This window comes from Filicampus tigris, chromosome 11 (genome assembly GCF_054856515.1).
Source record: "Filicampus tigris isolate MCC_2025a chromosome 11, RoL_Ftig_1.0, whole genome shotgun sequence".
Taxonomy (NCBI): Eukaryota; Metazoa; Chordata; class Actinopteri; order Syngnathiformes; family Syngnathidae; genus Filicampus; species Filicampus tigris.
Genome location: NC_141227.1, coordinates 3297075 through 3409017, shown reverse-complemented (window position 1 = coordinate 3409017; position 111943 = coordinate 3297075). Strand labels below are relative to the sequence as shown.

Below are 111943 nucleotides of genomic sequence, written 5' to 3'. Positions count from 1 at the left end.
ATCTTTTAAAAAGGATGGACTAAGCAAAGATGGAAGTGGGTTTTCGTCTGTCCGTCTATTCATCCAAACCGGGCCAAGTTCCGACTGAACATGTTGTGTTGGGTTCTTTTAAAAAGGAATGAGCTTTAAAGCAACCAAAAGTTCAACTGCTGTTCACATTGAACACTTCTCTACTTCGGCCTTTAAAGCTGTCGTTTGAATATTTGCTACTACCATAACATACGCATGTTCCCTTGTACGGAGCCTCCTGCACAACGCTTTTCATGTGCTTCCCACTAGTCACATTGCCCATGCAAGGTGGTACAAGGTGAGAATATTCTGCCCTCTGGTGGTTCAACACATGTAATATCATGAATAATACCACAAAAGTAAGCCATTTCACTGACTGACAGAAACATACCCAGCCTGTCTTGTGTGTAGTCCGGCATAGCAATTTTGCTTTATTAACTAACTGTTAGTACCTTATCGATTTGCATGCAAAGTATGCTCTTGTGTGGGATTATCTTTAGACCGTACAAATCTCCATCAGCGTATACAGGTACATTTGAACGATCCAGAAGTGGAAGTCTTTGTTTCCTCTTAAAATAACCAAAGCTGGGCACTTGAGCCTTTTTTGCAGGTCCGGCCGCGACCCTCCACCCTTGACCTGGGTACCCTTCCGGCCGTGACCCCCCACGCTTATTCATAAAAATTATGAGCCACCCACCCCACTCCGCCCTCCGGGCCGACCCAACCAAAATAAGTGTCCGTGATTGCCGCCGCCGCGAGAGAGGTGCTAACGGCAGAAGCTTTTTAAGGATCATTAGCTGGCAAATTTACTATTCGAACCTGCTGTGGACATGCTTCAAAATGCGCCACTAGTACTTTACTACTCACCCAACTGCGTATGCTTACTTCCATTGCGAGCACCGGGGTTGGTTTTGTCGTATTGCATAATTATTTGGGTCCTACAGACGGCCAGAAGTCGCATTCAACAAGTTACTTATTTATTTTCCACACTTCCCACGGCCTTCAAAATAAAAGCAGACCAGCAAACCACTATACACAGCAGGTTTGCTACGGAGTATTTCCGGAAGTAGGGAGGCAGTGCATGAACTCCACCTTGATGTGCCAGCGTCAAACTTGAGTGCTGCGCGCAGCTAAATATACTCCCGGACACAAGTTGTTTTGAAACAGTTAAGCTCCAAGTCGGGAGGCGTCGCTTCAAAAAGACAGCGACAACAATGGATATCGTACCTACTACAACCATAAAGGGACAGAGATGACTATACTACGCATTTAATTTTATTGCCAAACTAGTTTGCTTTTGCAGCAGCAACGAGCTGCGTGCTGTGCCGCATCCTCTCTCTCATCCTTTCCGTGAGGGAAACTGTATGTCATCGCAACATGTGACATAATCTTTAAATAATGTTTGAGTGGGGTGGATTGACGGAACATAAGGACGGAAGCGCTTTAAAAGGATGAGGACGAGGATGATTATTTTTATAAATAAGGACGGAGGCACGAGGACAGAAGGGTACCCAGGTCATGGACAGAGGATGGACCGGCAAAAAAGGGTCAAGTGCCCAGCTGTTGACAACACTAGTCCCGTGCAGACAGAAAATGATAACACAGCATATAGGTTTCAGGCCCTTTATCACAGAGTAAGACTTGAAGCATCAATAACACCACAAATAGCCTCTATATTACATCGATCAAGGAAAAGGAGTGATATATTTTTGGTCTAACATACTGTACTGTTAAAATCTATTAATGCAATTATAGTACAGTTGTATGTGCAATCCTGGAAAAAAAGTTACAAATGTAGTAAATGTGATGGGTCTGTGGATTGTCCGACTATACGTGGAGAATGTTTCAGCTGTGTTGTGGCTGTTGAGAGCAGTATAAAGTCAGAAAGTGATTGAAGGAAGCACAACAAATGTGTGGTATGGTTGCATACAAACAAAAGATGGTCCCTTTCAGACTTCCTCCTCTTCGGTTTCAGTGAACACTGGCGGCGAGTGTTGCTCCTTCGGGACTGCGGATGAGAGAAATCATGACATCAAGTGAATGGACTTAAAGAAACCTTGCCGTATGACTGAAATGATCTCTGAGACTTTGCCTTGTAGGATCAACCCACAACATGTTGCATAAGCTTTTTCTGCCAGGAATGATCTCACAAACACGTCCTCATTCTCTATTCTGTTTCCCCCCCCTATTTTTTTGGGGTGGACGGGTTGACGGACAAGGAAAGCGTTTGTCCTCACATGTCATTAGGCAGCCAATTAACAGATCCGAGGTAAGAGATTTCATCTTTGCACACACACTTCCGCACACACTGGTTTCTTTCACACAGGAGAGAGAAGAGAAAGAGAGAGGGTGAGACTTCCTCTCTTGCTTTGGGCCTTTGTCCGGCCTCCTCTCAGAGAGAGAGAGAGAGAGAGGGAGAGAGACTAAAAAACATACCCAGGATCCCCTGTTGAGACAGCTCTTCCTCTATAGAAACCAGCCTGTTGTATTTAGTCATCCTCTCGGCACTGGTCAGACCTCCCAGTTTGACATAGTCCAGGCCCAGACCCACAGCCTGAAAGAAGAGAGGGTCAGAAAAAAAAATCTGTCTGATGGCACCAATTACACTGTGTGTGTGTCTGTCATCCCTTTCACACTGCTTTTGGCATCACAGGTGTAACACATTTATTGGCCTGTGCCATTCACCAAAGCGAGACATTCCTCTGCTTGCAGTTCACACAGCTGATATGGCTTCTAGCAAATAGATTATTAGATGCAAGACCACATCAGCACCTGATGTCTTGTCTGAAGTGAAAATATGTTGTTTTCCAGATAACTGTACTTGAGTAGGCGGCACGGTGGTCGACTGGTTAGCACGTCCGCCTCACAGTTCAGAGGTCGTGGGTTCGATCCCGGCCCCGGCCTCCCTGTGTGGAGTTTGCATGTTCTCCCCGTGCCTGCGTGGGTTTTCTCCGGGTACTCCGGTTTCCTCCCACATTCCAAAAAACATGCATGGTAAATTGATTGGACTCTCTAAATTGCCCCTAGGTGTGATTGTGAGTTTGTCCCTGTGTGCCCTGCGATTGGCTGGCAACCATTTCAGGGTGTCCCCCGCCTACTCCCCGTAGACAGCTGGGATAGGCTCCAGCACACCCCGCGACCCTTGTGAGGATAAGCGGTATCGATAATGGATGGATGGATGTACTTGAGTATGTATTTTTGTGACCTGACTTTTACCGCCTACATTTTAAACCATATATCTGTTATGTTCTCAAAATAAGCTCCTTACCTTTTTTAATTTCTTCAAATGACGACACATCATAGCAAAAGACGTAAACACCAAGAGGTTTTTTTTTGTGCCATGTACGGCGAATATATTTATTAATAATCTCATTTCAGTGGTAACAATGAATGATATGTTTTACAAAGGATGTAGCTGATATTAGCAGAGATGGCCAGCATCCAGTGGAGATAATTAAAGCAACACTGTGTAATATGTTAGTTTTTGTTGATTATGGCAGCACCATGTGGACAAAAGCGGTAGTGTTCAGACAAAAGTCAACCACATTTCCCATGTTGTGAAATCCTGAGTTCTCGTTGGCCTGCAAGTTGGACTGAATTACATTACTATTTCCAGTGGCTGTGTGAAAGATGGCTAGCGATGAGGTAATGAATCTAATTTTGTTTAAACAATACTTTTGTTTTTTGTTTGTTTCTGGGCTTCTGCCATGACACCAGTAATAGCGCGTAGACGTTCGAATCGACATCCCTCCTTATAGCGAAAGGAAAACGTGAGTATGCAGTAAAGCAATTCAGGACATTTGTATTTTTTTGTGTGCCAGGGTTGCTCCCATCCTCCTCAAAGTTGCTTAGTGCCAGTAAAAACGATACAGACCCCCCCAGGGCATGACAAAAGTCCCATTCAACTACTTGTAAGTCAATGTTTCATCAAAAGAGTTGTGAACATTTTTTATTAAGGTAGAATTCTCGCCCAGTGCTGCTTTAAGGCAAAAAAACAAACATTTTTTGTAGGTCAATATTTTAAGAGGCTCACAAATTTCACAATTTGTAATTTTTTCATTAATTAAACTTTTACCAAAGCCTTCTTTTTTTTACACAAGTAATCACAAAGCACTTGGTAACTGAACCATGTCTATCTGATACTACGTTGGAAACCGGCAAATTAACACTTTTTGTTTTTCGATTGATCTACAAATCTGGGTGATATTTGATGAACAACTCTGCTGGCTACAATTAGCCAACTTTCACTTGTAAATTGGCCATTACCTGCCCAAGCAGCAGGTATGGCAATGTGACATGGTCAAATGTAAAGCAGAAAAGTTAAATGACAGGCTTCTGGGCATTCTGTAGTGGCACCTTATAATATATCTGACTGGTGTTAATCGTCGCATAAAAGCGCAACAGCTTAATAACAGCTGAGTGGCCTGACTGGGGCAAAAAAGAAATAAAATAGGTAAGCATAATCAAGAAGTGTGACAAAAAGCATGAAAGCCGAATATCTTCAAGTGGTCCACCACCTTCGTGGACGTGGTGGTGCGGCAATCAGCAGAACAGCTGGCCACACAGGGAGGGAATAGACAAACGTGACAGGCCGTGATTGTCATGCATGCGAGGTGAGATTTATCAAACAAAAAAAAATGCCATGGCAGTCCCTGCAGATGCAAAACCCTGTCAGCTGTAGAAGAACAGGAAGAACCTAACTAAACGTGACTAGGGATGGGTAACATTCACATTTGAACCAGTTTACCTCCAGTTCCGGTACCTGTGAGTCGATGCCGGTACTCAATGGTACCAATTTTTGGTAATTTTGTGTTGTTGTTGTTTGTGGTAATAAATGTTATGTACCATAACCCCCCCCCAAAAAAAATGTTTAACATTTATTTTTAAATATAATTACAATATAACAAATAAAAAACAACATCATGACTTTAAAACAAATGAGCTAAAGAGGATGGAGTAAAAATAAAGGTAGAAAATGTAAAAATAAAGTTTTATAATACAAACAATAAGCCATTACAAAATGCAAAGTTGTTTGCAATGAACAAGACAGCACCTCAACAAAGTTAAACAGTAATACAAGGAACGAAGGTAAAAAAATAAAGATGTAATGATGTTACCTTTGTTCCTTTTACAGTCACTTTTTTAGTCCTGCCACACGATGAGTACGAACCAGTGGCGTAGGTGATGTAGGATTGGTGGGAACTCTTGCGGTCAAACTTTTTTTAAATTTTTTTTTTTTTTTTTTTTTTTTTTTTTTTTTTTTTAAGTATTGTTGCCGCAGTTGACCTGCACAGCGACAAGTCGCACGAAGTGTAATGTAAGACTGGGTCACTGCATTGTGTTGGGAGGATGTGTCCGCCTTTCGCCCAGAGTAAGCTGGGATAGACTCCAGCACCTCCCCGCGACCCTGTACAGGATAAGCGGTGTGGAAGGTGACGCATGACACAATTTTCCTGTTTGTATAGGGTCTGGGGAAAGGGTGGGAATGGATGGCAATAAAACACGGCAGCTATTGCAACTCTAATCACTGTCATGGTCTATTCCTGGCTTACTTATTCCTTACTTTTCGGCTTTTTTCTGTCCTCTATTCACATGTGCAAGGTCGGGCACCTTTGATCTCAAAACCCATGTGGAATACAGCCCTGCTACGCCACTGGCACAAACCCAGCTTGGACCAAAACAACGCAAAAAATTGCTAGTTGGAAGAAGATGTGAAGAAGAACAAAAAGAATAATTGGAATCAAATTCATCAGTTGAATGTATGAATATGAAATTCTTAATATTTTTAAGTATTGCTCTGAACCACTATATATATATATATATATATATATATATATATATATATATATATATATATATATATATATATATATATATATATATATATATATATATATATATTGCAACAATGGTGAAGCCATGCACCTCCCAGCGTGATTCGATTTGGTAGGGGAAGAGGGACCTCTCCGTGTCGGTCCGGCGACGCAGCCGGGCATCCCGTCATGGAGAGGGAGTTGGCGGCATTGTCCTGTGTTTCAGCCCCACACCGAATGCTACCGCCCGGCGCCATCCCCAAGAAGTCCACATCTCCATGCTCAACCAAAGCAGGCTAGGAAGTGTGAGGGTTTGGGTTGGGGGTCCTATATACTTCATAAACTGTATTTGTTTGGGTTGGCGGAAGGCAAGTCCCGCTCATTTGAAATGCGGGTTTGTGTTTTTAGCGCATGTGAAAGCCTACGTAAGTGGGTGACATAATTACACTGGTGTGCTTACACTGCTGCGTTCATGTGTGCCATTGGAACTCTACGACTTTTCTACTCCAGCACAGTCACAACTGTTAAAGACGTGGCTGGGAACCAAAACAAGGTACCGTTTGATTTCATTTGAATCGGTGCTCTGTTGTACTGACCAAAACCGGTCCATACCAAAAAAAAAAGTACCGTCTTCAGTACCCATTATGTTTTTTTTTTTCTCACAACTTAATACAGCTACCACATGATTGACATTCTTCACTCAATAACACAAATTAAAGAATAGTATCACTCATTATACTATGGTTGACTCGACTGTTTGAGGAGGACCGGTTCTGTTTCATGCAAAAAAACAATACTCACTTTGGCCTGTACTAAGAGGTCATAATGAGCATGGCTTGTGTTAAAATGATGACCAGAACAGGGGTTGGGCTTGATTATCCAAGAAACTACTTGTTCCAAATATACAAAACAAACACCGTCGCCGTAAGAGAAAAGTGAGCCGCTATCAAAAAGCATTGTTTAGCTTTTCAAGCAGCACTAAATGAGCAGATCTGTGACTTCACAATTTATCAAAATTCAGAATGCATTTTTGGAAATAAGAAGCCAACAATTTACTTGGTTGTGCAAACCCCACAGAGTGAAAATGAAACAAATAAGGTAAGTAAGATATTCACGTTACAGTATTTCCTAGTCATCTTGCGTAAGAAACCCCTATTAAGTTTTAATCGTCTTTGGATGGCTCCTTTGTATTAGATAATTAAAATATGTTTGTGCAATGCCAAACAATTAATTTCCCAATTAGGATAGCAAGAGTGCGTGACTATCAACATTTTTTTCTCTATAGTCCCCGAGCCTGATGAAAAACAGGCCTATATTAGTGTAAATCATTAACAGTGATGACAGTAGCAACATGGATGGATGTAAACAAACACATTCCGTTTTGTTGAAGCTGGAAACACAAACAAGAGCGACACTCACTATGTCTGACAGAGAGTTGTCATCGCAGGATTCATTGCTGGCTTTCCCCAATAGAACTGAACCTGCAAGAGATGATGCACACAAAATTAACAGTGACAACTACCCTTCATCCAACACATGCCACACAAAGGTATTCCACAATAGCACACATTAGGCCATCAATACGTGCATCAAGGAGCAGAAAACTAGGTCTTTATAAAGAAGCTTTTGTGAAAATTATGAAAAAAAATCAAACACAACTTGAATGTATTTTTTTTTTACATACCGTACATGTATAGAGTATATATTTTATTTAAGAAAGCTTGTGATCTTCCCGTGGTTCTTGACAAATGGCTGATTTGGGTGATTTACTCAATTCAACTGAATTGTATTTGCAAGCAGTTTAAAAACAACAAACAGTGTTGTACAGAAATATACTGTAAATCAAACATGAAACCAAAGACAATTGAAATTTACTGTTGAAAATGAAAAATGATTGTTAAAGTCGGAGCCAACCCAAACATATTTTTTTCCAGAATATGTTCTATGCAGGCCCACCAGTTGAAATACGGCACTCTGATTAATATTGCGTTTGTGGAATATAAATTAAGCAGCAAAATGCAACAACGAATCGTGGCTCACCTGTTTTCTGAAGCTGAGCCATGATTGGTAGTTATCTGAGCCCTGAGCAACTTCGATATCATCGTCAGTCGACAGAAGTAACAAAATGGCCGCCCCCTGAGCCAGCTAAAACGGCTGGATTTCTCATATTCCACAAACGCAATATTTATCAGAATGCTGTGTTTTTGATTAGAACATAGAACATATTCTGGAGAAAATAAAACTTTTAAACCAGCATCCCTGTGTGTCATTCAGCAGTGCATAGATGAGCTACCTTGTTGCTCAGATGTGATGCGGATCAAGTCGCTGACAGTTATCTCGTTGATGTGTTTTAGGAGATGACCTGTGACTCCAGGAAGGGGTGGAGCCTGTGGCTTGTAGGTTGCATCAGAGAGCAGCACGCACGACTGTCCAATCACAGTGCACAGTTTCTCCCACTGTTCTATGTCCTTGCAAAGTCCATAAACACACAAGCTGACAAAAGGGTAGCAATTTTTCATACTGTATATACGCTACAATGCAGCATGTACACATATGGGAAAAACTGCTATACTCTTTCGTTAAACAAAAACCCATAATAGCCACTGAAATTTGAAACTGGCAGTAAGATTGAAAAATTACTTAAGTTTAACTCATGGTAATCAGGAGTTGCTTTCTTATGTGGTTCAGCAGAAACTAAATATTTTGTTGCTGTACTTTGTCACTGCACTAGAACGATTTCTGTAACTCACAATGGTTCTTCTGCTTGTTGACAGTATTTGGGCCCATGCACTCTTTGTGAGAAACTGCCCAAGCTGTCCCAAGTTTGAAGGGTACATTCCGCAGACTGCAAGTTTCAGCTCCTTTAATTGTATTTCGATCAGGGCTTACAGAATAGAAGGCTACTCCAGAATAGTCCGAAGTTTTGTTCATAGCCATTGTTGGGTTGAGAGGACTAAAAAACCTATGACTGAGACTAAGCTTTTTGACACCGAGCAGCACATTTTGCGCCAGAGTACCTTGAATAGAGCCAGTCCAAGTCAAAAGCAAACTAAGAGGTTGCTTCAACTCCCTGAGCCCCAGGAGGATTTTTTTTTACCATGAAGATATTAAAGAAATAACAGAGGTGACACAAACATCAAAATCCTACGTACACGTCAGGATCATTCTAATTTCATGATGACTAGGGCTCAGACTCGCACCTACAATCTCCATTCGCCAATCATGTTACCATCAGCGAGTGACATTCGCATATTGTACTTTTCCGGAAAAAACATGTCATAGTCCAACAAATGAAATATCCAATTTCATCTAAATGGTAAATGGAGTGCACTTACTGTACATAGCTAGTGTTAAGCTAGTTTGTGTCTCATGTCTGAGAGACTAAAAATTCCCGGTCCGTTTATCGCCTTCCGTCTGCAGCGTGAGTGTAGTAACTTTCCACCATCCGTCTATCCACCTTTTTGTCAAGCCGGACCAAATAGTAATAGCCTATAGGTCGGTCCGACTATCATTTTAGACGGGCTTCCGTTACAGTTTTCGTCGACAAACTTCACTGCCAAACCTTTATATTTGTTTATCTGTAAACATGGAGTAGATGTGATGTGCTAAAAAGCTGCGGTTTCGTCTCATCTGTGCAAAGGACATTCGAATACTGGTCAAAGGAGATTTAAAACACCATTTATGACCACACATCTCTGACCGCTTTGAACAACATATGCATGAAGAGATATAAAAATTCTCCACATGCTGTGTGAGAAGTGCCAATGTGAAGGGAGCTATAGTGTATTTTGACTGGAGTGAAAAACTTGGGTGACTGCAGTAGAGAGGTTAAGCCATAAAAATAGGCCTTTGACTTCAAGTCATGGTGCAAAGGTCCTTTTTAATATGAGAGTACTTTTAGGTCATACAAATACAGAGATAGGCACTTTCCTCTTTTTTGCCGGTCCTCCGTCCACGACCTGGCTACCACCTGAGTACATTCATAAAAAATAATCATCCTCCGACCCCGTCCGTCCTCGTCATTTTAAAGCGGTTCCATCTGTAAATTCCAGCCTACATATGCAAAGGCTTCAGCCTTAAGCTTCGGAGGGCTATCACTAGTTATCAGTTCACAACAATGCATTATGCATGTTGCCAATGATGTTTACACAGCGTAAGAAGAAGTACAAAATAGATCCATCTGCTCGTCCATGCTAAAACCATTTGTGTATAAAAAATAGAACGTAAATATAGGTAATTTTTCTACAAAATTTTTGTGCGTAACTCAAATTGTATGTAAAAAGTTCGTAACTCGAGGCTCCAAAGTATGGCGCTGGAAACCTCACAGCAATTACATACAGCAATATGAGACACTCTAACAGCTGTTGGAAGTGGGTCCGGGGTGTTTTGTCCATTCATCCAGAAGAACATTTGTGAGGTCAGAGGTCACTGTTGCTGGCCCACAACTCTGTTCTAGTTCATTAAATGTGTTGGATGGGGTTGAGACCGGGGCTCTCAAGTTGTTTCAAAACAAACACCTCTAACCATGCATTTTTAACTTTGTTCTGTGCACTAGGAAATATTCAGAGCAGAACGAGCCTTCCACTACTGTTCGCACAAATTTGTCCAAAATGCCTTGGTAAAATTATGGGGGCATACACAATTTAATAATTCATCATATTTGTCACTGTAGTGGACAGCTATGTGTGGTTCTCAGAAAACATCAGAGCTGGGCATCGGCCCTCTGTCCCCGGTTTGCGTCCTGCATATTCAATCGACCCACATGGTCCCAGTCGGTCGGAGTTAGCCAAACGGCGTCGAGAAGGGACTTTACCAATACCGCTTCACATGCAGGTGCCGCACTCCTGACATGCGGTCGAGTCAGGAAACAATAAGAAAATAAAAGGGTGTGGTGTACCTTGCAGACGCAATAACATGTGTTCCATATTCTATTTATTCCACCGGTGACAACGCTGTGCGTGTGTGTGTGTCAGTTGTTTGATATTTTTTCGTTGTTTGGCGGCTTGTCTGCTCGTGCGACATCTGCGTGTGACATAAAGATGACAGAATCGACGCTGATTTCCTGTCGCCGGCGAAGGATGAACCGGGACCACGTGGGTCGATTGAATATGCAGGATTCAGAAGAATCAGCCGCGCCGCATCTTCGGTGGCAGGAGGGGCTGCGCACCGTGCACACACATATTCTTTCCGTCCAACTTCGTTTGTGCTTCTTCCACGCGGCTAACGAGGAATCGAAATTTAGCACCGACATCCTAAAGTGAACAAGATGGTGGAATCGAATATCACATTCTATGCGTGTATATGTCTCGATTGCGTGGCCAGACTAAAAAAAAAAAAAAAAAAAATTATAATGTGTCTCTGGTATTGTTCAGGGGGTTGGGCAAAACGTGAAGGTGGGCCGTATCCAGGCCGCAGGCCTTAGTTTGGGGACCATTCGCTTATCGCAAAATACAGGCTGTTAGATGTGATAGAATCATGACATTTTGGGTTGTACAGGGCATAGAGTTAACCGAGGGACAACGGGCTCTGTCTGAAGCTCCACCACCTAACCAGCACCCGTCGGCTTCATATACAATACAATTTTATTTATATATTTCATAACAGCTAGAGCTGTAACAAAGCACTTTACATACAAACAATAAAAAGGCCATAAAAACCACTTCTGTAATTCCTCAATCGACTAATCGTGACTACTAATGATGACTAGTCGACTACACTGAAAAGCATTTTGAGCGATATTTACTTAAAAATAACAATTTTCTTTTTTCTACAGAGAAAGTAAATTTTACAAGGAGAGTTTTGAGTAAAATTTACTTGCATAGTATTAGTTACTAAAAAAAAGTCACTCAAGGGTTGAAGAAGGAATCCATAATCTGCAGGTTGGGAGACACTCTACCACCTGAGCCATGCCACTCATACTGTGTGTAATTATATCATTAGTGTCTCCAAAAGAAGAGTCCACAAAAAGAAGAGTCCACAAACGTCTTTTGGAGGTATAAGTATTCTGTCTGACACCAGTGTTAGACTAACACATACTAACACATATTAGGAGTGGCATGGTTCAGGTGGTAGAGTCGCAGTCTCCCAACCTGAAGGTTGTGGGTTTGCTCCTCAAACCTTGAGTGACATTTTTTAATAACTAATACTATCAAGTAAAATCTACTCAAAACTCTCCTTGTAAAATGTACTTACAATTTCTGAGTGAAAACGTTTCTATGTTTTTCTCAAGTAAATATCACTCAATTTTTTGTGTGTGTAGCACAATAATTGTTTGTGGCAGCCCTATAACAGACCAGCACTTTTTTTTGTTTTCATTTGTTCATAGTAAAGCTCGAGAACATACCTCCCTCCTAAGTGGATCAATTAAAGCCACCACTGCGGTGTATTTGCTGATAATGGTTTGATACATAGCCACTAGCTCGTCTGGAGACTTAAAAACTCCTGTTGCAATCTCATACTTTTCTTTGGTCTGGAACGGAGACAGAGAAAAAAAAGAAGGCATGCAGTTCTCAGCGCTTGTATTTCCATGAGACCTCACTTCCTTGTCAAACTTGATTGCTGATACACTTACATAGTCCATGAGGTCAGGACCCGCACAGTTCAATGCCAGATGTATCTCTGATCCCAGTTCTAATGCAAGGTTATTGCAGGCTTCAGAGATCAGGTCCAGAGCTTGTTCAGGACGATCAAAGCTCACAGGCAGCACACCACTGTCGCTCAGAATGGCCTGGGTGACCTTGGAGCAAACACAATGTCCATCTTATGAACTGAATTTTCGCCATCTAAATGGTATTAAAAATACATACTGTATGTACTAAATACAGGAGCCTTTATTTAAAGTCCATTTGTACTGATCTCTGTTTTAAAAAAAAAAACAAAGTAGCTGCTTTGGACTGACAAGAAATGCGTGTTTATTTGCGGTCATGATATGCCATTGGGATTGCGAGGTTATGGAAGTTGAATGTGCCACACACAATTTTCATTGTTAACATTCTGTTTGCCAGTGTGAATGGTTGAATAATCTTTTCAACAAAACTCCAGGGATTCATGTTTGAATTAATTTGAAGACTATAGTTCTAATGTCTTAGTGCATATTGTATTTTATAGGAATGCTCAATGAGAAAATTCTTTCACACAACTCTCTCAAAAAACTTGCCAGGCTATTGTTCCGACACAAATGTGCCACAATATTCTTCCACTCCTGTTTCCTTTAAAAATAGATGAAAATGTCCCTCACCCCAGCCTTTGATGAAGCACTCAATATTCTCATCATTTCCTTTTGTAGCTGTGTTGTCATTGTTATGATCTGTTAAAGGAGGTCACAGTTTAGCATGACACATGCAGAATTGCCTGAATGATTGTTTAAACGCTGAAAAACACTTGACATAAAATGCATAAAATATATGGATACAAATAGTCATGTATGCAAGCACACATGACCATGTTGAATACAAAATACATCATATTCACTGAATATGCTGATTATTGAATGCATTGATGTATGCATATCGCCACAGACTTTCTTTGGTCGTCAAACTTTCGTCGCACAGATTTTGCTATGAACAAGCACTCCGAGGACGGAAAAATGCTAATGCTATTGTGGGCCATCAATCTGTCTAGCCGTAAGGCGAATTTAAAATCTGATTGTTAAAGAAACAGTCCAATTTCTAATATAATGTAGGTTACATAAGATGGCTCGACTGATTCTTAATGACCTGGGCAGATGAGATTAGCATAATAGCACACGCAGGCTAAACTCTGTAGAGAAAAAAAAAAGATGTGCATACAGATAGAAGCAGTGCAGCCAGGAGACATGCTACGAAATGAAAAGAATGAACTGTTGGGAATAAATTAATACAATTTCATGGAACAAACATTCAAATTTAGGTTGTAAATGTAGGGCAGTGCTTCTGATGGTGTTCAATCTGATTTTAACTGAGAAGGTCTTGCTGGTTCTACCCTGACTTCCCACAACTGTAAAAAGTTGCTGTGTGTACCTGCACAAACATGTCCTCCCTTTTCAAGACTTCTTACATCACTTCTTGATAGCAATTTTTACATGGTGCTGTTTTCAGGCGGAAAAACTCAGGTCATATAAACAACCAACCAAAGTGTTTTGATCCATTAGGTTAAAATGCCCCCTAATAGAGAACTGGCCTCTCTAACAAGAAGAAATCCAAAGACAGCGAAAACACTTAGCAACTATGTGAATGATTGGAGAGTTGGGTACTTGTTTGACTTGTTGTCCTGCGTTGGGGATCAATATGACCTCTTCCAGTAAGTTCAGTTTTCCAGGAGACATCTTCCCACAGCTTAATAAAGTTACCAGGGGGATAGGAATGTGAAATCTCGCTTGATCCTGTGCACACATATTAAGACATTTACATGCTGCACACAGTAGTGCTGAACTAAAGATACAGTACTGTTATCAAGGTGTTTGGGATGGATAAAGGAGTTAAAACATACACCAACCAAAAGGTAATTTAGCCTTGTACCTTTATCACAGTTAACTATTTTACACTTCCCACACACATTGTTTTCCTTTAAATAAAAAAAAAGCAAACAAAATTGGGCAAATATCTTAATATTCATGCCCAAGTTATGCACTTGGCTCTCACCTCTGGGTTCTTTAGGGCTCGGATGTATTTGTAGAGTGAAATGCCCTTTATCTTAGCCCCACTCTTGGCCACAGCAAGAGACACTGAGCCAATGGCCAAGCACCCGGGCAGCACTGGTTCAGGTGGCTCTGCCGGACAAAATGGCTTCTCTGATGCGCCTTTTTTTTCTGTGAATAAAAATGTAAAAAATAATCGGTGTTGGTAGCGAGGACACTGAAAGTTGCATCTCAAGTTTTGAGCCATGCCTAAAAATAAGTCATGTTTCTACCAAGGAATACATTATTTTGTTTTGTTTTCGATACTATGCCATTTTTTTCATACCGTGTCCCTTTTTGGTTGGGATTTCTCTAGTCAAGGTCAAAATCATACACATGCACACACCCAGGTTGTTGGAACACCCAATTGTGTCAAATTTCAGCCTCCTGGTTGTTCATTTGAGGTGAATGAGGAGGTGAATGAGGAGGTAGGACTTTTTGATGGTCGAATGTGAGACAAGACCAAGACTGGTCTCGAGTGTTACAACACTAATTGTAGACCTATCGGTATACCAGTCTGTTCGTGTTGCAGATGTCCATGGCTGTTTATTTTTCAATTTTGGGCCACTTGTTGTGCAGTTTACCATTTTCCTGGATTACCCCCAATCCACACAAATGCACAACCTGGGGATGCATCCGCTGGCCTTGCAGTTTAAGCATATGAGTGTAAAAACACTTGTTTGATTCAGTTTCCAATTCCTGGTAAGCTTGTGTCTTGGGGCTACATTCAGACTGCAGCGCGTGATGCCCACTTCGGATTTTTTGTTAAATCCAATTTATTTATTTTTTTTATGTACTCGTTCACAGTACTAGAAACATGGTCATTCCGTCTATCCGGCGGACCGGTCCGTCTATCCGCCTATGACGGATGCCCATTTTGTAGGTGTTAAACGATAGACAGGAACTTAAAAAAATAGATGGAGTAAGCATAGTCGGAAGGGCATTTTTTTCCGTCTATGAAATCATCTATCGTCTATTTTCGCGGTGAGGCTTCTATGGCCGTGGTGAGGCTTCCGTTGCCCATTGGCCGTGGCAGAGGCTTTTTGACAGCTTCTGGGTCCTAAAAGGAGATGCATTTAGTCCAGCCATTATTTAACCCTAAACCACATGGCACACACGCTGGCCATCTACCCTTAGAAAGATGGCCGCGATTCTTCCATGAAGAGAACACCTCTCCAACATGCCAGACACCACGAATGTGAGTATTTGCCTACTCAAGTCGGTTACGACGACGAACTGGAGTCAGGTTGAGACCCCGGTGAGCACGACGAGCATGCAGAGGTGCTTCCCAGAGACGTTTTTTGAGTTTGGGCAGAAATTCTTAGGTTATGCAAACCGATTGTTTCAGCAACTGTCTTGATGGTTGGTCTCAGACGATTTTGGGGGTGAACATGCTGGATATTGGAGGTCCTGGGCTGGTTGTGTGTACATGTGGTCTGCAGTTGTGAGGCTGATTGGATGTACTGCCAAATTCTATGAAACACCTTAGGAGACGGCTTACGGTAGAGAAATGAACATACATGAGCAATAGCTCTGGTTGACATTCCTGCTGTCAGCATGCCAATCATCCGCTCCCTCAAATTTTGTGACTTCTGTGGCATTGTGTTGTGTGATAAAACTGCACATTTCAGAGTGGCCTTTTTATGTGGCCAGTCCCCGGCACACCTGTGCACGAATCATAGTGTCTAAACAGTATCATTATATGGCACACCTGTGAGGTGGGATGTATTATCTCAGCAAAGGAGAAGTGCTCACTAGGAAAGCCATAAAAAAATTAAAATTCTAAATTCTTTACATTTACATTTAACATTCTAGTGTGTCCTGTCAGCTACTGTATATAAGGTGACTCATTACTTTTATCATTCTTCTTTTCTTTCTTCTTTTCAGGTGGCGGGGACGGAATTTGCACCTCTTGTTCACCAGTAGGATGAATCTCCTCCTTTTCCTTCATTTCTTTCTCCTCCTGGTGGCGGACCATGAAGAAATCGCTGTGCAATTACCAGACATGAATGTCATACTTTATTAAATGTGTTACTTGTACAAGTCATCACATGGCCATTTTTGTTTTGTTTTTTTAAATGGAAATTTTAAAATGCATCAACACAAACCATGCCCTGACCAAATTCTGCATTTAGTCTTTCATACAACCCAATACAATACAATTTTATTCATATAGCGCATTTCGTAACAGCTAGGGCTGTAACAAAGAACTTAACAATACAATAAATAAAACAAAAACAATAAAAGGCTGTGGTACATGTATTAATAAATAGACATAAATGATATATAAAGTATTAATAAAATGTAAATAAATAAAGCCAATAAATTGACATAAAACACTATATACAATTGACACTGGAAAAGAGACGAAAAATCCAGGTCTGGTCAAAAGCCAGAGAAAAGAAATGTGTCTTCAACTGGGTTTTAAAACTGGACAGAGAGAGGGCTTGCCTAACAATTAATGGGAGGTAATTCCACAAGGAAGGACCAGCAGTTGAAAAGGCTCGATCGCCTCTGAGGCTCCTCTTGGTCCTCGGCACCTCGAGCAGCGCCTGGTCCGCAGACCTAAGTTCTGCGGGAAGGTGCGTAGGAGTGGAGGAGCTCGGAGAAGTACGCCGGGGCGGGGTTATTTAATGGTTTTAAAGACAAATAGGAGAATCTTAAATTGAACCCTGAAATGCACTGGGAGCCAGTGAAGGGAGGCCAGAATTGGTGTTACGTGCTCGATCTACCGAACTCCAGTTAGTAGGCGGGCAGCAGCATTTTGGACCAACTGGAGACATTTGAGGGAGGACTGGATGACTCCAAAATAAAGTGCATGGCAGTAATCTAGCCGATATGTAACAAAGGTGTGGATGACTGTTTCTAAGTGCTGATGGGAAAGGAGGGGCTTTACCTTAGCCAGCTGTCTAAGGTGAAAGAAGCTCAACTTTACAACAGCGCTGATTTGCTGGTCCAATTTAAGATCACTGTCCATTTTAAAACCCAAGTTTAAGACTGTTGGCTTTAGATGTGAAGACAATCATGTTAACATCAGCAGACGAGCCACTGAGACCGAACACCATAACTTCTGTTTCCTTTTCGTTGAAATTTGGGAAATTTTGTGACATCCAGTCTTTGATGTCCTCTAGGCGTGTTTTCTAAGGATGGAACCCAGGGGCAGCAAATACAAAGAGAACAGAAATGGACCCAGAATAGAACCCTGTGGAACACCATACGATAGAGGGGCAGAGCGGGACTCAGAGGATCCTAGGCTAACAGAAAAAGTCCTGCCAGCTAAATAGGATCCAAACCACTCTAGAGAGCATCCACTAATGCCCACTTGGTGTTGCAAGCAAGTCAAAAGAATATTGTGGTCTACCGTATCGAAAGCTGCAGTCAAATCCAACAGAACGAGACATACGTGGTCTCCAGTTCCATTTGCCAGGAGGATGTCATTGAAAACACGTAGCAGGGCTGACTCTGTGCTATGCATCTTCTTGAAGCCTGACTGGAAAACTTCTATGACATTGTGTTTATCCAAGTAAGATCTTAGCTGTGAGTGCACCGCTTTTTCCAGAATTTTAGACATAAAAGGCAGCTTGGAAATGAGTCTAAAATTTGATAGCAATGCTTGATCAAGGCCAGTTCTTTTCAGCAGGGGTTGCACTACAGCATGCTTAAAATGTTGGGGGACCATACCAGAAGACAGGCTGCTGTTGATAATGGCCAAAACCGATTTTCTAATTATCGGGACAATCTCCTTAAAGAAGTGTGGAGAAATGGAGTCATAAGTTGAGCCCGATGGTTTCATATGGCAAACCACTTCCTCCAAAAATGTGAATGAATCCGGCTCAAAGGAATCCAACACTGCTGAACAAGGAACTTGGACAGAGAGGTCAAATGTGGTGTTCAAAACAAGAGCCTTAGATGTAGCAACCTTGTCAATGAAAAACTGCATGAATCTATTGCACATTTTAGGGGACGATTCCGTACAAGTCGGTTGACGGGGCTTGAGTACAGAGTCAATTGTTTTAAATAGAGCACGTGGATTATAGCAATTTGCCTGAATCAGACTTGACAAGTGGTCTCTCTTGGACTCTTTCACCTTTCTTTGGTAACGACGCCAGCAGTCCTTTAAGATTTGGTAAGAGACCTGCAGCCTGTCTTTTTTCCATCGTCAGCTCTGCGGCATTCCTGTTTAGCTGTGCGAGTGCTCTCATTAAACCATGGCTTCGGTCAAATTTTTTACCGCATATTTTTTAATGGAGCCACGGAGTCCAAAATATTACGACAAGATGAATGGAACCAAGAGCTGAGCTCCTCTGTGTTTGAAGAGGGAAAACAGAGCTGATCAAAGGCATCAGAGAACTGACTAGCAGTGAGGTGGTTAAAAACCCGGGCCTTGCGCTCGCTAGCATTAGCTCTGACAGCACTGGAAAACATTACATCAAAGAGCACAGTCATATGATCAGAGAGCACATTGTCCAAAACTTTCAAATTTGATACCGATAGACCATAAGAAAGGACAAGGTCCAAAGTATGTCCTTGTTTGTGAGTGGAGCTAGCTACGCACTGCACACATTCCATTCTACTATGAGCTACATAGCAATCAATTTGGGTCTTTGGGATAAAGAGCCGAGGGATGTAGGTGAAGTCAGGACTCTCCTAGGGTTTCTACCGAACCTTCATACAGGACTTCTCTAGAATAGCTAAGCCATTGTTTGAACTAGTGGAAAGTTCTAGTGAGCCTAATGAGACAGACTTCCTTGTGAGAAGCATGAAAAGGAAGTCCAAGAGTACAAAGAATGGTCAGCTTTCATCTAAAACCCTTGTCCATACGACACAAGAACATAGTGCTGTGGTGTCGCACCTTGTTGACATGCCAACTAGTCCACCCATTCTGGCCTATCCAGACTACAATTTGCCGTTTGTACTCCTTACCGATGCCTCAAACGAAGGTCTAGGGGCCGTGCTCTACCAACAACAGGGTAATAAACTCCGTGTTATTGCTTATGGCTGCCGCACACTCACGCTGACCAAGAAAAATTACCATCTTCATTCTGGCAAACTTGAGTTCCTGGCATTGAAGTGGGCAATCCGTGATAAATTTAGAGATTACCTCTACTATTTCCCGCCTTTACTGTATACACAGACAACAGCCCTCTCACTTATGTTTTGAGCACGGCGAGGTTAAAGCAGTTGGATACCATTGGGTGGGTGAATTAGCGGATTTCCAGTTCACTATCAAATACCGTCCATGCAAGGCAAACACAGATGCTGACTCACTGTCATGGCACCCAGTGAATCTTGACGGCCATCTGAATGAGTATACCCAGATGATGTTCCCTGATGTAGTCTCGATTATTTGGCAGTAGAATAAAGCAGTAAGGGATGGTGATGTGCCATGGATAGCTGCTCTGCAACAGCCAGCAAATCTTGATGATGCGACTCCTGAAGGCATTCCGATGATAGCTTCAGAAAGTGCTCAAGTTGCTCAGGCAGAGGATGCTGCAATCGGGGAAGTGATCAATCTCATGAAATCAGGATGGAAACCACAGAAGGAAAGAACGAGAAAATTGGCACAACAGGCTTAGAGACTAATACGTGAATGTAACAGACTCAAACTTGACAATGGAATATTGTTCAGGCAAACAAGACAGAGAAAGTAGTTGGTTCTCCCAAGCAAGCTGAAAGCAACAGTGTTAACTTGCATCATGACATGGGACATATCGGCGCTGACAAAGTCAGTCACTTAGCCAAAGAACGATTTTATTGGCCTTTAATGGGACATAATATTGAAGACTATGTGATTCACCAATGTTGATGTGTCGAACAAAAGCGTCCCAACATTTCAGAAAGAGCTCCAATGGGGTACCACGAGTGCTCCATTTCAGCTTGTCTCAGTTGATTATCTCCATCTGGAGAAGAGTAAAGGTGGGTATGAGTACACTTTAGTTCTGGCAGATCATTTCGTTTTGCCCAAGTATGTGCAACCAAGGACAAGTCTGGGCCGAACAGCAGCTGAGTAAATCTTCTGCGACTTCATTCCACGCTTTGGGTACCCTGAAAGGCTACACCACGATCAGGGCCGGGAGTTTGAAAATAAACGTTTTCAAAGACTCCAACAGCTCTCCGGTATTGCTCATTCCAGAACCACTCCCTACCACCCACAGGGGAACCCTATTGAGCACCTAAACAGGACATTATTGCAGATGCTCTACACTCTGGAGGAGGAAATATATGATACCCGAGACATGAGGCAACGGCTATTCATCTTTCTTCCTGCTGTATAGGAGAGCTCCGTGTTTATCTGTAGATCTCCTCTTTGATTTAAAACCTGAAGATGAGCCACAGTCAAGGCAAGAGTATGCACAGAAATGGGCTTCTCGCATGCAGGAAGCGTACAAGATTGTTTCAGAGAATAGTGAAAAGTGCTCAGGACTGGGGAAGATATATTATGATAAGCGTGTCCGAGGTATTGTCCTGCAGCCAGGAGACCGGGTGCTTGTCAGAAATCTCTCAGATAGAGGAGGTCCAGGCAAACTGCAGGCTTACTAGGAGAGGATGATCCACCGTGTGGTAGAAAAGGTTGGAGATGGGCCGATATACAGTGTTCAACCAGAAAAAGGACCAAAAACTTTCCGGGTACTGCATCGCACTCTCCTGCTGCCTGTTAATGATTTGCCATTGGAGGAGGATGAACGAGGTCACAGTTTTTTCAAGGGGAGACCAAAGAAAAAAAGAAACAAGCACGTAAATGACAGTGAAGCAGTGGAGCAGGAATCTGAACAGTCAGATGATGAGGAAGATTATACCTGTTGCCTGCGGACCATATCAGTTTATTATAGGAGAACTGGACTTCCAATTACCTAGCCAAACCTGCAAAATGAACTCAGTGCAGTGGCTGCAGAGCCCCTGCCGATGATGCAGGTACCTGAGATAGCTCTAAGTCAGCAACCAGAGGAATCAGACTCAAGTACCACCCCAACTCAGATGCAGGTATTGGTCCCAGATACTGTCACACCATCTGAGGATGTATTGGGAGGATATACAACCGTAAAGGAATTGTGTTCAAGTGAGCAAGTGTGTGATCAAGCGGATGATGAAGGGCAGCTGGTAAGAAAGTCGGCTCGAGCACTGAAACCGAGAGAAATGTTCACATATGACCATCGTGGGCAGCCTTCATACCATGCCTGGAGGCCAGGAGCCAACTTGATGCTCACCTATGCCGCATACCCTACGTGATCTTCCCCATGGGCCCACATTCCAGTCCCAATGCTTCCCTACTATCCTCTTTCGGAACCCTCTTATTGTCCCAGATAAGCAATATTGACATAGCAGTAATGGCAGACACAGGGACTTGGAAAACAAAGTACATTTATAGACATGATCAGACTGTTTATCGACATCGTAGATGTATTCTTTATACTGATATTTGACACTGACATTGACCCTGACACTGTATTTGTTAGTTGCCTCTAGATGTCCGGAGCCATCTTTAAAAGCCAGGGAGAATGTAGTAGGTCTGGTGCCGGTAACACCAACAATTTCATTGTATGTGTAAGATTCTTTTTCAAATGTTTGCATTTTGATTTTGGCCATTTGCTTTCACACAATAGTGTTCTGGTGCCTGACACAGAGTGTGCTATGATCTCTGCAAACATTTACAAAATGCGCATGAAAAAAAAAATACTAGATCATTCAAAGCAGCCACATAAATTGGATTGGTACCAGATGGGACGAATGCCATCATTAAATGGTGACAATTTTTTATTTTTGACTGTTAAAGTTTAAAAACAGCACCGATAAGCAAACCATTTTTTAACTGAAAGCTGAATTCTACCTGAGTTTCTGGTCAACTTCTGATTGGTCACAAGGGCTCTGTCCCTTCAGCATTATGTTCAGAGGTTCAACTATCCACTGGACAGCAGTCATGGCATGGTGTGCTCTCTCATCAATTTTTGCTTGCCAGTCTACAAAAGGCTCCTTTTGCCCAAGGTGGCTGGAGATGGCAGCAGAGGACATCCTCTAGAAATAAAGAAATAAAATCAGTCCTTTAACTCTGTGTTAGGGTTGGCACCGACCTATTTTAGGTTTTAAATGAGAACTGAATAAATGTGTAGAGCTGGGCATTTTACCAAAAATTTGCTTTTCGTTTATCAGCTTCCGCCTACAGCCAGGGTACCCTTACGCCGATTGTTTATCCGCCATTTTGTTCATCCAGAAAAAATAATACCCGCCTATGGGGAGGTCCACCTATGATTTTAAACGGGCTTAAAACGGGTTTCCGACTACAAACTGCGACCAACTACCGCTAAATTCTGGTCCGTCTATCCGTCTAATCCCCCCCCCCCAAAAAAGCACATCATATTCAAACAGATAGTGCACTATTATGCTGCTCTTTGTCCACCAAATGAAAAGCAGAGCTGGCATTTTACAAAGAATTCCTGGTCCGTTTATCGCCTTCCGCCTGCAGCATGGGTACCCTTCTGCTGTCTATCCGCCTTTTTTGTCCAGGACCAAATAGTAATCACCAATAGGCCAGTGCGCCTATCATTTTAAAAGGGCTTCCGTTAACTTATCCATCTACCAACCTCGAGAAACGTCCATTGGCAACACCCCCCGACCCCCCCAGTTCCCAAGCCGTGCAAGACATTTTTCAGTGAAATGGGGGCTTATAATCGTTTAGAAAATGGAATGGTGTGCGTGCGTGGGAGTGTGTGTGTTTGGGGCATTCAAATAAAGCGCCTCAGGACACGAAACCCACTTTAACAAATGCCAAGATGCTACTTCCGGTGTCTTACAGGAAGTCACACAGCATAATTATTTCTCCATGGGAGCCCTCAAGAATAAGGTGGATAGTAAAAGCATTGACTCATTTATTAGCTTGGCTTGAAGTGTTTGCCGAGGGACGTACTGGGCGATGAAGCATAACGGTGGTGTAACCTGCAGAATTTTTTTGTTGTGTCTGACACAATACTACTCTCGCTAAGCATAACGGGACAACCGCGTGCGCTTCCGCTGCAGCCCTTAGAAGTCATCATGTAAGCGCACTTAGAAGTCATCATGTATTTGTTGAACTGTCTGTATTTATGTTTTTATGAATTGTCTGTAATTGGGTTTTTTGGATGGTTGTGTGTATTGGAAATTACATTGGATTTCGCTGTGCCTATTGAGAAAAAAATTGCTGGTCCATTTCAGCTTGGAATGGACTGGCCATTCAAGACTAGGGATGTATCAATATCCACACATCATGATAATATATTATCACAAAATTAACCTCACAATACGATAATTATCACAATGTTGTGGGGGGGTTGGCGAAATAAAAAAGCTCACGATACTGTATTAAAACCGACGATATTGTCAGAGAAAAAAAAGTAAATATTGTGTTTGATACATAATAACAGCAGTGACAAAGAAATAGGCTTGGCCAGCTATTTTATTGTCATGTGTTCCAAATGGCTCAGCGGTGCAAAGTATGATGTCTATGTCAGGGATCTCGAACTTGCAGCATTGTGGGCATTTGTGGCCTGCAGGATGAAATTTTGTGGCCCCCTACTTGACATCAAAGTTTAATGTTAGTGCGGCCCCCAGCTGTGTTCTGCCATGTCTTTTTGTGTGCGTGTGTTTTTTAAAATCACTTATGGGATACCATAGCTCAGGCTCATGACAGCATAATTCTGAAGTGACATCAAGTAGAAGGAAAAGATATCCTGTCACCCAGTCCCAGTCATGTCTTTTTCAAAACCTGCCATGTGGAGAAATGTTGGCGATCAGAACAACCAATTTCAAGAAAAACAGGAGAAATATTTTTTTGTTGAGCAAAGGGGCAACCAACATGTCTTCAATGCAGAGAGAAAGTTGCGGTGATCAAGAAATCAGACAACATTACTCAACTAGACATGCTAAGGAGTATGCAAAGTACCACAGAGATGAGAGAGAGGACCAGGTCACCAATCTTGTTCACCTTCTGCTAATGTTGGGAATTGTTGTTATTAAATATTGAGCAGACTGGATTAGTTGTACTTTTTAGAAAATATTTGAACCCCTTTTTGAGGAATGCTTGATACACCCAAACTCTCCAGCAGCCCCCACATAAGTTGAGTTTGAGACCCCTGGTCTATGTAGTTCAAAATGCTGTGTTGGATGAAGCGGGCAAAAGGTAATGTTTTTTGATGGAGATGTGTTGCTTTTAATATCATAACATGACAACGATGACATTGTGGCAATTTTCATGTCGCAATATCGTGACATTGCCGTTATCATTACATGATCTAGGAGAGTTTCTCTCCTCCTTTTACTTTACTTTTTGGATTGCATGTGCCCCATTGCATATGGCGTAAAATTAACACTGCATTTCATTAAAGCGGAAGTCAACCCAAGCATAATTTTTTCAAGAATATGTTCCCAGCACCATGGTGGTCGACTGGTTAGCACGTCCGCCTCACAGTTCAGAGGTTGTGGGTTCGATCCCGGCTCCGGCTTCCCTGTGTGGAGTTTGCATGTTCTCCCCGTGCCTGCGTGGGTTTTCTCCGGGTACTCCGGTTTCCTCCCACATTCCAAAAACATGCATGTTGATTGGACTCTCTAAATTGCCCCTAGGTGTGATTGTGAGTGCGGATGTTTGTCTTTGTGTGCCCTGCGATTGGCTGGCAACCAATTCAGGGTGTCCCCCGCCTACTGCCCGAAGACAGCTGGGGTAGGCTCCAGCACGCTCCACGACCCTTGTGAGGGGAAGCGGTATAGATAATGGATGGATGGATGGATGTTCCCAGCAGGCCCACTAGTTGAAACACAGCATTCTGATTAAATTTGCGTTTGTGGAATATAAGTTAAGTAGCAAAATGCACTTGTTTTTAGCCATCTCTGGGGGTGGCCATTTTGTCTTCTGTCGACTGAAAATGACATCACAACTGCTCACCACGACCAATCACGGCTGACCTCTTCTCTGAATCTGAGCCGTGATTGGTCGTGGGCTTGCATAAAACATATTCTTGAAAAAAATACGTTTGCGTTGACTTCCGCTTTAAAGAGAACATCAGAGGTGGGCATTCCGTCAGTACTGACCGAAAGTACGTCAATGCATCACTGACGGACTCCCGTTTCGCTGTTGACTGGCGAAACACATGATGCGTGTCTCGCTGTGTTTGTTTGTGAAGTGAATACACTGGGCTCCGAGTGGACCGGAGAAGGGCTGATTCCAGCTGTGGCCATTAGGACAAGGTAAGTAATTTGGTGTTTCCTGTCTGCAGATATGTAAATTGTTCAACTGTATAACTATCCGGGTTTACATGGAGACCTTTTTGTCATTCTGATTTTAAATCCTTCCAAATGAAGATCGCTGGTCACCTGTTTACATATGAAACGATCTATTCTGCCATTTCCGTGTGCCTCTCCATTAATCAGATCGGCCGTGTTACAGTCGTGTGAAATGCGGAGTCGATGTAAATATCACGTGATTTATGAAGATGGAGTTGATTCTTCTATTTAGTACAGTAGTTGTGATAGTTTTAACAGTTTTATTAAAGCAAAATCTTGATAAAAACAAATTGCAAGAACTTTAAAACAAGTTCTCAGACGAACTCTGGTAAGACACTGCCATTTTAAAGTGCTTGACACGTTTACGTCACGTTAGAGCATTCAAAGACTAGATGCAGCCTGCCTATTCTGATTGAACTGTTTACATGACGAATGACAAAAGGAATATACCACCCCTGTGAATCCGAAAGAAATTTCAGGGATGGACATTCCGTCACAGGGACATTTTGGGGACGGACAACAAGAAGTTTTTTTTTTAAAAGACGGACTAAGCAAGGACGGAAGTGGGTTTTCGTCCGTCCCTGCAATCGTCCCTAAACGGGTCAAGTACCGACTGACTTGTTGTGATGGGTTCTCTTAAAAAGAAAGACCAGTGTTTTCTTCTGCGTTACAACGTAGCCGCCTTTATTAACTGCCTGGCACAACAGTGTAGAGTCCTTTTTTCCGTTTTCATGTACGTTCCATGCAGTAACATTGCACTCACAGGCATAGTCTGCCCTCTAGTGGTTCAACACATACAATACCATGGATTACGCCACCGAACACCCATTTTACTGACAAATGACAGAAACACAGCCAGTCTGTCTTGCGTGTGTAATTCGGGATAAGGTATGTATTGGGCGTAGGAAAAAGGTGGATAGCAATTTTGTTTCGTTAACGAACTGTTAACATTTAGTACATTACCTTTTCCCTTTGCATGCGAAGTATGTCTATGTCTGGGACATCTCTAGAATGTAAAAATCTCAAACTATCATTCATGCTCATGCAATAATAATTATATAATAATAATAATTATTATTATTATTATTATTATTATATTGCGAAATAACGCAATTAAAAACTGAAAACGTATTGTGTTATACAAAACTTGTATAATAAAACCAAATAATGTTGTATTCTAAGCTAATTTTAAATATTCTCGTGTTGTCCCCTGGTGGGCTCTGTAGTCTGGTCACCGACGGTGGTTGTGTTGGCAGCTAAATGCTATCTTGGTTGGCACTAGTGTTAAACAGTTAAAACCAATTCAATCCACTCACGATATTCGCAGCTGCTAAGTGGATGTGAATAAGAAATTAGCCAGATAATGAGCTTTAAATAATGTTTATGAATTATGAAACCTCTTAGCCTTTCTCCCACGACGTCATGCACGGACACTTTTTTTGCGGAGGGCATGGTTACGGACTGTTGAAATGTAAAAGTAGAAGCGCTTTACAAGGACGAGGATGGATATGGACGGAGGACACATTTTTTGTGACTAAGGATGGTGGAACGTTGATGGGCACCCAGGTTGCCGATGGAGGACGGACCGGCAAAATAGGGTAAAGTGCCCATCTCAATGAAATTCCATTCAGATTCTGCCTTTTTATTCCGACTAAGGATGGTGGAACGTTGATGGAAGGGTGCCCAGGTTGCCGATGGAGGACGGACAGGCAAAATAGGGTAAAGTGCCCATCTCAATGAAATTCCATTCAGATTCTGCCTTTTTATTCCGACTGAGGTGTTTATATAGAGTATTTTTATTTCATTTGTTGATTTGGATACATTACTCATTACATTACTCATTTTACACAGCTCCATGTAAACACAGCTACTGTTTAATTCAAGGGACACTTGGATGAGCTTAACATTGGCACTTATATAATAGGTTTGCATGTAAAAATGACATCAGTACTAAAATGCCCACCTCAAAAGACTATGTAGTGATTTAAGGGCTTTTTTTGTGATTAGGTTTATGACAAATTACCCCGCCCCTTTTTGGGGCGTGGCTTATGTTATGTTTTCGATCTCAGCTGTCTACGTCACGGGAGGGAGCCAAGCGTGGTAATATTGCTCGCTTTGTCAGTTCTATTGTCTAAAACGGCAACCGATCAGCACCAAAATGCAAATGCACATAACTACTCTTGTCCACTTTAACCTGTGAAAGTATAAAAGTGTTCTACACAATAGTTTGGATTTATTGACATAAAACGTGATCTCATCATGATCACCTCCACAAAATCAAAAATACCGTGGCGATCGCTTCTCCACTTACACAGGCTGAAGCGGACAAGAGCAAGAATGCGCACACGGACCCCAACCGGTTATATTTCGACCATTTAGCGACGTTAAACTTGTGTCAACTCTCGGAAGGCAGACGGCGACTGGCAGTGGGCAAGCAATCAGGCAAGCATGGATCTTTGATCTTGGATGTAGAAGGGTCTGACTGTCCTAAAAAAAGAATAAATAAAGAAGAATTCCCCCAAAAATGGACTGGCGGTCCTAAAATAGTGGTGACAAACAGTAATTTAGAATCGGAGGAAGCAGGGTTAACGATGACGGACTGACGATTTCAATATTGGTCTGTCTTGAAATAACGACGGACTGACGATGACGGTTGGCTGGCCTGGACGCTGGAAAATGACAGACCGGCAAAATTTACTAACACGCCCACCTCTGGAGAACACCATTCCAACAGTCAAACATGGTTGTGGAAGTGTGATGGTCTGGGCCTGGTTTGCTATTTCATTACCTGGACAAATTGCTGTGATTGAATGAACAATTATTTCTCCTGTCCCCGAGGAAATATTACAGACAAATGTGTGGACATAAAATATTTCCCTTAATCTGAAGTGCTCATAGGTTAAGCTGCAGGAGAATGACCCAGAGCGCACCCGCAAGTCGACCTCTAAATGGATTTAAAAAAAAAAAAAAAAGGAAGAAAGCGGGGAAAAGGGAAATTTTGGAGTACTCTACAGCGATGCGAAAGACTCATTGCAAACGCTTGATTTCAGTGATTGTGGCCAAGGGTGGAACAACTAGTTACTACTACAGTAATTGTATAGTAACTATACAGTATATTAGGTTCAGGAAGCACTTATTTTTTAACAGAGGGCCAGAGACGATTGGAGGGTTTGTTTTAGATTATTTAGAAACTGCATTTTATGATTACTGTACATGGGTTGTCTTTGTGAAATATAAAAAGTGTCCTGATAATCTGAGACATTTAAGTGTGAGAAATGTGCAAAAACCCAGAAATCATGAAAGGGGGTGGGGCGGGGTGTTACACTTTTTTAAGACACTGTACGTCATGAGCATTACCTTTTCCTTATTGCAGATGATGCAAAACACTTCGGCCTCAGCACATAGTTGCCCTTTTGAATCATAGACCTCCTTTCCATTCAGTCTGCTGATTAGAGGTTGTGATGAGAGGTTTGTGAAATAGTTTGCCTAGGGAGTCAGTGGTTGGGGGAAACATAGCAAATATGAATATTCAGGAACAGTATAGCAAATACAAATGTAAAGCATGTATAGAATCCATATAGATGCAAAGAATCTACATACCATAAATACTAAAGAAAGATACAGGACAAATAATCAGATATTTGTGTTCTATAATGGTATTGGAATACAGTGTGAATTTTAACTTGGCTATAGCTAACTATTTAAGTGTAATGGTTCCAAAGCTGTGATTTAAATTTTTCCGCCTTAGGCTACCCCTTTATGCTTAACCTCCTCCCTGAATGAGACAAGTGGAAGACAATGTAATGACAATGAAATTTCGCAATAAAAGATGTGTAACATGTAAAACGCCAAAACGATATAATGTATATTCGTGAACTGTTCAGGTCCAGTTATGATATACATCCCTATTATGTGATCAAACCACATAGTCATTTTTGTGGTCCGTTTGGTAAACATAGCGTAGTAGTAGCTAGTTTTTACGTCAGCGAAATAGCATTAAAAGAAAAGTGCCGAGTGTACATAAAATAAAGTGGGCTGAGTTGAATGCACCAGGTAACCGTGGACGTCCTCGGGATTCTGGAAGAAAAGCTCTCCCAGGGCTTTCTCAAGCTCCTCGGGTACTCTGTTCACCCGGTAAAACTCGGCAGCAGCGTTTTTGATTTCGTAGAACTCCTGGTCTTCTTCAGAAAGACAGTTGACGAAAGCAGACATTGTTCAGCTGTCGTGTGGTTCTCACTCAAACTGCTGTTTTTCGTTACCATGGCAGCGGCACGTCCGGGTCCCGTAAGAGACTCGGAAATTCGAAGAGTATCTCGCGATGCTCTTTCCCCTTTCCTTTTGGGACTTTGTCATCAAATAGATTAAAAACAAACACCTTTATTCGCACTCTGCTCCATACAGCCATATAATTGAATCTGTCACTAAGAATTACTGAGAGTTTCTGTCTAACTAATTGAATTAAGTCATGGATTTTCGCAACACGTCTTCATTCCTCACTCGTCACATGGACGGGATCCTTAAACTTAAATCGCAGTTCAACGCACTGCTAAAAGCTTTATTGGCAGTGATAGACGTCGAACCTCGTCCCAGAAACCTCCTCAAAACTCAATTGGCGTCGAAATAAGACATTAGCAGGGGTCTATTCTCGTTCGTCGTCGTCCTCTCTACTTTTTCTTTGTTTTTTATTTCATAGGTCACATTGACATTGTCATTATATTTTGTGCAACCACCTGACGAAATATAATTTAGTAAATTCAACATAATTTATTTTCCAGGGTACTTTCAACACTACGCAAGTATTCATTTAGGAAATGTCATTTGTCATGTGCTATTGGAATCAAAATATTGCTATATGACAGTACATTTCTTGTTCAGTAAAAAATTAGAACGAGATTAATATTTTATGTCAACTGAATAATACACTGAAAAAAAATGCTGTGTATTGTTTACTCCCATTTTATTTCTTCAAGTGGTTGCATGAAATATAATCATCTGAATCCAGATACATTTTTTTAAGTAGACTATACATCGACTTAAAAATGTATCTGGATCCATACTATTTCATTTTGTGCAACCACCTGACAAAACATGATTGAGTAAATTTAACTATTATTTTTTCAGTGTAAATTTTATTTTGTCAAGTGGTTGCATGAAATAAAATTATCTGGATCCAAATGCATTTTTAAGTGCACTTATACTTTAAGAATATTTCTGTATTCAAATGATTTTATTTTGGCAACCACTTGATGAAATAAAAAAATGTTAGTTTTTAATTAAACGTTGTTAATAAAATAATTGAGTTAATTAAACAAAAACAATTTAGTGAAAGCAAGTCAAGTAAATGACAAATGAAAACTGTTGTTAACATGAATATTAAAATGGAATAAACATCATCATATTAGAAAAAGCCTGTATCCACTACTTCTGTGTGATTATTGCAACCATCATTGAATTTCTTTTCAGGAGAGAAGGTTGATAAATGACAATGGAGAACCCCTGTGTTGGGACACACAGCAAGCGCCCCGTCTCTCATGAATATTTCTAAATGTCCATTTAAATGCTATTTATACTTGCATGCCATGCAAGAAATTTTGTTTGTGAATGATAACAAAAGCCTTGCTAACCCTTGTGCTCAACTCTGTTTTGAAACGAGGATATTTTCTCTTCCTTGCATCTAAACCCTCCTCCACATGAGTCAATGTCAGAAATCCCATGTTGGTCAAATAAATGCTATTGTTAACAATGTAGGCCATCAACTCTACTTGTTAAATCATTCAGAAATGGTCAATACAAATTGGGCACACAATATAACACACATTGTACAGTATTGCAGATCAACACATTCTTTTTAAATATGTTGCATGTGTATACTTGGTTTTCATATTGTTAATCACATTACCAGTAAGCCTTTCCTCGTGATGTGGATAATACTCAGATTTAACCAAGAGTTAATTTCATATGCGTGTTATCACTCCATCATTTCAAATAAAAATAATTAATTAATAATTCATTTTAATTAACTTATTGTGTTTATTTGGTGAAATGAATAATCATACAAGTATATGCTATAAAATTAAAAACACAATATAGATATTAAACAAAATTTTGATAAAAACGTTTTGACTAAAGTGTATATATCGTCCATGCGAATATCTTGAAAAATGATTATTGATGAGGACGTGATATTATTCTGTATTTTTACAACGCTATTTCATAGCAAGTGTTACATGTAAAACAAGAAAACCTAACTCCGACTGGCAACTGAAGCAAAGCTTGTATTTACAAGAAACACACGCGCACACACACGCACGCACACCCCCACACACGCATTCGCACGCACACACACACATTGAGTGTACATTTCACAATGTGGGGAATTTGTCCAAATGAGTGTTAAGTTACATAAGAAGGTAACTAAACATAATACAATGCACTGCTAGCAGTAGTGACAATAATATACAACTTCAGGTTAAGCATATATTTTCTTTATAGTACAGGATGTGTCAAGAAACATATGAACTTCCATGCAGCCTTGTAAACCTTTGCAGTGATACCCTCCCAAATAATATGTCCTGTCACAGCAATCACCACAACATTGCCTTGTGCGTATATAACAGACAACAGTTTTCCTTTTTCATAAAAAACATGATAAACATGGCTGGGCTTGTGATCCAAGTATTATAAATGATATCGCCGAAGAGTTTTCAAGTATGCATTGTACACTTATTTTTTTATTTTCAGCAAACGATTCAAAAGACCCAGAGGTTTATGTCATAGTGTGCCTTAATGAACCAAATGATTGTCATAACCTGAGCTACAGTTTAATTCACCCTCGGGGTTCCCTTGGGGACATAAGCGAATGGGAAAATGAATGAATATATATATATAATATATATAATATATATAATATATATATATATATATATAAGGGTTTTTTTCCCTTCACATACTCATTATTCTGTCTTTATAAAACAAAATGCATAACTACAAAGAAAGATGATTAAAAAGGGCGGTGATTCCCCGTTTAATGATACAGGCCTACCAGAGCAGAATGATGCCACCTGGAGCAACAGTTTGAGCATAACCTTTCGAAACATTAAAAGACCACAAACCCTCTTGAGTTTGAAAGTGCCAATAATGGTGAACTACAGCCTCCTCGTGGACATTCTCCTGTCATATGAAGCTAAAATGGGGCCATCATTGTACACTGTCTTTTTTTCTTTTCTTTTCTTTTTTTTTTTTGGCCTGTAGAGGACAGAAGGTTACAACAGCAGGGTGTCTACACACTTTTAAAAAATGCAGCTGTAACTGACATGAAAATGTACCCATGCCACTCTGGTCTAATTGACATAAATGGCACATGAAATTAGGCTGGCTGGAAAGTGTTGGTAGCTAATTTATCACTGGAGAGTAATACCGAATGTCTGTTTAAAGCACTGGTTTCCATTGTGAAAGGGTGGTGGGGGTCACTGCTGAGCGATTTCCGGTAGTCTTCCGATTGCATGTACCGTATTCCCGACAAAGTACATTTCATTCCTTAAATTCATTCACCAAATTTTTAAATTGAAGTGTGGCTTCAAGGCTTCTTGGAAGGGCATAGCAATCTATCATGTGAATTAATTTGGACAATCTCTAAGGAAATGCGTAAAGTACTTAGGTTGAATTGTCTTATAGCCATACACGAATTAGTGCTTAAAGGAGCGTCACCTGTTGCATTTTTTTGCACTTAGTGCTCATTCAAGCCTCATACACAGACAACTCATCCCATTGCTGTGAAAGTGACAGCGTCTGTTTACATCAACACGCAGCCTCTCTCAAATGAGTTCCCATTTGGTTTGTGTATAGGCTGTGACATGAAACAGCTTGTGTGGGGTCTCTACAGGTCACATGAATAAAAGTAGCCTTCAGCCTAATTAGTGCATCTTTTTTTCTCTCCCCTAACTAAAGAGCAGGGGGGCGCTTTCTTGGTCTGTGTATGGTCACCATCTCTAATTGCACCTAATTAAAATATCCTAGTCATGTTTTCAAACTTGGCCAGGTGTGCTTTCAATGGGAACATTGCTGTTCTTTAAACTGTGGCTTCAAACTGGTATCAGCTGAAGAATCACTTTTGATGGGTGGTGGGACAGAAGGAGCTGGAAAACGCTCAATGTTACTGAATAACTATTTTATGTGCGCATAGGTGTGTGTGTGTGCGCGTGCGTGTGTCTGTGTGTGTTGGAGAGAAAAGAGAGAGGGAGAGAATAATACATTCGAAAAAGTACTTTGTACTAAAAATACAATTTTTGATAAGAGATTCAAAGCATGACCACGTGTTAAGTGCCGGACTGAGGATATGAGGCTCCTGTCTCATAGTGGAGTAATGCAACAGAGCCATGAAATGTGGTTGTACCTAATGTCCTAAAATCAAGCCCAAGATTGACCGTAGGCTCTAACCAGTGAAGAGCGGCCTAATTGGGACAGATATGATTTTGTCTTCTGGTCTTCTTTGGTAATAGACAAGCTGCAGCATTTGTAGTAGCTGTGAGATGGCTTTTTGCCTCAACCTTAAATTCAGTATGTTGCAATAATCTATCCTTGATGGGATAAAAGCAAGGATAGCCTTCTCAAGATCTGAGTGAAAATGAAAAGCCTGCTTTTAGGGATGCATCTACTGTAAGTTGATGACTATGTGTTATAGATGTCATTTATGTATTAAAATATGGGTGCTCGTCAAAAAGAACACCATTGCAACAGTTGCATTATCTGGATTAGGTTTCGGGGCAGTTTCAGCTTTATGTTTGAGGGACATCATGCTGTTGATTAAGTTATATATACAGCATATATTGTAGGTGCAAGCCTATTTGTACAAATGCATTTTTGTATTGTAAAATAATTATGGGGTAGTGGTAATCACATTTTCCTCTCAGTCAAGAGGTTCTTGGTTTGAATCTCGACTCAGGCCCTTCTGAGAAGAGGTTGCGTGATAAACTACATTTTAAAATGTTGTCATTGTACTGTTGGGGTACAATGAAAACTTAGTTCAAACATTTTGGGATAATTATGCTTCCCTCCACTGCAATAACAATGTTTTGGACTAATGCAGTGTTATTAGTAACATAACAGAACAGTGTATACTAAACATATACGTAATGCATTATAGTTGTCGTAGAGAAGGAGATGGGGGCTGTGAGCCAACGCTGATTGGCTGAAATTTACAGCCATCGAGAATGTGCAGCCCCTGTGTGCTGATACCTACACTCCGTCCCTGCGCAACGGACAGAGTAAGGCTCCACGGCCGTGTCTCGATCTTCCTGGCCTTCATTAAATACAATAGTTCAACTGAGAATATGTAGTCTTCTGGTAGTTACTGTTAGTATAATATAGCCCACATAAAAGATAAAAGGACAGAGCAAATATTACTGTAGAACTTTTCAAGATGGTGGATTAATTGTCAACACATAAACAAATCAGCCACATGTGACTTCTCCATAGCCCAAACCTAAATTTAAACCCATTCAATGTGATGATTACAGAAATTGGAGCCAAGTATCACACCACCAGACAATGGCTAAATTTACATGGACAACATTTCTTTAAAACAATCAGAGTTCGGATCAAAATTATGATCGGAAGCACTGTGGAGGATCGAAATCTATATGAATGGCTTTATATTAGCCAAATGGGAATTACACATCGCACAATCAGTTATAAGTCTCAGAGTCAGTCCTGATCTGAGCACGGGACCAGCTGGTGAAGATCAGCCCCGTAGACCAGCCAGGGAGGAGACCAGCCCACATTATGTTTGGATTTTGAAGACAGTATGAATGTGAAAGCTGCATTTTAGACCGTGCCACTTTTCTGCCCTCGCCCGTCTCCGGTGAGAGCATTCGCGAGGATGGAAAAGCTGCCCCGATCTGATTATTGTATGATTCCTGAATGTCACAGATGGAAAAGAAAACTGCAGAGAAAATTTAATCAACTTGTGTGAGTCTTTACATTGGATACCTTCTTGAAAGATAAAACGAACACGCATTGAGTAAGTAGTTGTTTTGTAAATTGCTAGTTGGGCTTATGGACTCGAGACCGACAAAACATTCCAACAACTGTTTTCATGGACACTTTATAAATTTTTTTTTTTTTTTTTTTTTTTTTTGAGCAAGCCTCAAAGCATCATTTTTATAGGAAAAAAAATATTGATCCGATTAGGACTTGCGCATTCATGCATCACACTTTTGAGCGAACAAATTATTTTGACATATACAGTATATGCGCAGGTTGAACAAATATACCAGAAGTAGTACTAGTCGAAGAAGAAGCCGTAGCGACTTCCATGTCAGCAAAACATCGCTCCGTCCATTTCTACTTTAAACGTTTAGCATTATTTCACACATTTTTCCCGTTTGTGTTATTCTGTCAAGTTAACACTTCCTAACGGAGCTACAAATGTACCAGTTCAGTCTTGCACCCGCCATGTCTTTCGCTCGCTCTGCTTCTACTAGCTTCCGGGAATAACAGAAAAAAAACGCGTATACTGACGTCACAGACATGCGCGAGAATGACATATTTTTCCGAAATTTCGGTGTAAGTGTAAGTGTGCGCCGATTAGATTATCAATTGACATAAACCATTCCTCTCGTTCGGAATAAAATCTTGATCGGAATGTGCTTGATCAGATCGGAATATTCCGAATGGTGTATGTACATTTTATTCCGATCAGGCTTTTAATTCAAATACACGTGTCAGGCTATCAAATTAAGCAAAGAATCATCACTGTTCATGACATTCAACACAGCGTTTGGCCAGCCGCCAAGTCTGACACAGAGAGTGGGAGGAGCTTAGGAGAGCTTTCATCAGGTGTCACATGATTCATCTGCCAGGTCACCTGAGAAAAGATTGCAGTTAACGATCAGTATGGTCAACTATCTGGCAAAACGCTCTCAGAAGCAAATGAGCTAGTGTGACAACCGCTGAAACGTGACATTGAGTACATATAAGCCGAAAACACAGACAGGACATGAAAACAAGGGAAAGAACTGAAAGTAAATCTTCTGGGAGTAGGTTATTGTAAAATTGTGAATTGTGTGAAAGAAGTCAGACTTCAAGTGTCAATCCAAGCCCCTATTCCTGGACAAATAAGTTATTCGATCTTATCATCAGAGGTGGGCATTCCGTCTGACCGACGGACCGGTCTGTTTATCCGTCTGTGATAGGCGCCTTTATTGCAGGCGATAAACAGGTAACTTTAAAAAAAAAAAAAAAGACGGATTAAGTAGAAGTGGATTTTCGCCCATCTAAGTAATTGTCTATAACCTGACATTGATAATTTTTGTTTGTTTGATGCAGGAAAGTTTGCTGCTTGTTTTGTGTATTTTATATCAGGCATGTTTTTGGTCAGCTAATGGGTCCTAATTTACATTACATTTTGTTGGATAGCTAAGGGGGTAGCGTGCCGCATGAGTGCTATTTATAGATTGCGTGATGTCACACCGTGAACCGGAAGGGGGTCAACATAGAAGCACGCTCGGAGACAACTTCTGTTGGCACTGCTTGTTTTCTGCCCATTTATCTCTGAAAAAAACATGCCGAGTAAACACTGCTGCTATGGAACTTGCAGAAATTACTCCAGAGCCTACGACCGTCCACATATGAAGGATGTAAACTTTATTGGTTTTCCGAAGCCAAAAACTCAGAGGGATGAATGTGAGCGATGGGTCAATTTGGATGTCCAAAAGACCACTTTAACGCCAGCAAGGTGAAGCCTTTTACCTTCATAAGTAGTAAACATTTCATTGGGGGCCATAGAAAACAATACAGGTCCCCTGCTGGCTACTGCCAGCATCGAAGCGGTAAACCATTTAGATCTTTTTCTTTAAATATAATGGAATAATGGAAGCGCGGTTAAAATAATAGACGGACTGACCAATAGACGATTACAGTTTGGTCCATCTTGAAAATAGCGGACGAGTACCCAGGCTGCAGATGGATGGCGATTGATGGACCGGCAAAGTTTAGTAAAATGCCCACATCTGCTTATCATATAGTCCCTGTCCTGTGAAAAACACTTATGTCCATTTTTTTTAGTTACATTTTTAAAAATTCCAAAATTGGACATACATGTCTTTGACAGGACAGCGACGATATATTCTTACCTTGTGTTTTGTTATCTTATGTTGTGTTATCTTGTGATATATTCTCTTATGTTATCTTAGCTCAAATCCAACAAGTTGTATAACTTTGTATTTGAATACAAGTGCTTTCACAAGTACAATGTATATGAACGGTCAGGAGGTGAGGTAATTGCTGGACTACGGCCCGCACCCAAATACAGTATAAGCAGCTATGGCAATCACGATCGAATATTTTTAGATTTGATTATTCTAGATATTATCCCATTGATTAATTGGAATAATCTGACTTTAAAAAATAGTTTGAATTAAAATGTATTGCAAAATATGTTGTCCCATTTACTATTAACCAATTATCGTTGGTTATTTGGTATCGTTTAATAATTAAGAAAAAACTAATATGAAGCAATATTTCACAGGAGTGATTTGCTCACCAACATTTTTGAAACTGAAGGCAACTTCTATACTGATTAATGCAAAGAGCTACACGCTACAGCTTCACGTTCAACGACGTTCCAATTACATTAAATTCATAACATGACTGTATTTTTTTAAATTATTGCAATACTTGCATAATGAATTATTTATATATTTTTTTCTTTAAATTGATGATGATTTAGCCACTGGTTTAGTATATAACATATGAGAAAGTAGAGGAACATGTTGGTCATTGCTCTCCAAAGTAAAAGCAGATGTTTGAAAATGTATTATTTTGATTAAACACAAAGATAGTCAGACTGTTTTCATGAATGACTACAGAAATAAATGAATTTTCACTTTTGAAAGGCTGCAATCTGAGGATGTGGACAAATTTAAACAAGTGCTCTAAATGATTAATCGATCAAAATAGTTTTTGATTAATTTGTTAATCGATTGTCAATTATTCAATTAATTTTGACCCCACCATAAGTCACACCCACTAAATTCAAAAATGAAAAACAATTTGTATATATAAAGACAACACTTGACTATAAGCCGCAGGTGTCCACGTTGTAACATGAGATACAATATATTCACACAGATGATGGATGAAGATGGTAGATTATGATGTTAACACAGAGAGACTTTGTATTTTTAACTTTTAATTAACATGTACAATTAAAAGTACATTTTGCAATTTTGATGTTGGCTCCATCAAAAGCACCCTTCAAAAGCAGTTCTTTCTCTGTACGCATGTATTATACGGCCCCTTGATTTGCTATTTTAGCTCCACAAACAGGAAAGAAGTGATTTGTAATGTTTGTGAGAAATTGTGGCAACACAACAAAACACCTTAGGTTAAACCACAACACAGAATATGAGGCATTTACAGTATGTTGAGGTAGACAAGGCCGAATATAAGACGTTGTTTTTTGGATTGAAATAAGATTGAAAAGTGGGGGTAGTCTTATATTCGGGGTCTAGACATTATACCCATTCACGACGCTTGATGGCACCAGATATCATTGAAGCGAATGCTGAATTTGACTCCGCAGGCCAAAGCAACCCCTGTCACGTGAGGATGACGTGCTATGGGAGGAGCCAGAGGATGGGATTAAGGACAGCGACACTGAGCACAGCGAGGCAGATAATTGTTTGTGAGGAGTAATGTTCTGTCATGATAGATCTCAGCTACTCTCGAGTTAAACCAGTTTGCATTATTTTATTGCAATGTTTTTCCTTATTCAGATTTGTTCCAAGCCTACAGTGAGTTAGACTTCATTTTGATAGTTAAAGCGGAAGTCAACCCAAACGTATTTTTTTCAAGAGTATGTTCCCAGTAGGTCCACTAGTTGAAACACGGCAATCTGATTAATTTTGCATTTGTCGAATATGAGTTAAGCAACAAAATGCACTCGTTTTTAGCCATCTCTGGAAGCGGCCATTTTGTCTTCTGTCGACTGAAAATGACATCACAACTTCTCACAATGACCAATCACGGCTGAACTTTTTTCAGAATCTGAGCCGTGATTGGTTGTTGTGAGCAGTTGTGATGTCCCTTTCAGTCGACAAAAGACAAAATGGCCGCCCCCAGAGATGGCTAAAAATGAGTGGATTAATACTTATCCCACAAACGCGATATTTATCAGAACGCCTTGTTTCAACTAGTGGGCTTGCATATAACATATTCTTGAAAAAAATATGTTTGCGTTGACTTCCCTTTAATGCAGTTATTGCGATTTTGTTGTTTGATCACAATAGATTGGTTTATTTACATTTCAAAAACCAGAAGCCATTCATTTACGAATGTGATTGCACTTTAGTTTATATATTTAAATGTTGAGATATTAAGATTTGAATGAGGCAAAATAACATGCCCTTTCTCTCAAATATATTGTTATAATCATTTGTTTCAGATGTACTGTAATTATTTTCTGTATAAAAATTAATTTGGTGTTCAAAAAAACTTTTTTCAAACTTGAGTCTTGAAAAAGAGGGGGTCGTCTTATATTCTTATATTCAGGCCAGTACGGTATTTGGTTTTGCTGATTGCATAAAACTGCAGACAAAGCGCAAGGCAGCTATTCTGCAGGGGCCGCATGAGTGCATAGAGATTGATGTCTGTGCTCTTCTTCTTCTATGCTGCTACCTAGGTAGCTGAGGTTCTTTGACAGTATACCTCACAAACAATGGCAAATGAGTGTAAAACTCCTGAGCAACTTCTCAATTTTGAGGCTGAAAAGAACTTCATCAAGACTGTACCAATGGTGACAAAGTGTCTCCAGCTTGCTCTCACTGTGCCAGCTACAATATGGGGCAAAGATCATTCTCCCATTCAAAATACTTAAAAGGTTGATTGCGAATTGGTCTATAGGAGGACTTTGCTGACATTAATCTCCATTTAGACGGAGAGAGTTTTGAAGCTCATTGGAGAAAATATGAACTATTACGAACGTAACACAGGTTTTGGCTGTGAGGAAACTTCATCTACAAGTACCGGTAAAGGTAAGATAATAAAACGTTTTAAATTTGACAACGCTAAAATCAGACTATGGAACAAAACAAAAACAAAGCTCATTGGACAAAAACTACAAAGTAGTATTATTTTTTAGGGGCTCCCTAATATTTATATAAATAAATGATTTTATATATATATATATATATATATATATATATATATATATATATATATATAAATAAACAACAACAACAACAACAACAACAAAAATATATATATATATATATATGCCTAAAAAAATACTACTACTTCACTACTTCTGCACACGAACTACTTATTCGTGCACACCAATAACTACTTATTCCTGCGAATTAACAGTTTGTGAGCACGAAATAGTTACAGCGTGCTCACGAAATAGTTAATGCATGCACATGAAGTACTCTGATCCTTTACTGGACAAAAGGGTCACAAATCAAGCGCACCTTCACAGACTCGCTTCGCTTTGAACTACAGCCGGCAGGATAAAAATGTATTGACAAGAACATGTTAAGGAAATAAACTTACTCTGAAGGTATGCCAGGTGTCTTGTTTGGGCTGTGGTAAACATTACCAATTTACCTACTCCCAGAAGTAGTATTTATGCACACTTATAATCGTTATAAAATTCAGCATAACTCTTTCACTTCTCCTCAAAACCTTGCTCATGTGCTTTTTGTCCTTCCTTAAGATCACCATTTGTTGCTTTTGAGGTGAACTTTCAAAGGGGACTGTCAAGCAGTGCATGTCACCAGCATCTTGCAATTAACACCTTGTGTCAGCAGAGGCCACTGTTTCCAAAAGAAAAAGTTACTTTTATTGTCAGAGGTCATCTATCTATCTATCTATCTATCTATCTATCTATCTATCTATCTATCTATCTATCTATCTATCTATCTATCTATCTATCCATCCATCTGTGTATGTGGCAATCTGGGATTTCAAAAATGAAATAGCAGTGTTAGGAGTTCAGATGTGAACCCAGCATTAAATAAAAAATAAATAAATAAATCTGAGAGAGCCCTGAGTAGTAACACCCCTGATGTACGAGACAGATCTGAGGCAGCTGTTAATTATGACGCTGCCTTACAATATAAAATATTTTGGGGCATGGGTGTGGGTGGTGGGGAGGTTGGTGTGAAGGCTGAATACAAGTTCTACTTAGGCAAACAAAGAATAACTTGTTTGATCGAAATTACCTGCAATTTGAAACATGTATCAAAGTTTTAAGTTAACACAAAACCTGATGTGTCAGGTACAAAATTTAATATTCTAAAACAATATTTTTTTCCCCTAACAAACAACATTTACAGTCTAGATTTTGTACTGTAGGACATCGCCCTCAAGGGAGATTGTGCTTCAGTTAAAGAAGAGGAGGACAGTCAAAAACAAATGACTAGTTCTCAAGAAAAGTAGTATGACGGACCGTGCTCATAGTCTAAGTACATGTTATCCAACTGCTGTACTGAATGACATTGCTCACTTTGTTGGATTACAAAACCTTCAATACAAGAAGACAAAAGAGGAGCTTTGAGTCCGTGTGAGTAATTCGAAGAAATTCAAATCATGGATAAGAAGATGTTCTATATATGGACGAGTACGACTACCAACATTGAAACTAATGGTAAAACAGAATTTCTGCCATTACAATAGTCAAAAGCTGGCTAGAAGAAAACGCTGCTAACTGTGAAGAAAATAGTAACTGAAAAAGCTAAATAACAAAGTCCGATACAGAAGAGTATGGAGCTAACATCAATTAGCATGCAACATCGATGACCGCAATACGTCACGCTTTCAGCCTAACGTGGATCTAAAGCGGACCAATCGTCACAAATAAACTCAAGACCGATCCGCAATTGTCAATTGCCGCGTCTTAAACAATTAATGAACAATGAAAGCCAGCGGCAACGTGCTCGTCAGTGAGATCGAGTCAGAAGGAGGAGTTCGGAGTTCAAGACGCAATAAATGGATCACGTCGGACAAATTCAATGAGACCAAGTCAGAAGGAGGAGCAATATCCTTTTCAAGCCGCAAGAGAGAGCTCACGCCTAACAAACTAAAAGAAAAAAAACCAAAAGACCTTACTGATGCACGGACAGAAAAGCTGAGACAGTTGACAAGGAAATCTTGTAAAATAAAAGTGACAATGCACAACGAAGAGGAAACCGTGACTGATATAAAGGTGGCGTACAAAAGGAACTAAAAGAATAAGAAAAACTGCCGAATGCAATCAAATGAACTATGAATTGCATTCATATTTCAAACCTTGTGAAATAAAAGAAGACCACGGAAGCTGGATCAAAAATAAGGAAACGACATGGCGTGAATTTATACGTGTACTGTAGTGGAATCATGGATTCAGACTGCAAAATTTGATGAAGTGACTGCTGAAAATAGTGTGTCATACATTGGTCTATCAAAGAAGACATCAAGGGCGACATCGAAATTATCAAAGGTTTCTACTGCATCATCACCACGAATGAAAGAACAAGCCAAACATTGTAGCCGCATTGATAGCACAAGCAGAAGCTCTTATAGAAAGACAAGCACTAGAAATAGAAGAAGCTCGTCTGAAAGCTGAACGAGAACAGAAAGATGAAGGCCTGAAAGCTGAACGAGAAAAGGAAAATGCACGCCTGAAAGCTAAACGGGAACAATTGGAAATCAAAGCAGCTTTAGCTGCTTCCAAAGCAAAACTCAAGGTGTATCAAGAGTGTGAAGAGCATAATAAAAAGTCTGTCGTAAGCATGCTTACCCATGCAAAAGATGAAGCATTAAGTGAACATGCATAGGCTACAATCCACATATCGAGCCACAAAGAAAAAAGTCCATGTGTCACTGTGAAAATAGCTTGGCCATGCAATCCGGTGCTATCCCCAAGCATACCAAGTCCTAAAATACAACCAATTAATGAACAACAAATACATTATCATAGTCCACGATGTAATAATAGTGGAGCAGATGTGTGTCATCTCATTCAACAACATGCAGTCATGGCTAAAATACTCATTAAAAACCAGGAACTTTCTCGCTTGCCACAAAAGGAAGTGCCAGTGTTCAGTGGAGAACCACTAGAATTCAGATCTTTCATGAAAGTTTTTAATCGTGCTATCGATGCTCGATCAGACAGCAGCACAGATAAACTGTATTTCTTAGAACAGTATACTAGAAGTATGCCTCGGCACCTCGTGAAGAGTTGCCAACATATGCGTGCTGAGCACGGTTATGAAAGAGCAGTAATGCTGCTTCATAACAAGTATGGAGACCCACAAAAAATTGCCACAGCCTTAATAAACAAGGCTTGCAATTGGGCAGTAATAAAAATAGAAGATGGAAATGCTTTGACTGAGTTCTCATTGTTTCTTATAAGCTGAATTAATGTTATGGAAGATGTGAATTATATGGAAGAAATGGAAGAATCCATCAACGATGAAGTCAATCATCGCCAAACTGCCATTCCAAGTGAGAACAAGTTGGAAATTCCACGCATATGATCTGCTAATCAGCCGAGGTACACGAGCCAAGTTTATAGATTTAGTACACTTCATTGAGCATCGCGCATATGCTACGTCTGATCCTCTATTTGGAAACGTAGACAGCACAGCAGCTGAAAGGAAGGACAATAAGAAAACTTCGACACAAGAAGACACAAATTGGAGAAGCAGCTTTGCAACCAACGCCAAACAAGTTAATAATGAACAAAGCCAGTCATCAATGTCAAATAATGATGCGTCATCTTTCAACCGAGCCTTCACAAAACCATGTGTTTTCTGTGAGAAGGGCCACACCATGGAAGAGTGTGGTAAATTGAGAGAAAAACCACATAAAGAAAGAGTGGAATTTCTGAAGAAAAATGGCTTTTGTTTTGGCTGCTTGATGAAAGGTCACCTCTCTTAGGAGTGTAAGAAGAAAATGACGTGTGAACACTGTTCTCTAAAGCATCCTAGTGTGCTACATTTCGTAAAGCAAGAAAAAAGAAAGAGAATGCAGAAGAAGTTGCCTCAAACGATGTCTCCAATTCTCAAGAAAACGAAGTCAGTGCAAACCGTCCCCAATACGAAGAGACACACGCCAGCACTGGGGCCGGAGACAATTGCAAGCTTGCTATTGTTCCCGTGAAAGTTAAGAATAAAAGAAGTAACAAAATTGTGGAAGTGTATGCATTCATTGACTCAGGCAGCAGCGCAACATTCTGTACAGAGACATTGGCAGAGCGGCTGAATGTCCAGTGAAGAAGGACAGAGCTAATTTTAAACACCATAAATGAAACGAAGCGAATGAAATCTATATCATTATTGATTTAGAAATCAGTGGATTCGAAGAGAATAACTTCATTGAACTATCCAAAGTGTATACACAGAAGAGCGTCCCAATTTCCACAAAGAATGTTCCACAACAAAAAGACATCGACAAATGGCCATATCTAAGCGAAGTTAGATTACCTCATATTAATACCGAACTCCTTATTGGAACAAGAGAACCCAAACTACAGGAGCCATGAAAAGTAATCCATAGTCAAGATAACGGACCATATGCAGTAAAGACTGCAATTGGTTGGATTCTAAATGGATTCACAGCAGATAGAAATGAACATTCAGTTAATAGAATTGGTGTGGACAATGAGTATATAGAACAACTGCTTATTCAGCAATAAAACCATGTCTTTCCTGAGCGGAAGTGCGACGACAAGTTAGAGATGTCACAAGAGGATCACCGTTTCATGGAATTTGTGTCAGGCTCTGCATGACACATGGATGGACATTATTACATACATCTACCGCTGAAGAAAACATGCCAAACAATCGAAGTGTTGTCTTGCAACGGGCACGGTATCTCAAAAATAAATGAAAGATAGATCCTGTACTTCACGCTGAGTACACCAGGTTCATGAGAGTAATAGTGAATGCCGGTTGTGCAGTAAAAGTACTACAAAGACAGCTGTGCAGTCAGGATGGCCGAGTATGCTACCTTCCTCAACAAAGAGTGCTCCACCCTCAGAAAAAAAAGCTTCAGGTTGTTTTTGGTTGTGTGGCCAGCTATCAACAAGTCTCATTGAACAGTGAGCTTCTACAAGGACCAGACCTAACGAACACGCTTGGTGGAGTGATGACTCGCTTCAGACAAGAACCAATCGCCATGATGGCGGACATTGGAAAGATGCACTACCAAGTGCGTGTTCCTGAAGAAGAAACCGATTTCATGCGCTTCCTGTGGTGGCCTGAAGGAGACCTCACTCAGGATGTTGCTGAGTACAAAATGACTGTACAACTCTTCAGTGCAACCTCTTCACCGAGTTGCACCATGTTCACTCTTCAAAGGACAGCACATGAAAATCGGAGACAATCTCAGCCTGAGGTCGAGGATAAAGTCCTCAGAAACCTTTATGTAGACGACTGTTTGATGTCAGTCGCCACAGAAGCTCAAGCCATCGACCTGAGAGAAGACCTCACAGCATTGTGTGCCGACGGAGGCTTTCGCTTGACAAAATGGGCAAGTAATAGTCGGAAACTGCTTGCATCTGTTCCAGACAGCGAGAGAGCAAGTGGACTGAAAGACCTGGATCTGAACCACGATGATCTTCCTGTGGAAAAGAGCCCTAGGAGTGTTATGGTGCATTGAATCAGATTCATTCAAATTCAGAATCAATGTAAAGGACAAACCCGTCACGAGATGAGGAATCCTCTCAGTGATAAGCTCGGTCTACGATCCACTTGGTTTCATTGCTCCAGTCGTCCTCCCAGCCAAGATGATCATGCAACAGCTGTGCAAGTAAGGGCTTTCGTGGGATTATGAAACTCCAGAACAGCTACAAGAGCTTCATCAACTCTCAAATAAGAAATTAGCCAGATGTGTACGACCAGTGGACTTCGGACCAATCAACGAAGATCAACTTCATCACTTTTCTGATGCGTCCGAAAATGGTTACAGAACAGCCTCGAACCTCAGACTATCTAATGAACATGAACAAGTCCACTGCGCATTCATGATGGGAAAATCACGTGTGACCCCAACAAAGCAAACAACAATTCCACGTATGGAATTAACGGCAGCTGTTGTGTATGACAACACAGACAAGATGTTAAGAAGATAGCTTCAGATGAAGTTGTGGGATTCAACATTCTGGACTGACAGCACAACAGTGTTGAAATATATAGAGAACGAAGCCCTTCGTCTAAAGACCTTCGTAGCCAATCGCGTTGCTACTATCAGAGAATCTACAAAGCCGCACCAATGGAGGTATGTCAATACTACAGTAAACCCATCCGATTGTGCGTCCAGAGGGCTAACTCCCACCAAGTTTCTGAACAACCTGAGCTGGTTTAATGGTCCAGCCTTTCTACGAGAACCAGAAAGCCAATGGCCGAGCAGACCTGACCAAACGAACAATGAAGAAGACGATAACGAAGTGAGACACATACATCTCACGCATGCAGTTGAAGACAAAGGCATCGTGAACAAGCTGATTAATCACTATTCAAGCTGGTACAGGTTGAAGCAAGCCGTCGCTTGGATTATCAAACTAAAGGACACATTGCTCCAGCGCTGCAGAGAAACCAGGAGGGTTCTACGAATAGGGCCCAACCGCCAAACGAATGACAATGTAAATTGACTGTTGAATGTCTAAAGAGAGCCGAAATGGAGATAATCAAATACATTCAAAGTCAATGGTTCTCCTAAGAGATGGTCATGCTGTCGAAGGGAAACAACCTAAAGAGGAGCAGTCATCTAATAAAGCTCGACCCAGTGATTCAGGATGGAGTTCTGAGGGTTGGAGGATGTCTATGTGCATCTGCCATGCCAGATCATGTGAAGCATCCAATCATCATCCCAAATGACTCACACCTCACCACACTAATCCTGAGAGACATTCATGAAAAGATTGGACACTGTGGACGAATTTACGACAAAAATATTGGATAACTTCAGCGAACTTAATGGTGAGGAGAATCTTATCAAAGTGCGTGGTCTGCAGAAAAGTAATAGGCAAGGCCCTTCAACAAAAATGGCAAACCTTCCTCCAGATAGAATAGTCCCTGACAAACCACCTTTCTCAAACGTAGGGGTGGACAATTTTGGTCCGTTCGACGTGAAACAGGGCCGCAACCATGTTAAAAGATATGGCGTTCTATTCACTTGTCTCACTACGCGGGCGGTGCACATTGAAGTTGCTCACTCTTTGGAGACTGATTCGTGTGTGAACGCAATCTGTCGTTTCCTGTGCAGAAGAGGACAAGTGGAAGTTATGAGGTGGCATCAATGGGATGAACTTCGTAGCAGCCAAACGTGAATTAAAAGAGTCCTTTCAGCAATGGAATCAATCAAAGATCCAAGATGCACTAATCAAAAAGGAATTCAATGGATTTTTAACCCGCCTGCAGCCTCCCATTTCGGGGGAGTTTGGAAAGACAAATACGTTCCATAAGAAAGGTGATGAAATCTGTGCTCAAGGGACAAATCCTTAAAGATGAGTGTCTACAGACACTGATGTGTGAAGTGGAATACATACTGAATGATAGACCACTTACAACAACAACCAACGATCACGCAGATCTCGAAGCGTTAACTGCAAATCATTTGTTACTGATGAAGAAGCAGCCAGTGATGCCACCTGGATTGTTCAGTAAAGAAGACTCATATACACGCAGAAGATGGAGGCAGATTCAATATCTAGCGGATTTATTGTGGAAACGATGGGTGCGTGAGTACCTCCCGCTTTTACAAGAACGCCAAAAGTGGAATCAACTCAAGACGAACCTGTCTGCTGGATATATTGTCATGATAATGGATCTGCGCCCCGTGGATCATGGTTGATGAGAAGAGTCGATCGTGTCATCCCAGATGCACAAGGACACGTGAGGCATGTCATGGTTAAAACAAAGACAAACACCCTGGAAAGACCTGTTGACACGCTATGTCTCATCTGTGAGGCGGATAGTTAATTTGTTTAATTTGTTGTGCTGGATCGTACGTCACTGTATAATATCAGTTTCTTAATTATTTGGCTCTCGTTTGTTTATTAAGTAATTGTAAGCCTGCTAGTCTTCCAATTAGGGGCCGGAAATGCGAGAGCCAATGTTTTGAAGTATTATCTCAATTCTGTCATCTATTCTGTCATCAATTCTGTCATCGTAAAGATTTAATGCACTTGCAGTAGTAGTAGCATAGCAGACAGTGTTTAGTATTCGGTGTGTTGGTAGTTACGGAAGCAAACAGGTTTTGACCGTGCTCATAGTCTTAAGTACATGTTATCCACCTGCCGTACTGAATGACATTGCTCACTTTGTTGGATTACAAAACCTTCAATACAAGAAGACAAAAAAGGAACTTTGAGTCCGTGTGAGTAATTCAAAGAAATTCAAATCATGGATAAGAAGATGTGCTACTATGGACGAGTCAGAATTACTTTCGACTGCCAACATTGAAGCTAATGGTAAAACAGAATTTCTGCCATAACACTGAGGAAACCCGCTCACTTAAACAATCATGTAGGAAGCTAGAGCGCAAATGGCATGCGACTAAACTTGAGGTCTTCCGTCAGGCGTGCTTCTGATATAGAAAAAGCACTTACTTTAGCCAAAACTAATTTCTCCAGATTAATTGTTCTAAATAAAAACAACCCTAAATATTTATTTGATACAGTGGCAATGCTAACACAACAGCAGCTCCAATAGCTCCACCCGTTCAGGTCATGACTTCATGCAATTATTTATGCAGAAGATTGAGCGCATTCGGGACGAGATTAAGGACACCGTTCCTAAAACCCGTTGAATTCCACAAATACTGATTTTAGCAGGCCGGGTATTATGGCTGATAATTGTCTGACAACCAAATCTCACTTTAAAATAGTATCTCTTGAAGCGTCCACATGCTTCCGCTTGGTTATATTTTACATAAATATAACATTAGTTTTCACTGTTATGATGGTGATACCCAATTATATATGCCGCTGAAGATAACAAACCCGGCTAACTGCTGTAATCTAAAGACGTGCCTTGCTCGGATTAAACAATGGATGTCTCTCAAATTTTTGCTTTTTAACTCAACCGGGATGTTGATTATTGGCGCTGCTCGTCATCGAGACCTATTTAGGGACACCACTCTGAGTCTCAATAAATGTACTATTACCCAAAATGATTCAACAAAAAATCTTGGTGTTATATTTGACTCAACTCTGTCTTCAAATGCACATTATGAATATTACGAGAACTGCATTTTTCCATCTCCGTAATATTGCTAAAATTCGTCCAATTCTATCAAATAGTGATGCAGAAATTATAATAGATGCATATGCTATCGCTCGCCTCGATTATTGTAACATTTTGCTCTCTTTTCTTTTAGTGATTTTTCCTGTCGCAAGGAAATTTTGAACATGTTCAAGAAAACTACAGTTTCTGTTTGCCGACTGTCTGGCGACCGTTTTGCGAACATTTGCGACTATGAATGACTCCTGACAAAAACACACATTTTTCTACCTTTGCCAACAGTTCTAAGTGTTCGCCCTTCAGTAGTATAGAGGCTTTATTGTAGTTGTTTGTTATATCAGTGCCATACCATTAAAATTAGGGGTGTCAAAATTGTGCATTGAGATAAATTAATTAAAGCGTTAACTAGTTAAAGCGTTAATTTTTTTAATCGTATTAATCAAATATTTAATCTCTAACTTTACTGTTTCTGTATGATGATGAGGTCTGGTTTGATGCGTGGATCTTCTGCTTGAGTTGTTGGGGGTGTAAAAAACAATAGTCAATGTCACACCCTGAAGTGGATACTGATTGGCTGTCATTGTGTGTGGCCTAACCTGATAGGCTCCTAATGTCGGTGGGAAGGCAAGTTCAGGAGCAGAGAGAAGACATGAAAATGGAGGAGCATGTGAGAGTTGTTGGTCCGATGAATGGTAAATAATAAAAAATAAAAAAAACGTCCGACGGCACTATTGATAAAGGCAGACTGATATGCCTTCCTTGTAAGAAGGACTTTGCTTACCAAAGAAGCAGTTCAAGCCCAGCACAAAAACAATGCTTCTTGTTTATGCTGGTCGCTGAGTATTTTGCTCTTCTTGTTTTCTGCCTTCGTCATAGTAACCATTGTTTTTGTTGTTAAGAGTATTTTCTCTTGGTATCATACGGATTTGGATTTTATCTTATCCATGGCAATTTATCATGGATATCAACATTGGCGTTCCAGCAGTTAATAATTTATTTAAACTGATGCCTTTGGGGCAGCATAGTGGCAGACTGGTTAGCACATCTGCCTCACAGTTTAGAGGTTGTGAGTTCAAATTCGGGCACCTGCCCTCTTGTGCGGGGTTTGCATGTTCTCACCGTGCCTGTGTGGGTTTCCCCCAGGTATTCCGGTTTGCTCTCACGTTCCAAAAACATGCATGGTAGGCTAAGTGAAGCCTATAACTTGTCCATAGGTGTGAATGTGAGTGAGTTTGTGCCCTGCGATTGGCTGGTGACCACGCCTCTCACCCAAGGTCAGCAGGGTTAGCTTCTTACCCGTCCGCAACCCAACTGAGGGTAATTGGTACAGAGCCTGGGTCACCGATATGGTAGCCTCCAAGGACCACATGAGTAGCCCTCGGGCCTGTTCTAAGAATAGCACACCTCTGATGCGACATTGTGATGATCTAGGAATGTTATAGAAGTAATTATTTGAAAATGTAAACTATTGTTGTTCCAATGCCATTTTTTGGCCCTCATACCGATTCCAATACCCAGCTGTGCGGTATCAGCATTACCGATACCAGACTTTTGAAAAAAGTTATTGTAATTCTAAAGAACTGCACACTCACTTGGATATAAAACCATTGTTATCATGGCTTGGTCAGACTTAAAAACCTTTGTAAAACAGGAAAAAATAAGAAATAATATACACGGGGTATCTTTGAGAGAGATTAATTGTGTCGGATTAATTACAAAAGCTATAGGACATTATTATAAAAGTTTGTTTTGAGTATTAGTGACCCATTGCAACAACTTCCGCTCCCAAATCCACTTTCAAAACCAAAAACAAGCAGTAGAAAAATCCAACAAGTTCAACTTCAAAATCCCAAATTGAGCAGGGTTTGTTGTTGCAGTCCATTCTTGTTCATGCTCGCTGCCGCCGCCGTCGCCGCGAGCTCTTGGTGCTTGTTCACATGTTTCGTCCTCAAATGTTTTATCAGGTTAGTCGTATTGAACCTGGCCCCTTTCGTTCCACCTCTTTGCAACTTTCGCACCGCAAATTTTGCACTTAGCTGTTGTACTCGCTGGAGTTTCTATGTTGAAGTAGTTCCATATCGCCGAGATTATATCTCATGTACCCCACTGTTTTTTTTTTTCATTCAACATGAAAAAGCAGCCCCGCCATTGGTTAAGAGCGTCCGCTCTGGTCCAATAGCGACGGCTAATACTGAACACCACACACCAGTGTCGTGAATGAATAAGATACAAGGCGCTGCATTCAATGTATATTGAGCAGGGTTTGTTGTTGCGGTCAATTCCACTTGTTAATGCTCGCTGCCGCCGCCGCCGCAAACTCTTGGTGCTCGTTCACATGTTTCGTTCTCAAATGTTGTATCAGGTTTAACGTATTGAACCTGGCCACTTTGGTTCCGCCTTTTGCAACGTTCGCCCTAGCTGGAGTTTGTATGTTGAAGTAGTTACATATCGCCGACATTATATCTCCTGTACCCCATTGTGCAGACCCCCCGACACACACACACACATGAAAAAGCAGCAGGGAGCAAGATACAAAGTGCTGCATTCAACGTTCTTTACTAGTACAGCATCGGGAAATGGCATCGGCACGTTATTTGTAAGTACTCGCAGATACGAATAGCAGTGTTTTAATCCCGATACCAGTATCGATATCGGAACAACACTAATGTAAACACTGTCAGAAAGAAGGTGTTGCTGTTCCCCCACACGGTGGTGACCACAGAGAGGGACCCCGGGAGCTGTTTGACAGACTTATTAGATCCTCACCGAATTTTGGGGGGGACTTTTCCCTTTCTTCTGAGGTCTGAGGTAAACATGGTTGTATGCAGAGCTGGGCATTTTCCGAAAATTTCTTGGTGCATTTATCGTCATCCGTCTGCAGCTGGAGTACTCTTCTGCTGTTCGTCTATCTGCCCTTTTATCCGGCCAGACCAAACCGTAATTGCCTACAGGCCGGTCAGCCTATCATTTTAAACGGGCTTTTTAGCGTTTCCGTCTACCAACTTCGACTAGGCCCCCCGCGCTGAGCGATATTTGAAATAAAAGACTCACCATGGCATGGAAGACTCATCGCGCGTCATGGAAGCCTCACCGTGGTCAGACTAAATACGTCTCCTTGTAGGACCCAGAAGATTTCAAAAAGCCTCAGCTGCAGTCAAAGGTAAACGGAAACCTTGCCGCGGCCATTGAAGCCTCACTGCCAAAATAGACGATAGAAGATTACATAGATGGAAAAATGGGCTTCCGACTATGCTTAGTCCATCTATTTTCTTAATTTTCAGTATATCATTTATCGCCTACAAAATGGGCATCCATATAGGCAGACAGACGGACCGGTCCGTCACATTGGCGGAATGCCCAACTCTGGTTGTATGTTGGTTACAGTTGGAGTCCAAGCATTGGATTCGTCTATCTTATTAGACATTGCCATCTGTGGTCAAAGTCAAGGGCGGGTGTGACTGTGAAGGCCTAGCCTATGATGGAGTAGTCGTTGGCAAAAGTCACGTGGCATAGCGGGTGGGGTAAGTGGTTGTTTTTTTTTTCTTCTTTTTTCCAATTTCCTCCTTTTGTCTCCTGGCCCTTTTGTATGATTCTGTGCCATTACAAGTTATTTTTCTCCAAACTGCTATGGCAGTGGCAACAGTGGCAACAATACAATATTGAGGTACCTTCCATAGATTTTCTATACTGCTTGCCCTCATTAGTTGGACTGGTTGCCAGCCAGTTGTAGGGCTCAAACAACAAATAACCATTCCCACTCAAACCAAAGGACAATTTGGAGCATGGGTGTCAACTCATTGTTGTCACAGGCCACATGTAGTTATAGGGACCCTCAGAGGGTAATTATGACTGCGAATCCACAGAAATGTATAGTCGCTTCATAATAATATAATATATAGACACCAAATTGATCAGTAACTAGTTCTGAAATCATAAATCAATGAATAGTATGAACTATTGCTCCATTAAATGTAAAAAGGGGTTGGGTATTACAAAAAAAATATTTATAACATCAAGAGAATTAGCAATTTTGGTAGGGATTTTACATAATAGCTTTGCAAATGTCACATGACCAAACCCAGAAAACAGGTGAGCTGTGATTGGTCGTTACCCGAGCAACTGTGATGGCAGCCCCCTGAGATGGATAAAAATGGGTGGATTTTGCTGCTTAATTCATATTCCTCAAACTGAATATTAATCAGAAAGCTGTGTTTAGACTGGGAGCGTATAAAACGTATTTTGCTGAACATTTTGACTTGACTTCTCTTTAAGTTATAATTTTCCCTTAAACTATAGCCACCCTCTCTCTTTGAAAACATATTTTGTATATTGCCCAGGCTGGCAGTAAATTGTGTCTTTCTTTATACACTAATCTTGCACTGTTAAATTCCACAAGATCAAGCAAATGTAAAACTTTTGCTTCTTTTTGTATTTCAAATGGCTTTTGCATAGAATCAACAAACTGCATAGATGTCAAACTTAAACCAAATCACAGGCTCATTTTAGGCAAAAATGATTTTGACAACTGCGGAGCTGTAACAATAATGTACAATATTTCAAATCATGTGGTCTTTATGTTTTCAGAATAAACATTCTGCAATAATAAATAAATATTCATTATCTGAATATTTTATTTATCTGAACGGATTGTAAAACTGAGGAGGAAAATAAAAAGAACGTTTTTGCATTTCATGGGTTATGCAAAACAAATTGGGTCTGATTACCTTACTTATCTATTCTATCATGCGTACAGAGTGTGGTTATGTCGGATGAACACATGTGCATGCATATTTCTGAAGGGCAGCAAAGCATCATGCAGGATGTCCTGCGCCAAGCTGCAGCAGGGTGATCAGCACGTACTGTATTCCAGGCTAGGACAGCCGAGAATGCGATGGGCGGGGCGTTGAGAGTAGCCGCAGCAATGTGGGGTCCCAACATCCTCTGTGCTCTTTGCCTCCCTCCCCTACACTTCACTCACTTCAGAGACCTCCTGCCTCTCCATTTCTCCATGGGCTTTATTTTCCCCAGCACAGGACGTTGCAAAGGGACGTGAAGTTGCAAGCTCCGAGTCAAAATAACGGATCCCCCCCATCGCTATCATCATCATTATTCTATTTTATTATCATAATTATAATATTTTATCTCTGGCCGGGTTCTCCGACTAAAACAAGACAATTGCTTGGTGTAGCTGCATCGGGGAGAAGAAGGCTCGGGAGGAGGCGAAACTAAGAGACTCGATGACGACGAAAGAAGACAACATTATAACAGGTAGGCTAATTTAACACACTTCAGTTATCGTTCATACAATTCGAGCTTGGTTGTGGCCGTCAAAGTGCTATAGGATGATTTCCTCTTCGAAAGAACCGTGTGGGAGCTCCGGAAAATGTTTCCGAATGCTGCGAAAGGTCGCTTTAGCCTTTGCCTCGTTCTGTTAAAGGGAACCGCAGCGTGTGTGGACATCACCTCCTTTGGCCGAGACAACCATCACTGCAGATAACATGGCGACGTTAAAACTTAATCATCCAATGACAGTTAACTTTGTATAATTTATGACATCTTAATATTGGGACTTGGCGCTTCATAACTGTGCTGAGCTGGATCACGGCCCATCCCACCAGAGTTGAGACACTGCAGCAAAAAAAAAAAAGTCTGCACCATGTCCTCAGGTAGCGCAGTGTTACAGGCTTGGCTGCGGTGGTTGGGCCACAACGCCTCTCAAACCTTCACTATTTCAACTATTCGGAGCAGTTTATTTAAAAAACGACACTTCAAGGGGAAAACTAATTAAAAGAACAGTGTTTTTGGCATACAGTAGCCTACTGCAGTTAAAGTCTGATATTGTCCTGAATTATCATCTGAATACTGTACAGTATTGTAAGCAGGTAACGGCTAACCAATTGTACAGCGTTAAACTGGTGGGTTAACGCATATCCCATAGAAAAATACACGTGAATTTTAATTACTGTCAATTTCAGTCGAATTCTAAATCCTTCTCGCCAGTAAAAATATCCATAACTAATTTCTCATTAGCAATTGTATTATGTTTTCAACTCAGTGACAAGTGGAATACCCTCATTTTTCAGGTTTATATTTCACTATGAATTTAATCCTTTCTTCCCCTTCATTTGGCACTTATTGTACCTTGCGGTTGGCTGGCGGCCAGTCCATGGTGTACCCCATCTCTCCCCCAAAGTCAGCAAGGACAGGTACTAGCACACTTGTAGCCCTAGTGACGATACATGGTACAGAAATTGGATGGACTGATTGACTTACTGTACCTTTTGTTTAGTCGCTAGCTGTTACTGTTAAACTTCTAAGTGCCAACACTGCCAAAAGTGACCTGGACCTTTCTCTGCATCGTACCGCCCTACTTTCATCGTACCGCCCTACTTTCTCCGGTGCCAACCCCGCGAGGAGCGGCACCGGCCACTGTAGGCCTACTGAAATCTTCCATCATGCTACTGTTAGCTGCCTATAAAAGGGGTGGCCAACCACTCAAAGGCAAACAGGTACAATTTTGACTGTGTTACCGCAAAGAACCACAGTATACACATACACTTGGTACCTTCATTGTCGAATGTAATTTGTTACATCACCACGTTCAAACAGCACTCCACACACACAGTATTGCTCACTTTGTGTAAAACAGAAATGTTTCCTCGCAATCCTATTGCGGGCCGAAATTACATTTTCAACAGACAAACCTTCTGTCACAATATCAAGGGCTCATAGTTTGGTTTTATCACGGTATTGATGTCACAGTATGATATTTATTGCAATATTTTGTGAAAGCTCACACATCCTAAAAACAGTTGGGTTAAAAATAAGACAATTTTGAGTCAAAAATGGGCCGATCCACTAATTGGGTCAACTTGACACACTTTTTTGCGTTGCAGCCCATTTTTCTGGGTTGTTTTGTATAAAACTACCCATTTTTTTGGGGCTGTTTTGTGCAAAAACAACGCAGAAAGTAGTGGATGGGTCAATTTTTGACCCAAAAGTGTGTTATTTTTAACCCAACTGTTTTTACAGTGCAACAATGCAGTAAGCCTCACCGTATTGCTGGAAAGTTCACAGTACACGGTCTGGCCACTAAAAGATAGATTGGCGGATGGGTACCCCAGCTACAGGCGGAAGGCGATAAACGGACCGGGAAATTTTAGTAAAATGCCCAGGTCTGCGCAACACTGTGAATGGTTGTAATCCACAGTAGACTCTACAATATGTTAGCGTACCACAACAGGTCATGCATGTGGCATTCCGTCAGACGCACACAAAAGCTTTTGTGGGTTACCTACAGATGGCTTCCAGACATTACTGCCTTATGTCAGAAATGAATTCGAACTCTATCTACCCCGCGATTGGCTGGCAATCAGTTCAAGGTGTACCCTGCCTACTGCCTGAAGACAGCTGTGATAGGCTCCAGCACCCCCGCGACCCTCGTGAGGATAAAGTGGTATAGATAATGGATGGATGGATGGATGGAAAATGATTGTCGTGATCAGTCAGCTAATCTTGGCAGCCCGACTCTCCTGACCCCTGCAGTGGACGATGCGGGCACGCAGGTCGCACGCACGTATCGATACCAAGACATATCAGAATCGTATTCGGATACAGAGTGTAAGTATCGATACTTTTCAAAATATCGATACTTTTGACAACACTAATCAAAATAAGACATTTGCAAACATTTGCTTTAACTTTGGAAAACCAAGTTTCAAGAAAGGTTGGTGAGTACAACATCAATCACTCTAATGTGATATTGCTTAGTTTGCTTAGTTGTTTATTCATTATTATTTATTTAACATTATTATTATTATTTATTAACATTATTATTATTCATTTAACAAATAAAATAATTGGTTAATAATTACTAATCGAGATAAATGATTTTGTGATACGTTTGAATGCAAAATGACATTTTATTAGATTAATTGATGGAATAATCAATAGAATCCATCTATTCATTAACCCGAGCCGCTTCTCCTCAGGAGGGTCGCGGGCGTGCTGGAGCCTATCCCAGCTGTTTTTGGGTGGTAGGCGGGGTACACCCTGAAGTGGTCACCAGCCAATGGCAATAGAATCATATATTCTAAAAATATTCAATAGTGACGGCCCTATTCTTGGATGATCATGATCCTTAACCCCAGTGAAATACACGGGTTGACTGTATTCATCCTACCAAGACATTCGCCATAACTCTGCTCCGATTTTTTCTTTTTTTTTTTTTAGTTTTTGGTAGGCCCATTAATGTTTTGTTGTGAATGTGATCCTTAAAAGCAAGGCAAGGCAACTTTACTTATTGCGCAAATATAGCACATTTCATACACAAGGCAAATCAATGTAATTTACACAACTAAAACATCAAAACCAACAACTCCTTAAAGCAGAACATCTGAACGCATTCAAAGGCAAAGCAAAGAGAACATCCATCCATCCATTATCAATACCGCTTATCCTCACAAGGGTCGCGCGGCGTGCTGGAGCCTATCCCAGCTGTCTTCGGGCAGTGGGCGCGGGACACCCTGAATTGGTTGCCAGCCAATCGCAGGGCACACAGAGACAAACATCCACACTCACAATCACACCTAGGGGCAATTTAGAGTGTCCAATCAACTTACCATGCATGTTTTTGGAATGTGGGAGGAAACCGGAGTACCCGGAGAAAACCCACGCAGGCACAGGGAGAACATGCAAACTCCACACAGGGAGGCTGGAGCCGGGATCGAAACAACAACCTCTGAAGTGTGAGGCAAAGAGAACAAACGTATCTTATTATAATGACTACAAGAACTTAAATTGACACTATTTGACTGCATTTAAAACAAAAGATTTAAAAACATTTAATGCAAAGCAAAGAAACAAAAAGTAGTTTTCTGAAATTATTAAAAGACTGTATAGTGAAATTGATTTTAAAAATGCTTAAAAGACCATCAAAGGAATGTGAAAAATAGCAGAGTTTTTAACCTGGATTTTAAAGCATTTATACTTAGGGCTGATGTCACTTCTGTTCTACAGCATAACACCTAAATGCCACTTCACCATGTTTGCTTTGGAACCTGTGCTCTACTATTTGATCCACGTTTGCAGATCTCAGAGCCCGACTAGGTTTATACTCAATGAGCATTTCCCTATATGTATTCAGGACCCAAACCATTCAGTAATATATCATCCTGAAATCATGTACACTCTCTAATTAAGAATGCCAAAAAATAAATATAAAATAATGACTTATCATTAATTTTTTCAATCTCGCAAATTGTTTCCAGGTGTCTTAATAACATGCCTGTCATACCTCCCAGTCAATGTCAAGGGCGGCTTTTGTTACTTTGAGAACTAGTGGACTGGATAACTGAATAACGCCATTTTGACTTATACACATACAGTATGTACTAATGGCCACATTGCTAAACACGAACACCACATCCTTGGCCCTGCATCAGTACCGTGTTGCCCTGGTACTACTATATTTTTGCTGTCGGGTGGAATAAGGCTCTCCAATTAATCAAAATTCAATTACGATTTCGATTATTATACTCGACGATTACAAAACTGGCATAATTGTAAAAGGAACAATTATTAATACTAATTTGAAGTTGTTTTGAGGCATGCGCACACGAGTTACTCCGCTGCGCCGCCCTCCCCAAGCTAGCTAGCTAGCTAGCCAGCCAGCCAGCCCGCACCCCGCAAGTCACACTGCACACGCTCCTACTCAACGTTTTAACAGAGTAACAGACCTAAAAATGGCACACGACCCGCCACAGGAACGACTTGTAAACAAGCAAGGCAAGGCAAATCGCTTATTTGGTTACATTTTGGGTTTGCCGTCGACGACGGCGAGCAAAGACGTATAAAGTGCAAGTTGTCGCTGCATCCACCGGCAACACAACGAATCTATTCAACCATCGTTTGGTTTACGATGATGTTATGATACACCAAAGCAAGAAAACACCGAGTCAGATTTGGCGTCGTCCGCAACGCAAATCTCAGTCGTTGAAACACTGTACGCAGCAACCCCCACCCTTCAACATCGGAAAGACATAAAAAGATAACAGAATCTAATGCCCGGACAAAGCTTCCAAATGTTTAGGGCACAGACTCCACTTCACAATCGGCACAAGGGATTTATTTTGAATAACATATCTTATGCAAATATACACCACTTTTACTAGCACAAAAATAGCAACCATGCTTAACATTATTACTTTGACTTTTTTGTGAGAGAAAATTTCTTGTGTAGTCTTTAATATGAAGTCAAATTTTTTGTGTTCATTTTTGTTTCAAAGTGCTTCAAATGCAATTTGCAAACATATTATTGGTCATTATATCATAATACAGTTTATATATGGCCTACTGTAATTTAGAAGTATTGTATAGATTACGTACTAGTATGTAGCAGTCCACATTTAAATTAGTTTGACCTAATCAGCGTATTAAATTTATAATTTATCAGAAGCAAATTACTTTAACTTTGTTTACTATGTGTTAATATTACTATGTGTAAACAAAAAAGGCTCCAGACAAAGGTCTAAATGTAAAGATGAATAGCATGTCTGTTATTCTGTCAAAATTGCCAAGCAGTTTACTACTTGGCAATTTATAAGTGCATAGCAAGTTAACTCGTTTGTTTATACAAAGAAAAACCATACTTTAATTTATACATTTGCACTTTTTTTTAAAAAATAATTAATTCAATAAATGTTCTTGGGTCCAAAACGAACTTAAATTATTATAGCGTTTCAAAGAATTTTGTCCTAATATTTTTTACATGTTTAAACCTGTTCTTGTTTTGTAGCAAAAAAATAAATAATCGTTTGAATAATCGTGATTTCAATTATTACCAAAATAATCATGATTAATATTTTTTTCATAATCGAGCAGCTCTAGGGTGGAAACCTATCCATTTCTGGACAATTTCATATTTTTTCTCACAAATTGATACATTTGGTCAGTCCCCATGTGGTATATTACTATTATTATGATGATTATTATTTATTATAATTTAATCTAAAGTGATTAAGATAGCATGATCAAATCTCAGCTCTTCTGGACACTTTTAACTATCTGAGAAGTGTTGTAATTTTACCTCATCTTGACTCCTCAACTTGAGAGTTTCAAGACTGAAAGTCACAATGAGTAAGAAACCCTTGCTGGACAACTAGTGAATAAAAATACCAGAATAAATATGTTCTAGAATCACATAGTGGGGAGGCGGGGTCTAGGCATAGTTTATGTCATATCTCAGCGCCGACTTTGTTGTTGTAATGCACAATTCCAGCCTAGGGGGGGGCGACACAAGTGACCAGGGCAGTTTTCACTCATTTTCTCTTGTTGGGGGAGCTTGGCACAACGACAGACTTGGATGGGCGCTGCTCACTGCTGTCACCTCTGTGTCCTTACCATTCTAATCAATGACAGCGTAATGGACTCTATGCACGCTACGTATTTCCGGTGGAAAGATTAAGAGGCGTACAAGCTTACGGTTTCCATTTATTCAAAGCTACATTTTACATTTGGCAAAAAATATTATCTTTTGCGTCATCAAATCGGCAAACGTAGTCTGTCAGTCTTTCTCTTTGTTTGCTCCCCTGCTAAGTCATGAAGCTGCACTCTTTCTCACCCCCGCCGTCCATGTGAGGACTTTCTCTTTCGATGTAGGCGATGATGTCGGTCGCTCCGTCACAAAGCTTCGTGGGAACGTTTATCCTCATCGTGCAGATAGTCGTATATACTTGTCATTATTGTAATTTTATTATTAGTTGCCGATGTTTTCATAAGTTCAATATTTTTAGTTGCATCTGCACCATAGAAAGTGACAATAAAGTCTTTCTATTCTATTTTGTTTTTTTGGGTGTGCTCTGTAAACAAAGTTGAGATAAGTGTGTCAAAATAAGCCGTGCAATTCTCTGTACCCCAAATGCGGAAATGATGCGTGGATAGAGTCCATCCATTCATTCATCCATCCATTTACTACCACTTATCCAGGGTTTGGTCACGGGGGCAGTAGCTTTAGCAGGTAAGCCCAGACTTCCCTCTCTCCAGCCACCTCTTTCAGCTCCCCGAGGGGATCCCAAGGCATTCCCAAGCCAGCCGAGAGTCATAGTCTCTCCAGCATGTTCTGGGTCATCCCGGGGCCTCCTGCCGGTGGGACATGCCTGAACACCTCACCAGGGAGCTGTCGAGGAGGCATCCTAACCAGATATCCAAGCCACCTCTCAGGCTCCTCTCAGTGTGGAGGAGCAGCTGCTCAACTCTGAGTCCCTCCTGGATGACGGAGCTTCTCACCCTATCTCGAAGGGAGATAATGCAAAGGAAACTAATTTCAGCTGCTTGTATCCGGCATCTAATTCTTTGGTCACGATCCAAAACTTATGACCATAGGTGAGGGTAGGAACGTAGATGGACAAGTAAATCGAGAGCTTTGCCTTTCGTCTCAGCTCGTTCTTCACCATGACAGACCGATACAGAGTGCGCATCATAGCAGACGCTGCACCATCCACCTGTCAATCTCACGCTACATCCTGACCTCACTCTTGAACAAGACCACAAGATACTTCAACTTCTCCACCTGGGGCAGGAGCTCATCTCCGACTCGGAGAGGGAACGCCACCCTTTTCCGACTGAGGACCATGGTCTCAGATTTGGAGGTGCTGATTTTTATCCCAACCACTTCACACTTGGTTGCGAACCGCACCAGTGAGTGTTGGAGATTGCAGTTTGGAAAAGCCAACATTACCACATCATATGCAAAAAGCAGAGATGCAATACTGAGGCCACCAAACCAAACTCTTTCAATGCCTTGACTACGCCTGGAAATTCTTTCCATAAAAGTTATGAACACGATCGGTGACAAAGGGCAGCCTTGGAGCGGAGTCGAACCCTCACTTGAAACTTCACACTTCGAATCAAACTCTGACATCGGAGGTATAGGCACTGAACCAGGAGGTTTGGTACCCCGTGCCCGCAAAGCACCCCCCACTGAACTACCCAAGGGGCACGGTCGAACACCTTCTCCAAGTCCACAAAATACATGTAGACTGGTTAGACGAACTCCTATGCACCCTTGAGGACCCTGACAAGCATGTAGAGCTGTCCACTGTTCCACGGCCAGGACAAAAACCACACTGCTCCATCTGAATCTGAGATTTGACTTCCCAACGGACCATCCTCTTCAGTACACCTAGATAGTAGTTCAGGTAAATGGACAAAAAAAATCCAAGACTCACTACAAAATCTTTTTTCTTCTTACCATAGAAGTGGAAGTTATTACAACTGAAAAATACAGATCAACTCCATATTAGTCCAGACACTTTTGGCTATGGAGTGTATTGCGAGTGACATCCCACATCTTGGCAACACTAATCTGCTATACTGAAAATAATGGTATGTTGAATTTACTCAATTTTATTTCATCAAGTGACTGCACAAAATAAAATCATCTGGATCCAGATAGAAGTAGATGTATGTAGTCTTCTTAAAAAATACCTGTAACCAGATGATTTTATTTTGTGCACCCACTTGACAAAAAATAAGGCAAATTGAAAAAAAATGTTGTTTTTTTTCAGTAAATGCATCGTGAATGCTATTTGGCCTGTGCCTGTGACCTGATGTCCTGTAGTGATGAGAGCCGATCGTCAGGCTAGCGTGAAAATCTACGTTGGGTTGAAGAAATGCAAATTAGTACCTTGGAACTTGACCAAGTCAGAAGGGAGCAGATGTTACAAGCCTGCAGCTGTTGTGGTGTAGTGGTACCAAAGCAGAATTTGAAAATGTTCCATTTTGTGATTGTTTCCAATATGACCTGAATGCGGCATGGCTTTCCAGCCTGCAACAGTGTTCTCCACCATGTACGTCTTCCCTGCTCTTGGGCTTGACTCCCTGACAGCTAAACTAATCTGCATTAACTTGATGTCGGATGTTGCACCATAATGTGAAATGACATCACAGTTTTGTTACTCTTTCGCAGGGTGGTCTTTTCAACAACAATAGCTGACACGCTGCCCTACGTGTAAGGTGCTGATGCGTGGTTGACGTAGACAGTTTTTTTTTCACCTTCAAAGGTAGTATCAGAGACATAATAGATGTGGGATGTCGCTAGTGTGTAAGGAGAATCTGAAGTTTTAACATGTGAGTGACACTAACCACTCCTGCTTGTTTTGAAGCAATTGTCTGACATCGCCACACATCCAAATATCTTAATGTGGACATCTAAAATGGATGTCAAAATGTCCCATTTCAGTGAGTTCTGTCTGAAAGTGGTAAGGAAATAAGTCCTTGCTCTTTTTTACACCTCTGTGAATTTTAGTCAATTTTCAGTACAGAACAACAGACTGCATTTCCCACACATAACATATTAGGTAAGGGACGCAAAGTGTAACTACCTTGGGCGCTAGCCATTCGTCTACTCCCCCAAATAATCTTAATTTTGTGCGCCATGAAAGTGATCCTTGCATAATGGCACCTTGGCGCCTCTGAGAATATTCATTTTCATTAAAAAATAATCAAGCCACCAATCCCAAAAGGTGTTGATGGACTTCGCTTCTGTCACTGCCAAAACATAGTTAAGGGAGCTCAAACATGCGATTTGCAATCGTGCTCTGCCCAAATTCACAAACAGGACCTTCTAAAATGATTTTTGTGATTATTTTTTACTTTGTCAATGAATTAATGATCCCCTTCCATCATAATAAACATGTTTTCTAATGTTTTATAACCTGTGACATGTTTCTAAGTTCGACATGCATGCGTCAAACTTCAAAATCTGTGTTTGTTGTTTGCATGCTCCTTTGAAAGGCAGAAGGCCTGCAAAACGAGCACATTAAGTTTGGCGGCCTTGTGACGTAAGATCCTGACACATTATAAGCATGTGCCCACAAGGAGTAGAATGGTATTAGAAAACCATCCAAACGGTTCAGTTTAACAGTTTTGGTTCATTACGCATTTGTCCTGTCCTGTACGCGCCCAACTCCTTTCTTTTTGTTTGTTTGTTTTTGACACATTTACTAATGTGACGAAGCTAGTATATAGGAGCGTTACGCCAAGATGGCCGTTTGCATGGTTGCAGGGCCAAGTCACGATTCACACTCGATCTCAGACTTACAGTATATACTGTATGAATGAACTAACAATAGGCTCCGCTTAACTTGCCGCTGGAGGAGCCACTTCATACATTGATTTTTTTCCGTGGCATTTTCTGTTTCTGCGGCAAAAAATGCCACAATATATGGCACAGGGTTATACCAATAAGTCTGAGAGGTAAGAATGCAAATTTAAATTTTCTCTTAGAAGGTTTATCTCTAGCCGGCTTTACATGGAGACTTTCGTTTACATGATAATCAGATCAGCCGTGTTACAGCCGTGTGGCACGCAGAGATCAATGGAAACATCATGTGATCTGTCAAGATGGAGTTCATTCATCTATTTAGCACAGTATTCGATTGTTTTAACACAAGCAGCACCTTGATTAAAAACAAGTTACCAATACTTTAACACAAGTTATCACGTCGCAGACGGGCTCTGGTAAGACGCTGCCATTTTAAAGTGCGTAACTACGCATTTACTTCAAGACAGAGCATGCACAAACCGGACGCAGCCTGGCCATTCCGATTGAACTGTTTACATGACGCTCGTTCGGATTGGCAAAAGGAATATACCACCCCTGTGAATCCGGTTGAAATATATATCCAGTCTTCAGGCATAACCACTCAAACTAAGAATAACCAAACTTGTACAGTGTAACATTTGCGTTTGCGAGTGTAAACAGATTAGTAATGCCAAGAAAGAAGCGCTTGGATGCTACTGTATGTTGTTAGCAACAGAGCTAACACAATGTAAAGGACGCCACCTTGTGCTGCTGGAGTGTACGTAAGTAAAACCTCAACCCTCGGAGCCTTCAAAGCCGCTGACTTAGCAGCAGCCCGTGCTTCCAAGCCGGTGATGCGGTGACGGCACGGCTTCAAAGCCCACGTAAGTGGGTCTGGGACGACAGAGTCACTTCCACCAGTACTACTAATAGATCATTATTACAGTTTTTAAAAATGCACCCCGGGGCCAGTTTAGTACCGGGCTCGTGACCCATCCCTAGTCAACACAAAACAAACTGAACCAAAAACCGTGAGCACAAAACTGAGATATAAACCAAACCGTGCATTTGTGAACGGTTCCACCCCTAGTGCCCACTTGCTACACGCTCACTCAGCTCAGGATAAATGACTGATGGTGAATTTTCTCCAATACAATACATACTGTATTGTCGTGGGCTTACTTGTACTGGTGCGGTGTTGGAGGCGAGTGGGAGGGCAATAATGCCGCGGCAAGGATTTCGGCAGTGAGGTGCGTTTACTGGCAGAACGGCAAATGTTTCACAGGACGGGTCAGTAGCACTGACAGAATTTCTAACGGCATACAGGTAGGCTCGTTTATAACTCACTCGTTGCGGTAACAGCAGTGTCTGTGATCTTTAGTCTTTGATCAGTCTTTGATCCCTGGCATAGGCAGAGGATACATCATTCGATGTCCATACTCTGCGGGATCCGGAAGACAATTGACTTCTCGTGGGAGGGGCTGAACAAAGTCTCAACAGAACGCATGGAGAACCAATAAGAGCACGTTCACCAAGTAGTCACACACAACGTAGACTAACAGTTATTCTGGTGAGAAAAGGCGGAAGTTTCCGCCGCGTTACAGTATGTATCATGCATACAGTCAAACATTTTTGCCACGTTAAGTCAATGAATGTCCTCGAATCACGACGGACGCGACGTACGACATTTCGACTTTACCATAGTGACTACGTTTACATGCAGTCAATATTCGGATTAAAGTCAAAATTCCGATTTCTGAAACATTCTGAATAACCCGTTTACATGATTGAGCGGACAGAGTTGCTCCGGCATTTGAGTAACCCACTGTGTATAGCAACACACGGCGTCATGACTCAAACAAACGTCATTTCCGCTTGTTACTTTCAACTGTCAATTAAACACTTGATATTAGTGCCACTCGCCACAGGAATGAAGTAGCCGGTTTCCTCCTCGCTCCAAAAGTGTGCTTTTGTGCTGCGTCTCTTGAGCTTGTTTACCTCTGCTTGTATATTTGCGATTCGCGCCAAACAACGCACTTCCGCATACAAGCATTTCCTGTACTACATAGACCAGCATTCCTTGCGGTTGAGCATGCGCAGAGTGTCTCGATTGTGTCTGCGCGCCGGGAGTATCTTTGCCTTTTTCGCCCTCCTCTCGTCCTTCTCCATCCACTTCTCAGCAGTAATGCTAAGTACAGCATCTTTCATGTTTTTTATTTCATATTTTTTATACAAAGTATTTTGACGTAAATTTCGACTAACGGTGAAATCCGACATACGCGGAAATTCATGTTACATCGCCAGTGGAAGAACGGAACTCGTTTGTAAAATGAGGACTCCCTGTATTCAATATGGACAGTAGAAGCAATTCACGTATCAAGAACCTCAAACCAAAAATCATCCTTCATGAAACTGTTCGAGGGAAGGTATAAATGAATGGCTTTGGAAATGAATGAATCATTCCAGTGATTGAATTTTTTGCTTCCCATCCACTTTTACTGTGGAATATATTTAAAATACATTTATACTGAAGTTGTCTTTACCACAGTTAGCAATCTTTAATAGAAGGAGGTATTCTGCATTATTTTTAGAGGATATTTTGAGGACCTGTGAATGGTTTGTGTAATAACACAGTGTGTCTTGACTGCAGTTGCTGTCAGGCTGTTTCCCTGCTTTGTATGTCTGGGCTCATGGCCAAGTTTGTCGGAGTGAGGCAATGAGAGGGAGGGTGTTGGGGGATTGCCTCTTTTTCAGCATGGCATGAATAAAGGGACATTAGATGGGTAAAAGAAACACCAGATTCTCTGTCCAAACTCATTTTACTGCAGCCCCTCTGATGTGGAATGAACAGGGTTCTTTGAAGGCTTTGTGTGTGCGTCACCTTAGTTTGCGACCTTCACACAATTTAATGAGTCTCTTCTTCTGTTTTTATTAGAATGGAGGCTTTGCGTGATCGCACTCCTATCACAGTCTTTGCCAGCCATGTTTTCTGAATCAAGCTGTTCTTGTCCATATTCAAACTAGATGATAAGTATATACAGTTATCGCCCTGGATCAAACCAAGGTCAACTTTTTAATCAAAAGTATTTGCACTATGAACAGGCACAGTGTGTTAAAATCCACGAGTTATAATGGACAGCTTCGGGCTTTACTGTTACATGAAAAGAATGATCTATTACCAAACTCACTTGAAAAGCAATAACGAACTACATACAAAACAATCAAGTTATTTTGCTGCTGCTGTATGCCTTGGCTGTCTATCAACATCATCTTCATCAAATGTCAAATGTCTCCACAAGGTTTACTAGTTCTTGTTCAACACCAAACCAAGCCAAATGATGTTCATCCTAAACACTAACCAAATTTTAATTTTTGCTGTGCAATTAATCAGTCCCTCCAGGATTTCGCAGGCATTTTTTATGATTGTTGCGGTCTAAAATGCCTGATTTCGTTGGCAATTTTCTTAAACGTTGCAATAAAAGTTGTAATAAAAGTTGCCATTTTTTTTGCCCAAAACCTGATTTGTTTACTATTAAGCAAGCCTTTTCTTCAAATTTTAAGTAGATTTTTACAAAAGATGTTTGAAAAAGCAACAGATATTTACAAATGTGTATATTCTTTACTGAAAAGGATATTTAGCACACATCACAGCTGGAGTTGAATCAAATATGACAGCACCATTCTTTTTCTCAATGTGGCTCCTCAGTGCTTGTTCTTTCTGGTAGCCTCCAGCTAATTTTTTATTGTTTTATTTTTTTTAAGATGATGATAAGCCAGAATGGCTCCTCCATTGATGACTTCTCTCTCGGGGATCTTCTCATAGCTAGGTGGCCACTAGGCCTGCACGATGTGTCGTTTGAACATCGCGATTGCCATGTGCGTATGCGCGATAGTCACATCGTAGGACGTGCGATGTTTTAACTTTTTTTTTCTTAGAACACGCAAACTTGTTTTGCTTCATAAAAGCAGCAAGCTACTCCGTGCCCTTACACAGCCTGTCTCGCTCAACCCCTCCCTCCTGCCAATCAGTCATTGGCCCCTTCCCCTCCACTCTCACAGCCACTGCTGTCTGCTCTGAAAACACTAACAGGCGACATGGAGGAGGAGACGACGGCAGAAGCGGCAGTGGATTTAGTCCCCAAAAGAAAGTCAACATCCAAAATATGAAAGTATTTCGGCTATAAAAAGGAAGATTCAGAACAACAAAACATCCTTTGCCAACAGTGCCTCACCGTTGTTGCTGCAATCGCCGTCACAAGCCCCTGTATGAGCAATTCAAACTAAGAAGTGGGACCCGAGGTGAAACTTCATCTACTCAAAAAACAATTACAGACGCCTTCGCCAGCATAACTCCTTATGATAAGAAGTACAAACAGCACCGACAAATCACGGATGCAATATGTTTTACAGACCGTTTTAGTTATTGTTGTGTTTTTGTGAACAACTCAGGGGACTAATGCACCTGCTCTTTAATTTTTAATATTTATGTTAAAATTTGTTTACTACTTTGCTGCAGTTTCACAGTTCTTTTTTATTCTGTTATATTTTTGTAAACAACTCAGGTACAGCTAGTACACCTGCTTTTTAATTTTTTAATATTTTATAGTTTAGTTGAAAGATGTTTGTAACTCTGCTGCTGCTTGAGAGGTGTTTTATTTTCTTCTATTTTTTTAAATGACTCAAGGGTGTAGTGCACCTGCTCTTTTTATTTTTTTGTTTGAAATATGTTTAATATTTTGCTGCTGTTTACATTGAAGTGTAAAGTACAATGTTAAATAATCTATTATGTTAGAGAGACATGACCTCTGTGATCCCTTTTATATACAGCAATCATCATTCACAGATCAACCTCCTTAGTCTGGATTAAACTATATTATATTAATACAATGATGTCATGGTGAGTTAACCAAATTATTCCCAAACAAATCTATTCAAGTCATCTGGTGAAAATTCTTCTATTTTTAATATCGCAATATATATCGCAAACGCCCCAAAAGTTGCCATGTCATTTTTTTCCAATATCGTGCAGCCCTAGTGGTCACTAACAGACAGGGATGTTGATAGCTTCACAGATCTGACAAGACAGTGAAATGCTTTAGCGCTCTTAGACTTTTTTTTCCACTTTTTTGTAACTTGTTGCACAGTTTGCATATGTACTGCACAATAATGCTGTCACAACCAAGAGAGAAATAAGCTACTTGTCAGAACACAGGCTGTATGGTTGTATTATATAGTGTCCAGGGAACAGCTGGAACATTGTAACCTTGCAAAGCAGCTCGATCGACTAAGAAACTAGATAGCAGCGACCCAACCAGTAGCATCCATTTGCATCAATAGAGATAGTGTGGCTTCCCCTTAAAGGGATGGTTGGGCCAGGATTGCCATGTTTTCACTAACAAGTTCATTTTATAAATTTTTTGATCGGGAAAATGAAAAGAGTTGTCATTTTCTATTTTATCAATAAATTGGGGAGAAATTAGGAAATAAGAGGCTCCATGAATATCGCCTCTTGTTAATGAGGACATTGGCCGCGGCCCCTACCGTTCTTTCCTTCGGTCGGAGTCACTGGATGGACCGATTACAAAACCCTCCATTGGAAATCATTGTACTTTCATTGCTTATAACGTCCAAAAACAGTGATCAATTGGCACCAAAATGTATGTGGACATCCCTACTAATGCCCACTTCAACATATCAAAAGGATTAACCTCTCCGTGGCTGATTTATATGAGAATGAGGAAATGTGGAAGTGAGCAGAGCTACATAGATTTATGCTGGGATGAGCGCACACTACTTCTTTGCGAAAAAAAAACAAAAAAACACTACTTCTTTGCTGATCGTGGTTAGGACAGGCGAGTCATTAAACACCAGTCAGGATGTTTACAGAGACTGAAGTGGGAATGAGGAGACGTGCACATTTATTTGGATGAGGAATGGCCCCAGTTTTTTGACCTACAACACACCGTCCAATTTGGAACATAGCAGCCGAAATGGTACATTCCATTGCGGCCACACTTTGCTGTGCAGTCAGCCTCCTCACTGGAACTTTTTGTTCACTGAACATTGACGCTTGTTCGATGAGGCTTTACCTCACTTTCATGCGGCTTCACTCACGCTGAAGCTGGCGGCTGCAAGCGGTGTCGGACAATGCACGCGACTGCTTGGGAGGCAACTCCGCAACATGAATGAAGTTGCAGGCTGGGCGGACAGCAAGGAGCTAATGTTGTTGTGCTTTTGTTTTAATGGCCTGAAGCTAGTTGTTGCAATTAGCCGTGCCGTTATCCTACTGTTAGCCGGGGAGGGAAGGGGGGAATAAAGATCCACGCTTGCCTGATTGCTTGCCCGATTGCTTGCCCGCTGCCAGTCGCCGTCTGCCTCCTGAGAGTTAACATGAGTTTAGCGTCGCTAAATGTCCGAAATATAACCAGTCGGGGTTCGTGTGCGCATTCCTGCTCTTGTCCGCTTCAGCCTGTGTAAGTGGAGAAGCAATCGCCACGGTATTTGTGATTTTGTGGAGGTGATCATGATGAGCTCACGTTTTATGTCAATAAATCCAAACTATTGTGCAAAACACTTTTCTACTTTCACAGTTTGAAGTGGACAAGAGTACTAATGTGCATTTGCATTTTGGTGGCGATCGGTCACCGTTTTAGACAACAACTGGCAAAGCGAGCGATATTACCACGCTTGCCTCCCTCCTGTGAAGTAGACTGCTGAGACTGAAAACCTAGCCGAGCTCAAAAAAAGGGCGTGTCAATTTGTCGTAAATCTAATCACAAATAATCCCATAAATCACTACAGAGTCTTTGGGGGGGGGCAATGTTAAGCTCGTTCAAGTGTCTCTTTAAGATGGCCTTTTTACCGCATTGACGGCATGTTACTGTCATGCATAGCATTGCCGCAGTTAGCTTGACTACGTCTTTCTGATAGTGTACATGTAAATAAGCAAGTACTCAAAGCAGAAAAAAATGCCTGGAGCATTTTTTTTAAACTGAGATACCCAAATTACTTGAGGATTCCATTTCAACCCCATTGGTATGCTATTATTTTAAAGTTGTTCTGGGCAGCACGGGGTGGCTTGGGGCTTTTGACTCATCTTCCCGGCTGTAGTAAGGTGACTGACTGAAAAATGACTCTGCACTTTTTTGCTGACAGCCTGACACAGTTGCACTGATTTTTTTTTTCTTAACAAACCAGGCTTACTCAAATGTGGTGTAATAGCTGGCAAACTATACTACTACTCATAGATGGTTTTACAGGATGGCAAGCGGTGACAGCGATATGCTGCAATTTACATATGATCCGGTTAGTCGACTAATTTTAACTGCTATCTGTGACTAGTCGACTAGCAAAATAACCATTTGTGGCAGTCCTAGGTGACAATAATTATTGCATAGCCTACACAGACTGGGTTAATGCTCAACATTAAGATATGTTATTCACGTGGCATGCAATCAGAATTAGAAATGTGAGTATGTGTTTGCGTATGTGTGTGTGTGGGGCGGTTATGACCTCCGTCCTCCCAACTGAACCTCCTGCCATCCCCTTGCTACTCCAGATAAAACTGTCTAGAACCGCCAGCACTACTACTGTAACTTGTGACACCACTTAGTTCCATACTCACTTACTAATGTTTCTAGAGAAGAAATACAGGTTTCTATGCACAGTTTAAATTGAAGTAAAAAAATAAAATTCCAAAAATGAAAACCACTTATTGTTATTTTGTGTTCTGTATTAATAATTGTCCTTTAACTAACCCAAAAATGTCTTATTTGTAATTTTTGTCAGAATCATTGATTATTCGATAGAATTATCAGTAGGATATCCGAATAGCAAAATATTCCAAAGCTGCAGCCCTATGACAGAAATTTTTACTAGGCTGGTCAGGTCAGTGTCGATAGGTGGGCTGTGGCCCAACACCGTGGCATAGTGCCCTTGGGCTATCCTTAATTAATGTCGAACCCTGCTTTAAATCACTGGTATAGATAAACGAACAACAAGATATATTTGTAATTAACACAGGAAATAATCATTCATCCATTTTCTGAAATGCTGATCATTCTTACCACTTATCATTTGTGGATGCCGCAGTACCCTTTTAGGAATCACTGATTCCACCCGTTTTAGCCATCTGAGGGGGTGGCCATTTTGTCACTTCTGTTGACTGAAAATTACATCACAGTTGCTCAGTGCTCAGATAACGACCAATCATGGCTCAGCATCAACAGGTGCTCAGATAACGACCAATCATGGCTCAGCTTCAACAGGTGAGTTGTGATTGGTCATTACCTGAGCCTGGAGCAACTGTGATGTCATTTTCAGTCGACAGAAGTGACAAAATGGTCACCCCCTGAGATGGCTAAAAACAGGTGGATTTTACTGCTTTACTCATTCCACAAACACAATATTAATCAGAATGCCTTGTTTCAACTATTGGGCCTGCATAAAACATATATTTGAAAAAATATGTTTGGGTTGACTTCGTCTTTAAATGACATCAGTCACAACTACTGCTTCTGGAGCCCCTGACCAGATTAGCCTCAGAGGGCAGCACCAAGAGGATGAAATCTGATTGGACACAAAAGAAGCAACATATTTACATATGCACACAAGAAGCAGTGCAGCCAAGAGCAACGTTCCGAAATTAAGAGAATAGGTTGTTGGAAATGAATGAATAAAATTTCATGCAATTAATATTAGAATGTTAGTTGTGAATATAGGTCAGTGCCTCTGATAGTGTGTAGGCGTGCAGAGAAAACCTTGCTGGCCCTGACCACTGGTCCAGTTGAGCTTTATTGCCATTAAAGACATTTTTTTTAGAATCCATGTAATACATTTTGACTTATCCCCTTCAGGTAAGAATGAAAGCGATTAACGTAGTTCTCCAGTCATGATGTGCCTTTTCTGATTCATTTTGTGGAATATAAACTAGAGGTTATAAAGGTGATTTGGGGAGTTGCCTACCATTGCTGCGGGATAACATATTGAATTGCGGCTAGATAGGGTGTAGCCACAGGTGGTCTGTAATTCGGGCTCTGTAATTGCTTGGCAAAGAGTACTATGGGACTTCAGACCACTCATCCTCTCCATAGGGGTGGGCAAGAGGAAAGATGAGTGTGGTAGGTAAAAAGATTGGATTGGATAACATGATGTCCTGCTGGGAGACAATTCAACAAGATGCTTATAATAAGTCAGACAAAATGATTATTATTGTGTGCATTCACAGAACACTTTAGGCTATTAAGACAAATAAAACTAATGGCACACGCATGGAGATGGGCTTCCATTAATTCAAATGTCATGTCATTTTTTTAAAAAAGGTTGCAGATGACTTTTAGTGCTGCTTGAATGGACAAGGTGTGGAAACTTTAATGTTGCACACTACAAAGCCACATAAACTGCTTGCTTTAACAACACACGAGTAGACTCTCCTGTATAGTATCGTATTTGGTTTGAGCTTAAACGAGGTCAGTTATCATTGTCCAACAAGAACCTAACGGCAAACAATTGCGGAACTTTACAAGTTGACATCATCCGCCTGTGAAGGTCCGCTTGCAGTCGCTGATGAACGTACTTGGCACACTTCAATCTCCTGCATGGACTCCAGCAAATCAGTTTCTGCCTCCACCAAGTTAAGGTGCCTGATTTTAAAGGGAATAAGAGGGACCGCTTCCATTGCAAAGCGAGTCGGCTGTGTTCACACCCACTACAGTGCAAAACGCCAAAACGTTTCTAACTGCGCCAAGCTGCGTGCGTCTGTGAAAATACCAAAACGAAGCTTTAAAAAATATTTTTTATTGTATTTATGTGTTAAGAATGGCTTACTTTAGACTTTTTGGTATATAAGTCACATTTCCTTTTCTGTGCTTTCCTGAAGTTCTGTCACAGATGTTGACTCCAGTTTCTGCCCATTTTGTACTGCATTTATTCTTGATGCTTTGAGGTCTTCCTTGGTCTATCAGGGCGCTTCCCTTTTACAACCTTCCGATTTTGTTTTTACTATGTCCAGATTTTAGACACTGCATGCTGACTGGGAAGATCTTTTGCAACATTCCGATATGTTTTATCTTCTTGATCATCTCTCATGTTGCAGCCGTGATTCATGTCAGTCCACTTGGTGTAACAGCTCTCCAAGGTGTGAGCATTATTATTTACATGCTGACTAATTAGCAGATTCAGTCTGGTCATTCTTATTTACGTGCTGACTAATTAGAAGATTCAGTCAGATGCCTGTTTGTTTTCAAACTTAAACTTACAAAATGATTCCTTATTTTTTTCTTCAGAATTGACTCATTACATATTTTATCCTTATAGCCAAACGTAAAAAATGTGACTGATTACAACAATTTTCTTTCTTGCTTTTTTTTTTTTTTAGTGTTTATTAAAGCCACGAGGGAGGCATTTTGAATTTTGAAGAATTGTTCCGTGTAACATCTGTGCTTTGCCCTATTCATCCAAAATGAAACATGTAAATGATGATGATTTTGGCGTTGTTATTACATATTTTTTGCAAAGGGTTCTAGAAAAATGTCCCTTATGTTAAAACACGTATGTAAGCATGATCCTTCTTTAAATGTTCAACGATTTAACATAAAATGAGTCATCAAAATGCAGTCCATATGTCTGTTGTCAAGAGTAACATCTCACCCCATCCAGCTCTCTCATTGTCTTTTCTCATGTAGAATTGTACAGGTGAATCAAGGTGACTTTGACCTTGGAAACGAAAAGTTTCCAAAATGTCGATAAATCCTTGCTTTTGCAATGTATGAATGGGCACCATGTCTTTGGCAATGTGAAGCAAGATCTACAACTTTGCCTTCCACCGATTCATATTTCTTATGCAAAACAATGTGAAAATAATTCCACTCACGGTTTTTTTTATCTTAGTGGAAATTAAAGACTCTAATTGATTTTTTTTTTTGATGGGGGAACTAGAAGGGTAGTAAAAGTTCCTAAATACAGTGGCAAAATCTTTAAGTTGGCAACACTGACTCTGTGTGTGTTAGCTTACCTACTTTATTTAACTCCAGTGTGGGCTGACATGCGATATGTGATATGGATGTTGGCTATAGCCATATCGATATGACAATATTTTACACGTACCTAAAGAAATGATATTTGTATTATTTAATGAAAGAAGAACATTTGTTTCATGCAGCAAAATAAGAAAGTTTAATGTGTTCATAGCCAATGAACTCCCCGAGATAATGTCCAACTATTGGGTGACGATGCAAATTTAAATTTGCATCTGACTTGTCAAATTCAGATAAAAGCATACAATTCCATGAGAAGATTATTGCATGTCTTTGCAATATGCATACAGGCAGTCCTCGTATTACGACGTACGCGACCTACGACGTTTCGATTTTACGACGCCCGTGCCTCCTCCTCCATTTTGTCCCCCGGACCATAGTGTCTAAGTTTAAATGCAGTCAATATTCGGGTTAAAATCAAAATTCTGATTTCTGAAATCCCGTTTACATTGAGCGGACAGAGTTGCTCCTGCATTTGAATAACCCACTGATTACGGCGACACCTGGAGTCCTGACTCAACCGGACGTCATTTCCGCTTGTTACTTTCAACCGTCATTAAAACACTTGATAATCATGTCACTCACCACATGAATGAAGCAGCCGGTTTCCTCCTCGCTCCAAAAGTGTGCTTTTGTGCTGCATCTCTGAGCTTGTTTACCTCTGCTTGGGTATTTGCGGTGGTTGCGTGCCAATCACCGCACTTCCGCATACAAGCACTTCCTGTACTACAAAGACCAGTATTCCTTGTGGTTGTGCATATGCAGAGTGTCTCGATCGTGGCTGTGCGCGCCGGCAGTATCTTTGCCTTTTTCGCCCTCCTCTCGTCCTTCTCCATCCACTTCTCAGCACTAATGCTAAGTACAGCATCTTATGTTTTTATTTTAACATATTTTAGTTTTTTTATACAAGGTATTTTGACGTAAATTTCGCCTTTAACGGTGAAATCCGAAATATGCCGAAATTCAGGTTACATCGCCAGTAGGGGTGGGCGATATGGGCAAAAAAAAAAAAATTGATATTTTTTCCTAAAACTCGATAATGATCATTTGACGATATTCTACAGAAAATATTTTAAATCTGCATTTGCTTCACAGACCAATTATGGATAGACAGCGTTTGTGAACAACATCTCTTTTAAATTGCTAAATACAGCATCTGCTAAACATAATGATATTCTACGACAATATTTAACAATAAAGAACAAAAAATTATATACAGACTTACATTGATTTCTTGGGAATATTTATGTCATTTAAATGTCTCTGCTGTTATATGATGTAACATTTTGAGCTGTAGTAAGTACTGGTGTACCACTGCCAACTACTATAACAATCAGAATGAGAAAAGGGTGTTAACTACAGCAATCAGAATGAGAAAAAATGTATTTGATATGCAACGTGTGACGAGGTGTCACCCAGCGAGAGAAAAAAAAGACGTTGTCATGACAACACCGAAAAGTGCATTTTGCCACTCATTCATCGCTGTGATATGTAGACTTGTGACTTGATTCATGTTTGGCTGTATGCTGGTGTTCACACTAATAAGCCGTCGTAGTTTGTGCAACAACATGCCTCGGGAATACAGGCTAGTTATGAATGATGCGTGTTGACTTCCACTCAATAAACACGTCTATTAAGTTGTCAATACTTTTATTCTCCTAACTGGGCAACCACCTGTTTGTCTTCCACCATAACCAACAAAGAATAATTGTCCTCCACACTGTGCATCCCCAGACCTCTCTGTTTGACAATAGGGGAAGCTGTAATACAGTGAAATAATGCAATATGGTATTCCAAACAGAAACACAATGTTAACAATGCGGACTACAAGCGTATAAACTGAATGTTAACCGATCATCCAATGTCACGTTTGACTTGCTCGCTAAATTACTGAGTGTGTGCGTGCATGCCTGAGTTTATATTTGTTCAAATCGGCGACTGTTTTCTGAGTGTGTGTTTAAGCTTTTGTTTAGCGTGCTTGCGCGGTCGCCAAGTTTTCCTCGTAATCCATATGGCTCGTAGTGTAACAAAATTGCTCTTCACGGTGACCATTTTGGCACATCTAACAACCGACGTCAGTCTTGTTAACCTCAAACCATTTACAGACTACGGACGACATGGACTCGCGCCTCGCTAGTATGAATCCCCTCTTGAGGCTGGACACTCCTCTACGCATTTCCCCATACTTTGCGGCCGTCGACTGACTCGAGTCATTAGGCTTTTAGAGGCAGTATTAATACTCGATAATGTAAAATTACACATCGTGAAGGCAAGATTGACGATGATATTGATAACGATATATATCGCCCACCTCTAATCTCCAGTGTAGGAATGGAACTCATTTGTAAAATGAGGACTCCCTGTATTGCATAGTCCATTATCGCAATATCAATATTGTGCAGCCCTAAGTATATGTTATGTCTTAACGTTTGTCTTCTCTTAACAGGACTTGTTCAGGTTGGTCCTCTTTTTGTACCAAACCCGCCCCAAATTAAAGAGCCAAACACACATACATAAGTAATTCTTTATCTTAATCAATGTCATACGGTGGTGCAAACTCTGTTGTTTGAGGGACTTTTGCGAGTTTGGTGAAATACCAAATTGTATGACATCAGGGTTGTTTGACTATTGAGGTACCGCTTTACCTTATACTTAGCTCATGAAAGTAGATGCTTGTTGAGATGGTGCAGTGTGTTCATTCGTGCTTTTCTCTTTTTACAGATGAAATGGCAAACCCATCTCCAGCAAAGAGTATAGGCGACCCTGGAATCACACCGCTGTCTCCTACACACATTCAGGCAATTCTTCTGTTTTAACATTTTTCATCAACATCATAGCTGTTTGTGACATCCAGTCTTTACGGAAACTTTAATTTCAACAAGCCAATAGAGAATTGAATAAAGTGAATGATGAGTAATGTTTGATGTTGATACTGAAAGCTCCAGACTTTAAGTTATGGAAGGTCAAAGTAAAAACATAAATTAAAAAATGCATGCAGTAACTCAAAGGCAATTAAATCACAACCATAATCCATTGCTCAACCTCTAATTTGTGCTCTCTTTATCGCTCTGTTTTCTGTTCTTATACTCATGGAGACAGAAATTAACCAGAGTATTTTCCGGGCTACAAGCCGCACCGTTATATAAGACGCTCTATTTTTAGAACATTTTGGAAAAAACCTAATAATAATATAATATAAATAATAATCCATCCATCCATCCATTATCTATACCGCTGCTCCTCACAAGGGTCGCGGGGCGTGCTGGAGCCTATCCCAGCTGTCTTCGGGCAGTAGGCGGGGGACACCCTGAATTGGTTGCCAGCCAATCGCAGGGCACACAGAGACAAACAACCACACTCACAATCACACCTAGGGGCAATTTAGAGAGTCCAATCAACTTAACGTGCATGCTTTTGGAATGAGGGAGGAAACCGGAGGACCCGGAGAAAACCCACGCTGGCACGGGGAGAACATGCAAACTCCACACAGAGAGGCCGGGGCTGGGATCGAACCCACGACCTCTGAACTGTGAGGCGGACGTGCTAACCAGTCGACCACCGTGCCGCCCATAAATAATAATATGAACTGTAAATGTACATGTATTTACCTGAGCAGATTCTTTCCTAACAGTGCCTTTTAACACTGCAGCAACGTTGCTGATTAAAACAGAAGAGAACCAAGAGAAAATAAACAGTACTTATCTTCATTTCACTGCCGAGTGCCGCCCCAGTTTGTCAGCTAATGTCCATGAGACTCCACCATCTATTGTTCTACTACATTCTACATATGCACCTTTCTTGTTTTATGTTAATAAAGTCAGCCAATCTAACACACGACGTGCTAAATCAACAATAGCATTTCACATCGAAACAACAGAACAGATCACATCAGCCGGTCACATTCTTGTGCACTTCACGGACCTTTAGGAAAATATAAAATCAAAGCATTACAGCACCTAATGCAATAACCTAGTGCATGGCGCCCACTCCTATTGAACTCCTCCACCTGCAGTCACATCTAGTCAATGGGAAATGTATTGTGTTGAATTGCACTGTCATTCCGGTTAGAGCACCCCGAGCGGTGGAAGAAAAATCGACAGAATAGCCGCACTGGACTGTAAGCCACAGGGCTCAAAATCTAGGAAAAAAGTTGCGACTTATAGTCTGGAAAATACGGTATATATATTTTTTTAAACAATAGATTTTGTAATCAACTATAAATTGGGTGTCATGCAGTGGACACTGTGATGAATGTGCAGAGGGACGATTGCTGTTTGTGCACAGCTCAAATTCTATTGTTTTGTCTTTTGTTAACTTATTGTCGCTTTAGCCATTTTGTATGGAAAATCCACAACAAAGTTGCACCTGCCACTTGCCTACATCGGAATGAGTTACATCAACTGTATGTTGTCAACTATGTTCACAATTTAACTTTTCCTATTTGCCTTCACTGGTATCATCCGGCAATGGTTCCCAACCTTTTTTGTCCTGTGTAACCCCAAACTCTTTAGTCACACAATGTGTTGATGGTTCTCCAAAAGTAGAATGTAACACAGCTGAATATTAAATGAAAATCATTTTATTTAATCTCTCTAATTTCAACATTTAATTGTCAGCCAATGTCTTCTTTGTAACTGAAATTAAACATGTTGTATAGGTGGCTTGAAAATATTAATTTTTAAAAAAATCAAACCAAAGAATGAATGTGCCTTTGATACATTTAACTTTTGTAACTTGTATGTTTGCACGTACTCCTGTGATCTGCTTGTGTACCTCTTGTTGGGAAATACTGTTCTACTTAGGGTTGGGCACCGTTTGAATTTGGACGATTCTGGTTCCGATTACGGTTCTTTGATTCTATTCCGGTTCCTAATGATTAAAAAAATGACAAAAAAGTTATTTTTTGGACAAATCACATGAACTTCTCTCTTCTTCAATTTCATGAACTTTTTACTGTTTGTGAACTTTACCATTGATTATTCAAAGGGCTATTTTTAACCAGTATATTTATTTTAATACATTTTTTTGTATTATTATTATTTAGTATTATTTCTCACAAGAGCTTTATTTTTGAGTTCAAGACAATACAATAATGCAGTATATATGACAAACACAACGCTGCATTTTAAGGGCAAGCAAGGAAAGTCTAACTAATCTAAGAAATCTATGTAACCATACGATGTATCAAAATTTCTTTAATCCGATCAGAGTTTGGATTGAAATTCTGATTGTATTGACTGTTTTCATGGACACAAAAATATTGATCCGATTAGGACTTGCGTCACACTTTCAAGCAGAACAAATTATTTCAACATGCGCAGATTGACCAAATATACTGGAAGTAGTAGTTGTACAACAAGAAGCCATATCGACTTATGAGTCAAAAAAACATCGCTCCATCCATGTCTACTTTAAACGTTTGCATATTTTTCCTGAATGCGCTGTTACGTCGAGTTAACACTTCCTAATGGAGCTGCAAATGTACCAGTTCAGTCTTGTGATCGCCCCACATCTTTTGCTCGCTCTGCTGTTTTGTTTTGTTTTTCTCTAAACTTCATTGAATCAAGCAACAAACAATATAACATGCGCTCTGCTTCTTCTAACTTCCGGGAATAACAGAAACGCCTATAATGACGTCACAGACATGCGCAGTAAAGACGGTTTGTTCCGAAATGTCGGAAGAAGTGTTTTTATACGTGCCAATCGTATAAACAATTGAGATAGCCTACTTCTCTCATTGAGAATAGAATCTTGATCGGAATGGGCTTGATCGGATCAGAATATTCCAAATGAGGTGTGTACATGAAGCAGTTTTATTCTGATCAGGGATTTAATCCGAATAAATGTGTCCATGTAAACATAGCCAGTGACGGCATCCCAGAGAACAGATGTTCAGTCTCATTGAGCTCAATTTTCGCAAATATGCTGAGGTCTTGCTTTAAATTCTGTGCGTTTTTTGAGTTTTCTTTTTTTTTTCTAGATTTTGGAATTATTTGACTTTAGGGCCATTCAAATTTAGATGTTGCCTTCTGTCCTCTCTATTTTCAAATGTTTAACCCCACGACTGAGTGTGCCTCTATTTCCACTCTCACCTTCAAATTGCAGCTTTTGTGAATGTATGAGTTTACTATAGCTCAGAACCATTGAATTTCATCTCATGCGCTAATCCTCTCAATGTCAATGTTGTGTTTGTGCAGCAGAATGACACAGACCAGGTTCCATCAGGAATGGCCTTTGTGGTGGTGGTGGCCATTGACTTCGGCACAACATCAAGCGGCTATGCTTATGCATTCACGAAAGAGCCTGAGTGCATTCACACCATGAGGTATGTCATGTCATTTTTATGGACAGCATGGTTTAACAACCAGTTGATCTTGGAGTTAGACATTGTCAAGTTTTGTCCAAACGATCAAGGGTAACGCTCATTTTTCAAAAGATTGAAACTATATAGATGATATCTGTGAATTTTCTGTATCGCCTGTCCTCACGGGATCACGGGTGAACTGGAGCCTATCCCAGATAACTTTGGGTGAGAGAATGGGTACATCTTGTCTGGTCGCCATCCAATTACAGGGCAACTATAGTATATTTAATGTAGACTTTACACCAATCTGATCGAGTGGATCAAAATCAGTTAATATTTTGTATTTTATGCAAAATCACTCATCAACTGTAATGTCATAATTTGCGTGATCTATCAATGACATCATTGATCAGACCCGCAAAATAATACATTACAGCAAACAGTGAAATAAATCATTTTGTGCTGCCGTAGTGTATCTTTGAGTCCGAAAGCTAATCTATTTTTAGCCTTGTCGCGTGTTTTGTGTGCACAAAGCTTTTGCCCTGAGAAGCGGAAGTTCGTCTCTGCGCCTTCAACCATCCAATCACAAAGTAATAGTGTTCTTGTTTTTAACACTCCCAGTATGAGAGCAGTCATTTTGACTGTCTTCAAACTTTGATGTGATATTACTGTTGCGTATATAGATATAAGATGCTCCTGGCTTTTTGAGTTTAACTAATTCTGTGTATACGTTATTCCCATGGTGCATTTTTATGGTATTAAACAATATAAAAATGGTTACGAGTGATAACTCCTTTAACTACGGCGTCCCAGTCAACTTAATGGCTCTACTTAATCTTACACACGTTGCACTGGGACTTCGCCGCCGGGTTCCTATTGCACACAGCTGTTGCATTGACAAAACGCTGCTGGTCACCAAGACTTAACTGTCAAATCCAGGTTGTACTGAATCTTACGAAAGTTGTAATTTGCCCTTATGTATCTGTATAAAATCTTACACATTACACATTATTTTCTAATGGCTGCTATCACGTGAACGGAAATCAGCGATATACAGCGTACGTGTTTGATAAGGTGTTTCCACCTGTTCAAATTAAACCGAAAATGAACAACTTGACAGATATGCCATGATCTTTAAAAAAATATATATCTTATAGAATAGAGGAGGCGTTACATCACTTTCAAAATATTGACGAGTCTGAGGATGACTTGCTTGACTGACACACAGCGAGTCCGAATAAAAAAAGTCTCCCTGGCGAGGAGGAGGAGGAGCCGTGTCGCGTTTGGTAGATGTGATAGTCATGACGTTGTGGGTATTGCATGCCGGACAGTCAAAATAAATAAAATAATCATCTTATGTGGTGCTTGTTGACATAATTCCCCCATGGGAAAAAAAAATTCCAAGTTGCGCTCGGGACGGAGTTGTCTTGTGTGCCGCACTTTCCACTTACTACCTCTTCTACGAAGTGAAGTGCAGTAAAGACGTTTGTGACACGTCTCCTTTCCTGACCCACATGCACCGTGAGAGCCACACGGGACAATATAGGCGCTCCACTGTTTCTCATTCATTTATATGACATAATTTACATCAAAAGGTATACACAACAGAATTGTACTTAACAGAATACCTTTATATTAGACACTCGAGCAGCGAGTAATAATCATTTTAATCCATGACGTCATTGCCGTAGGCTACTTGATGTAGCTGCTAAGTGTTTAGACTTGTTTACAGCTGTTGAACCAAGATAGCAATAGTTTTGGCAAAAGCCAAAACTCAACTGATTGAGTTTTGATGTTCATGATTTTTTTTTTGTTTTCATTAATATCAGAGAAGGAGATATTTGTAAACATGTAAACATTACATGTTATATTTAATGTTTATCAGCAATTTCTGAAAGAATTTTGTGGGTTGTTAATTATTTTTTGCTATGGTGGGGGTTGACTGTAGAGTAAATATACAAGTTGTTTATATATATATATATATATATATATATATATATATATATATATATATATATATATATATATATATATATATATATATATATACTGCTCCATCTTATGATTGAATTGCTGATTGCTGATCGACTCCAAAAACCATGATCGCATGACACCTAATTTAATGGTTTACCTATTTAATATTTTTGGAATAATGCTAATCCTTTGGATAGACAGATGTGAAAATACAATCGTGAGAGTCCCTTGACCAGGGATGGCGCTGGGTCATGAACCATTTTAGCCAATGTGGTAAAGCAGAATAAAAATCTCCAAACCACATTTAAGTGTAGTTAGCCATGACATCACGTTTTGATGCTGCCGTTTTACGTGCATGCTTGCACTTGGCAGAGACTTTGTAGCCCAAATAACACAAAACACATTAAAACTTCAAGGAAAATGTTTTTTATTACGTTACGTGATGTAAATCAGGGCTGAATTGTTATGGGGAAAATTTTTGAAGACGACACCTAAAATAAAATCAAACTGGGTAGAAAAAAAAAACACGTACCTGTGGTCTTCTTCAGTATTTTTATGTTCAGCATTGGTGAACGACCTCTCTCTCATGAAAGTGTTTGATTATTATTTTCTTTCACACACTGGAGTGAAAAACATACTGTCGTCCTTAAAGTGCCAAAGCCTGGGAAATTTACACAGACTTGATATGACGACTCGTCTGGACTCGCTTCATGTTTTTTTCGACACAGGATGGGGGATTCAAAGTTGTTTTGCTCGACTTAGCTGGAGCAATGACGGATACTGCATGTAAACTTTGTCTCATCGGAGTGAAAAGTGTTTTTTCTTTTAACTCTATTTGGCAAGCAATGTTGTGTTAATACTGTAACCAATCATATGTGTACCTGGCCGTGAAGAAAATTGTGGGATTATTTGCATACTGACATTTGTACTATGTAGTCATGGCTTTTGACAGGCGAATGTCAAACGACTGGCGAACATTTATCACGCCACTCCCCATTTCAACTCGTCATTGGCAAAAGGGGAGCGCGAACCGTGCTTGACCAGAGCCCCCCTAACTCCCTCCTAGAAAAGCTATGGGCCTCAGTGCCTGGCTCCACAGGTGGTAATGGCTTCTATCTCACCACCAGCTGGCAGGTGTTTAAGTTGCAACTCATGTGGTTCCTCACATTCTTGGGTTAGTGTTGTCAGCAAAGTGTTTTAGTTCTAAAGAGCAAAATTATTTGGTAAAGTGAACTGATTAACAGTTTAATAAATAATGTTGTGATTTGAGAGTTCTACTGCGGCAAATATCAATGTTCAGTCTCAAATCTCCAGCAGTTCAAGGTGTCTCAATAGTTACCTCCACACCATTGTTTTTTCCCTCTAAGCATAAAAAATATGTCCTGTAACATTTTACTGAGATTTACTGAGAAGCCCCTCCAACTAAGAGGGGGTGTGTTTCATTGTACGCTCTGATGAAGATGCTATGATAGCACACATACAGGAAAGCACTCAGAGGTTTCTGCCATATTGAGCTGCTTGTCTGTAAATGTGACAAAGAAAATATTATCAGTCATCTTCTGAGTTTTTATTTTTTTAAAGTGCCCGGCACAAGGAAGGGTTTTTTTTTAAACTTTTTTACTATTTATTTATTTTTAATTAAGCTATTAATTAGTCATCTTTGCCAAAAACATGCATCCTAGGTTCTAAATTGTCCGTCGGTGTGAATGTGAGTGTGAATGGTTGTTGTCTATTTGTGCCCAGCGATGGGCTGGCGACCAGTTCAGGGTGTACCCCACATGTCGCTGAAAGATTGCTGGAATGGGCTCCAGCATGCTGTGACCCTATTGAGGATAAGCACTTTGGAGGATACATTAATGAATCTTTGCCATTATTAAACGTGTACAGTAAATACTGTTGCATAGGTTTCTGTTAGGCCTTTCTGTTCGTTTACTCTCTGAAAAAGCTCAGTAATTAATTGTTTCTTAACTCCAATGGGCATAACATTTCAGCCATTTTATTCTTTATTCCACTCAGTAGATTTCAAATTAGCTCACAAGAACTCCCGTTATGCCCAGTAAACGGAGTTGACACCAATTGTAGGAGACCTCAATGCATACAGAAATCCAACCTTAAACAGCATGCTCAATCATGACTATTACCCTACACAGGAAGTTGTATAGACTGCCTTCTTCCCTTGCATTGTAACTGTTGTATACCAGCAGGTGATGAAAGTTCCCATTTATAGTGGGAAAGTCTTGTTGTGTTTCATGAGAATTGGACTAGTTATCATTTCACTTGCTAATCCTTCCAAAAGGACTAATACAAAGAACGTGAATATAGGTGCATGGCACATCTTGTACATCATTGTTATTATTATGATTGTTATTATTATTATTATTATTATTATTATTATTACCTAATTCCCCCAGGCGTTGGGAGGGTGGTGATCCTGGAGTGTCCAACCAGAAGACACCAACCACAATCTTGCTGACCCCAGACAGAAAGTTCCACAGTTTTGGCTATGCAGCACGTGATTTTTATCATGACCTAGACCCCAGTGATTCCAAGCACTGGCTCTACCTGGAGAAATTCAAAATGAAGCTCCATACCACAGCGGTAAGAATCATGCTTACATTCAAACATAATTGGTACAAGGACAAATATTGGAATCTATTTAAAATAACAATAACAATCCTACTGTAATCCATCACTTCTGTTTGCCACCATCCCAAATAGATGTTTTGCCTTCTCCTGTTACTATCATTATAGTACTCATAAACCATGTTCCTTAAGTGTTTTATGTGTAGGAACAGATGGGAATAATGTCTTGCAGTCTTTAGCATAGTAATGTAAGGCATTATTAATCTTAGTGACAAGTTAACTCCATCCACCCATTTTCTATAATGCTTGTCCTCATTAGGGTCATGAGTAACTGAAGCCTATAGCAGCTGACTTAGCTCAGACACATTTTTATATTTAGGCAGACAACTAAAGATTTATTTGGTTGTTTAATTTCACATTTGTATTACAGTAGACTTCGACTTGCTTTATTGCCATTTAATAAACACACAGTCAGTGCACATATTACATGATTAGTTAAAATGACTAGGTGCATAAAAATACAAAATAGAAAAATAAAGTGACATACTATAGTGGCGGTATTGCACTGTCAGGGGTAACAAAATGGCAGCCTGCAATAGTTAATCTTATCCAGCTCATTCCTAGCCCCCACGAGTCTTTGCTTTATCTGGACATTTTTGGGAAAAAGGGCGTGGCCTTTTTCCTTTGAAGCCCTTATATCTCAGGAACCACTGGGTCAGTCTTCATAAAACAGGTATTGTTGGAAAGGGAATTCAACAAGGATTCCAATCTGGTGCATAATCTTAGTAACTTGACCTCCATCCATCCATTATCTATACCGCTTGTCCTCACAAAGGTCGCGGAGTAACTTGACCTTTTGGCCTATAATTTGACCTTCAAATTGACTTTGTGGGTCATGTGATCTTATCCAACTTTTTTATGAAATGTAATCTCTTACATGTTCTCGTATAACATAAACATATAAAAGTTTCAGAGATGTATTTTTTTTTGTTTAGCAGCAATAAGGAGTCAAAGTATCCATACCGTCAATATTCATTGAATATTCATGAAATATTCATTGAAAGTTGAATAATCTTGAAAGTTGATTTTTTACATTTGGCATGGAATGACCCAGATTAGCATTACAATACTGAATCGTTGAACAATGTATTATTTCTTTGCTGAAATGATTGTATTTTTAGGTAAATATTGACCAGCAACAGTCCAAATGCATGTTACATATGTACGGTTCAAACAATTTAAAAATTCCGTGAACAACATGGAGTTGTTGCCTGACTAGGACTAAAGTGTTGTGTCATCCATACACATGAAATCATACTTGATGTCCTTGTGACACTGTTATCAATCTTTGTATGGCACCCAACGAATCTTCTCCGGTGATTTGTCGTAACGCAAGAATAAAATTTGATGCACGTGTTGCACCTACAACGTTTAAGTGGTCTTTTCAAATTTCAAAGCTTTTCAACCTACCGTATTCCTTCTGTTCCTCATCCTCATTCCTCATCCCTCTCCAAAAAGGGTGGCAGCAATAAAAAAAAAAGGAAAGGACAAAGCTTCTGATTTTAGAAACAAAGAGTGTAATAAGATTTTCTTTTGAGCAAATTATCCTAAAAATACATGTAAATCATTAAAAAAAACATTAGCATTAAATTATCAGATAAATCATTTTAAAAAATGGATCATTGTCTTTTGCGATTACTGTACCGTATTTTCCGTACTATAAGCCGCATCTTTATATGAGTCGTGTCCACTCTATTTTCCAAAAAAGAGTGAAAAAAACATTTATAAGCAGCACCTATCTATGTTGAAAAATTTGATATTTACTCTATTTACAGAACGATTTTGAACTGCAAATGTATGGATTTACAATTTTGGATTTGGTGAATTTACGCCTCTGTTACGCCGTTGCAAACCCCCCGGCATGGTTCCCACCCATCTAAATGCTTGCGATTTTGAACTGCAAATGTATGGATTTACAATTTTGGATTTGGTGAATTTACGCCTCTGTTACGCCGTTGCGAACCCCTCGACATGGTTCCCACCCTTATAAATGCTTGTTATACAACAAATTTAACTTAACTTTAAAAATATAAAATCAAGAATAAATACCAAGCTGCAGGCTATGAGAGGAATGTGAGCTTTAACAGCGGCAGCAGATGATTACGACGGAACGTGAGCTAATAACTTCGTTAAAGTTGTAATTTTTATCATAAAATTGACTTACCTTAACTAGAATGCTGTGGTGTGTTTCATCCAAAGGTACAATCCTGGTGTAATGCACTTTTAAACATTTGTCATCGTTGTTGTGCAAAGCGATAGTGTCACTACTTCCGCTGCTGTTGTTCTTAATCGTTGCCTGCTTCTTCTTACTTCACGATCACCGGAAGTAAGCATGGCTTACCTTTCTCTTTGCACAATAACATCAGCAAGGTCCTTTGGTTAAAATGCAACGCGGAATTCTAGTTAAGGTAAGCTGTTTTAAGACAAACTTAAGATAAAACTAACAAACACTTTAACATTTTATTTGTCGATGTTTCGTCGTTCTTGTGTTGAGCACGTTGTGCTTGCCGAGTGGATGAGCACGCTCCGCTTACAACTTATGACCATAGCTGTTTACTGTACTATCTTCTTATCCGTCTTGACTCTGACTAAATGTACGGCACATTTGAATAACGTTATGAGTTTCTGAACAGAACGTTGTTCAAAAGTGCTGTTTGTTTGTTAGCGTGGACGAGACTAGCGAGAGGCTGCGGTGATGCGCAGCCAACCAGCTCACGGGATAAATCAACTTGTGCTCTTGTTGGTCGCCGGGAACCAATTACACGCCTTTTATGAGTACCCGCGGGTATGTAGAAAGCCTCAAAGTCAACTCATGTCTTTGGAACAATGCGCCTTTCTGAAATATGGCTGTATTTCTTTTTTTTTTTTTTTTGATTAATACTTTTGTGAATGCCCGCGATGCCCTGAGGCCACTAGCGCCCCCAGGGGTGGAAGAAAAATCCACCGAATAGCCGCACGTTCTATAAGCCACATGGTTCAAAACCTAGGAAAAAAGTAGCGGCTTATAGTCCGGAAAATACGGTATATAAAGCTGACCCTAACATCTGTGCCATCGTCCCCACAAACAGAATCTGTCCATCAACACGGATCTCCACGCAGCCAATGGGAAGCGCGTGAAAGCTTTGGACATCTTTGCTTATGCACTGGCTTTCTTTAAGGAGCAAGCACTAAAGGTAATGTACCTAACTGATGTATTGATGATCAGCATTACATACTGTTTTTCCATATATTGCATACATTATTTCTTACATAAACTGGGAGTGGATCTTGGGAAATGTATTGTGTTCATGTATTAACAAAACCCCAAATCATCAAGTTAGGTAAGAAAAAAATTAATTGTGAGATACTTATACATATGATACATACATACAAGTGCATGGAGCCCACAAAGTGTCTTTGTTTTTCATCCTGCAGGAACTGAGTGATCAGACAGGTGGCGAGTTTGACAATAATGATGTCAGATGGGTCATCACTGTTCCTGCCATCTGGAAAATGCCTGCAAAACAGTTCATGAGGGAAGCTGCTTATAAGGTGGGCTATGTGGCTGCAAATTCGCATCGATGACAGTATCATCCATTCATCCATCCATTATCCAAACTGCTTATCCTCACAAGGGCCGCGGGGGTGCTGGAGCCTATCCCAGCATATGCAGTTATATTAGGAGGATTCCAATCAGGGTTTTATGCTGCCAATTGCGATACCAATTCAGATACCGATCACATGGATTAGCTGCACATTTTTACATTTTAGAACGCCTCACTAATGATTATTTCGATTAAATTTCATGGCATTGATTTTCATATGTCGATCATGTGCTTTTACACAAAAATTGGCCGATCATAATCAGTGGCCGATAACTCACTTTTTCTAACCATGAGGAATAGTGACAACCGCCGCCGATAGTACGGAGGCGTATTACATCTCATCTCACAGTTGGCCACGGTCGGTTTGGTCTATCTAGCCCTTTAGACGCATAAGCAGGAAGTAGTCCTAGTTCCGGTATGACAAATACATGTAGATGGCTGCTAGTGTTTAGATGCGGGTGAGAATGAGAATTTTATCAAATTAAAGGATTTTAATTGCGTTTTATGGTCCGCAAAATAGTGTTATTTCTATTCAGTACATGAATAGTTAACACCATCACGCGCTTCAACACCATAGAGGACACCATTTACCAATATGTAGAATGTTACAGCAGGGGATTTCATATCATGATTGAGTACAGTAATGTCTGTGTACGTTCAACACTAAATTCCCCCTAAGTGTGAACATGAGTGCAACAGATTTATTTTGTGAGTGTGCGCGTGGGTGTTTGTGTGTGTGTGGGGGGGGGGGGGTGTGGGTGTGTGTGTGTGTGTGTGTGTGTGTGTGTGGGTGTGTGTGTGCGTGTGCGTGTGTGTGTGTGTCATCCTTGTGATTGAGTGGTGATCACTCCTGGGAGTGAGCAGAGACAGGCCCATCCTTCCCTAAAAGTACTTCCCATGGCTGAAATAACATCCTTCAATGGGTCCTCTGCATCTGTGATTCAGAGCAGTGCACATTATGTCTTTGTCTCTTGGTTAACTCTTGCATGCATACTCTCAAGATACCGTAATGCACATGAATCTCTCATATTGGATTCCAGCAGGTAGCCCTAATTGATTGTTTCAAGATTCATGATTTAACAGACACATTGAATTAGACGAATACAAGACAAATAGCCTGAACAGAAAAAAAATAATATTGATGTACAGTATACATACATGATAGGCCACATAGAGGCTGATATTATTGCACATTGCTTTTATTTATTTACAGCAGCTGAACACATTTAGAATTGCACATGCATATATTTCGCCATACACAAGGATTATTCATTCATATTTGTCCCGATCTGATACTCCTTGTCCCGATACTCAGGTTGCGATCCGATATGTATCGCGATACTTAAATATAAAATATAAGGGTAACAACATATTTTAAAAACTCAGGCATGTGTTTCCAAAGTTTTAACTTACGTGCTATTTGACATTTATTCAAGTGTCACAATTGAAAAGTGCATAAACTCTTCGAGTAGCTGTTCCTGACACATCGGAATGCAAGATAGAAAAAACGAAAAAGATAAATAAAACCCCAATCGCAAATCTCAACTTTAAGTACCTCAAATGTTCCAAAAGTACGTTATCGAATGTGCAAAACATGACATAACATAAGTATTCTGCCCTCCTTGAGCAGACTGAGTACAGTTTGGCAAAGAACAGTCCCTCTAAAAGAGTCCAATGTTGCTGTTTTCAAGCCGTTTCTTACACTCCAGTTTAAGTTACCTGTAAATCTAAACACACAAAACAAAGAGAATTACACATAGTGCACATTTGAACATAAATCACAGTAAGTATTTGTTTTATTTCGCGAACGTAGTTCTCAGCTAACGTAGCTCATGGCTAATGCACAAAGAAAACGCCATTAACTCGCTAACGAAAATTAGCGCGCTACCCACGCCCCTTGAATCTCTCAAACAACGGCACTTATCCACAAACGCTGCAGTAAGGTACACAGAGAAAGCATCCAAACAATACTCCCAGGCATATGTTCTTCTTCTGGGCAACTGTGATATCATTTTCAGTTGAAAGACGTGACAAAATGGCCGCCGCCAGTGATAACTCAAAACAGGTGCTCTTATTCCACAAACGCAATATTTATCAGAATGCCTTGTTTCAACTAGTAGACTTGCATGGAGCATATTCTTAAAAAATAATATGTTTGGTTTGACTTCGCTTGAATAAAGTATTTGCATAAGAAAATCAATCCTCTTATTCATGTTAAGGGTATTAAAATTCAAGAAAATAATGGGACAGAAAAATCAAGGGATTTTTTTTTTTACAATAAATAAAATATGCGATTAACTACGAGTTAACTATGAAAAATGCGGTTAACTATGATTAAAATTTTAATCGCTTGACAGCACTAATATATATAATATATATATAATATATATATATAATAATATATATAATATACTATATATATGTGTGTATATATATATATATATATATATATATATATATATATATATATACATATACATATATATGTATATATATATATATATTTTTTTTATTTTATTTTATTTTTTTACTTCATCTATGAATGACCTGGCTCCTCTGTCCATTTTAACAACCTAATGTGGTTCTTGAGCTCAAATGTTTACCCACCCCTGAGATAAACAAGAAATGACAATGGATCAAGCTCGTCCCTCCGGACCATGAATGTGTGTCACCTGGGTGTGGCTGTCTGCAGTGTGAAATGAGGCTACACGGAGGGAACAGAAAGTGAATGTTAAAGACAGAAATTAAATCAGTTTAAGTGATGGGATGATGTTATTTTATGAAACAATGCTTAAATAGCTTATTTTTACTGTTTTCCTTTATACCGGGACGAATAAGAGCAAGTCATAGACTTAAATAGTCTGATGTAATAAATGCATCCGGTTGTATGCAGTTAGGAAAAACTGACACGAGGTTTGTAGCATTTTTTTCTAATGTCGAAATGGGAATTAGCAGAAATTAGATGCTGCACATTACTCAACAAGTGACCATATCATCCTAGTGCTCCATCTTCCTGACACATTGAAATGCCTCATCATTGTTATGGTGATGCAAATGAGCTTTATCGTTCAGATCCTTCTCATATTTTACAGATGACTTAAGCCATTGGCTGCAGTGCAGTTGATCTGGAAGTAGTTTCAAGTCAGTCTTTGCATTTTGGGATACTGATTGGACCAATACATTACAGTATGCCTGTGATGTCATCCTTTTGTTGTGATTACATGTTTCCTGTGTGTGTGCATGTGTATGTGTGCTAAAATAGGCATGAAAACGGAGAGCGAATGTTGATGATTTCATGAGTGCAGACAGAGGAAGGAAGAGGAGGGATTTTCGCTCTTATCAGCCCTGTGTCTGGAGGCAGGAATGGAAGGGTGGGCTGACAGAGAAAATGAGCAGTGCATGGGTTGGGCATCTGCAGTGACTCAGCATTGGCACTGAGCTTCGGTCATAGAGGACAGAGGGAGGGATCCACAACTCAGTCTCTCCTGGGGCCATGATGTAATCCACAGCCCCCTCTTTTGTAATCTACTGAAGCCTTTTTATTTTGACCACTTGAGACAAAAAAAATAATATTCTTTTTATATTCTGGATTATTTGAAACAGCAGAAGTAGTGTAGTTTATTTTTAGATATAACTTATCAGGTTCTATTTATCTATTGTAGAAACAAAGACGACTTTATATACTATACTTAATCACTGATCTAATCTAATTTAGTCTTGGTTGGTTGAGTTGATTTTAGATGTAGTACTGCAGTGAAAATGTGGAATTCCAGCAACATTGTTAGAAAAATATGCCTTGAAAGTTGCACAAAACTAACGGTGTTAGCATCATTGCTACTTGCAAATGTGCATGATCAAAAGATGCCACGCTTGAGTGCTGTTTTCATCCGGTGGCTGACGGCTAGCTATAAGCGGCTAAACTGCTAATGCTTTTACGTGGGCAGGCTGTGCAAACTTTGCTCATGCTTTCCACTTCATCACTTGGGTGCTATTTGTTCAAATGATTTAACAGATTTGTTCCATAAACTTGTTTTTGTCGACATACCTTCCACGGCTTCCTCCACGACGCTCTGGAGATACCGCCACACAAGCAATGGGAATAAAGGAACTTCTCTTGTCAAAATAGCTTCATCTTCTGAAGTTTACGCCAAGTTATGGCTGGCCATCAGCTGCACGTTTACCTGCACATTCGTAGTTACTATTACTTCCTTTGTACTGCTTCTTCTTTCATTTATTCTCGGATTCTGTTAACTTCAATTTGCAAATTAAAGTTAGAAGGAAAAGCTTTAATGTGATTTGCTGCAGCCGCGCACAATTCTGCCGCGTCAGAATAAATATGCTCGCAGCTGGTCACATAATATCATGATTCTCAATCTTACAATCACCTAGCCCTACTTACTGTATATTGCTGCCCTTTCGAAGGTAGTGGATAAGGTAGGGGGATGTTGGGGGCTGACGCTCCGCTCAAAAAACAAAAAGAACAAAAAATATATATATATAGTTTTGGCTTATTTGATTAATAAGTTACTATAGGGAAACAGTTGAATTGTCCAACATTCAACCTTTTCACGCTTTAAATGTATTTGTTCAATCACATATGTCTGCATTTTATACACATTGAGAGTGTGGTGCAAATATCAGTACTACGGTGGAAGTGAATGCTGATATTGTGATGCTGAATGCTGTTACGTCAGCAGATATTTTTAATGCAGCGGTATGGTCAGGACTGGTCTGGCCATCTGGTATTCAGGGCTGCTGCTCGGTGGGCTGATGTCTTTTGGGGGCTAAAGCGGTACTGTTTAATTATTTTCCTCAAATTTCCCACAACAGAGGGAGCAATTTAGAGGGTGCAGCCCATTAATCCATTTATAATATAGACAGCAAACTGAACCAATCAATATAATTCGCAGACCTACAATTTGTGGTAGCCAGGGGCATACAAATTTTATACAAATCTGTCTATGTAATAGACTGTTTGATTACAGTCTATGTCAATTATATCAAATTTTCACACCAATTCAAGCAAACAACATGACGGAGGAGTCATTGTCAAACGAACCGTCCACAGTCAAGATTTCATGAAATAAAATGCACACATAACCAGAACCTTGCTCAACGCATTTATAATAAAACCAGGAACAAAGAAAAAATCAGTGTTTAAAATTGTGAAAAAAATAACAAATGTTTGTGTCATTGTTCTTTTTAAATATGATTTGAATGACTGGTCCATTAAGAGCAATATGCAAAACGGCTGATTAGCTGTTAGCTAGCAAATACAAATCTGTGCATGAGCTCTGGGCATTATTTTCTAAATTAAGCTCAGCAAAATGTTTTTTACTGAGGCTTGATCTGCTTGTATTATGAGTGTGTTGAGCAAAATTCTGGATATGTGTACATTGTATTTCATGAAATCCTGACAAACAATGACTTCTTAGTTACAGAGATGGTTGTGAGCATGTATAGGTGTGCGCACCCACATGCGTGCGCGGGTACAAAATGCCACGGCTAATTTTTCTGTGCAAGTCCAGCCCTAGGTATGGTGTTTCTGTGACTGCATAGTGGCTTTCAAGTAGAGTCAGAATGCGTCATAGCACACGCTATTGAACAGTTTGCTGTGTCAAATGTGAGAGTAATTTCAACACCTAATGAGCTATGCATGCCTTGTAGGTAATGGGTTGGATTCAATTTTGGAATCTTATTCCCCTTCAAAATTGCCTTAGTTTAGCTTGAAAAATTGAACAATGCTGCTTGTACCTTTTTTTTTTTTTTTTTTTAGAGATCTTGCGTATTGATTTCATGATGGCATCACTTGACTGCTTCCAGTTTATCAGATGCACAACTGTGATGTAACTCTTCTGTTCCACCACAATCTAAAAGTGCCGTATTGGATTTTGATCTGGTTACTGTTGGTGGCATTACATTACTGCAAAGTCATTATCATGTTCAAGAAATTGTTTTAACATTTGTCCTTTTGAACATTGGCTTTGTCTCATTTTACATGCCACTACTACAACCTTTTCCAAGGTTATGTGTGAAAATCAGTATTATTTTAGACCAAAGTGATTTGATTAAATTAGATTATCACTTTGTCAGATTCAGGCTTTTACGTGTGTACCTAATTCAGTGGATATGTGTTAAACAAACTCAAATTTAGATTGATGTTTGTTTACAAAAATGCTCTGTCTTTTTCCTTTGCGTAGTCTGGCCTGGTGTCCCGTGACAATCCGGAGCAACTTATCATTGCTCTGGAACCCGAGGCGGCATCAATCTACTGCCGTAAGCTCCGCCTCCACCAGATGGTGGACTTGAGCAACCAGACCACCGAGAATGGCTTCAGTCCCACAGACAATGTTGGAAGTACAATGACCCAAGGTACTTACCATTAAACAGTCATTTAAAATCACAATGACGTTTTTTTTTTAACTGTGACCCACATTTTTTCATAAAAAATGTATTTTTCTGCTGTATGTTGATTCTCTTGTAGGTTCTCCTGGCCATGGTAAACAAACCATTTTACATTTTGATTAATGCATGTCAATTAAGTATATATTATGTTACACATCCCACATCATATTTTTATTAATTTTGCCCTCTGTTTAATTACAAGAGAGGGGTTGTTTTGAATATCAATTAAATAGAAGGATAGGAAAATAAATACAGTACGATTTAGTTTTTTACTTCCACATGCCCGCGCAGAATCTATTCATCCTCCCTTACACCATTTTGTTCAGACAGGATTAAATAGTAGATCTTCAAAAAAACAGTACATTTACATTAGCAAAGGTTAAATAAATAATGCATGAAGTCCCTGATAGTGTAGTGGTACACACGTCTGAGTTGTGTGCAGGCAGCGTGGGGTCGGTTCCTGCTCAGTGACGGTGTCTGTGTGTGCTCTGGGGGGGAATGGGGTGGCGATTCTGAAAGGATAAGATGTTACAGCCTCACAGGATATATAATATAGAAAATGGAGGGACTAATATTTGTATGAATGTGTCTATTCAATGAATGCCTGTTTATGTCAGTATGTAATTTTCCCTATATTTGCATATCTTAGCAATATATTAACAGGATCCCAACACTATTATCCCCAAAACATACCTGTACAATAATCATGCCCAATCAGCATCCTGTTCTAACGGTGAGGTGGATGGATTATCTCAACAAAGGCAAAATCCTCACAAACGCAGATTTTGGTAGATATGTGTTTGAGAGAAATACTGTCTTCTGTGTACCTAGAAAAAGTCTTACTAGATTTTTGAGTTAATTTTGTGAAAAACTGGAGTGAAAACAAAGTAGCTGCTTTTCTTTTTTTGTTCAGTTATTTTCAATGTTTTGTTCAGTTCTTTTTGAATTCATCTGATGTATGTTTGATGCGCATTTGAACCACCTGCCTTTTACACTAAGTGAACCACACTGCTTCACAAAGCAGAGCTTTGCACTCCTTATCACACTTACTAAAACTCTCTTTCCTGTTAACAAGCAGCCAACAAGGAGCATGTTCGGCGCAACCGGCAAAGTCGCACCTTCTTGGTGGAAAATGTCGTAGGGGAGCTTTGGTCGGAGCTGGAAGAAGGTAGCGTAGCATTTCTTTTTACCTGCCTGTGATTCTTTTCCTTCTGCTTCTGCTTGAGAAGAACTCTTGCTCTTTGCTCCGCTATAGTCTAACCTTTCGTAGACGTTTATTGAGTTACAATTTATATCAAATCATAAAATGTCTTTGACAATTTGTGTTACCATGATGCTCTGAAACATTAACTGCTGTAAATACAAAATACAACTACTGTAATTTCCCAACTATAAGCCGGTACTTTTTCCCCACGCTTTGAACCCTGCACTTTAAACATTGACGTAGCTCATTTATTTTCACGGGCTTCATGCCACCAATATGTTCACCCCTTTGCCCTCAATTGTGGGCGTGCTCGAGAACAAAGTGGTTTCCCAATTCTCAGACGGCTTTCTCCCACATCAGGAAGCGGCGGCAACGGCAAGAGCAATTTGAAATTGGGCTGTGACGACACTTGATTTGGAAATTACTTTTCGCCGTATGGGGAAGCCACTTTTATTCAAAACATGGCATCGGGTAAGATGTGTTGGTTTTTATTTATGGTCGTTTCCTTGTTCCTCCATTCATGGCTCGTCATGAGTCTTGGTGAGCAGCAAAAATTATAACAGCTTAAGCTGTTAGCCAGGTAAAAAAAACTTCTCTTTATACAAAAAATATGTCTGAACATAACAACAAATAAATAACAGCAAATCCCAGTATATCAAATTACTGTGTATGTGGATTAGGCCTGCACGATGTGTCTTTTGAACATCGTGATTGCGATGTGCGCATGCGTGATAGTCACATCGTAGGACGTGCAAACTTTTTTTTTTTTCTTAGAACACGCAAACTTTTGTTTTGCTTGAAAAAAGCAGCAAGCTACTCCGTGCTACACAGCCTGTCTCGCTCACCCCCTCCTTCCTGTCAATCAGTCACCGGCTCCTCCCCCTCCACTCTGCTGTCTGCTAACAGGCGAGGAGACGACAGCGGCAAAAGCTGGAGTGGATTTAGTCCCCAAAAGAAAGTCAACATCCAAAATATGAAAGTATTTCGGCTATAAAAAGGAAGATTCAGAACAACAAAACATCCTTTGCCAACAGTGCCTCGCCGTTGTTGCTGCAATCGCCGTCACAAGCCCCTGTATGAGCAGTTCAAACTAGGAAGTGGGACCCGAGGTGAAACTTCATCAACTCGAAAAACTATTACAGAGGCCTTCGCCAGCATAACACCTTAGGATAAGAAGTCCAAACAGCACAGACAAATCACGGATGCAATAAGTTTTACAGATCGTTTTAGTTATTGTTATATTTTTGTGAACAACTCAGGGGACTAATGCACCTGCTCTTTAAGTTTTAGTATTTTGTTCTAATTTGTTTACAGCTTTGCTGCAGTTTAAAAGTGTTTATAACTGTGCTGCTGCTTTAGAGGTTTTTTATTTTCTTCTATTTTTTTAAATGACTCAAGGGTCTAGTGCACCTGCTCTTTTTATTATTTTTTGTTTAAAATATGTTTAATATTTTGCTGCTGTTAACACTGAAGTGTGAAATACAATGTTAAATAATCTATTATGTTACAGAGACATGACCTCTGTGATCCCTTTTATATACAGCAATCATCATTCACAGATGAACCCCCTTAGTCTGGATTAAACGATATTATATGAATACAATGATGTCATAGTCAGTTAACCAAATTATTCCCAAACAAATCTATTCAAGTCATCTGGTGAAAATTCTATTTTTAACATTGCAATATATTGCAATATATCGCAACCCCCCCCCAAAAAATCGCAATGTAATTTTTTTCAAACATCGTGCAGCCCTATGGTACTTTACTTTTTGAGCGTGGATACTACTAAATCAGGGGACCGTATAATACATGAGTACAGAGGAAAAAAATACTTTTGAAGGGCTATTTACACTGTGCATGCAGGGATGGTTCCTGGATTTTTGTTCTCTCCAGGGGGTAAAGGGGGAATTGACCAATACATGGGGTGGGGGTGAGAAAATAATTCATAAATATATTTTGGACTATCAAATAAAATGGTGGAGGGGCTTAGTTGGGACAGCACAGAATTCTGACGGGGCTATCGCCCTGGCTGGTGTAGTACCATCGTGAAGTTAAAACAAATCTTTTGTGTAAATATCCCTTGTTACAATGTGAACACAGCAGCTTATAGTCCACTGCAGCTAAATAACCAAATAACAATTTTTTTGTGGAAAATGCATATGGAATGTTTGTCCACATTTTTGATTATTTTTTGAATGTATTTTTTTTTTTCAATGGCATTTTTTCAAGGGCATTTCAATGGCTGGTTTTTTTTTTATATGCGGAGAACTAAAGGACTACACAGTCATTGTATTTTGCAACAGCAAAAGGATGCAAGATTCATGCATGCTGTTGAAATAATTGTCATAAAATGGCCGCGTTACAAATATTGACTCTGTGGATTGTTGATCAAGGTTAAGCATTTCCAACTGTGTCATGTGGAGTCGAAATTACCTGTACCCCTGGGTGGTTGTATATGACATATGTTGGATCCCTCCAAACGCTATCATGACACTTTTTATGCAGGTGACCGGTATGTGGTGGTGGACTGTGGTGGAGGGACAGTGGACCTGACTGTCCATCAGATCCGTCTCCCGGAAGGACATCTGAAAGAGCTATACAAAGCTTCTGGTAACGTTTTTTTATTTTTTTTAATAAATGCTCCTCTGCATGTTTCTTCTGGCTTTTCAATCAGCTCACTCATGTTTCCACTCTAGGTGGACCATACGGCTCTCTTGGGATTGACTATGAATTTGAGAAGCTACTGTGTCAGATCTTTGGCCAGGATTTCATTGACCAGTTCAAAATCAAGAGGCCAGCAGCTTGGGTGGACCTAATGATTGCCTTTGAATCACGGAAGCGGGCAGCAGCACCAGGCAGGGCCAACCCCCTAAATATTAACTTGCCCTTCTCATTCATTGACTACTACAAGAAGTTCAGGGGCCACAGTGTTGAACACGCCCTGCGCAAAAGCAAGTAAGTACACTAAGAGCAGTGTTCCCCAACCTTTCAGCCTTGGCACATAGTTTATGTTGGAAAAATCTCACAGCACCACCCAAAAAATGTCACAAAAAGTATATACTGTATACACATTGAAATAATGTTGTTGTCTCAATTTACACACAAACAAACTTTGTGTAGAATCTGAGCCTGCATAATATAAAACCAAGTTATTTTGTTGTATGAATGCCAACAGGTGAATAAACAGGTTAAAGTTGATCTGTTATAGTCAGAGGCATGCTGAACAGTGTGAACTCAGCCAATTATTAGTGCCTGAGGAGAGTTGTAGCATCTATATTTGGCAATAAATAGATACATAGGTAATTTGTCTGTTTATTATCCTCAGTGACTGAGCAGCACTGGCCTTACCAAAAACAGTATGTGTATAATTTGTTGTCACAAAGGGAGTTTGTTGTAGTGAGGTGCAGGCAAAAGGCAGGCGCGCTGAAAAAAAATGCTGTGCATCATTTATTCAATTTTATTTTATTAAATAAGTGGTTGCACGAAATAAAATCGTTAGAATCCAGATTTTTAAGCAGACTATTTTATTTTATGCAATTACTTGACAAAATAAAATTGAGTAAATTCAACCATCAGAGGTACTTAAACAGGATAAAAGAAAATCCCAGTTAAACAAGTAAAAAAAAAAAGAGAAACTAGCACTCCCCAACACCCCGTTGTTGTCTACCCCCCCCAAAAAAATATTTTAAAAAGTAGATTACAAGCAAGTGGCATGATGCAACAAATGAACAACAATCAGTGACAGAAGGCATGGAAACAAGGAACTACACACAGGCGGACGAGACAAAGAGGCACAACCGGACAAGAAGACATGAGTGGATGTAGAGTGAGCGCTGATTGGCTAACACAGGGGGAGCAGACTGATGAGACTAAGTGAAGGCAAAGACATGGCGAGCTGATGCGACAAACAAACAAGAAAAAATGGATCATGACTCATAACATTTAACCCCTTTATTGTCACAATAGCAACATTTTTTAATGTTCTTTATATGCAGTATTTTTCAGCAGTTGACCACAAAAGTAAAGAAGACAGGATGCCTGTAGAGAATCAACAGCCTAACTATAACAGTCACAAATATGTCAATATAAAGCCGTAAAACATCAGTTATAATGACAAGCAAATGAAGAGGAAACAGTCAAACAAAACTAATACATTTTGAAAGGGTTACTGGGATGTTATCTGGACTGTAAATTGGAAATTGTAGGATAAAGGCAGTGGGTCTGACCAATTGTTGTTTTTTTTAAATTCTAAATGTTTATTACATGATACAGTATTCATAAAGAGAGATTTTCCCTTTCAGTAATGAGCCACTCACTGTGTGGAATTTAACTGCCTAGTCTCCTGCCTGTATATTTTAGTCATTCAAAGAACTTCCGAAGGCTGAAAAAAAGCCTTCGATGGGTCTTGGTCTCTGATGCATAACTCGAAGTGCAAAGCATGTCTTTGTCTCAGGGAGGGGCTACTATTAACTCCTGCACACACACTCTCACATGACCATAATGCACAATAATCACACACATGGGATTATAGTAGGTAGTCCTAATCGATTGTTTCAAGATTTATGATTTAACAGACACACTGAATTAGACAAGTAGAAGGCGGTTGATATTGATCTACTCTTATAGGAGAGTACACACAAAGGCTGACATAAATGCAGCTCATTGTCTTTATCTATTCACATCACCTGAACACATCCAAATTTGTACGTGTAAGCATTTTGCCATACACATGCATGATTAACGTTGCTGTGAGTCAATACAATACATGCGATAGTCTATACTGCGGTAAGCAAAGTAATGTAATCCCCTTTCTCTTTAATCTGGACTACTGAGTATTTACATGATCAAGAGTTATGTAATAATTGTTGCACTGATTTAGCTGTTTTTTCCCCTCAAATTGGTTGAAGGGAAGTCAACCCAAACATTGTTTTCAAGAATATGTTCTATGCAGACACACTAGTTTAAACAGGACATTCTGATTAATATTGTGTTCATGGAATATAGCAAAATCACCCGTTTTCAGCCATCTCAGGGGCGGCCATTTTGTCACTTCTGTTGACTGAAGATGATATCAAAGTTGCTCAGATAACAACCAATCACAGCTCACCTGTTATCTGAAGCTGAGCCGTGAGCAACTTTGTCGACAGAAGTGACAAAAAGGCCAGTCCTTGAGATGGCTAAAAACTGGGTGAATTATCTCGTATTCCACAAATGCAATATTCAGGAGAATGCCATGCCTTGTTTCAACTAGTGACTAGTGACTAGTTTCAACAACCTGCATAGAAGATAGTCTTTATATGTTTGGGTTGACCTCTCCTTTAATTAAAACTGTTTTTTTTTTTTCATTTGTATTTTATTATTCATTTATGTAATTAAATAACAAGTTGAAATATTAAATAAACATTATTATATAATATTTTCTAATAATTATACATTATCTAATGTTGAACTATAAAAGGGTTATTTTTCTTTCAATGTGAAAGAAAGTGTTTTTGCAACCGTTTGTTCATAACAGATTGAATCAAAGGCTAACTGGGGGAATCGTGTTGCCTGCAATTACTCCAAAATTACAACCAATCCCTCTTACCTTTTGACTTTTTTCTGCTCAAGGTTAGGGCTTCCCTGTAATATCAACTCTTTGACCTTGGTAATCATGGAATTTTAATTATAGTAAATTCGCAATTGCAGTACAAAGCCATTTTAATAGTATGATGCAGTAGTACAATGCAGCTCAGTTCAACAAGATTGCAGAAACAATAATAAGCATATTGTTAATCATTAACTTTCTGATAGTGTCAAACAATGCATTGAAAGGTTCGGGGGAACCCGTCAACCAATTTTATTTATTTATATATTTTTTTACCTTTAATGCTCGCTATGCTAATGCTAACAACCGTAAGACTGCATATTCTTGGTTGAACTATTTAATGTATGCCACAAAGATCGAGTACAGACCTGATGCATAAACATTGTTTAATGATATTGACCACTTTTCTCTTCAGTGTGGATTTTGTGAAATGGTCATCACAGGGGATGCTGAGGATGAGTCCCGATGCTATGAATTCCCTTTTCAAGCCCACCATCGACCATATCATTCAACACCTCAGTAAGCTACACTTCAAACACACACACTTGTAGCACACGTAGCTTGTTCGAAAAGAAATCTGTTCGTGGGCTAGATTGTTTGTCGACAACAACAATGTTTGTGTTTTCATCTTAATTAGTTTGCCATTTGTTGCAAGATTTTTGTCATGTGCGGATCGGGATTTGGAACCATTCGCAGATATGACACGGAGGTTGAAGAGTAAAAAGTCTTTATCAAGAAAAATACAAAGTAACAACAGAGATCATGACTGGAAGAGAGTTTGCATCCTGACTCCAAGAAGGTTGGACGTACTGACAATGTGTCACTGTCTAACTCAAGGGTTTAACTCAAAGTTTTAAACTAAAGTCTAAATCAAAAACAAAATAAAGAACAGATCGGAGAAGGCCAGACAAGAGCTTCCCCGACGGAACCAGTCCGGTGGGCGACCCGGATGCCAGACGAGAGGGTCTTGGCCGGCCAGTCCTGTGGGCGTCCAGGGGGCCACACGGGATGAAGGCAGCCTCAGGCCTTGCGCCGCTGTAGCAGAATCCAAGAGCAGCCGCAGAGGTTGCGCCACCAGAGCCAAGTCAGAGGGCAGCCGAAGGTCTTGTGCCGTCGTAGCAGAATCCAAGGGCAGCCGCAGAGGTTGCGCTGCCGGAGCCATCGTAGCAGAATCCAAGGGCAGCCGCAGAGCTTGCGCTGGGAGCATGGGAGCCTGTAGTTACCGAGGTGGCGGGAAGAGGGCTTGGCACTGCAGAGGAGCCGGCATGGGAGCCTGTAGTTACCGAGGTGCCGGGAAGGGGGTCTGGCACTGCTGAGGCATCGGGACGGGGCCTCGCATTTGCTGAGGCGCCGGGAAGGGGCCCTGCCTCATCAGCCTTTAATAAACTGCCTTTCATAATAATTCATGGTTCATTTGCCTTTCCTTTTGGAAGATAGACTTTAAAACCAAAACATTTATGAAAAATACATTTAATTTTGTTAATTGTAATCAGGGCTCCAGACTGCCCTTAATGGTCACATTTTGCCCCGAAATTTGAGTGTATGAATACATTTTTCATCTACTTGCGCATGTGTGACCAGTAAATCTACCGATTAAAAAAATATTTATAAATATAATATATACTGTATATATTTTGAAATTAAACATTTTTTGTTGCTGACAAACATCTCCCCCACACTTTGGACTTTTTATCACAAAACTAAGGTGGCCGAAAGGGGCAAATGCGCTGCAAACGGCCGAACACTGCAAACAAACAAAAAAATGATGCAAACAAAAAAAGTTAAACACACACATACAAACTAATAAACATACAAAATAACTGCAAAAAAAAAAAACACTCCAAGTAAGAAATGCCGCAAATGGCCCATCGCTGCAAACACAGGAATGATGCAAAAACATATCAACACCACATATGAACAAACAACAACAACAAACACAAAAGCAAGAAAGAAATGCTGCAATCACAGCAACATAGTGGAAGCAAACATGACAAACCAAATGCAAAAAAACCAAGAAAAATACATTGTGGAAATCTAAAATACACCAACTAAAAAACGACGGCAACAAAAAATTGATGCAAGTTCACGCCACTAAACGGAAGTTTGCTAGGCCACTAATTGGCACCGCAGGAAAAATCCCGTGGGACCGGATCTCCACCATAGCCATTTGCCCCTGTCGTCCAGCATACAAAACAACACCATCAGCAACAGAATATTTTGATGACGCAAGGAAAAAAACAACATGAATTGGGTTTGCCTCATGTCGCTACCTCCTGCTAGCCTGATCGCTTCTGGATTCACACCAGCGGCAGCATGAGCACGGAATGGAACAACGTGGGCATGCCAGATTATTATGTCCAGTAATAGACAGACAAAAACTGCAGGCTAAAGAGAACTTTATTCTTTTTTTATTTTAGTTTTAGGGCAATGCACACCAACCTTACTGTCTACACTTAACTCGGAAGTGTTGCTAATGGTGATTTTCAATCTGTTCCTTCAAAATACAGTATGTTCACAAAAAATGGCTGTAAAAAGTTGAGGCTCAGCTTCAGAAAATAGGTGAGCCGTGATTGGTTGTTACCTGAGCCAACGGTGATGTCATTTTCAGTCCACAGCAATTGACAAAATGGCCGCCCCCTGAGATGGATTAACTCTTATTCCACCAACTCAATATTGATTAGTATTCCCTGTTTAGACTACTGGAGGTGCATAGAACATATTCTTGAGAAAAATATGTTTGGGTTGACTTCCACTTTAACACATAGACAATAAAAATATTAAAGTAGAACATTTAACTGTTTTACGTTACATTGTCCTTTAACTTTAGAAAAATCTGATGGGTTTTTTTGCCAATTTTTCAGGGGGGAATGTTTGTTTGAATATCATTATGTTTGTCCTTCTGTGTTAAAAGTAAAACCTTTTTTTTTTGGACAGTTTTGAATATGTCAATGCTGTGCCCTAGCTTTTTCTTCTGATCCACACGGGTTTTTAGTACATCACACAGGACAAAACCAGGATGGGAGCTGTGTTTATTAATGAGCAAAAATGTATTTGATTTTATGTTCCCTTGCAGATGAGCTCTTTGAGAAACCTGAAGTGAGCGACATCAAGTTCCTTTTCCTAGTGGGAGGTTTCGCCGAATCAGCTCTGCTCCAGCAGGCCGTTCAGAACATGCTTCAGGGCCGCAGTCGCATTATTATCCCCCACGATGTCGGCCTCACCATCCTGAAGGGCGCAGTGCTGTTCGGTTTGGACCCCAGCATCATCAAAGTCCGCCGCTCGCCGCTTACGTACGGCGTCGGTGTCCTCAATCGCTTCGTAGAAGGCAAGCATCCTCCCGAGAAGCTGCTGGTGAAAGACGGAACGCGCTGGTGCACCGACGTCTTTGACACGTTCATCGCCGCCGACCAGTCGGTGGCACTCGGCGAGATGGTCAAACGCAGCTACACGCCGGCCAAGCCCTCGCAGCAGGTCATCGTCATCCACGTCTACTGCGCCGAGAAGGAGAGCGTGGGCTTCATCAGCGAGTCTGGCGTCAAGAAGTGCGGCTCACTTCGCCTGGATGTCAGCGGCACGGAAAGCGCCGCGCCGCGCCGCGAGATCCAGACGCTCATGCAGTTTGGTGACACCGAGATTCGGGCCATGGCGGTGGACGTGTCCACCGGGCGCACAGTCAAGGCCAGTATTGACTTCCTCAGCCATTAAGGACGGAGGCGGAGAGCTCATTGGAAACGGCGCGGCTCACATACACTAGTAGAATGTTTCAAATATTCTAAAATGAGGCTTAGACACTCTTTTGGTATTATACTATTAAAATCAGGCCAATCATTTCAACCATTTATCCAATGGTGGCATTATAACGGCCCATTTCAATGTACTGTTAACGCTTGATCTCGTATTAGCTAAACGATGTCATGACACAATGTCTCCAAGGCAGAAGAAAAAAAAAATACAAACTCAGCGTGGATTAATTGCATTGAAAATAATGCTGATGCTCTGAATTGTCCCTCTGGTATATGTGCTCTGCAAAATAGGTTTACGTGAAAGAAGCAGAAAAGAGAAACATACAAATAAGCCTTGCTGTCAAGTATTCATACTGTTAGTTGTCTTCTGAATTCCACATTTTGGTTGAGTTAACATTTGGATTTGGATTAGGATCTTGATTGCGTACTAAGGGTTCTTTCAACTTTCACCAAATGTAGTTGACGTTCACCACAGCCACCTTCGTTAGTTGTTTAACACGCCAAATGCTGGGTTAGCAAAGTGGCGCGGAATCCGACTGTGCTGTCTGCATGAAAGGCAGCGGCATGCATTTCGACACTCCTGCTTTTAACGGCCACTCCCCCAAGAAGTCTGACATGATGAAGACTAAATTAAGACATGATGAATACGCACATGGAAAATAGGCTAAAAAAGGCGTCAACAGTATTGTTGGTGACTATGGGAAGTGACAAAGGCTGCAGTTGCTCTAACATTCGGAACTGTCTCGTGATCTCTGGCTGGGTTTCGCCAAAACATACGCTTACATCCACTCGTTGAATCTGTCAAGCAACATTGCATCTTGTGCTTAAAACAGAGTGCCCTTTGCTTTTTGACTCGGGTTGCCAAAATCTCCATGCTCGTCCTTTAATATAGGCCACGAGTCAAAGGAAGGTCAAACATGCTGCAAGCGAATACCACCGTCAGATCCTATTTAGTGTTGCCTTTATTTGTTAATGCTTCCGAATATTCGATGCAATGTTACTTGCCCACTTGGATATGCGCAGCCTTATTGTGACAAACAGTAATAGTTGTTTATTTCTGTATACACTGTATTTAAATATTGTACAGATTTTTAGTATTGTATGGATAGCTTTAGCTTGAGTAGTTTTACGCGCGTGCTTCCACTTTTCATATTGAGCACGTCATCTAGCACAACACCGGAGCCAACGTGGCCCATTTTTGCGGAACAAACAGCTTATTCATTCACGATGCTTCCATTCTGTTTAGCGTCTCACAACGCTCCGCCGGCTTGCATGTTGTTAGCATCCTACCTCTTGGAAATGGTTCGCAGCCGTAATTAATGTGTGCTTACAAGAAAGTATATGTTCAATACTACGGTAGAAGGGAAGTGGACCAATCGTGATGTACTGTACATTCAAATTAAGCTATAGGTTATGCTGAGTGGCTATTAGACATTAAAATATGGGTGCCCGCCCCCTTGTTATTCGGGTTTCCTATAGGAATAGTTCTGTGGGAATCCGTGCTTGAGTTTCAAATACAATCAGCAAATAAATGTCCAGTCACGTGTGAGGAATTAATATAATAATATAACATAATCAATAGAATTCTAAAGGATTAACTAAACAATTTATATGAACATTCTTAATGTCTTAAAGCAACACTGTAACATGTGAATTTTTGTTTGTTATGGCGGCGCCATGTGGACAAAAGCGGTAGTGTTTTGACAAGTCAACCATGCACGCCAGCGCGTAGTGTCGTGAAATCCTGAGCTCTCGCTGGCCTGCAAATTGGACTGAATTACATTTCTATTTCCAGTGGCTGTGTGAAAGATGAATAGCGATGAGGTAATGAATCAAATTTTGGCTAAACAATACTTTTGGTTTTTTTGTTTGTTTTGGGGCTTCTGCCACGACAACAGTAATAGCGTGTAGAGGTTCGAATCGACTTCCGTCCTTTATAGCGAAAGGAGGAAGTGAGTATGCCGTAAAGCAATTCAGGACATTTGTATTTTTTTTGTGTGCCACGGTTGCTCCCATCCTCCTCAAAGTGCTTAGTGCCAGTAAAAACAATACAGATCCCCCACACCCAGGGCATGACAAAAGTCCCTTTCAACTACTTGTAAGTCAATGTTTCATCAAAAGAGTTGTGAAAATCTTTTATTAAGATCGAATTCTTGACCAGTGCTGCTTTAATAGTCAATCAATAAGTAACGGTTTAAATCTTTCTTGTCCCAAACACTGTTGCTGCAGTTCGTCACATCTCATCGTTTTACGTTTGTCAAAATGTCAGCAGGTGAATTTAAAGGGAATTTCTGCTTGGCCAGCATCCGACACAGAAGTTTGAAGGGCTGCCAGCCTGCTTGTCGTTGACTGAAAACTGTCAGCAAGCGCAGCTGCAGTGTCTTTCTGCATTTGCGTTACTACTTGCCAGAAAATAGTGGACGACGGTCATAACACTATTGTTGCCACCATTTTAACCGGGAATCTGTGCCTTGAAAAGTTGCCAACTTTAGCAGTTAAGCTTTAGTGATGTTTTTTTTTTTTTTAAGTTATATAGTAGGTAAGGTGTCTGAGTCATTCATAGTGTTGTACTTGATGAGAAGAAATTCAACTATTTCTGTTGTAACTAATTGTTGCTTAAGTTAATACTGAATATGACTACATGTAAAAACTTTGATTTACTTAATAGGATTCTTCAAAATTGTTTTAATGGGATGGGAGAATCTTTATGAATGTTCTGAACTCCTTTATAAGTGTTAAAAGTGTTGTTCTGAACAGAATCACTCTCAGACTCTATTTTGCGTCTATTTCTTCAAAACTCCATCTACAAACAATTTTATACAACTGGCATAATTCTTAACCGTTGATTAATATGCCCGTCGCTGATGAAGTGGGAAATGTTCTAGCATGAACGTCATGAATCAACTCACTACCAATGGTCCTGTTTTAATAAATGCGGCCTTTCATAAATGCACATACTTTTGTCATATTTAGTATTGTTTACTTTTCAAATGATATAATACAGTACAACAGACAATATTAAAGATCTTCAAGGGGTGTTGAGCACAGAAAATGTTGTTGGCTACTACTGCTACTGTTTTTCTCTATTGTGATATTCATATTGAGCAGGGTTGTGAATCACACATCATTCTTATCCAGTGGCACACAAAAACTTAAAAATAACAATAAAATAAAGCAACCACAGTGAATAAAAGTAAACCCCTGACATCAGTCAGCAAACTTGTAGTTATTAGTCATGCTGTGCTTCTGTATTATTGTCCACACTTGATGTTTTTTTTTTTTATTATTTGAAATGCAAATTCTAGCTTGGTCGTGCTTTCCAGTAGCAGGCAGCACACATGTGGCTCTTATCAGCTCTCCTTTCTGCAATGCACGTTTTGCATGTGTCGCGAAAGACAAAACAAAACTGGAGTCAAACAACCACCAAGGTTCACTGACACTGGACATGGAGGTGTTGGACATCATGTGTGGGAAGCTGTGAGCTGACCACCACATCACTCGAATCACTGCAGACTCTACCGATGTAAGCTATAACATTCTTCAACAATCACGCTCACACGAGCAAATGTCAAATGGAATCATGTATGAACACAATTTCCATAGGCAGTTTACTGGGTGCTTTCACACTAAGAGCCCTTCAGTTTGTTTTAATCACAAATCTCGCTAGTCCGAACCATAAACGTTGATCCAGATTAAATTTGTTTTACATTCAGAATAATTTAAAAAAAGAGGGAGACATTTGAACGTTTACTGTGTGAAGACACGAGCCTAAATTGTTTACAAGCTGACTGAACAGAGAGAGCAAACTGCAGGTGTGAAAGCACCCTTGATCTAAAAGGTCAAGTAAATGCTTTTTGTTGTGTACAAGGCAGAATCTGATATTTCAATGTCAAGACAATTGTTGGTTGCCGAGTTTGGAAGTGGTTGAGTCTTAAGCAGAAATCCAATGTACATCAAGCACTGTATTTGCTTCACAATGTCAACAATAAGTCAAATAATTGATGTAGTTCAACTTACAATCTTCTCAATCATTCTTGAATGTACTTTTTTTGGTCCGTTTTTCAATGAGGGAGGTTTTAATGTTTCTTTTTTTATCTTCAGTTGCTTCACGTCTTTGTCCGCTAATTTCACATAAAGTGTATTCTAACCATTTACATCTATTCACTGTCAAATTCTCATGAATAAAAATGTATTTCAAAGAATGTTTTATCTGCGTTGCTGTCTTTATTTTCTGGCGGTTCTTTTGTTGGGGTTCACCATTAATTGGAAGTGCTAAAAACAATCCAGAATAGTCATGACAGAGGGCCTTAGGGCTGGGCGATATGACTGAAAAATATATCACGATATATCCATCCATCCATTATCGATACCACTTATCCTCACAAGGGTCGCGGGCCGTGCTGGAGCCTATCCCAGCTGTCTTCGGGCAGTAGGCGGG

The 111943-nt window shown here is 40.3% G+C and overlaps 2 protein-coding genes across 11 annotated transcripts; one reads left to right on the top strand and one right to left on the bottom strand.

The window, feature by feature from the left end:
• Positions 1–433: 433 nt before the first annotated feature.
• Positions 434–53046, bottom strand: eno4 (enolase 4). 4 transcript variants are annotated; one of them, XM_086045146.1, is made up of 14 exons: positions 29770–29959; positions 29077–29205; positions 22301–22485; positions 16330–16463; positions 14441–14607; positions 14053–14181; positions 13060–13128; positions 12394–12558; positions 12166–12291; positions 8116–8290; positions 7242–7303; positions 2446–2563; positions 1940–2017; positions 434–1869 (listed from the first exon to the last, which is right to left on the bottom strand). In XM_086045146.1, exons 1-13 carry the CDS (start codon positions 29929–29931, stop codon positions 1959–1961), a joined length of 1680 nt encoding a protein of 559 aa, XP_085901272.1. In that variant the 5' UTR covers positions 29932–29959; the 3' UTR covers positions 434–1869; positions 1940–1958. The 4 variants fall into 4 exon arrangements, with proteins under 4 accessions (XP_085901272.1, XP_085901273.1, XP_085901271.1 ...); XM_086045147.1 differs by lacking the exon at positions 29770–29959 and adding an exon at positions 52995–53046 and having other exon boundaries at positions 434–2017; XM_086045145.1 differs by having other exon boundaries at positions 434–2017.
• A 1715-nt stretch (positions 53047–54761) lies between these two features.
• On the top strand, positions 54762–111707 carry hspa12a (heat shock protein family A (Hsp70) member 12A). Of its 7 annotated transcripts, none has more exons than XM_086045112.1 (13): positions 54762–55211; positions 78780–78856; positions 82259–82383; positions 86748–86934; positions 90048–90152; positions 90394–90510; positions 96764–96935; positions 97048–97062; positions 98047–98136; positions 100681–100785; positions 100872–101130; positions 104178–104281; positions 106836–111707. In XM_086045112.1, the coding sequence occupies exons 1-13, from the start codon at positions 55181–55183 to the stop codon at positions 107465–107467; spliced, it is 2019 nt and encodes a 672-aa protein (XP_085901238.1). In that variant the 5' UTR covers positions 54762–55180; the 3' UTR covers positions 107468–111707. The 7 variants fall into 7 exon arrangements, with proteins under 7 accessions (XP_085901238.1, XP_085901237.1, XP_085901236.1 ...); XM_086045111.1 differs by having other exon boundaries at positions 98044–98136; XM_086045110.1 differs by having other exon boundaries at positions 82256–82383.
• Positions 111708–111943: the final 236 nt, after the last annotated feature.

Excerpts from the sequence above, each read along its gene's own strand:
- hspa12a (XM_086045108.1), top strand. The coding sequence starts at position 55,181 with ATGACGACGAAAGAAGACAACATTATAACAG. Across the intron at positions 98,137-100,680 it reads TTGGTCGGAGCTGGAAGAAG|GTGACCGGTATGTGGTGGTG; the intron begins GTAGCGTAGCAT and ends CTTTTTATGCAG. Across the intron at positions 104,282-106,835 it reads CCATATCATTCAACACCTCA|ATGAGCTCTTTGAGAAACCT; the intron begins GTAAGCTACACT and ends GTTCCCTTGCAG.
- eno4 (XM_086045145.1), bottom strand. The coding sequence starts at position 29,931 with ATGTCTGCTTTCGTCAACTGTCTTTCTGAAGAAGACCAGGAGTTCTAC. Across the intron at positions 29,206-29,769 it reads AGGACGTCCACGGTTACCTG|GCAAACTATTTCACAAACCT; the intron begins GTGCATTCAACT and ends CTGACTCCCTAG. Across the intron at positions 2,018-2,445 it reads GTCTCAACAGGGGATCCTGG|TCCCGAAGGAGCAACACTCG; the intron begins GTATGTTTTTTA and ends TCTCATCCGCAG.